General features: G+C 43.9%; 2 protein-coding genes and 1 non-coding gene across 8 annotated transcripts; 1 reads left to right on the forward strand and 2 right to left on the reverse strand.

Annotated features, from left to right (window-relative positions):
• The first annotated feature begins 14,572 nt into the window (after positions 1–14,572).
• POLM (DNA polymerase mu) lies at positions 14,573–23,812 on the forward strand. Of its 6 annotated transcripts, none has more exons than XM_043873171.1 (11): positions 14,573–14,905; positions 16,202–16,385; positions 16,915–17,013; positions 17,138–17,308; positions 18,054–18,125; positions 19,925–20,045; positions 21,334–21,466; positions 21,610–21,712; positions 21,816–22,052; positions 22,131–22,214; positions 22,449–23,812. In XM_043873171.1, the coding sequence occupies exons 1-11, from the start codon at positions 14,730–14,732 to the stop codon at positions 22,530–22,532; spliced, it is 1,464 nt and encodes a 487-aa protein (XP_043729106.1). In that variant the 5' UTR covers positions 14,573–14,729; the 3' UTR covers positions 22,533–23,812. The 6 variants fall into 6 exon arrangements, with proteins under 6 accessions (XP_043729106.1, XP_043729107.1, XP_043729110.1 ...); XM_043873172.1 differs by having other exon boundaries at positions 14,577–14,905; positions 21,837–22,052; positions 22,446–23,812; XM_043873170.1 differs by having other exon boundaries at positions 14,580–14,905; positions 22,446–23,812.
• Positions 23,813–55,014: 31,202 nt separating this feature from the next.
• On the reverse strand, positions 55,015–55,122 carry LOC122674957. The gene has a single exon (XR_006335118.1). It is a non-coding gene; the product is annotated as a U6 spliceosomal RNA (small nuclear RNA).
• Positions 55,123–73,495: 18,373 nt separating this feature from the next.
• Positions 73,496–120,584, reverse strand: BLVRA (biliverdin reductase A). Its single transcript, XM_043872573.1, has 8 exons — positions 120,457–120,584; positions 107,120–107,152; positions 92,938–93,059; positions 89,871–89,990; positions 86,514–86,611; positions 81,165–81,272; positions 78,807–78,978; positions 73,496–73,861 (listed from the first exon to the last, which is right to left on the reverse strand). The coding sequence occupies exons 2-8, from the start codon at positions 107,129–107,131 to the stop codon at positions 73,603–73,605; spliced, it is 891 nt and encodes a 296-aa protein (XP_043728508.1). The 5' UTR covers positions 107,132–107,152; positions 120,457–120,584; the 3' UTR covers positions 73,496–73,602.
• Positions 120,585–142,428: the final 21,844 nt, after the last annotated feature.

Genomic DNA, 142,428 nt, shown 5'->3' on the forward strand with positions numbered 1-142,428 from the left:
CCCAGGAGAGACTGGGATAGGGGTGCGGGGTGCTCCCACCTCGGGTCCGGAGCAGGGACACTGCAGAGGTGTGTAACAAGGTCCATCTGGGAGGAACGGTGCAATGTAGAGGCCCTGTGGGCTGCAGTGAAGGGCAGGAGGGGGGTGGACATGTAGGCAAAGCTGTCACGTTGGGGCACCAAGGCCATTTTGCCCCTTTCAGTAATGCCCCCAGCAGGGTGGGGAGCCAGAAGCTCCCACATTGGGAGAGGGTGAGGAAGTGGAGCAGAGATGGGAAGGAATGAAACCCACCCTCTTCCCACTATGGTAGGGTCACTCATACAGGGATAAGAAATCAGTGCAGAATGGGCTTGCCTTGTTAATCTTTCAGCTGTGACAGCTTCCCCAGTGAGAAGAGGGACCCAGGATGGACCCGGGGCATGGGGGAGAGGGCTTTCCTGCTTCCTCCAGCTCATCTCAGAAGCCACTATTAAAACTATGACCTTAAATAACTTGATTTTCTCAGGCTGTAAGTTGAGGGGGTGACTCCGTGACCACTAGCAGCTCCCCACCCCTGAGTGGAAGGGTCTCCCATTCAGACAGTCCGTGTCTAGCAAGATTAGCATCTGTCTTTGCACATCAGACAATTTGGAACTCGAGGCAACTCTGGCCTGAGCCTCAGGAGGTGTGAGGGTCAGTTCCTTCCTGGAGTGGATCCCAGGTGGCCTTGACCCCATTCCCCCCACCACAAGACCTCAGAGTTCCTGTCCTACAAACGTGGTGACCACACCCTCCCCACGAGATGGGGAGATGATGCAGTGGCTCAATCCAAGCACTCACTCTCCACATCCAGGGAAGTTAGGAGTCCCTAGAGGATGATGCCCCAAGCCATGGGTGCCTTTCCCTAAATAGAGCCTCTAATGGGCCTCTCGGGGAACTCGTCCATTCTAACGGTCTCAGCAGAGTCTCTGCACCAAGGGGCACCAAGTCTCAGCTTCCTGAGTGCCTGAGAAGATGTCCCCAGGCCGTCCTGCCAGGACTGCTAGCCACGTCAGCAGGAGAACTGCCTCATCCCAAGTCACTGTGGCCAGAAGGTGGGTGATCTCATCATCCTCCATCTCCCAGTCCCCACCCCACCACAGCACCAGCCCCTCCACTCTGGGTCCCCAGCAGTCTGAGCACGTAACTGTGGATGTGTGACTCTGACTGCAGCTCATGTGTTCACTAGGCAGGTCTCCACAAAGTTTTCAACAAGGTCCAGGTCTGAGTGTGGCCCAGAGACCCAACAATTGTGGAGGTAGCCTTCTTCTGAAGACGTTCAAGTCAGAGGGAACAGGATATAAGTGACTAGACTCCCCAGAACAGAGGGCACAGGGGCGGACATTGACCCCCAGGGATGTGGAGCTCTGCCCGTGAGTAAAAGGGAAGGGAGTTACTCGTGGGAGAGGTTCTGCCTCTCCAAGCTCAGACTCATCACATCGGTCACCCACGTCTTGGGCCCCAGCACGTGGGCAGTGGACTGGACAGTAATGATGATTTCAGTTCTTGTGGCGCACATGCAGCAGCTTCCCCCATATTCATGTGAGGAAACTTGGGTTCAGGGAGAAGAGACGTGTCCTCATCAGTGATGGTATGTCTGTGAGGCCAGACCAAAAGCTCTTTCCCTTCAGTTTACATAGTCTCTGGCACCAGGCCACAGGGCCACGGGGCCACCAGCCCATCCTGCTGAGACCCAAGCATCACCAGGAACCACCCTAGTGCCTCAGCCTGGGCAGAGTTGGGAAACTCACCTGCCAAAAGGACCAGTGTGTCCCAGTTCTAACTGGGGCAGCCGCAGAGCACCGGGAGGTTTGGGTCCCCAAGGCAGCAGCTCAGACACGGCCCAGCTGGCCAGAATGATAGGGGCCAGGGAGGGGTGTAACTGGAGGGGTGTAACTGGAAGCCAGGTCTCTGGACCTTAGGCACTGGGATCAGGCACCAGGCTCTCCCAGCCTCCTGGAGTCCTGAGTCTGCCTCCAGGGACCAAGGAAGAAGGACCCAGGCCCACCAGGTCTCTCTGCTCCTTCTCAGGGGGGGCCCTGGAAACGCCCTCTGTCTGCAGTCTGGATGTTACCAGGGGATAAATCTGCTCAGGCTCACCAGGAGGGTGGTTCCCAGAGCCAGGGGACCCGGGGTCTCCCAGACAGTGTCTAGTCATCCGCACAACTGGCCGAATGATTTTCTTGGTTTCCGACAACTTGAAAACCACATGTGATTTTCCACAGTCCTGTGCCCCCGCCCAGCTCCCTAGGCCCGGACTGCTGAGTGAGCAGAGTTCACCAGAATTCCTTCCACTCACCACAGGACCCAGCCCCCAGGAGACTGGGGGGTCACCACAGCCGCAGGGGGGCTGAGGAGCCGAGGGGGCGGGAGGCGGGGGCCTCCAGTGCCTGAGTAATTCTGCAGCCCGCAGACTGGGATGAGGGCGATGGTGTCATGTGACCATCAGCCGGGCCTGTTCGGTTCCAGACGGGCTGTAGTGGAAAAAAGTATGTGAATCGTTCCTCCCACCTTCATCTAAATTGAGTCCCAATGGATTAAAGATGTAGCTGTTGACAGAGACACCATCACAGTAGCAAAAGAAAACATAGGAATCTGTGCTTATACTTTTGTGGGGGAAGTCTTTCCAAGTAGAAACTGTAGGAGGATGCGGAATTTTGGTTGCATAAAAGCTCTAGATTTCTGTTCAAAATATCCTGAAAGTGAAGTTTAAAGGCAAACAAAACACTGGAAATATACCTGCAACCCCGAGATCAGAAAGAAAAACATTTTAGGAGCTGTCCCTAGCCTCAGAATTTCTCTCGAAGCCTCAGTTTCTCTCTTCTGTACGATGGGATAATATTAACTCTGTCACTCCCTTGTGAAAAGGGCACAAGGACTCATTGAAATAAATCTAGAAAGCTGTGACTGAAAAGTACTAATTCTTCAATAAAGGGAAGCCATTCTTATTTTATTTTATTTTATTTTGGCTGTGCTGGGTCTTCGTTGCTGCATGGGCTTTTTTCTAGTTGCGGAGAGTGGGGGCTACTCCCCACTTGTGACGCTCGGGCTTCTCATTGTTGTGGTTTCTCCTGTCGTGGAGCACAGGCTCTAGGGTGCTTGGGCTTCAGTAATTGCAGCACAAGGGCTCAGTAGTTACAGCTTTCAGGCTCTGGAGCACAGGCTCAATAGTTGTGGTGCATGGGCTTAGTTGTTGTGAGGCATGTGGGATCTTCCTGGATCAGGGATCTAATTCATGTCTCCTGCTCTGGTAGGTGGATTCTTTACCACTGAGCCACTAGGGAAGACTCCCCCCTCCCCCCGCCCCCGCTGGTTTTTTTTTTTTTTACATTTTTAAAGCTAATTTGACCTTGTTTCCTTTATTATTATTATTTTGGCTGAGCTGCATGTGGGATCTTAGTTCCTCAACAAGGGATCAAACTTGCACCCTCTGGAGTGGAAGTGTAGAGTCTTAACCACTGGACCACAAGGGAAGTCCAACCTTGCTACCATTTTCACAAGTGAGCCCCGAGACATAAGCAGTTCACAAAAGAAGAAACGTAAGTGGCCAGTAAACATATGCAAACATGTTGACCTCACACAAAAAAATATGCAAATGCAAATTAAAATACACTGAGGACTCCTTTTCCAATATCAAATTCCCAAAGATTAAAACCCTCCTGGTGGAGGCAGTACCGGGAAATCAAACACTGTCATTCAGGATCATTTGTTACAAAGAACAGAAATTCACTATGATGGCTAACTTTGTGTGTTCCCTGATTGGGCTAATGAAAGAAAGTCGCTTAGTTGTGTCTGATTCTTTGCGAGTCCCTGGACTATATAGTCCATGGAATTCTCTAAGCCAGAATACTGGAGTGGGTAGCCTTTCCCTTCTCCAGGGGATCTTCCCAACCCAGGAATTGAACCAGGGTCTCCTGCACTGCAGGTGGATTCTTTACCAACTGAGCTATCAGGGAAGGGATGTCCAGATCACTGGTGAATCTTTATTTCTGGATGTGTCTGTGACACTACTTCCGAAAGAGAGTTGTCGAACTAAATCAGTGGACTGAGAAAGCAGATGGCCCTCCCCAGGGTGGGTGGCCCCAGTCTCTGCTTGAACTGGGACATCCATCTCCTGCCCTTGGACATCGGCTCTCCTGGTTCTTGGGCCTTTGGGTTTGCGCTGAACTGCACCACCGGCTCTCCTGGGCTTCCAGATCACAGATGGCAGATTAAAGCCTCCCTAATCATGTGACCCAATCTTTCATTGTAAGTCTCTCTCTGTATATGTCCTTGGAGGAGGGCACGGCAACCCACTCCAGTATTCTTATCTGGAGACTCCGTGTGGCTGGTGGAGCCTGGTGTGCTACTGTCCATATTGTTGCAGAATCGGTCACGACTGAAGCAACTTAGCACACACGCTCTGTGTATGTATCCTGTGGGTTCTGTTTCTAGGGAGAACCCTGACCAATACACCTGCTAAAGCAGCTGAGCCCCAACAGACCATCATCCCACAGGTGCCTGGTAGGACAGAGGGCCTCTGAATCCCTCTGCAGCCCAGCGCCCCTCCACACCCCAGGACTTCAGTCTGGACTTCAGCTCGATGTATTTGCCAGTGGGGTCTCGGACCAGGCAATGGGACTCTACCCTGTGCCTTATTCCAATCAGCTGCTGGAGGGATTGGCCGTGTGCCAGCCACCTCCCAAGGAGCCATGAGAGGATTCCAGGGTTAGGTAGGCCCTGGGCTCATCTTCTTGGGAAGCTGGATGCCAGCCTTATAAACAAGCATGTGACCCAACATCTACAACCCTCCCCCACATCGAGGACAGACTCTCCTGCCCTGCGGTGCACTGTGACCTCAAGGCGCAAGGAGCCTGTGGCTCTGGAGGTGAGGAGCCTGTGATGGCCAACCTGTCCACAGGGACTCCTGGGAATGACGTGCTGATTTAGCCCCTGAGAAAGCCTCCCTGGCCCTCCTCCCCAGACCAATACAACACATTCCTGATTTAGTGGGAGGAAATCCCACCAACACCATGAGCGCATCCTGCCATGGGGGATGTATTGCTGTTCTTTCTGCATGCAGTGCCCTTTCCTCAGACATCATACCTTTGGGCCTTTATCCAGCTTCCCACACGGCTACTTTATTTCGGACACATTGACCCATTAGGCTATACTGATGATGCTGGTGGCTCTAGCTAAGCCGCCTTCCTTTGCCCTGTGCCCTGTAACTTTGTAGGAGCCTCCCACTCTGACTACAGGCATGGCCCTCTGATGACTTAGGCCAGTCAGGCAGGAACAAACTCAGTCCAAGGAGAGGCTTGAAAAAAATGCTTGTGGCATCCCCTCTCCTCTCCTCCAAACTTCCAGAACTGTGTGAGCACACCTGGGCTGTCCTGCTGAAGGACAAGACCACAGGGGGCCAAGCTGGGACCATGCAAGACAGGCTGCCACAGGCTGGACATAAGAGGGAGATCAGCAAGAGCAGCCAAGCTGGGCTCAGATGGGAAGAGTTGCCCAGGCAGCTGGCAGGCGGGTGAGCTAATAAATGTGATTGTTCTAATCTGCTGAGTTGGGTGGTTGGTTACTCAGCAATAGCTAACACTTATCTCAGATGTTTATTATCGTTCTCCCTACCAGCACTGCCAGTGTCACAAGACCAGGGGATCGGGGGCTGTGACATTTACTGCGACAGCTCTCTGGCATGCAGAGGTCCTGAGTAAATATCTGTTAAATGGCTAAATATAGGGTAAATACCTTAACAGGATCTTGTGAGACAGACAACAGTCCTGGAACTAGTCAGAACTGAGTAGGAAAAGAGGGTAGTACTAGCACTAGTGAGGAGCATGGCAGTGGGTAAGCACCAAATAGGCCTCAATAATTGATGTAGTCCTGTCTTCAAGATGAAGACCAGTCCAGTGTCCCTTTCTTTTCATTTTATTGCGCCTTCATTTTCTGCATCTGGCTTCCATGTCATGGTACAAAGCAGCTGCTTGAGGTCCAGCCATCATTGCATCATCCCAGCCAGCAGAAAGGAATAGTAGAGCACAATTTCTTCCTTTAAGAACTTTTTCTAGAAGCTCACACAAAGCTCCAAGTTCGTTCCATTGGCCTTGGCCAGATCTCAGTCATGGGCCACACCCAGCTGCAAGGGAAGCCAAGAAGTGTAGTCTTTTTCTGATGACCATGTGCCAGCTAAATGTCAGGAGTTCTGTTACTAAACAAGAATGAGACAATAGACACTGAGGAATAATGAACAGTCTTTGCTACAGATGATATTATTTTCACTTTTGTATCTGATAAGATTACCAAGATCTTAGAAAAGTGTTTAAAAAAAAAAGTAGTATCTGGTAGAAGAAGGTGTAAAAGCTGAAATCCCAAGAAAGTATAAGAAACATGTCATAGTATTAGCCATTTTATAATCTTTTTGTGTGTAAGGTAGTCACATTCTTGCATGTTTGTCTGCAGACCTGAGCCAGAAGCCCAGCCAACAAAAACAAGAAGTAGTGACAAACCCTTTTGGAGGAAGAGGACCGTCAGCAGCTGTAACCCCAGCTCCATGGCTCCTGCCATTAGCATGAAGAGCCAGAATGTCCCCAAAGCCCCTATCGTGCCCAGAGTTCTTAGTGCTGGAACTCATAGCTGCCCTCTCTACCCTGACCTTCCTCTTAAGAACCAAGCTTCTTGAAGGAGTTGTTCACACTCCTTGTTCCACTTCCTCAGTTCCATGCAGCTGTTCTTGCACCTGGCACTCTCACCAAGCCTCAGGGATCGCCCTACCCCTGCCCTTCGAGATGCCACACCCCGAAATTAGTCTGTGCCCCTCACAGGGCAGGGCTGTAATGGGCCCCAAGTGCGTGTGCTGGGCTGGGCACCCAGCGCATGTGCTGGGCTGGGCACCCAGCAGTCCTGCTGACCTTGTGGCCAGGTCTGAAATCCTGCCAGCTGTGGGCCATCAGAAACAGGGGTGAGGCCTGGGAAGTCTCAGGTAACTCCCCTGCAACCCTTGCACTCTAGTGGGTGCCACCCAGGGCTCCCACCCAGAGCACCTGGCCTCACTGCTGCTGGCTTTGTGTCTATCAAAAACTCTTCTTATTACAAATCTCTTTATCATGCAAGTGGTGTGTACTCATTATAGAAAATCTAGAAAGCACAAGTAGGCAAAATAACAAACTGACTATGATATGTTTTATTGAATTTCGAACCATCTGATCCTCCAGAGGGAACAAGTAAGTTTGTGACAGAGATTCATGTGGGAATTTTTGAAGCACAAAGACCAGGAGTTCTGGGATGGAGCTAAGGCTCCCTGGGTCACATCTGTGAAATGATAGAAAAAAATATGTATTGGTCTCTGCCCTGGGTTCCTGGTGCAGAGTTCCTAAATCCCTTGGAATTTCCTGAGTGATAAGAACACTAGGAGCATTTCTTGTTCTAATATTTCATCTTTGAACCCAGTTCGTGACACAGAGCTCATAATCCCTTGGAATTTACTGGCAGAAAGAAGGATCTTTTTGTTCTAATTCAGTGACTCTGAGTGGCTTACTGGATGGCTTCAGGATCAGGGCTGGTCACCAGAGAGACCAAGCCATGATTAGGAGCTTGGCACTTTTGGCCCTGCTCCCTATCATCTGGGTAGAGGAGTGGGCTGGAGATTTGAGTTATTGATTGATCATGCCCATGTGATGAAGGCCCCTATATAAAAATCCCTAGATGGGGTTCAGAGAGCTTCTGGTTGGTGAACACATATGTATGAGGGGCTCACCCCAGCTACATGGAGACAGAATCTCCTGTGCTCAGGACACTTCTGGACCCCAACCTATCTATTTCTTCATCTGGCTATTCATTCATATCCTTCAATATCCTTTGCAATAAGCTGGTAATTTAGTAGTCTTGAGTCATGTGAGCTGTTGTAACAAATTACCAAACTGGAGGAGGGGATGGTGGGAACTCCAGCTAATAGCCTACAGGCTGGACAGCTTCCCCCGTGGACAGACGCTCCATAATAGCAGAAACTGCATAAAAGCAAGAGGATGGAGAAGGCTGGGCCCTGCCCAGATAAGAGATAGAAGACCACATATTCCTCCTCCTCAAAGTTAAGGAGACCTCCCTGAATACACATGTGCAGAAAGACTCCTTGGAGGTCAAAAAGGGAGGGCATGACACCTCATAGTAAGTGATGTCAACCACCCACGAGCCTCTTCACTAGACTCCATCTTGGCTGCGGGATGAGCACGCACACATGAGCGGACCCTGAGATATACCAAATACGGCCACAGAACCAGGCAAATCAAAACCAGGCAAAAGAAATCTGGAAGAAATGCCCCCAAAAGTGATTCAAACCACCATGAGGATGTGATTGTCTCAGCGCTCACGTGTGTCTATCCACATGGACTGTACTCTTTTTCCTCCTAATAAACACTTTACTTGTTTCACTACTTTCTGTCTTTGTGGCAGTTCTTTTCTGCAAAGCTGAAGAGCCAGAGCCTTGTCACTAGGTCTAGTGGCTAGGATTCGGTGCTCTTACTGCCATGACTTGACCTCAATCTCTGGCTGGGAACCAAAACCCCCATTTCAAGTCACTGCAGGCCAGGCCACTCAAGATCAAAATGACAACCTGGATGTGAGATTGGCATCTGAATTGTGTGTGTGTGTGTTGGGGGGGGGGGTTCTGCACTAACCCTGGTCAGTGTCAGAACTGAGTTAAACTTAGGACACCCAACTGGTGCTGGAGAATTGCCGGGTGTGGAAAATCCATGGCAAGTGTCAGAAGTATCATGTGAGAGTAAAGGAGAACACAGGAGTGTTTTTCCAAGACAGCATCCCAAAGCTATTGTTCACCAGCTGTGCAAACTCTGGCAAGTCACTTGACCTCTCTGTGTCTCTCTCTTCTCCCCAGCAAGATGGGGACATGGATGTCGTCTGCGGACAAGAATGTCCTGGGCCTGAATGAGCTGACACGTGTAAAGGGCTTAGAACTGCTCCTGGCAGAGCACTGATCTCATCCTGTGTAAGCGCATGTGCTTAAAAAACATTTCATTATTGAAATTTCAAACATATGCAGAAGTGGAGAGATGATGTGCCGAACTTCCCGCCTACCTCCGGCATCAAAATTCTCAACTCCAGGCCCATCTTGTTTCATCTAAGTCCTCCCCTTTCCCCCATCTTAATTTTGAAGCATATCCCAGACATCATGTGATTTCACCAGGAAATATTTTACTGTGTACTTACGAAAGAAAGAACTCCTCTTGTTCTTTCTCGCCTGCCTCTTGTTCTCTCTCTCCTGCTCTAACATAACCAGTGCTACATGTGACAACTCTCAACCACATTTCTTTTAATATATGATGTTAATATCAAGCAGGGTACATATTTTCTGATTGCAGCATACATTTTTTTAAGTTTTTTTTTTTTTTCCTGTGGATCATTTATGAATTTGTTACAATATTGCTTCTATTTTATGTTTTGGTTTGTTGTTGTTTTTTTTTTTTTTTTTGGCTGCGAGGCATGTGAAATCTTAACTACCCAATGAGGGATCGAACCTGCGCCCCCTGCACTTAAAGGGGAAGTCTTAACAAAACTAGACCTCCAGGGAAGTCCCCTATGTTTTAGTTTTTACACTTTACTTAGAATTGGGATCCAAATGAGGCCCATGTGCTGTGACTGACCGATGTTTCTTAAATCTGTCAGTTTGCGTTTGGTCTGAACATCAGCCCTGGGAAGAAGGGTACCTTATTACTCCTGCTTACAGATGAGCAGACTAGGGCTTATGTTGATTAAGTGACTTAAATAACTGGTGACAGAAGCCACGCACCACCCTGAAGAGGATGGATGACAAAGGGCATCTGGAGGAGACGAGGGCAGGACCAACCTGGCATCACCACCAGAAACTGGGTCAATCCCAGGCACCCAGTCACTCCTCGGTCCTCATCTCAGGTGACCCTCCAGGCATCTGATAGAATCGCTCATACCTTCTGCTGCGAAAGCCTTTCCATTTGGACACCACCTTACCCAGTTCCCCCTGCCCCACCCCCTGCCCTGGGGGACAGTCTCTAACCTCTAATGTGGGGGAATCTGGGGTTCAGTGCTTGCACATCTTCTATATCTGGTGACTTCCTGGCCCCCAGCAATCCCTAATGTGTAGCTATAGACCTCGCCCCTCCCGGAGTGCTGGCTGCAGCTGTCAGACTGGAACCCTTGCCTCTGTTTCTACTGAATTTCAGGGACCTGGTCTGCAGCCCCACTCCTGAGCTCCCCACAGGCTGTCCCATCTCAGGACACGGAGCAAGTCTCTTCTCTTTGTCTCTGACCGTCAGATCTGACCCGCTTACCAGGTTGGTCTGTTCTACTCACATGCTTCAGCCTGGTCCAGTCACCCCACCTCCACCTCACCTGGATCAGAGGGGTCTCCTGGCTTCCTCTCTTGTCACTCAGTCTGCTCTCCAGACAGCAACAGGGGCAGGGTGGTCTTGTGAATGGGATCACATTCCCGTATCCTCCAAGTTCTAGGTAGACGTCAGTCCTGCCTGTTGCTGATGGGCCTCCCTTCCTGTCCCGGCCCTGCTCACTCTGCCTGGCCACTCAGCTCTTTGCTCTTATTCCTAAGTGCCCAGCAAACATCCCTCTTCTTGTAATTCTTCCAGACCCCTTAGCCTTTCCCCTCCCAAGGCTAATCATGTTGAGTTAGGGTTGGTTGGATCAATGAACTCTAAGTGCATGTGTGCTAGGTTTCTTCAGTTGTGTCCGACTCTGTGACCCTATGGACCATAGCCCGCCAGGCTCCTCAGTCCATGGGATTCTCCTGGAAATAATACTGCAGTGGGTTGCCATGCCCTCCTCCAGTAGATCTTCCCGATCCAGGGATCGAACCTGTATCTCTTATTTCTCCCTCATTGGCAGGTGGGTTCTTTACCACTAGCACCATCTGGAAAGCCCCTAATGAACTCAAAGGGCCTTCATTTTAAGGACATCTCTTCTCCATCATTTTCAGGCTAATTTCCCATGGTGGGAGGGAGTCAGGGATTCTTCTCCACCCCTTGGTCTGGTCTTCCAACTCCAGATCCTGCCCACAGCCAAAAATGTTTTAAATATAAAAAATTCAAAAACCTTAAAAAATGTAAGCAAAGTGGAAGGGACAGAGGGAAGACAGCCACTGGAGATGGGCCAGAGGTTGGAGGGATGCAGCCTCAAGCCGAGGAATGCTGGGAGCCACAAGAAGATACAAGAGGTGGGAAGGATAGTCATCTAGAGCAGGGGTCCCCAATTTCCGGAACCTAATGCCTGATGATGTAATAATAATAATAATAGAAACAAAGTGCACAATAAATGTAATATGCTTGAATCATCCAGAAACCATTCTCCCGCCCCCGCCACCGTGGACCAGTCTGTGGAAACACTGTCTTCCACGAAACTGGTCCCTGGTGCCAAAAGGTTGGGGACCGCTGCCCTAGAGCTTTCAGAGGGAACATGGCTTAGAATTCTGGTCTCCAGAACTGCTAGAGAATGCATTTCTGTTGTCTTAAGCTACCCAGTTTGTGCTTATTTGTTATAGCAGCCACAGGACCAAATACACCAGGAGCTGTGGGCTGAACTGTGTTCCCTCCAATTTGTCTGTTGAAGCCCTAACCCTCAAAATGACTGTATTTGGAGAAAGGGCTTTTAAGAGTAATAAAGTTAAATGAGGTCATGGGGTGTGGTCCTAATTTGATATGACTGGTGACCTTAAGGGAGAGGAAGAGATCTTTCTCTCTCTCCACGAGCACCCGGAGAGATTGCGTGGGCACACAGGGAGATGGTGGCCGCCTGCAAACCAAGAGGGAAGGCCTCAGAATGAAACCTGCCTTGCCACACCTTGATCCTAGATCGTGGCCTCTAGAACAGTGAGAAATGTTTCTTTTGTTTAAGCTGCCCTGTCAGTGGTATTTTGTTCTGTCAGCCTGAGTGGACCAGGTAGGCCAAACCCACAGAGATGCGGTGAGTAGCTCAGGAAAGTACAGGGCCAGCACTTGAGGCCAGAGCTTTGGGCCAGTGGCCCGCAGGCGCTCCGGTCCAGCAGCAGCATCAGCAGTCTGACCGCACGCCCTCCGGAATGCTGCTGGCAAGTCGCCGGCAGGGGACGGGAACCGGCAGGGGGCGGGTTGGGCCTCAGAGCCAGGGCAGAGTCCTGGCCCCAACAGGCCAAGGATAGGCGCCAACAGCACTGAAGTGAACTTCAAAGAAGGTGCTCCGTGGGGAAGTTTTGCGAAGGTCACAAGGCCTGAAAAATCACCCCCAGGGGCCTTTTCTGAACTGGAAGTGGGAACAGGAAATAGCTAAATGAGATTCATCTTGGAAAAATGCAAGCTCATACATCTGGGTAAAACTAATCCAAAACACAGCATGAGATACCACAGTGCAGAGCAGGGGGCGGACTGCAACCCTCAGGGCCGCTGAGTGGGCTTTTGCAGCCTCTGATTTTTCCTGGGGCTGGTCTCAGTGTGGGCAGCAGGAGGCCGGGGACTTAGACATCTGGGAACTCCAAGCCAGGTTTATTGGAAAGAGAGGGCTGAGGTCTCCACTTCTCAGCTGGCTGGACAGTGACCTAGTGGTCCAGGAAGGGGTGAAGAGGAAAAGGGCAACCATCAAGGCCATGGCCTTGTGCGTTGGTGCCCAGGCCTCCACTGGGTGGCTACCAAGGATCACCCTTCATAAAGCCTCCCTGGGCCAACGGAAAGCCCTGTGTTCCTCATTTTTGCAAGCTGTCCAGTGTTTTAAGTATGATGGGTCATTAAAAGTTGCCTCTGCCTCCCCAGGAGAGAACTCAGGTAACCCAAAATGGAGCCAGAGGCCATTAAAAGGAACAGGACTGGTTTCAGGGGGTAGGCTACTGCTCCCTGAGGAAAGGCAGCACCCGCAGATGGGGAAGTAACCCCTTACAAAGAACCTGTGAGCTCCCCCTTCCCACATGGCAGGAGGAGAAATGAGCATGGGAAATGAGAGAGGGGCTGCATCCCAGGCCTCCCAGCTTCACAGTGTGTGTGCTGGGCCCAGGAGGGCAGACTGGGAGCTGGTGGGGAGGCCCAGAGGGGACCTGGGCTCAGGCACCTGCCTCCCTCAGCCCTGTGCCCACTGACTAGTGAAGGGCTGTGGGGTATGGGGAGTGGGGGAGGGAGATGAAGGATATAAGATGATATAACAAAGAGATTCCAAAATGTAATGCCTGAAAATAGGAGAGACACACAGAACATTCAATGTTGTCAAGATGTCTGCTTTCCCAACCTGATCTAGAGATTCAATGCAATACCAGTCTTGGAAAAGGAATTGTGGGGTGAGATTTCTGTTTTCATTTTGTTGGGTATGGTTGCTAAATTGGCTTCCAAAAAGTCCCTCCTACAAATTGCCAATTCCCTCATGTGTGATCAATTTGTAAACATTGGTTAATGTGACAGGTAAAAATATTCATTTAAATTTGCCCTTGTGTGGTGATTGGACCCATCAGGCAATCTGGTATGTGCTTTTCTGTTTTTAAAAGGAAAAAAAAACATAATTGTTTGGCTGTGGGACACAGGGGAATCTTAGTTCTCCCACCAAGGATGAAACCTGCACCCCCTCCAGTGGAAGGGTGGAATCTTAACCACTGGACCACCAGGGAAGTCCCTAGTACGTTTTTGAGAAGCCTTTCTTCTGTAAATTGCCTACTGGTGTTCTTGCTCATTGTATTTTCCTTATTTATCTGTGAACAATTTCTTAATTACAGGAATTAAATTCAAGATGTGTCATAGTATCCCCCCGTTTGCCTTTAAATTTTTAAATAATTTAAAATATGTATGTCAAACATCATTTTTTTCCTTTAGTGTCTCCAGGTTTATTGTGATACTTAGGGCTTAAAAAACATTCATCGGCTCCCCAGCACAATTTTTGTGTTGTTTCTTTCTTAGATTTGAATGTGTGATCCATCTGGATTTTATTTTGGTGTTAAGCGCGAGGGAGGGAGCCAACTTCTATTTTTCCAAATGGCTGGCCAGCCGTCCTAACGCCGTTCGATTGAAAAAGACTGAAAAATCTTTCCCGGGGTTTGAAGCGACCACTCCACCAGCATGCTTCAAGCTAGCGCGTTTGCCCGGGCCCGCGGTCCAAAGACCCCTCGCCGCCAGGTTTCCGCGGCCCATCTGTCCCGCCAGGTCTAGTCGGAGGAGGCGAAAAGAAGCGTGTGGAGTGGATATTCCGCTCCTGAGAACTATTCCACTCGTACCAGCCACCGACCGACCACTAACCCCCTTTCCTCACCCTTGCGCCCAGGACAACCCACAGACACCACTACCGCGACTTCACCTCCACCCTCCAAGGACAAAGCCCCCTGACCCACGTCGAGGAAGTCTCCCTTACCTCCCACCTCCTCGCTCTCAGCTCCCACCCCCAACCCTAGTCTCTCCTCCTGGGTGGTCCCAGGAATGGGAGGGGACTTTCTACGAGGGTAATTTAAATAAAAGGTGTGTGCTCTGGTTCTATTTGCATAGAGGCGGGGCCTCTAAAGCCTGCCTCCACCTCGCTCCGAACGACCCAGGGGGAGAGAACCACCCGGAGACTTAATTTGCAGGGGGCGGGGCCTGCCTCTTTAAGTGGAGCCCGGAGCCACTTCCCCTTCCAGTCGGCTTCCGCTCGCTATCGCTTCCGGCTTCTGTCTGCCTTCCCCAAGATTTCTTTCTGGCTTCTGTCCAGGCTTCCGCTGCTTTCGCTGGGCGCTGCGGGTGGCCGGGGCCCTAATGCTACCGAAACGACGGCGAGCGCGGGTCGCGTCCCCCAGCGCCGCCCCCTCCTCCGCGGCGCGCTTCCCGGGGGTCACTATCTACCTGGCCGAACCACACATGGGCCGCAGTCGCCAGGCTTTTCTCACACGCCTGGCTGTCTCCAAGGGTTTCCACGTCCTTAATGCCTACAGGTGCGCGGTCGTGGCGAAGCTCACTGCTAGGCGGGGGCACCTGCCTGGGGCCGCCTTTCCAGGGCTTGCTTTCCGAGGGGCGCGGGGCGGGTGCCGGCCAAAGGCCTCGCCTCACCGAGGAATGTGGCACGCCCATATCTATCACCGCGCCGCCGCGCCAGGCCGGCCGAGGGGCGCTGCTGTGTGGCGTGATGGCCTGAGCACAAAATGCCCGTCCTAGGAATTTTGCAGCTGACCAGCCACTTGTATACACGGTGTTACCTTAGAGCTGAGGATACGGAAAAGACTCCCATGCAGCTGACCCCGGGGCGGAGGGGCACCTGAGGTTTTTGGATTCCAAGTTAACCCTGGCACTTCATGGTCATACGGCTTTTGTTAATTTCCTTTTTTGTAAAAGGGTGTTAGCTGTTATGTCCAGGAGTGGTTCTGTAGGACAAGGAGAGAACATGCCGGAGGCTTTGTAAAAGTCGTGCGGGTGTGTGTTGGGTTAGTAATGCTTCATTAGGTGAATTCATCTTGCCCTGTTAGCTAAACAGATCTCTCTCCTCAGAGCTGAGAAAGTGACTTAAGTGAGACTTCCAAGAGTAGAATTAAACCAAACAAAACAGTCACAGAAGCAATGCTAAAAGTAAGGGAGGAGGGTTCCAATCGTTTTGAAGTTGAAAGAGCAAAGTGAACCAGGGGCCAGTCCCCCTGAAGCTTAGTTAACCATACCCAGGGTTGTGGCAGACCCACTCAGGATGATGACAGCAGCCTAGAGTGTACTGGGCACTATCTAAGCCCCTTTGCTTATTATTAGCTCGTTTAATCTTTACAGCAAGCCTACAAAGTAGATATATTAATATCTCTGCTTTGCAGAGTTGGAAGTCAAAAGTACAGAGATAAATGATGTGCGCAAGGGCACAGAGCAAGTGTGGGGCAGAGCTGAAGTTCAAAGCCAAGTAGTCTGTCTCCAGCACTTGGAAGTATGACCCACCACCCCCACCCACCTTGCTTCCTGGACCCCAGGCCCCTGGCCTCTCCTTTCTCTGGGTTTGAGGGAGAAGAAGACAGACAAATTAACAAAAAAGGGTTGGGTTTGTGATCCTAGCTATAGCAGAGAACCACAGCTCAGCAGATGCTGGAGTGATGGAGATGTTTGGCTGCCAGGAGGAGGGGCTGAAAATCTGGAGTGAACAGATGCTCACCAGGCAGAGGGGATAGTATTGGCGAAGGCTTGGAGATGTAGAATGGAGCAGGAAGAATGGCAGGCCTGGGAAAGGGCTTCAGGCCTCACATTCTCTTCCCTCCCCCCAGCCCGGAGGTGACACATGTGGTGATGGAGGGGACCTCAGCGGAGGAGGCTGTCTGCTGGCAGGAGCGCAAGACGTCGGCTCTTCCCCCAGGTTGTACCCGCCCAGCGCTTTTAGACATAAGTTGGTTCACAGAGAGCATGGAAGCTGGGCAGCCTGTCCCTGTGCAATGCCGGCACCGCCTGGAGGTGAGCTGGGTGGAGGCTTAGGGTAGAGCCACTGAGGAAGCCCCAGTGCTGGCCAGACCTCAGCTGGGACAGGTGACATGGCAGCAGTGCCTCAGTGTCCTTCCCGTGAGTTGGGCAGTGAGGGCCCCATCCAGACCACCACAGGGAAGGTCCTGGTGCTTCCTGGGGGAGCACAGTGGAGGGGTTCAGGTGTGGGCTCGGAACAGGGCTGCCTGCATCAAATCCTGGCTCTGCCCATGAGCCACAAGGTCTCAGAGTCCCCAGCTGTGACGTGAGGGTGATGGGCACGCCAGGCCCACTTGATTGAGAGGAAGTGACAGGACACATGCCCTGTGAGAGGTAGCATTGTACCGCTACTGCTGTTCTGGCCTCTGCCCTGTGCCTCTAGCAGTTCTGCCCTCTCAGAGTTGGCTTCTGTCCTGAGAGCCCGAGGTGACCCCCCTGCCAGGAGAAGTAGGGCCCTGGGGGGCTGCCTGGTCCTCTGCCAACCCTGCAGCCTCAAAGCAGCCTGCGCGTTGCCCATCCCTAGGTGGCTGTGCCCAAAAAGGAGATGCCAAGCCCAGCATGGATGCTGCCCTATGCCTGCCAGCGTCCCACACCCCTCGTGCACCACAATGCCAGCCTCTCGGTGAGCTGTGGCTCCCCCACCTCCCTGGGATGGAGCCAGGCGCTCCCGTGTCCCAGCCTTGGAGGGAGGGTTAGGGTAAAGCACCCCGCCATCCCTGCCTCTTACCAAGGACCCTTCCCTGCAGGAGGCTCTGGAGACGCTGGCAGAGGCCGCTGGCTTTGATGGCTGTGAAGGCCGCCAGATCGCCTTCTACAGAGCGGCCTCGGTGCTCAAGGCCCTCCCCAGCCAGGTCACAGCCCTGAGCCAGCTGCAGGGCCTGCCCCACTTCGGAGAACACTCCTGCAGGGTTGTCCAGGTTTGTGCTCACTGCATGTAGACAGGCAGAGCTGTGAGTGTGAATGGGGGGTGGCGAGGAGGCCTGGGAGCCTGGTGAGGGCAGGTGACTGGGTGGCTCAGAGCCCAGCTGTGGCCACTGATGGTGCCCAGGCAGCAGCAAACCACCCTGCTCACCCACATTCCTCATGTGTAAATTGGGTCGGCACCACCTGCCTGAGGCTTACTGAGAGGTCTCAGCCAAGGGAGCTGCCAGGAGTCTGGCAGGCTGGTAGCTGACATCGTGGGCATTGGCCCAGACTGTCAGGGATGGTGGGAGAGGACCCCTGAGCATGAGCCCTTCTTTTTAAAATGTGAAGTTGTCCTTTTGTATGTTACCACTGAGCAAATTTATCATGACAGAAAAAATACTTTTGAATTCACCTCTGTGTGTTTTTTTAAAATTTATTGTATTTTTTGGCTGCATGGCATGTGAGATCTTAGTTCCCTGACTGAACCTGCACCCCTTGCCTTTAAAAGAAGTCTTATTGAATTCACCTATGTTTTAAAAAAGCAGTTGTTGACATACCCCAGGGTTTGTTGTTTATCTGAGAGGGGGCCCTTGTTCCTCGCCCAAGGGGTTTGGAGGATCCCTGGTATATTCTTCATTACAAGTTCCCTGGGATCCTGGCCCCACAAAGACGCCGCTTCCGGGTGTTAGGGGTTCTGCTGAGGCCTTGGGCCCCCCAGCCCTCTTCTTTCCAGTGAGGCTATGTCTCCTCCCACAGGAGCTGCTGGAACACGGAGTGTGTGAGGAGGTGGAGAGAGTCCAGCTCTCAGAGAGATACCAGACCATGAAGGTATGCAGGGCAGCCCCCAGCAGGGGCCCGCAGCTCCACTGTGTTCCCCCAGAGCCACAGCAAGGTTACCACCATGTCAGACAGCAAGGAGGGTGGCAGGTCCCACCCTGGGGTCAGAGAGGGTCTTACTGAGGACACCTGATGAGCATGAGGCAGCCAAACAGATGGGCAGTGAGAAGGTTGTTTTGAGCACAGGGAATTTTCTAGATCACTCAGCAGCATCTGTTCTTATTTGACTATTGATGGCATATTGTCCAGGATATTACACGCCCTGGCATCTTAAACAGAGCACCCTGAACAGAACAGAACCTTTCTCTGGGTGCCACAGGGATGATTCAGTCTGAGGGGCTGCTCGTCCTTGCACTGTCTCTGCCTTTTGTAATCTCACATGCTCATTTGTTGGTGTCGTCTTGCCTGTGTCCACGGCACACCTTCTCGTTATTCCCACCCACTTCTGGTCTTGTGGATGCTCAGTCATGCTTCTCAGACACTCCAGTTTTGTGACTGGAGGTCGTCAGACCAGCGACTGGTCATGTAATTGGGGCTTCCCTAGCAGGATGTGTCAGGTGCCATGGAAGGTCACCCAGAATGTGAGGATCAATGAGGTGGGGAGCTTCAGAGAGGTAGAGGAGCCATGGATGAAGCAGGGGCTCAGGGGTGGGGCAACACAGGAGTTGATGAGTGGAGAGGCGCTGAGAGGGTGCAGAGCCATCTGTCTCTTCCTGGGTACCCCTGAGTCCCAGAAGGCATCCAGGCCAGGAGAGAAGGATGAACAATGAGAGGTTTATTGTTACAAACGTGATTAGGTTATTTTCAGCATCTTTCCTCTCAGGAGTCTGTTGGTGAAAGTGATCCTGTTCATGCTGTTGGTTCAGGGGATAACACAGCCCAGTCTGCAGGAAGTAGGACTCAGGGACATGAGTGCCACCCGGCTGTTCTTCTCTGTGCATGCCAGCAGCCTCCCCATGAAGGTGCCCCTGGCATGTACTGCAGTCTATACCACTGCAAGGTTGCCTTTTTGTTTCAGCCCCAAAAGTTCCTGAGGAGGGACTCTTAAGTGGCTGACCTAGGGCAGGTGCCCACCCCTGACGAATGAGCTATAGTCAGTGAAGAAACAGTGAGTTTCTAGGGCCCACCCTGTGTGTGGAAGACCCATGCAAGGGCAGGCGGCCACCCTATGAGAGGTCGGCTCCAGCAACATAGTTTCCACTGGCCTGGACACCTCTGCTGACCCATGGCCAGGCAGTGGCACTTGCTGTGTTTGTTCCTGGAACAGAGCCATAGCCAGCCCCCAGCTATTCCTTCCAGATCCTGGTAAAACAACCCCTTAGCTGTTAACTGCCTGTTTTTGCTGTTTTAAGAGGCATAGCCACAGTAACAAGTCCCAGCTACTCTTGGGTGGGAGCAGTATGGTTTTCCCAGTGAGTGGACAGACTGTTAGGATGACTCCTTTGGTGATGTTGGAATCATGGGCTAGAACTGTACAAGTTGTGAGGAGAGATCATTTTCAAGGAGGGGCCTGATCCTTCCCTGCCGTCCCCCGATATGTTTGCGTCAGGGCCAGGCTCGGGGTTTGAGTCCTGTCTGTGCACCCACTGTGTGGCCTGAGCAGATTATTTAAACATGAGAAATGTGAGTAGGGTGCCACCTGCCAGACCACATGATGACTTAATGAGGTCATTTGTGCAGTGCCACAGGGGTGCTGTCCTAGGACATGCCTTGCATACATCAGTGGCGCCCATCCTCATCTTGCACTAAGAGCTTTGCTCCTGACCACACTGTACTCATCCTCTAAACAGCTCTTCACTCAGATCTTTGGGGTCGGGGTAAGGACTGCTGACCAGTGGTACCGAAAAGGGCTCCGGACGCTGGACGACCTCCGAGAGGAGTCCCAGAGACTGACCCAGCAGCAGAAAGCAGGTGAGCTTTCTGAGAGAGGGCGGAGCCCTGGGCTCCCCCAAAGTACCAGGGCCTGAAAGCCTCCCACACCACAGAACCCTTAGCTCTGATGCATGGCATGTGCTCATGGCTGCCTGTGTGGCAGGGAGCAGGGTGAGTGTGAAAACAGGCACCTCTATTTGGTGGCTTCCTGAACCGGTGGAGTCAGGACCCATTGCAAGCCCTTCTCAGTGAATGATAATGGTCACAGTAGCTGCCTTCTGGTTAGACTTGGACCTGAACCAGGCATGGACCCTGTACTCCTGATTTCATGGGAGGGAGAGCAGGTCAGAGGAGCCCAGGCCCTGGACACACTTACCAGTGTGGTGCCTGGTGGCCTGGCCTGCTGGCTGTTGCTCAGTGGGGAGAGGTTCGGTGAGGACCCTGCTAGTGGGAGGTAGCGCTATGCAATGGAAAGAACGTGAACTTGAGAGTTGACTAGGCCTGGATTTGAGTTCCATCTCTGCTGCTTACTAGGTAGGAGACCGTGGCCCTGAGATTTGACTTCTCTGAGCCTCAGTTATGTTCTCTCTAAAGCATGGGATTCTGTGAGCTCTTTGGCGTGGAAGCAGCATGTAGCAGGTGTTGAGCGGATTCTCCGTCTCCATGTGGCCTGGGTTGGGGGCCCTTCTGAAGGAGCCCCACAGCCCAGCACTCCTTGCCTCTTTGAACATCCTCCCAGGGGCTGGGGGAGGGGAGGCCACCTTGGGGTCCTGGGAGAGCTGTCTGGTTGGTCAGCAGGAAGTGAGACCAGAGAGCCGTGTGTCCAGTGGAGCGTTATGCAGTGACATCTGTTGGTTCCACTTATTCACCTCTCCCCAAGGAATGGCCAGCAGTGCTTACTGAGCTCGCCCTGTGCCAAGAGCCCTAACTCCCACCCTTAGTCCCCTCCTAACACTGTGTGGAAGGTGCAGTGATTTCTCTGACAGGTGAGGAGATGGATTTGGGTTCAAGTGAGGTGTTCTTAAGTGGCAGGGTCATCCTCTTCACATCTAATACCTCCTAGTCCCATTTTATGGATAGGAAAACAGAGAAGTTGAAAAGGATAGTCTGTATCTTGATTGTGTCAATGTCAGAATTCTGGTGTGATGTACAATAGTCCTGCAAGATGTTACTGAGAGCACAGAGGACCTCTATTATTTCCTTCAACTATATGTGGATCTACAATTATTTCAAAATAAAAGTTTAATATTTAAGAGAGAGGAGGGGTGGTGGTAGATAGCTGGAGAGGGCTGGGTTGGGCCAGTGAGGAGAGCGGTACTGTCCACAGGACTCCAGCACCACCAGGACCTGAGTGCCCCAATCCTGCGGTCAGATGTTGAGGCCCTGCAGCAAGTGGTGGAGGCAGCCGTGAGGCAGGCCCTTCCTGGGGCCACTGTCACGCTGGCCGGAGGCTTCCGGAGGTAAGGGGACTCGACACGCCCTCCGGCTCAGCTCCAGGTCCTCCTCAGGGAAGGCGTCTGAGGTGGGACCACTGAGGCGGGCCTTCCCTCACTGAGGGGTTTTGGGAGAACATGGAGGCTGTGAGTCAGACTGGCCCCCTCAGGGGGAAGTTGCAGGGCCACGACGTGGACTTCCTCATCACCCACCCCCAGGAGGGCCAGGAGGCAGGGCTGCTGCCCAGAGTGATGTGCTACCTGAAGAAGCAGGTGAGGGGCTTCCCGCTTCCCCTGCTGAGAGTCCTGCTGGGATTCCAGCCCCTGGTTTCTCAGTCCCACATGGCAGTGCCCGGCCATGTCTGCTCTCCTCCAGGGCCTTGTCCTGTACCACCAGCACCAGCACAGCCACCAGGGAGACCTGACCCAGCAGAGCCACACCATGGATGCCTTTGAGAGGAGTTTCTGCATTTTCCGCCTGCCACAACCCCCAGGGGCTGCTGTGGGTGGTGCCCAGAAGCCCTGCTTCGCCTGGAAGGCAGTGCGGGTGGACCTGGTGGTTGCCCCTGTCAGCCAGTTCCCCTTTGCCCTGCTTGGCTGGACTGGCTCCAAGGTAGGGAGTGTGCTGCTGGGGCTGGCCGTGGGATCTGGGGTTGGTGGTCCTGCTGAGACGTGGTCACTTTTTCCCCAGCATTTTGAGCGGGAGCTACGCCGCTTCAGCAGGAAGGAGAGGGGCCTCTGCCTGAACAGCCATGGTCTGTTTGATCCAGAGCAGGTGTGTTGCTGTGATGAGAGGTCTGGGGGCTAGAAAACAGCTTTCTCTTTGGCCCACAGTATGAATCAGCCCCAGGTCCCTCAAGCCTGGAACCCACAGGGCCCTCAAGAGGCATCTACCATAGGGCTGGGCTCTGCCAGCATTTCTAGCCTCCTCCCCATACCTTTCTCGGGGAATCTGCTTCAGTGGAGGGAACGGCCCCCAGGCCCTAATGCCTGCATTCTGTTGCAGAAGACGGTTTTCCACGTGGCCTCAGAGGAAGACATCTTCAGACTCCTCGACCTTGAGTACCTTCCCCCAGAGCAGAGAAATGCCTGATCCTATCAACCCGACCTCTACTCTGGAAATGGAGGGGGTCATTTGAGCCAGACTCTATGGGTGTTTTTGGCCCCTAACTATTTCCAGTCAGAAGATGTGCTGCTGCCCCAAGTCCTTACCCCTTCCATGTGGGAGCCCTGTCTGTGAACCACCACTCCCCCACCTATACCCAGTTCAAGATGTGATGAAATTAGCATGTGGAACAAACAAAGCTGTATTTTCTGAATGTGCTGCTGGTGTGGGTGACTGAGGAGCACGGTGCCTGCTTCTGCCCAGAGGTCAGCTTTGGGGTGTCAGTGAGGGTGGAGGATGTTGACCCAGCAAATAGACTTCCAGTTATTTCTCCAACAAAAATGGGCTTATTCAGGATCAGCGGAGAATCAGTCTGTAACCATGGCAAGCCATGTGCAAGTCCCCAGCAAAAATGGAGAGGAAAACTTTTATAGAGGGGAAAAAGGAATTTGGGAGGCCTATAGGTAAACGTGAGTCCATGGCTTTTTGTTGGCTGAGTCCTTGTCAGGAAAGAAGTGGAAGTCTTTCTTTCTGTTGGGCTCTTGCTATCATTATAGGGCATGAGTGCTCACCCTTCTGGTCTCCCAACTCTTGAGGTTTCTGTTAATTTTTTTTTAACATTTTCCCCTTTCGATCAAGATCTTTTTCTGAAAGCATCACTAATCTGAGTCAGGTTTTCTAGTTTCAGGGTCTTATTGACCTTCTGTGCAAGGAAAGGCTTTTCCTCGGTGTAGTGTCCCACATCAGGGAGAAAATGCACAGATTGGAGATCTGTTGAGGTCATATTTAAGAATCGAGGGGTAGGAGGGAGAACTCTTAGGCACTTTTTATCGGAAGTCCATATGTTACCAAGTTCCTCGATGTTAAAGAGCCTGTGTAGCATTATGTCATCAAAGGTTTGGTGACAAATTTCCAACAGGCCTGGTCTAAGTATCTTTGGAAAGCTGTCTCAGCAGATGTCATCTGCTTCAATTCAGGGAAATCTACTTTCAGGTCACCAGATGATTTGAAGGTCCAGACAGGGTTTGGTGCTTTCCTTAGGTGTATCATATGAAAATAGGAGTTGTATTCCTTGGAGCTTTGCAGCACAGGGGGGTTAGCAATACTGATAGCAGCCTCCTTCTCTTGGTGTCTTTTCCAACAGATGAAATTTCCAGGTTGCAAGATACGATGATCAAGGTCTTTCTCTCCCAAGCGTGCACTGTGAAAAAGATTGTTTTCCCAAAACGTGACTTTGTTCTGTTTTTTCATTAAAATATTTATTCATTTGGCTGCTTCAGGTCTTGCTGTGGCATGCAGGACCTTTTGCTGGGGCGTGTGGGTTCCTCTCCAGTTGTGGCACTCGGGCAATAGAATGCACGGGCTCAGGAGTTGCAGTGCGTGGGCTTAGTTGACTTGTGATATGTGGGATCTTAGTTCCCCAACTAGGGGACCATGTCCCCTGCATTGGAAAGTGGATTCTTAACTATTGGACTCCCAGGGAAGTCCTAAAACATGGTTATTTTAAAAAAAACAATTAGGCCTTTGTAGTATTGGTGTACCCCTCCTTTTTTTAGTCGGGGTCAAAAGAGGCAAGAGTCCAGTGCACTGCACATCCTGTGATTATCTCAAAGGGTGTGAGAGCGCGACAGGAGGTGGCTCTTTGATTCAGAGAGACCAACAGCAATGCTTTTGTAAGAGGGATTTGGAGGGTCTCTACAAGTGTTGCCAATTGAATCTTAATAAAGCTCTTAGGTCATACCTGAATGGTCTAGTGGTTTTCCCTACTTTCTTCAATTTAAGTCTGAATTTGGCAATAAGGAGTTCATGATCTGAGCCACAGTCAGCTCCCAGTCTTGTTTTTGCTGACTGTATAGAGCTTCTCCATCTTTGGCTGCAAAGAATATAATCAGTCTGATTTTGGTATTGACCATCTGGTGATGTCCATGTGTAGAGGGTCTTGTCTTCTCTTGTGTTGTCAGAAGTGTTTGCTGTGACCAATGCATTCTCTCTATTAGCCTTTCCCCTGCTTCATTCTGTACTCCAAGACAAATTTGCCTGTTACTCCAGGTATCTCTTGACTTCCTGCTTTTGCATTCCAGTCCCCTATAATGGAAAGGACATCTTTTTGGGGGTGTTCTAAAAGTTCTTGTAGGTCTTCATAGAACTGTTCAGCTTCAGCTTTTTCAGCATTTTTGGTTGGGGCATAGACCTGGATTACTGTGATATTGAATGGTTTGCCTTGGAAATGAACAGAAATCATTTTGTTCCTTTTGAGATTGCATCTAAGTACTGCATATTGGACTCTTTTGTTGACTATGATGGCTACTCCATTTCTTCTAAGGAATTCTTGCCCACAGTAGTAGATATAATGGTCACCTGAGTTAAATTCACCCATTCCAGTCCATTTTAGTTTGCTGATTCCTAAAATGTCAATGTTCACTCTTGCCATCTTCTGTTTGACCACTTTGCCTTGATTCATGGACCTAACATTCCAGGTTCCTATGCAATGTTGCTCTTTACAGCATCAGACTTTACTTCCATCACTAGTCACATCCACTACTGGGTGTTGTTTTTTCTTTGGCTCCATCTCTTCATTCTTTCTGGAGTTATTTCTCCACTGATCTCCAGTAGCATATTGGTCACCTACCAACCTGGGGAGTTCATCTTTCAGTGTCCTATCTTTTTGCCTTTTCATACTGTTCATGGGGTTCTCAAGGCAAGAGTACTGAAGTGGTTTGCCATTCCCTTCTCCAGTGGACCACATTTTGTCAGAACTCTCCACCATGACCTGTCCATCTTGGGTGGCCCTACAGGGCATGGCTCATAGTTTCATTGAGTTAGACAAGGCTGTGATCCATGTGATTTAGATTGGTTAGTTTTCTGTGATTGTAGTTTTCAGTCTGTCTGCCCTCTGATGGAGAAGGATAAGAGGCTTATGGAAGCTTCCTGATGGGAGAGACTGACTGAGGGGGAAATTGGGTCTTGTTGTGATATGCGGGGCCATGCTTGGTAAATCTTTTATCCAATTTTCTGTTGATGGTCAGGGCTATGTTCCTTCCCTGTTATTTGACCTGAGGCCAAAATATGGTAATAAAGATAATGGCAACCTCCTTCAAAAGGTCCCACCACACACTGCTACACTCAGTGCTCCCAACCCTGCAGCAGGCCACCACCAACCCACACCTCTGCCGGAGACTCCTGGACACTCATGGGCAAGTCTGGGTCAGTCTTTTGTGGAATCACTGCTCTTTTCTCCTGAGTCCTGATGCACACAAGGTTCTGTTTGTGCCCTCCAAGAGTCTGTCTCCCCAGTTCTGTGTAAGTTCTGGCAGCTCTGTGGTGGGGTTAATGGTGACCTCCTCCAAGTGGGCTTATGCCATAACCATGTCTACTGCACCCAGAGCCCCTGCCCCTGCGGCAGGCCACTGCTGACCGGCACCTCCTCAGGAGACACTCAAACACAGTTCTGTCTTAGTCTGTGTGGGGTCTCTGTGTCCTGGTGTGCACGAGGTATGTTTGAGCCCTCTGAGCGTCTCTGGAGGGTGTGAGCTTTGATTCTATACATGATTTTGCCCCTGCTGCCATCTTGTTGGGGCTTCTCCTTTGCTCCAGCGCCACGCAGCCGCTGCTCTAGCACCTACCGTCTTGCTGGGGCTTCTCTGCTCTTGGATGTGGGGTATCTCTTCACAGTCACTCCAGCTCCATCCCCAAGAAAAAGAAATGCAAAAAGGCTAAATGGTTGTCTGAGGAGGCCTTAGAATAGCTGTGAAGAGAAGAGAAGAGAACAGCAAGGGACAAAAGGAAGGAAATACCCATTTGAATGCAGAGTTCTAAAGACTAACAGAGAGAAGAAAGCCTTCCTCTGTGATCAATGCAAAGAAATGGAGGAAAACAATAGAGTGGGAAAGACTAGATATCTCTTCAAGGAAATTAGAGATACCAAAGGAACATTTCATACAAAGATGGGGCACAATAAAGGACAGAAATGGTAGGGACCTAACAGAAGCAGATTTTGAGATGAGGTGGCAAGAATACACAGAAGAACTATACAAAAAAGATCTTCACGACCCAGATAATCATGATGGTGTGATCATTTACCTAGAGCCAGACATCCTGGAATGTGAGGTCAAGTGGGCCTTAGGAAGAATCACTACGAACAAAGCTAGTAGAGGTGAGGGAATTTCAGTTGAGCTATTTCAAATCCTGAAAGATGATGCTGTGAAAGTGCTACACTCAATATGCCAGCAAATTTGGAACATGCAGCAGCGGCCACAGGACTGAAAAAGGTCAGTTTTCATTCCAATCCCAAGGACAGGCAATGCCAAAGAATGCTCAAACTATCACACAATTGTACTCATCTCACACGCTAGTAAAGTAATGCTCAAAATTCTCCAAGCCAGGCTTCAACAATACATGAACCATGAAATTCCAGATGTTCAAGGTGGATTTAGAAAAGGCAGAGGGACCAGAGATCAAATTGCCAACATCCGTTGGATCATTGAAAAAGTGAGAAAGTTCCAGAAAAACATCTACTTCTGCTTTTATTGACTATGCCAAAGTCTTTGACTGTGTGGAACACCACAAACTGTGGAAAATTCTTAACGAGATGGGAATACCAGACCACCTGACCTGCCTCTTGAGAAACGTATATGCAGGTCAGGAAGCAACAGTTAGAACTAGACATGGAACAACACACTGGTTCCAAATAGGAAAAGGAGTACGTCAAGGCTGTATATTGTCACCATGCTTATTTAACTTATATGCAGAGTACATCATGAGAAATGCTGGGCTGGATGAAGCACAAATTAGAATCAAGATTGCCGGGAGAAATGTCAATAACCTCAGATATGCAGATGACACCACCCTTATGACAGAAAGTGAAGAAGAACTAAAGAGCCTCTTGATGGAAGTGAAAGATGAGAATGAAAAAGTTGGCTTAAACTCAACATTCAGAAAACTAAGATCATGGCATCTGGTCCTATCACTTCATGGCAAATAGATGGGGAAACAGTGGCTGACTTTATTTTTGGGGACTCCAAAATCACCACAGATGGTGACTACAGCCATGAAATTAAAATACACTTACTCCTTGGAAGGAAAGTTATGGCCAACCTAGACAGCATATTAAAAAGCAGAGACATTACTTTGTCAACAAAGGTCCGTCTAGTCAAGGCTATGGTTTTTCCAGTAGTCATGTATGCATGTGAGAGTTGGACTATAAAGAAAGCTGAGTGCCAAAGAATTGATGGTTTTGAATTGTGGTGTTGGAGAAGACTCTTGAGAGTCCCTTGGACTGCAAGGAGATCCAACCAGTCCATCCTAAAGATCAGTCCTGGGTGTTCATTGGAAGGACTGATGTTGAAGCTGAAACTCCAATACTTTGGCCACCTGATGCGAAGAACTGACGCACTGGAAAAGACCCTGATGCTGGGAAAGATTGAGGGCAGGAGGAGACGGCGAAGACAGAGGATGAGATAGTTGGATGGCATCACTGGCTCAATGGACATGTGTTTGGGTAAACTCCAGGAGTTGGTGATGGACAGGGAGGCCTGGCGTGCTGCAGTCCATGGGGTCACAAAGAGTCGGACACGACTGAGTGACTGAACTGAACTGAATGCTGTTAGTGTGTTTGATCAAACCAGAGAATTGAGGGTGGTAAGTACAGTATAAGTGTTGTAAAACTGGCCAAACTGCGCAGACTTGTTGAAGCACCTGGACAGTGAAATGAGTTCCTCGATCATTATGAAATTTACAAGAAGTTTCCCAGGTAGGCATAAATCTATTCCAAAAGTACTTTAGTCATAGAAGAGGGTAGTAACCTATCTATAATGGAAGCTTTAGCCCAGTGTGCCAACATAACAGACCATGACTAACAGATACCTATATCCATGATCTGAAGGAAGTTGCATGAAATCCATCTGCCAGAACTCAGATGACCCATCAGCAATCTAAAATTTCCAGGAGCAGTACAAACAGGCTTCCCTGGGTGTATTTTAGACAAAGGGGACTGTGAGATAGGTACTTTCTGGGGCTTTGTTAATGTTTCCCCAAGAATATTGACTCATGAAGCCTATCATTTTGTCAGTGTGAAAGAAAGTGAAAGTCACTCAGTTGTGTCTGATTCTTTGTGACCCCATGGACTATACAGTCCATGGAATTCTCCAGGCCAGAATACTGGAGTGGGGAGCCTTTCCTTTCTCCAGGGAATCTTTCCAACCCAGGGATTGAACCTAGGTCTCCTGCATTGCAGGAGGATTCTTTACCAGTGGTTTAATGCATGTACAGTGGTGAAGAGTGGGAATTTCAGTCTCTGGTAGGACTGGGTAATTGTTTGGTCTGAACCAGAATTTTCTCTTTTTATCAAACCAACTGTCATTGAATTTCCAATCTTGTTTCTCTTTTCCTGGGGCCAGTTTTTGGGCTTCTTGGGCTTAGAGTTCTCATTCAGGGGAATAACCCTTTGGACCAAGACAGAAGTTTAGCTGCTGTTCCTTTAAAGACAGAAATCCTTGCAGAAATTTTAGCAAGGTGATTTACCTTAGTTTCCAGAGAGTCAAGTTTAGAATAGCCTGGATCTTACTAATCAAGGATGAATAAAAGTGTTGCATCCATCAATTCCTGAACATTGGGGCCATTTTAAATTTTATTTCTGCAGGAATTTGGGAAACCACATTGCTTCCACAATATTCCAAAATCATAAGCTACTCCAAAAATGTATCTATTATCAATATAAATATTGGCGGTTTTGCTCTTGGCTGAAGTACGAGCCTGTGTAAGAGCACATCATTCAGCCTGTTGGGCCAAACTGGAAGTGCAAGTGAAGTCGCTCAGTCGTGTCTGGCTCTTTGCGACCCCATGGACCGTAGCCTACCACTCTCCTCTGTCTGTAGCCACAGGTAAAGATGCTGCCTCAACAACATCAAAAGAAGTTGAGATAACATGCCCAGCACAGTATCTGCCATTGTCTCCTTTTAAATAAGAACCATCAGTAAACATGAAAAGTCAGTGTTTCCCAATGAAATTTCCTACAGATCATTATGAGTCAGGAGGTGGTCTGTCAAGGTTAAGCCGTTGTGGGGTACTTCATTGGTGACAGAAGAGTAGCAGGGTTCTGATTATCACAGTGTAGAAGAGTTATGTGAAGAGCAGCTAACGAAAGGACTCCATTGGAGGTGAGATGACTGGCTGAGAAATGAGTGTGATGAGAATTCGTGAGGACTATTGCATGAGGTTTGGAAAGGAGGTCCCACAATGATTTTCTCAGCAGCCTTAACAGTAATGACAGTGGCCATGATGGCTTTAGGGAAGAAGGGTATTTCTGTGTGACAGGGTCCAGTTGCTGGCCATAGTGGCCTATGGGTTGATGGTGGTCCCCATGTTTTGGGGAGAGTATCCCAAGGGCAGTCCCTTCCTTTTCATATACAAAAAGGGAATCTGATCATTGGGATGCCCACAGGCAGGTGGGTTCATCAAACTTTCCTTTAAGTCCTTAAAAGCTATGTCATTTGGTTCTTACCTTAAAATTGGGTTGTGGTTTTGCTTTGGTAAAACATACAGAGGTTTGGCCATAAGAGAAATTTGGAACTCAATTTTGTCTGTATTCAACTAACCTAAGAACACCTCACGGTTGGTGCTTCCTTTTGGGTTTAGAGAAACTTAGGATACCAGGAAGTCTAACTGGATCTAAATGTTGTCCTTGTTCTGATATCAGATGCCCTAAATAATGAACCTAGGTTTGGGGCAGATTGCTGTTTATCTTTACCACCTTACGTCCCTTTAAGGCTAAACACTTCAGGAGGTGGATGATGACTTCTGCAAGAAGGTTTGAGAAAGAGAGTAGAGAAGCAAATCATCTACATATTGTATCAAAGTTTAACCTCTCGGAAACTTTGTATCATCAGATCAGCCTTCAGGGTTTTTGAGAAATAAGGAGACTCAGTAAGCCAGCAGGTATTACTGTTCAAGTGGATAGTTTTTCTTCTTCAGTGAAGGTAGAAAGGTATTTAGTTGTTTCAATTGGAATGTTACAGAAATGTACTGTATAAATCAATTACAGTAAAGAATTTATCTTCTGTAGGAATGGCTGTTACTAACACATGAGAAAAGCAACAAGGTGTCAAGGGTTAACAGTGTTGTTTAATACTTCCATGTCTGGACAAACCTATACCCTTGGCTTTTAGGTTTCCTCACCTGTAAAATGGGAGTGTTATAGGAGCTAATACAAGGGATAATGAGGCCTTAAACTTTGTATCTTCTGTTATGGCCTTTATGCCTGGAATGGCTTCTTTATGTATATGGTGGTGATTCTGGGAAGAGGTTTTGAGAGATTTGTTTGAATCTTGATGGGGGACATCTGTGAATTTTGCCAATATCAGCTGGAGATTTTGCCTATAAGGAGGATGGTAGCTGATTCAATAGGGGAAGATAATCTGTGCTTATAGAATCAGCTCTAGTATCATCAGAGATGGAGCAGAGATATTGAAGAGTCATTTAATTCACCTTGTTGATTACTTTGATGAGTACTGCCAAATTCTGAAATCATTTCCCCTTTTAGGGAGAAAGAAATTCTGGCATGATACTTCTCTAAAAAGTCTTGCCCTAATAAATGGATAGAGGGGGAAGAACTAAGGAGAAAAGAGTGTATTTCTCAAAGGGCCTAAAACAACATGGAATAGATTCCTTAGAGATCCCTGCTATTTGAATTGTTTACTCGAAGGCAAGGGCTGCTTTTATGGTAGTGGGGCTGATCAGTGAGAGGGTGGCTTCAGTGCCAGAACTGGAAGAGATTGACCCCAATCTGGAGAAATATTTCTCTAAGCCAGTTAAGAGGAAGGATTTGGAAGAGCCTCTAGAGTTCTTTGGAGTCCAATCATTGAGAATTGGGAGGATGTTGAAAAGGCTTTCCTGGTGGCTCGGAGGTTAAAGCGTCTGCCTCCAATGCGGGAGACTGGGATTCGATCCCTGGATCGGGAATATCCCCTGGAGAAGGAAATGGCAACCCACTCCAGTATTCTTGCCTGGAGAATCCCATGGACGGAGGAGCCTGGTAGGCTGCAATCCATGAGGTCGCAAAGAGGTGGTCACGACTGAGCTACTTCACTTCACTTCACTTGAAAAGGCTAATTAAAAGACTGAAGGTGCCTGAAGCACTTAAATTTGTAACAATCTCTTTCCCAAAGTCCTGAATCTTTGCAATAATAGCAGAAACTAGGAGAGTTTTTGTTTCATTTAGGAGGCTTCATTTGCTGGAGTTGAAGATAAAGGATTTTAGCTGTCTCCATTTTAGGTGACTCTTCTACAGTGTGAGAGAGCTGGTTTGCCAGATTAATTAAATCTGGAATGAACATTTCCCCTTCCATCTTGGTCCTTTTTGCTAAAAGGGAATGGTCCTGCTTCAGCCCACTAATAAACATGGAGTTAAAAGCTGCTTGTGTAGGATTAACATCTGAAGGAAGATCAGAATTTTCTTTAAAAACAATCTGAAGTCAATTGGAATAGTCATGAACACATTCATTAGGTTATTGTGTATAAGCCTGCATTTTATTCCAATCAGCAGGCTTTGGAAGAGCTGTAGGCATTGCCCCATGAAACCACTTAGCGATTGCCTGAGCCTGATCATAGAAGTTAGGAGGGTGGGCTCCCAGTTGTAATTCTAAAGGCCTTTGAGGATATTCCCAAGTAGCAGTTTTCATCCAATGCTGGGCCTAGCCTTCATGACAAGTTATGAACTAGCTGATTCAGTTAAAGAAAACAGTTGCTGAGTTTGAAGGACTGTATTAAATTCCTCAGCAAATCTGTGAGGCTCTCCAGTTACTTGAGAAGAAATCTTTGACTATGTCTCAGAGTTCAGCTTTAGTCCAGGCAATATATAAAACAGAGCGTTTATCCTCTGGATCCTCAGGAGGCTTAATTTTAAAGGGACAGGTTCTGAAAAGTTCAGAGGAAAAGGGAATGGGAAGAGTTTTAGAGACAAGGGGAAGTTCAGTGGGAGAATACATGCTGGGGAACTGAGGGGCAGGAGCAGGTGCAGGTGGTCTAGGAGAGAAGCAGGAAGATGGCATTGGAGATGGGACCTGAGCACAAGCAGCTGAGGGAAGGGAGACAGGATGGCCCTGGAGGCATAGCCTGAGGCTTGGGGAGCCATTCTGTCTTTTTGATCATTTGTTTGCCTCAGTCTTATATTAGATCAATTTTAGTCAATTTTAGGCTGCTGATAATGTTTGGAAGCCTCAAAATACCAATCAAAATAGGCATTCCATTCAGTTTTGGAAATTTTAGGGCTCTGATAGTCCCATTCGGTTTTAAGAAAAGTAAATTTGGGGATTTCTAAAGTTCCCCATAATGGCCATATGATGTTCTAGATTGCCTTAGGTTGGTTGGCCTAGCTAGAAATTCTCATGAGGAAGGGTTACAATTTTTAAGCACAAAATCAGCCAGAGTCCTTATAGAAGGGCGCCCTCAAAATATTTAGGTAACTGGAATCCCATTTCTCAGAAGTTTTTTCCTAGAGTAAGAGAAGAATTTTTTAAAAGCCTCAACAGCTCAAGCAGCTTATAGCTTAAACAGTCTGCTTGAACAGTTCAGATGTCTCTAACAGCCTGCAGACCGAATACCCAGCCAGTTCTAAAGGAATAGGTTGGTCCTAGTGGAGCCAGGCCGAAGGCTTCTCAGCAGAGTTCCAATAAAACAACCTCTGTCTATTCCAAAGGAATGGCCTGAAGGCTAAACTGGCACAATCCCAATGAAATAGCCTCTGTGCTCAAAGGAATGGGCTGAAGCCTAGCCAGTTCCAGTTGGAACAGTCTGACTTCAAAATCAGACTGAAGTTCCAAACAAGTACTCGAGTACAGAACAAGGCCTTAACCAGAAAGGATAAAACCTTGAAACAGATCCCAGGTAAAGCTTGGAGAGCTTCAAAATGCAAAGAGGGTGGAGGCTCAGATACAGGAGAAAGAAGACCTTCAAATTCCAAGGTCAATGAGAAAATCATCAGTAATGGGCTCAGGTAGGCACATCACCTGTTTACTTACCAGCCCATCAGATGTCTTTAGATCCCAGTAAAAGCCACCAAAATGTTGACCTAAAACAGACTGTCAGTTACTTCTCCAGCAAAATTGGGTTTATTTGAGATCGGCAGAGAATTGCAACTCAGGGTCTGCAACCACAGTGAGCTGCAGGCAAGTCCCCATGTGGCAAGGGAAGGAGGCAGGAGAAAGGAAGTTGGCAGGGCTTTTAATTGGCTGGGTTGTTGTCAGGATTGAGAAGAATTTTCTTCCCAACAATCTTCAACAGTCTGCTATTGTAGAGGGTGAGAGCTCCCCCTTCTGACCTCCCAGCTCTATTTAACTGAAGTTTCTGTTTATTAATTTTTTTAACAATGGCGTCATAGCTGAGTGACCCTGGGCCAGAGGCCTCAGGCTTTTCCTCTATAGATTTGGGACCTGAATGGGGCTTTGTTTCTGGGGTTCTTATAGAGCCTGGATGGCAAGTGCTTTGCACAATGCATGATTCAGCTTCTACCTTCCAGGTCTGTGACCTGAGGAGTAGAGGCAGTTTTCTTGCCTGTTAGGAGTCTGTGTTTGGTCTGGGGCACTAAAGGGTGTGCTAGGGCATCTGGAGAAAGGGCCCAGGGGTAGCAAAGTGGGAGGAAGAGAACTTTCAATGCAGAGCCATTGCCTTCTCCCTGAGTTAAGCTCACATCTCCCAACCAGGCTCCCAGGCTTCCTGTTTCCACCCTTGTTCCTTTAAGGTCTGTCCTCAGAAGTCTTAAAAACAGGTTACATGGTGTCTTTTACTTCTAGAGCAAAGGCCTCCAGCATTTCCCCACCTCTCAGTAAAGCCAAAGTCCTTACAGTGGCCCCTGGGGCTCTAGTATTTCTGTGTCCATGCACCCCCACTGGCCTTATCTCCTGCACTACCCCTCTCTCAAGTTCCACTGTCCTGTGAGGAGCCAGGTGCATTCCCACACTCATTGCTTTCCCATTTGAACTGTCCCAGACACCCACAAGGCCAGGGGGTATTTCATCCTCTCACTGGGGTGCTGGCCATGTGTTGTCCTCTGTTTCTCAAATCCCCAGGCATGCTGCTTGCCTCAGGGCCTTTTCCCTTGCTGCACTATCCACCTGGAATTAGTCTTGCAATTCAAAACTTTATTGAGCGAGGACTTCCCTGGCCAATCACCCCATAAATTTAATTTTTAAAGTTAACATTCAGGAAAATGGACTCTTTCAGTATAGATTTTAACACATATTTAGACCCCTTCACCTCAACCAAAATCAAGACATCCCCTTATTCTGTCCCATTGTGGTCATGTGTCCCTGCTCACCTGGTTGTTCTGTGTCCCTATAGTTTTGCCTTCTCCAGAAGGTCATATAAATGGATCCTGACTGTATATAACCTTTTGAGGCTAGCCTCTCTCACTCAATATGTCTTTGAGATTCACCTAGGTTGCTGCTATTTCTCTTTCTTGTTGCACAACATTCCATGCCATAGATAGTCCACAGTTTACCCATTTACCTGTTGAACATTTGAGTTGTTTCCAGGTTTAGGTGATTATGAATAGACTTCCTATAGAGGTTTTGTGTGAACAGAGCTTTTCATCTCTCTTGGGTGAGACATAGGATTTACAAGGTTATACAGTTAGTGTATGTTTAACTTTGTAGGAATCTGTAGAACTGTTTTCCATAGTGCTTGTTACCGAGTCCAAGCTCACTCTACTTGCCACACAATAGGCCAGTAAATTCGAGAGAGAAGGTGTTGAGACAAGGAATACTTTATTTGGAGAGCCAGCTGATGGGGAGATGGCAGACTAAAGTCCGGAAATAACCACCTTGTCGGGGCCTGGATGCCAGGTTCTTTTATGAATCAGAGATGGGGGGTGGGGGGGAGGCAAGGAAACAAAGTAAAAAGACCATTTAATTATTGCAAATACCTCCTAAAATGGCAAGCCTCAGGCAGGGGGCTGTGTTAGTTTCACATCCTTACATTAATTTCACGGGTAGGGTGAAATGGAATATTTCCTGTCGTATCAGTAAACAGAGATGCCACAGCTATCTGCAGTTCTGGCCCCCAAAATGTGAATTTCTGAGCCATGCCCGTAAGTAGCAGACGAGGGGCGCCATTTCCCACATGAAGAACTCGAGAGTGTCAGTCCTTCACAGGTGGGCAGAGTCAGGCTATCTCCCTGTGAGCCAAAGGCCCAAGTGTCAGGCTGTGGGGTGGGGGACAGGCAGGGCTCCCAGAGGCAGGCCATTATGTTTGCCTATAGTAACAAAAGCGGCAAAATGATAAAAGTCACAGGAGTAGATCCAGTATGGAGTCAAAATTAACCCTTCCAGGTTACACTTATATCACCAGTGAGGAGAGCCACACATGTAGGTTAAACATGTACCAGATGCCAGATAGTCTGTATCCTTGCCAGCACTTAGTATTTTGAGTCTTTAACCGCCCTAGTAGGTGTATAGCAGGGATGGGTTTCTGGCTGTGTCAGATCTTAGTTATAGCACGCCGGATCCTTTGTTGCGTCATGCAGGATCTTCATTGTGGTGCAGGGGCTCTCAAGTTGTGGTGTAGGGGCTCAGTAGTTGCAATGAACAGGCTTAGTAGCCCCATGGTATATGGGATCTTAGTTCCCTGACCAGGGATCAAATCCATGTTCCTTGCACTGCAAGGCAGAGTGTTAACCACTGGACCACCAGGGAAGTCCCACTCACTGTGGCTTTAATTTACATTCTTCAAATATCTTACGATGTTAACCATCTTTTCACTGGCTTATTTACATCTGTATATTCTCTCTGGTGCAGTATCTATTCAAATTTTTTGCCTATTTAAAAAAAATGAATGGTTAGTTTTCTTATTGTCGAATTTTGAAAATTCTTTATGTATTTTATATAAGTCCTTTGTTAGTTATGTGATTAATAAATATTTTCTCCCAGTGTGTAGGTTATCTTTTTATTCTCTTATCAGTGTTTTTTTTTTCAGTATAATTTTTCAAAGCCAATACATTAATTTTTGATGAAGTCTAGTTTACCAGTTATTTTTTCTCATTTTTTTCCCTTTTGAATCATGCCTATAACCTCAGGTGACTCCAAGTTATAAACATTTTCTCTGTTTTCTTCTATAGTTGTGCAGTTTATATCTAGAATTCATTTTTAGTTAATTTTTGTTTGAAGTGGGAGGTTTAGGTTGAATTCATTTATTTGCTTATGGATGCCCAAATTTTCTGGCACTATTATTTGAAAACATCATCCTTTCTCTACTGAATTGCCTTTGAACCTTTGTAAAAAGTCAGCTAGCTATCTCTGTGGTGCAGTTTCTGGACTCTATTCTGTTCCATTTATCTCTAGTGTCTTTTCCTTTAAAAATACTGTGTAAACTCGATTAACTTGAATTTTACAGTAATGCTTAATATCAGGTAGTGTGAGTCCTCTCATTTTGTTCTTTTAAAAATTGTTTTGGCTATTTTATTGCCTTTGACTTTCCAAAGACATTTTAGAATCAATTTGTCTATAAAATGCTGTTTTGGAATTTCAATTGAAATTGCCTTAAACCTATAGAACAATTTGAGGAAAGTTCTTTGGCCTTCTTTGATTTCTTTCATGAGTGAAATAAATAGATTTTCAGCGTATAAAACCAGTACCTGTTTTGCTGGATTTATACATGTTTCATTATCTTGAAGCTGTTATAGAATTTTGTTTGTTTCAGTTTCCAGTTGTTTATTGCTAACACATAGAAATCAATTGATTTTCATATGTTCATCTTGAAACTTTACAACACTCACTTTAAATTTTAAAAGATTTTTGGTAGATTCCATTCTGTTATCTACATAAATAATCTTGTCATCTGTGAACAGAAACAATTTCATTTCTCCTTTCACAATCTGGTTGCCTTTTTTCTTTTTCTTGCCTTATTGCACTGACTTGAATTTCCAGTTCTATGTTGCTTAGGTATAGCGAGAGTGGGCATCTTTGCTTTGTTCCCAACTTTTGGTTTCAGTATTTCACTATTAAGTAAAATGTTACATGCAGAGCTTTTCTAAGTGCCTTTTATAAAATTAAGGAAACTCACCTTTACCATTAGTTTTCTGACAGTTTTTATAATGAATGGTTGTAAGGTTTTGCCAGATACTTTTTCTGCATCATGCCCTCATAGCTCAGTTGGTAAAGAATCTGTCTGCAATGCAGGAGGCCCTGGTTCAAATCCTGGGTCAGGAAGATCTGCTGGAGAACAGATAGGCTACCCACTCCAGTATTCTTGGGCTTCCCTTGTGGCTCAGCTGCTAAGGAACCCGCCTGCAATGTGGAAGACCTGGGTTTGATCCCTGGGTTGGGAAGATCCCCTGGAGAAGGGAAAGGATACCCACTCGAGTATTCTGGCCTGGAGAATTCCATGAACTAAGCCCATGGGGTCGCAAAGAGTCGGACACAACTGAGTGACTTTCACCTTCACTTTTCTGCATCAAGTTATATGATCATGATTATTTTCGTCTTTAGTGGTTAACATTGGTTGATTTTTGGAATATTGAGCCAGCTTTGCATTCCAGGGGTAAATCCCATTGTGTATCCCACCAATACACAGCCTTGGTGTATTATTCTTTTTTGTATACTCCTGGGTTTAACTTGCTAGTATGTTATTGAGGATTTTTGTGTCTGTGTTAATGAAGGATATTGGTCTCTAGTTTTCTTATACTGCCTTTGTCTGGTTTTGGTATCATTATTGTTGACTTTATAAACTTTTTTGGGAAGCATTCCCTCCTCTTTTATTTTTTGGAAGATATGTAGAATTATTATTTTTTCTTTAAATGTTTAATAGAGTTCACCAGTGGAAACTTCTGGCCTGGAAAGTTCTTTTTTGAAAGGTTTTAACCTATGAATTCAGTTTCTTTAATAGATACAGACTATTCAGGTTTATCTACTTACCTTGGGTGAATTTTGGTAGTTTTTGACTTTAAAGAAATCAGTCCATTTTATCTAACCTATTGAATTTATGTATGTAGGGTTGTCCGTAGTGTTGTATTCTCTTATTGTTCTTTTATTATTGTTGTCTGTAATGATTTGTAGTAAGAGAGTTCTTTTTTTTTGTCTCAATGACTTTTCACATTTATTACACGTTGATATAGTATTTTTGACACGTGACTTGTAGTAAGAGAGTTCTTACAAGCCATTTGCAAGCTGTGGCAGTGTTCTTTCAGTGAATGAATGTACTCATTTTGTAACACATATACTGAAGTGTTTAATAAGACTTGTACACAAATGTAATGCAAGGACTGAAGTGTTTAAAAATATTTGTAATAAATGTGTTTCTTACAGTTGTTGTCCAGTCACTAAGTTGTGTCCAACTCTTGGCAACTCCACGGACTGCAGCATGCCAGGCTTCCCTGGCCTTCCCTGTCTCCCGGAGTTTGCTCAAACTCATGTCCATTGAGTTGATGATGCCATCCAACCATTTTATCCTCTGTTGTTCCCTTTCTCCTCTTGCCCTCAATGTTTCCCAGCATCAGGGTCTTTTCCAATGAGTTGGTGCTTTGCATCAGGTGGCCAAAGTATTGGAACTTCAGCATCAGTCCTTCCAATGAATATTCAGGGTTGATTTGCTTTGGGATTGACCAGTTTGGTCTCCTTGCTATCCAAGGGACTCTCAACAGTCTTCTCCAGCACCGCAGTTGGAAAGCATCAATTCTTTGGTGCTCAGCCTTTCTTATGGTCCAACTCTCACATCTGTACATGACTACTGGAATACTAACCTTTGTCAGCAAAGTGATGTCTCTGCTTTTTAATATGCTGTCTAGGTTTGTCATAGCTTTTCTTCTAAGGAGCAAGTGTGTTTTAATTTTATGGCTGCGGTCACCGTCTGCAGTGATTTTGGAATCCAAGAAAATGAAGCCCTTCGCTGTTTCCCATCTATTTGCCATGAAGTAATGGGACCAGATGCCATGTTTCTTACAGTACTACTTGTAAATTGCATTCAGATGAGTGGTTATACTCCAATTAAAAAATAAAACAAAATAGCCAATGACCAGTGACTTAAACAATCATATCTAGGTAATAAAGCCTCCATAAAAACCTGGAAGGCCAGGGTTCAGAGAGCTTCTGGGTTGAGGAACACATGGAGATTTAGCGAAGCTACTGAATCTTTCCCTGTACCTTTGCCCTGTGTGTCTCTTTCATCTGGCTGTTCCTGAGTTAGATCTTTTTATAATAAACTAATCTAGAAGTAAAAAAAAAAATAATAATTTCTCATCTCTAGTCTTTTTTAAAAAATTATTTTTATTTTGGTTGTGCTGGGTGTTCATTGAAGCATGCTGGTTCTCCCTTGCAGTACATGGGGGCTTCTCTCTAGTTGCAGCATGCTGGCTTCACTGGTTGCAGAGTACACATGGGCTCTAGAGTGAGCGGGCTTCAGCAGTTGTGGTGCACAGGCTCTAGAATGTGTGAGCTCAATAGTTGTAGTGCATGTGGGCTTAGTTGCCCTGCGGCCTATGGGAACTTAGTTCCCCAGCAGGGATGGAACCCATGTCCCTTGCACTAGATGGCAGATTCTTAACCACTGGACCACCAGGGAAATCTCTAGAATAATTAATATTATTAAAATGTCAATACTACTAAAAGCCATTTTTAGATGCAATCTCTATTAAGAGTCCAATGACATTTTTTTTGACAGAAATAGAAAAACTGTCCTAAAATTTATATGAAACCAAAAAGACCCAATTAGCCAAATGAATCCTGAGAAAGAACAAAGCATAAGGCATTACACTTCTTGATTTTAAGCTATACTATGAAGCTTTAGTCATCAAAACAGTATGGTATCAGCATTAAAAAAATAGGCCAATGGAACATAATTGAGAGATCAGAAATAAACCTGAGCATATGTAGTAAACTAATAATTGACAAGGGGATCAAGAATACTCAGTGGAGAAAAGAGAGTCTTGATGTTGGAAATAGTCACATGTTAAAGAGTGAAATGACTTCTAACTTACACCATTCACAAAAAAATTAACTTGAAAGGAGTAAAGACGTAAATGTGAGTCCTAAAGCCCATTAAACTCCTGGAAGAAAACAGAGGGGAAAAAAAACTCCTTACTATGTATGGCTGAGTCCTTTGTTGTCCACCTGAAACTATCACAACATTGTTAACTGGCTATACCAATATAAAATAAAAAGTTTAAAAACAAAGCAAAATTCCAGACATGGGTTTTGGTATTGGTATTTAGGAAATCACATCTAAAGCATATGAAACAAAAAATCAAAAAGTGAGACTACATCAAACAAAAAAGTTGGAGAAGACTCTTTGAGAGTCCCTTGGACTACAAGGAGATCTAATCAGTCCATCCTAAAAGAAACCAGTCCTGAATGTTCATTGAAAGGACTGATGTTGAAGCTGAAACTCCAATACTTTGGCCACCTCATGCGAAGAGCTGACTCATTGGAAAAGACCCTGATGCTGGGAAAGATTGAAGGCGGGAGGAGAAGGGGACGACAGAGGATGAGATGGCTGGATGGCATCACCGACTCGATGGACATGAGTTTGAGTAAACTCCGGGAGTTGGTAATGGTCAGGGAGGCCTGGCATGCTGCAGTCCATGGGGTCACAAAGAGTTGGGACACGACTGAGTGACTGAACTGAACTGAACAGAAAGAGACCATAAACAAAGTGGGGACAATTTATTCAATGGGGAAAAATATTTGCAAAAGATATATCTGATTAGGGATTAATAAACCAAAATATATAAAGAACTTGTGAAAAAGTTGGCTTAAAGCTCAACATTCAGAAAACTAAGATCATGGCATCTGGTCCCATCACTTCATGGGAAATAGATGGGGAAACAGTGGAAACAGTGTCAGACTTTACTTTTTTGGGCTCCAAAATCACTGCAGATGGTGATTGCAGCCGTGAAATTAAAAGACCCTTATTCCTTGGAAGGAAAGTTATGACCAACCTGGATAGCATATTAAAAAGCAGAGACATTACTTTGCCAACAAAGGTCCGTCTAGTCAAGGCTGTGGTTTTGCCATCTCACATCATGTATGGATGTGAGAGTTGGACTGTGAAGAAAGCTGGGTGCCAAAGAATTGATGCTTTTGAACTGTAGTGTTGGCAAAGACTCTTGAGAGTCCCTTGGACTGCAAGGAGATCCAACCAGTCCATCCTAAAGGAGATCAGTCCCGGGTGTTCATTGGAAGGACTGATGTTGAAGCTGAAACTCCAATTCTTCGGCCACCTCATGAGAAGAGTTGACTTGGAAAAGACCCTAATGCTGGGAGGGATTGGGGGCAGGAAGAGAAGGGGACGACAGAGGATGAGATGGTTGGATGGCATCACCAAGTCGATGGACATGGGTTTGGGTAGACTCCGGGAGTTGGTGATGGACAGGGAGGCCTGGCGTTCTGTGTTTCATGGGGTCTCAAAGAGTTGGACATGACTTGGTGACTGAACTGAGCTGAACTGTAGAACTCAATAGCAAAAATAAAAATTAAAGTAATCCAGTTTAAAATTGGGCAAAGGACCAGAATAGACATTTATGATTTGTGTTTATCATTCTCTTCCACAGAACCATAGAGTTTTAGGGTTAGAAGAAGACCTGTTTAGTAGGTAACTTCTACTTAAGCTTCACTTCCCCACTTGAGTCCTCTCTCGTATGAATTCATTGTCTTCTCTTTTCTACTGTATGCACGTAGGTGGTGAGCAATAAATAACAATGGCTGTCATTTTCTTTAATTTGGCTGATATTTCTGTCATCAGTATACATGGAAAAATAAGCTTTTTTGTAGGCCTCAAATCATACTTTTGTTAAATGGTTGCCTGTATTATAAATTAATATAATTATAGTTTTTCTTTAAAAACAGCTTACTCCTAGAGCATAGCTTGTAAACCCAGGCTTGCCTAGAGTGTTGACAGCCTGCCAAAGCGATAATCACAGACAGATGGCAGATGTAGGAAGCCACATTTTCACATTCTTAACCAATGACTCTCCAAAAGCTCAAACATAAGAGACAACTCAAGAGTTGTTCTTTTTTTTTCCAGTTTCCATTTTTTTCCCAGTCCTTTTTCTAAAAAAAAAAAAGAAAACTTTTTTTTAGATTAATGAATTAAAGAAGTAATGTATATTATTCCTCAAATTTATAGTTAGCAAAATTATTTTGTTCAAGTTTTCTTAATACTAACTTTGCTTTTTCTTCAGACACAATTATTCCAAACAGTTGGTTCGGTTCAGTTCAGTCGCTCAGTCGTGTCTGACTCTTCGTGACCCCATGAATTGCAGCACGCCAGGCCTCCCTATCCATCACCAACTCCCGGAGTTTACTCAAACTCATGTCCATCGAGTCGGTGATGCCATCCAGCCATCTCATTCTCTGTCGTCCCCTTCTCCTTCTGCCCCCAATCCCTCCCAGCATCAGGGTCTTTTCCAGTGAGTCAACTCTGCATCTTGTGGCCAAAGTATTGGAGTTTCAGCTTCAACATCAGTCCTTCCAATGAACACCCGGGATTGATCTCCTTTAGGATGGACTGGTTGGATCTTCTTGCAGTCCAAGGGACTCTCAAGAGTCTTCTCTAACAACACAGTTCAAAAGCATCAATTCTTTGGCGCTCAGCTTTCTTCACAGTCCAACTCTCACATCCATACATGACCACTGGCAAAACCACAGCCTTGACTAGATGGACCTTTGTTGGCAAAGTACTGTCTCTGCTTTTTAATATGCTATCTAGGTTGGTCATAACTTTCCTTCCAAGGAGTAAGCGTCTTTTAATTTCATGCCTGCTATCACCATCTGCAGGGATTTTGGAGCCCCCCAAAATAAAGTCTGACACTGTTTCCACTGTTTCCCCATCTATTTCCCATGAAGTGATGGGACCAGATGCCATGATCTTAAGTTTTCTGAATGTTGAGCTTTAAGCCAACTTTTTCCACTCTCCTCTTTCACTTTCATCAAGAGGCTTTTTAGTTCCTCTTCACTTTCTGCCATAAGGGTGGTGTCATCTGCATATCTGAGGTTACTGATGTTTCTCCCAGCAATCTTGTTGGTTAGTTTTAAAAATGATGTAAGATAGGGGCTTCCCTGGTGGGTCAGTGGTATATAATCCACCTGTCAATACAGGAGACATGGGTTCAGTCCCTGATCTGGGAAGATCCCCCATGCCACAGAGCAACTAAGCCCATGCACCACAACTATTGAGCCGGTGCTCTAGAGGCTGGGAGCCACAATTCCTGAGTCCACATGCTGAAGCTACTGAAGCCCAAGTGCCCTAGAGCCTGAGCTCTGCAATAAGAGAAGCCACCGTAAAGAGAAGCCTGTGTGCTGCAACTAGAGAAAAGCCAGTGCAGCAACGAAGACCCAGCACAGCCAAAAATAAGTAAGTTCTTTTAAAACATAAAGATTATGTAAGACTGACTTCCCTCGTGGCCCAGTGGTTAAGATTCCATGCTTCTTCTCCAAGGTGGCAGGGTTCAATCCCTGGTCAGGGAAGTTTCACAAGCAATGTGGCCAAAAAAAGAAAAAGAAAAAGTCATATAAAGGAGATTGGGGGATATAAGTTTTGAATAAATTTCTAAAATGAAAATGGCAATCCTTTGTGAGTATCCTTAAAAACTTCTTTGTGTGCATTGCAGAGTAGATGTAACTTCCATTCGCTAGTATAAGACTTCTTAACACAACAAGCAAGCAATAACACAGCAAGCAGTTCCTTCTTAGGAATATCTTTATTACTAGAGCTTTTAAACACTTCCGTACAGTTACTACAGAATAGCCATCAGGTAAGCCCAAGAATAGTGGAGTGGGTAGCCTATCCCTTCTCCAGCGGATCTTCCCAACCTAGGGATTGAACTGGGGTCTCCTGCATTGCAGGCAGATTCCTTTACCAGCTGAGCTACCAGGGAAGCCTTAGGTATAAGTCTAATCACAGACATGACTGTTCTCAATGCAATAAGTAAGTACTACTCTTGAAAACATCTTTATAGCTATGTTATTACTTCTCTACATACATTACAAAGTGAATTTTAAAAAAGAAGGAAATCTTTGCCATTTGTGTTAACGTGGATGGGCTTTGAGGGCATTACACTAAGGGAAATAAGTCAGACAAAGAGGGACAAATACCTATGATCTTACTTATATGTGGGATCTAAAACAAACAAACAAACAAACAAACAAACAAACCCAAGTTCATAGATATAAGGAACAGATTGGTTGCCAGAGGCAGGGGATGGGAGGAGAAATGGATGACCGGGGTCAGAAGATGCAAACTTCCAGTTGTGAATAACTACTGGAATGTAACGTACAGGACGGTGACTATAGTTAATCCCGTAGTGTGGGTCTGGAAGTTGCTAAGAGTAGATCTTAAAAGTTCTCATCATAAGAATAAATAGAACTATGTGTGGCAATGGATGGTAACTAGAGTTGTGATAATTTCACAGTATATATACAAATATCAAATAATATTGTACAACTGAAACTCATATAATATTATCTGTCAACTAAAAATAATTTAAAACAGGTATAACTTTCATTCACTGATAACAACACTTTGCAGTGTAAGCTACAAGTACTTTTAGGGAAATATCTCTATTATAAGTGTACTTACACACTACCACACATGTACAGAGTGGGTAGGACTTCTCTGGTGGTTCAGTGGTTAAGAATCTGCCTGCCAATGCAGGGGAAATGGGTTTGATGCATGTCCCCTGGTCAAGGAAGATTCCACATGCCTCGGGGCAACTAAACCAGTGCATCACAACTACTGAGGCCGCGTGTCGAAGCTACTGAAGCCTGTGCACCCTAGAGTCTATGCTCCACAAAAAGAGAAGCCAGCATGATGAGAAGCCCATGCACCACAACTAGAGAGCAGACCCCACTCGCTGCCACTGGAGAAAGCCCACTGACAGCAAGGAAGACCTGTGTGTGCATGCTAAGTTGCTTCAGTTGTGTCTGACTCTTTGTGACCCTCTGGACTGTAGCCCACCAGGCTCCTCTGTCCATAGGGATTCTCTAGGCAGGAATACTGGGGTGGGTTACCATTTGCTTCTCCAGGGGATCTTCCCCACCCAGGGATTGAACCCGCATCTCTTAAGTCTCCTGCATGGGCAGGTGAGTTCTTTACCACTAACGCTACCTGGGAAGCCATAACACAGCCAAAAAATAAAAGAAATAAAAGAAAACTCTTAGCATGGGTAAAACTGATATGACACTGTATTCAGCAAGCAAGGTGCATTCTTAGAAAATCTTTATTACAGTTTTTCCTAAACATGTAAGTGCAGGCATTACAAAATAGGTATAACTTCCACTCACTGAATGAAACGGTTCTCAATACAGCAAGCACAAGAAGTTCTAGATAAGTCTTTATAATTAGGATTTTTTAAAGTTTATTTTTTTATTGAACTAAGTTGATTTACAATATTGTGTTAGTTTCAGGTGTACAACAAAGTGATTCAGATATACATATTCTTCTATATACATCCTTTCTTCAGATATTTTCCATTGTAGGTTATTACAAGATATTGAATATAGTTCCCTGTGCTATACAGTAAGTCCTTGTTAGTTATCCATTATATATGTAATAGATATAGTACATAGATATAATAATACCTAATATATAGATAAAATATATATATTATATGTAATTAGGAACATGGAATTAACAGATACACATTATTATGTATGTGTGTACACACACGTGTTCCTAATCCATGTTTCTAATTAATTCCTCCCCCCACCCACTCCTTTCCCTTTTTGGTAATCACACTTTGTTTTCTATGTCTGTGAGTCAGTTTCTGTTTTATAAATAAGTTCATTTGTATTATTTTTCAGATTCCACATATAATTGACATCATATAATATTTGTATTTCTCTCTCTGACTTACTTCACTTAGTATAATAATCTTTAGGTCCATCTTGTTGCTGCAGGTGGCATTATTTGATTTTTTACGGCTAAGTAAACAGTCCATTGTATGTATATCACATTGTCTTTATCCATTCATCTGTTGATGGACATTTAGTTTGCTTCCATGTTTTGGCTATTGTAAACAGTGCTGCAGTGAATATAGGGGTGCATGTATTTTTTTTACTTATAGTTTTCATCTTTTCTAGATATATGCCCAGGTTGCTGGATTGTATGGTAACTCTATTTTTAGTTTTTTAAGGAATCTCCATACTGTTCTCCGTAGTAGCTGCACCAATTTACATTCCCCCAACAGTGGAGGAGGGTTCCCTTTCTCCCCATGCTCTTCAGCATTATACATAGTGATCTTAATAGTTCTCTCCATTCATTGCAGAACAAATACCACTTCCATTCACAGAGATAACTCTGTTCTCAGCACATCAAGCAAGTAAAATTTTTAGAAACATCTTTATTACATGTCCTTAAACACTTCTCTACATGCATGGCACAATAGGGGCCACTTTTATTCACATATAATCCTCTTCTCAATGCAGCAAGCAAATGGTTAGAAACATTTTTATTTTAAATATTCTTAAACACTTCTCAAGTCAAGGAGACCCAACCAGTCCATCCTAAAGGAAATCAGTCCTGAATGTTCATTGGAAGGACTGATGTTGAAGCTGAAACTCCAATACTTTGGCCACCTGATGCGAAGAGCTGACTCATTTGAAAAGACCCTGATGCTGGGAAAGATTGAAGGCAGAAGGAGAAGGGGATTACAGAGGATGAGATGGTTGGATGACATCACTGACTCAATGGACATGAGTATGAGTAAACTCCAGGAGTTGGTGATGGACAGGGAGGCCTGGTGTGCTGTAGTCCATGGGGTCGCAAAGAGTCGGACACGACTGAGTGATTGAACTGACTGAAACATTTCTCTAATGCCGTGCGGAACAGCTTAAAGCAACAGCTCCTAACCTTTTTGTCACCAGGGACCGGTTTCACGGAAGACAATTTTTCCACAGACCGGGTGGCTGGGGGATGGTTTAGGATGATTCAGGCACAGTACATTTACTGTGCACTTCATTTCTATTATTATTGTGTGTGTGTGTGTGTGTGTGAGTCGCTTAGTCATGTCTGATTCTTTGTAAGCACACGGACTGTAGCCTGCCAGGCTCCTCTGTCCATGGAATTCTCCAGACAAGAATACTGGAGTAAGTTGCCTTTCCCTTCTCCAGGGGATCTTTCCAACCCAGGGATCGAACTCAGGTCTCCTGCAATGAAGGCAGATTCTTTCCCATCTGAGTTACAAGGAAAGCCCTGTTATTATTACATTGTGATATATAATGAAACAATTATATAACTCACCATATGAAGAATCAGTGGGAGCCCTGAGCTTGTTTTCCTGAGCTCAGGTGGTAACGTGAGCCATAGGGAGCAGCTGTAAATACAAATGAAGTTTCACTTATTTGCCCACTGCTCACCTCTTGCTGTGTGACCTGGTTCCTAACAGGCCACAGACCAGTAGCAGTCTGTGGCCTGGGGATGGGAGACCCCTGTGTATCACTCTTAGAAAACATTTTTTATTACAAGGATTCTTAAACAACATGTCTAAATGCTTGGCAGAATGCCTACCATTTCCATCAATGATGTAACACTATTCTCAATGTAATAGGCAGGTAGTGTTATTAGAAGTCTCTATTTCAAGTGTTCTTAAAAATTCTGTACATGCAGTTACAGAATAGGTGCTACCCTTTCACTGATAAAACCATGTTCTCAATGATGCATGCAAGTAGTGTTCCTAGAAACACATTTTGGTTTGTTTTTTATTTTTTTTAAATTGTATTGAAGTCTAGTTGATTTATAATGTGTTAATTTCTGCTGAACAGATAAGTGATTCAGTTGTATATATATATTCCTCTTCATATTATTTTCCATTATGGTTTATCACAGGTTATTGAACATATTTCCCTGTGCTATACAGGAGGACCTTGTTTATCCATCCTATATACAATATTTTGTGTCTTCTAATCCCAAGCTTCTAATCCACCTTCTATCCCCCTCCCCACTGGTGAACTACAAATCTGTTTTCTGTCTGTGAGCCTTTTCTTTGAAACGCCTTTATTACAAGTGTTCATAAACACTAATCTATAATGCATTGCTGAATATATGTCTCTCATTCACTGATAAAACTCACTGGTCAATGCGAAGAGCAAGTAGTGTTCTTTGAAACATCTTTTGTACAAGTGTTTTAGAACACTTTAACATGATTTCCAAATGAGCATAATTTCCATTAAATGATATAATACTGTTCTCAGGGCAGCAAGCAAGTAGCATTCTTAGAAACTTTTTTTTTTTTTTTTAAGGATAATTGCTTTACAGAATTTTGTTGTTTTCTGTCAAACCTCAACATGAATCAGCCATAGGTATACATATACCCTCTCCCTTTTGAACCTCCCTCCCATCTCCCTCCCCACCCCACCCCTCTAGGTTGACACAGAGCCCCTGTTTGAGTTTCCTGAGCCAGACAGCAAACTCCCTTGGCCATCTATTTTACATGTGGTAATGTAAGTTTCCATGTTACTCTCTCCATACATCTCACTCTCTCCTCCCCTCTCCCTGTGTCCATAAGTCTATTCTCTATGTCTGTTTCTCCACTGCTGCCCTGTAAATAAATTCTTCAGTACCATTTTTCTAGATTCCATACATATGCATTTGAATATGATATTTATCTTTCTCTTTCTGACTTACTTCACTCTGTATAATAGGTTCTAGGTTCATCCACCTCATCAGAAGTGACTCACATGCATTCCTTTTTATGGCTGAGTAATATTCCATTGTGTATATGTATCACAACTTCTTTATTCATTCATCTGTCGATAGACATCTAGGTTGCTTCCATGTTCTCAGTTTAGTCACTCAGTCATGTCCGACTCTTTGGGACTCCATGGACTGCAGCACGGCAGGCTTCCCTGTCCATCACCAACTTCCAGAGCTTGCTCAAACTCATGTCCATCAAGTTGGTGATGCCATCCAACCACCTCATCCTCTGTTGTCCCCTTCTCCTCCTGCCCTCAATCTTTCCCAGAATAAGGGTCTTTTCCAGTGAGTCAGGTCTTTGCATCAGGTGGCCAAAGTATTGGAGTTTCAGCTTCAGCATCAGTCCTTCCAATGAACACCCAGGACTGATCTCCTTCAGGATGGACTGGTTGGATCTCCTTGCAGTACAAGGGACTCTCAAGAGTCTTCTCTAACAACACAGTTCAAAAGCATCAGTTCTTCGGCACTCAGCTTTCTTTATAGTCCAACTCTCACATCCATACACGACTACTGGAAAAACCACAGCCTTGACCAGACGGACCTTTGTTGGCAAAGTAATGTCTCTGCTTTTTAATATGCTGTCTAGGTTGGTCATAACTTTCCTTCCAAGGAGTAAGTTCCTTTTAATTTCATGGCTGCAATCACCATCTGCAGGGATTTTGGAGTCCCCCAAAATAAAGTCTATCACTGTTTCCACTGTTTCCCCATCTATTTGCCATGAAGTGATGGGACTGGATGCCATGATCTTAGTTTTCTGAATGTTGAGTTTTAAGCCAACTTTTTCACTCTCCTCTTTCACTTTCATCAAGAGGCTCTTTAGTTCTTCTTTGCTTTTTGCCATAAGGGTGGTGTCATCTGCATATCTGAGGTTATTGATATTTCTCCTGGAAATCTTGACTCCAGCTCGTGCTTCATCCAGCCCAGTGTTTCCCATGATGTATGCTGCATATAAGTTAAATAAGCAGGGTGACAATATACAGCCTTGACGTACTCCTTTTCCTATTTGGAACCAGTCTGTTGTTCCATGTCCAATTCTAACTGTTGCTTCCTGACCTGCATACAGATTTCTCAGGAGGCAGGTCAGGTGGTCTGGTATTCCCATCTCGTTAAGAATTTTCCACAGTTTGTGGTGTTCCACATAGTCAAAGGCTTTGGCATAGTCAATAAAAGCAGAAGTAGATGTTTTTCTGGAACTCTCTTGTTTTTTCGATGATCCAACGGATGTTGGCAATTTGATCTCTGGTTCCTCTGCCTTTTCTAAATCCAGCTTGAACATCTGGAATTTCATGGTTCATGGATTGTTGAAGCCTGGCTTGGAGAATTTTGAGCATTACTTTACTAGCGTGTGAGATGAGTACAATTGTGTGATAGTTTGAGCAATCTTTGGCATTGCCTATCCTTGGGATTGGAATGAAAACTGACCTTTTCCAGTCCTGTGGCCACTGCTGCATGTTCCAAATTTGCTGGCATATTGAGTGTAGCACTTTCACGGCATCATCTTTCAGGATTTGAAATAGCTCAACTGAAATTCCATCACCTCCACTAGCTTTGTTTGTAATGACGCTTCCTAAGGCCAACTTGACTTCACATTCCAGGATGTCTTGCTCTAGGTGAGTGATCACACCATCATGATTATCTGGGTTGTGAAGATCTTTTTTGGATAGTTCTGTATATTCTTGCCACCTCTTCTTAAAATCTTCTGCTTCTGTTAGGTTCATACAGTTTCTGTCCTTTATTGAGCCCATCTTTGCATGAAATGTTCCCTTGGTAACTGTAATTTTCTTGAAGAGATATCTAGTCTTTCCCATTCTATTGTTTTCGTCTATTTCTTTGCATTGATCACAGAGGAAGGCTTTCTTCTCTCTCCTTGTTAGTCTTTGGAACTCTGCATTCAAATGGGTATTTCTTTCCTTTTCTCCTTTGCTTTTTGCTTCTCTTCTTTTCTCAGCTATTTGTAAGGCCTCCTCAGACTGCCATTTTGCTTTTTTGCATTTCTTTTCCTTGGGGATGGTCTTGATCCCTGTTTCCTGTATAATGTCAGGAACCTCTGTCCATAGTTCATCAGGCACTGTGTCTATCAGATCTAGTCCCTTAAATCTATTTCTCACTTCCACTGTATAACTGTAAGGGATTTGATTTAGGTCATACCTGTATGGTTTAGTGGTTTTCCCTACTTTCTTCAATTTAAGTCTGAATTTGGCAATAAGGATTTCATGATCTGAGCCACACTCAGCTCCTGGTCTTGTTTTTGCTGACTGTATAGTGCTTCTCCCCCTTTGACTGAGAGAATATAATCAACCTGATTTTGGTATTGACCATCTGGTGATGTCCATGTGTAGAGTCTTCTCTTATGTTGTTCGAAGAGGGTGTTTGCTATGAGCGGTGCGTTCTCTTGGCAAAACCCTATTAGCCTTTGCCCTGCTTCATTCTGTACCCCAAGGACAAATTTGCCTGTTACTCTTGGAGAAGGAAACCGCAACCCACTCCAGTATTCTTGCCTAGAGAATCCTGTGGACAGAGGAGCCTGGTGGGCTGCTGTCTATGGGGTTGCACAGAGTCGGACACGACTGAAGTGACTTAGCAGCAGCAGCCAGGTATCTCTTGACTTCCTACTTTTGCATTCCAGTCCCCTATAATGAAAAGGGCATCTTTTTTGAGTGTTAGTTCTAAAAGGTCTTGTAGGTCTTCATAGAACCATTCAACTTCAGCTTCTTCAGCATTACTGGTCAGGGCATAGACTTGGATTACCATGATATTGAATGGTTTGTCTTGGAAACGAACAGAGATCATTCTCTCACTTTTGAGATTGCATCTAAGTACTGCATTTCAGACTCTTGTTGACTATGATGGCTACTCCATTTCTTCAAAGGAATTCTTGCCCACAGTAGTAGATATAATGATCATCTGAGTTAAATTCACCCATTCCAGTCCATTTTAGTTTTCTGATTCCCATCTGGTCCCATCACCTCATGGGAAATAGATGGGGAGACAGTAGAAACGGTGTCAGACTTTATTTTTTTGGGCTCCAAAATCACTGTGGATGGTGACTGCAGCCATGAAATTAAAAGACGCTTATTCCTTCAAAGGAAAGTTATGACCAACCTAGATAGCATATTAAAAAGCAGAGACATTACTTTGTCAACAAAGCTCCGTCTAGTCAAGGCTATGGTTTTGCCATCTCACATCATGTATGGATGTGAGAGTTGGACTGTGAAGAAAGCTGAGCGCTGAAAAATTGATGCTTTTGAACTGTGGTGTTGGAGAAAACTCTTGAGAGTCCCTTGGACTGCAAGGAGATCCAACCAGTCCATCCTAAAGGAGATCAGTCCTGGGTGTTTATTGGAAGGACTGATGATGAAGCTGAAACTCCAATACTTTGGCCACCTGATGCGAAGAGCTGACTCATTGGAAAAGACCCTGATGCTGGGAGGGATTGAGGGCAGGAGGAGAAGGGGACGACAGAGGATGAGATGGCTGGATGGCATCACCGACTCAATGGGCATGAGTTTGAGTAAACTCCGGGAGTTGGTGATGCACAGGGAGGCCTGGCATGCTGCTATTCATGGGGTCACAAAGAGTCGGACACGACTGAGCAACTGAACTGAACTAAACTGAAAATGTCCATGTTCACTCTTGCCATCTCCTATTTGACCACTTCCAATTTGCCTTGATTCATGGACCTAACATTCCAGGTTCCTATGCAATATGGTTCTTTTACAGCATCAGACCTTGCTTCCATCACCAGTCACATCCACTACTGTGTGTTGTTTTTTCTTTGGCTCCATCTCTTCATTCTTTCTGGAGTTATTTCTCCACTGATCTCCAGTAGCATATTGGTCACCTACCAACCTGGGGAGTTCATCTTTCAGTGTCCTATCTTTTTGCCTTTTCATACTGTTCATGGGGTTCTCAAGGCAAGAGTACTGAAGTGGTTTGCCATTCCCTTCTCCAGTGGACCACATTTTGTCAGAACTCTCCACCATGACCTGTCCATCTTGGGTGGCCCTACAGGGCATGGCTCATAGTTTCATTGAGTTAGACAAGGCTGTGATCCATGTGATTTAGATTGGTTAGTTTTCTGTGATTGTAGTTTTCAGTCTGTCTGCCCTCTGATGGAGAAGGATAAGAGGCTTATGGAAGCTTCCTGATGGGAGAGACTGACTGAGGGGGAAATTGGGTCTTGTTGTGATATGCGGGGCCATGCTTGGTAAATCTTTTATCCAATTTTCTGTCGATGGGTGGAGCTGTGTTCCCTCCCTGCTATTTAGTAGTAGTAGTTAGTTTAGTCAGTAGTAGTTAGTTTAGTCGCTCAGTTGTGTCCTACTCTTTGCGACCCCATAAACCGCAGCACGCCGGGCTTCTGTCAATCACCAACTGCCAGAGTTTACCCAAACCCACATCCATTGAATCAGCGATGCCATCCAACCATCTCATCTTCTGGCATCCCCTTCTCCTCCTGCCCTCAATCTTTCCCAGGATCAGGGTCTTTTCCAATGAGTCAGCTCTTCACATCAGGTGGCCAAAGTATTGGAGTTTCAGCTTCAATGTCAGTCCTACCAATGAACACCCAGAACTGATCTCATTTAGGATGGACTGGTTGGATCTCCTTGCAGTCCAAGGGACTCTCAAGAGTCTTCTCCAACACCACAGTTCAAAAGCATCAATTCTTCAGCATTCAGCTTTCTTTATAGTCCAACTCTCACATCCATACGTGACCACTGGCAAAACCATAGCCTTGACTAGACAGAGCTGTGTTGACAAAGTAATGTCTCTGCTTTTTAATATGCTATCTAGGTTGGTCATAACTTTCCTTCCAAGGAGTAAGTGTCTTTTAATTTCATGGCTGCAGTCACCATCTGCAGTGATTTTGGAGCCCAGAAAAATAAAGTCAGCCACTTTTCCCACTATTTACCTGGGGCCAAACTATGGTGGAGGCAATGAAGATAATGGTGACCTCCTTCAGAAGATCCCATGCATGTGCTGGTACACTCAGGGCCCCCAACCCTGCAGCAGGCCACCACCGACCGACACCTCCACTGGAGACTCCTAGACACTCACGGGCAAGTCTGGGTCAGTGTCTTTTGGGGTCCCTGCTCCTTTCTCCTGGGTCCTGGTGCACAAGGTTCTGTTGTGCCCTCCAAGAGTCTATTTCCCAGTCCTGTGTAAGTTCTGACAGCTCTATGGTGGGGTTAATGGTGACCTCCTCCAAGAGGGCTTATGCCATACCCAGTCCTACTGCACCCAGAGCCCTTGTCCCTGTGGCAGTCCACTGCTGACCCGTACCTCCACAGGAGATGCTCAAACACAGTTCTGTCTCAGTCTCTGTAGGGTCCCTGAGTCCTGGTGCACACAGGTTTGTTTGAGCCCTCTGAGTGTCTCTGGCAGGAATGGGGTTTGATTCTAAACACAAATTTGCCCCTCCTACCGTCTTGCTGGGACTTCTCCTTTGCCCTTGGGTGTGGGGTATCTCCTCACAGCTGCTCCAACAAAGCCCAGCCACCGCTCCTGACTTTGAACGTGGGTTATCTCCTCACAGCTGCTTGCTCCAGCAAAGCGCAGTCACTGCTTCTGACCTTGGACCTAGGGTATCTCCTCATGGCTGCTTGCTCCAGCACCACGCAGCTGCCATGTTCTAGCTATTGTAAATAGTGCTGCAATGAACAATGGAATACATGTGTCTTTTTCAGTTTTGGCTTCCTCAGGGTATATGCCTAGGGGTGGGATTGCTGGGTCATATGGTGGTTTTATTCCTAGTTTTTAAAGGAATCTCCATACCATCTTTCATAGTGGCTCTATCAACTTTAAAAATATGGAATGCTTCACGAATTTGTGTTATCATCCTTGCACAGGGGCCATGCTAATCTTCTGTGTATCATTCCAATTTTAGTATATGTGCTGCTGAAGTGAGCACTAGAAACATGTTTATTATGTGTTCTTAATTGGGAAAGATTAAAGGCAGGAGGAGAAGGGGACGACAGAGGAGGAGATGGTTAGATGGCATCACCGACTCAATGGGCATGAGTTTGGGTAAACTCTGGGAGTTGGTGATGGGCAGGGAGGCCTGGCACGCTGCGGTTCATGCGGTTGCAAAGAGTCGGACACGACTGAGCAACTGAACTGAACTGAAACAGGTCTGTACATTCTTTGCAGAATGAGTATAACTTTCATTAAATGACTATCACTTTTCTCATTGCAGCAGTAAGTAGCATTCTTAGAAACAGCTAGATTACAAGTTTTCTTAAACACTTCTCTACATGAATTACAGATGGTTATAACTTCCAGTCAATGATATAACACTGTTCTTAATGCAGGAAATAAGTAGTTCTCTGAAGCATTTTTATAACAAGTGTCTTTAAACATTTCTCTAAATGCATTGCAGATGGGTGCCACTTCCATTCACTTGGAAAATCAGAGTGTTTTCACTAACCACTAAATTCGATTAGGATTAATTATAACTGGCTGCAGTTGCTGACTGACAGTGCACTCCGAGAGAAAATTAAGACCATCATAAGCTTCTCTGTGCTTTGGGCAAGCAGCTCTCTTAGATAGTTAGATCTCAGGAAGAATTCGAAGGAACCCAGATTTTGCATCTGTCCATACATAGAAAAGCACTAAAATCATTCATTTGAGATGTCTGTTCTTTGTGACTAGCAGTAATCTTTTAGCAAGATGTGTGCTAGACTCTGGGCTTCCCAGGTGGCACTAGTGGTAGAACCCGCCTGCCAATGCAGGAGACGTAAGAGATGGGGGTTCAATCCCTGGGTCAGGAAGATCCCTGGAGGAGGGCATGGGAGCCCACTCCAGTATTCTTCCCTGGAAAATCCCATGGACAGAAGAGCCTGGCGGGCTATAGTCCATAGGGTCACAAAGAGTCAGACACGACTGAAGTGTCTTAACATGCACACACATGCTAGACTCTAAGTGTCCCATAGCCAAAAATCACATATAAGCTAGCTTCCCTCCATAGCTCTTCAGAGCAGTTCCCCCAGAACTACTGGGAGGCTGTCTCCTGGGCTATCATCCCCAGTAAGTTCCCTGAATAAAACTTAAACTCACAACTCTTTTCTTTTTCTTGGCAGCACAGCATGTGGGATCTTACTTCTCTGACCAGGGATCGAACTTGTACCTTTGAATTGGAAGTGCAGAGTTTTAACCACTGGACTGCCAGGGAATTCCCTTAAACTCACAACGCTTATGTTGTGCATTTTTTCTTTAAGTTGATGTGCTGATAAAACAGTGTTGTAAGGCAGCATGCAAGTAGGATTCTTAGAAACATCTTTTTAACTGGTGTTCAGAAAGACTCCTGGACTGCGTTTGAGAATGCGTACAATGTCTTTTCATCGGCAGGGCACTGTTTTCAATACAGCATGCAGTAGTGTTCCTGGAAACATCTTTATGACAAGTGTCCCTAAAAAGTTCTATTCATACAGTGTGGAATGTGTGTAACATTTGTTTTCTTTTTTTCGTTGTAATTAATTATTTTATTTAAAAAAATTGAGGTATAGTTGACTTACAGTGTTGTACTAATTTCTGCTGTATAGAAGTGATTCACTTATATACATATATACATTCTTTTTTATAACATTCACTTCCTGATATGACTTTTGCCAATGCAGAAAGCAAATTGTGTGCTTAGGACAATCTTTCCAAAATTGTTCTTAATTCCATCCATGCCTTAATGAATGGGCATAATGTCAATCACTGATGTAGTATTGCTCTCAAGTCGCCTACCAAGCATTGTTTTTAGACATATCTTTATTTCATGTAGTTTTAAACACTTCTTGACATGCATTGCAGAAATGGTGCCATTTCCATTCACCCAGGAAACACTGTCAACTTGGCAAGCAAGTAGCATCCTTAGAAACACCTTTATTACAAGGGCTCTCAAAACCTCTCCACATGCCTTGCAAAAGGAGTGCCCCTCCTTCCATGGATATATTACTTTTCTCCACACAGAATGTGTTAATAAGTGGTGTTTCAGAAATGATCTTATTACAGTGTTTAAAACACTTTTGTACATGCTTTATAGAACTAGTATAACCTCCTTTGACTGATATAAAACTGTTTTAAACACAGCAAACAAGTGTTTCTAGAAAGCATTTTTATTACAATTGGCCTTAAACACTTCTCTACATGAGTTGCAGAATGGGTGACAGGTCCTTTCTTGCGTATAAACAGTGTTTTCAATACAGCATCAGGTGGCATTTTTAGAAATGTCTTCTCATTCGTGTTCTTTCACTTGTCAACATGCGCTGCAGCGTGGGTGCGTCTTCCATTCACTGATACATAACATAGTTCCCTCTGCAGCCAGCAAACAGCATTCACAGTAACACCTATTTACTTTATTATAGCTATTAAACATGTTTTACATGATTTGCTGAATAGGTATAAATTCCACTAAATGATATAATACTGTTCTCAACACAGCAAATAAGGATTGTTACCAGACACAGCTTTATTACAAATATGCTTGTAAATTTCTCTACATGCATTGCCACATGGGTATCACTACCATTCACTATTTTAACACTGTTCTCAATGTAGCCACAAGTAGCACTCTTAGAAACATCTTTATTACAAGTGTTCCTTTTTTTTTTTGGATAGCTATTATTGCCTTAGATGCTTCTTTAAAAATTGAAGTATAGTTGATTTATAATGTTGTATGTTTCAGGTGTACAACAAAGTGATTCACTCATACATACACATACATCTATTTTTTCCGGCTTGTTTTCCCTTATAGGTTTTATTACAAGATACTGAGTGTAGTTCGCTGTGCTCTACAGTAAGTCCTTGTTGTTTATCCATTAGACGTTAAATGTTTATCCACATTATGCAGTGTGTGTGTGAATGTTAACCCTCAGCTCCTAATTTATCTCTGCCCCTACTTTGGTAATCACAAGTTTGTTTTCTATGACTATGAGTGGATCTATTTCTGTTTTATATGTAAGTTTCATTTGCATAATTTTTTTAGATTCTACATATGTGTTATCATATGATATTTGTTTTTGTCTGGCTTACTTCACTTAGTATGATCATCTCTGGGTCCATCCATGTGGTTGCAAATGGCATTATTTCATTCTTATGGCTGAGTAATGTTCCATTGTATATATGTACCACATGTTTATTCATCTGTTGATGGATACGTAGGTTGCTTCCATGTTTTGGCTATTGTAAATAGTGCTGCTGTGAACAAATAAAGCACATGTATATTTTTGAATTATGGTTTTCTCTGGATATATGCCCAGGAGTGGGATTGCTGGATCATATAATAGTTCTGTTTTTAGTTTTTAAAGGAACCACCATACTGTTCTCCATAGTGGTATCAATGTTCTTAAACACACCTCTTCATGCCTTGTAGATGGTGCCCACTCCCATTCACCAGTGTACACTGTTCTCAATAAAGAAAGCAAGTACCGTTCTTGAGAAACATCTTTTTTTTTTGCAAATGTTCTCAAATACTTCTCTCAATGCATTGAGAAATGTGCACCACTTCCATTTACTGTTACAACTGTGGTCACAGCAGCCAGAAAAAAATGTACTTAGGAACATCTGTATTACAGGTATTCTTAGCACTTCACATGCATCGCAAAACCTGTTTCATTCTCACATATAACTCTGTACTCAATGCAGCAGCAAGTAGTTTCTTAGAAAAATCTTTATTATAAGCATTCCCAAACATTTCTGTACATGCAGTGCAGAATGGGCATGACCTCCATTCACTGATATAATGCTGTTCTCAATGCAGCAAGTGTTAGTGTTTTGAAAAATTGCTTTAAGACAAGTGTATTTAAACACTTCTGTATATGCACTGTTGATGCCTAGAACTGCCACTCACTGATAGAAACTGTTCTCAACTCAGCAAGCAAATTGCAGTTTTAGAAACATCTGTATTATTATAATTGTTCTTAAACTCATCTCTCTATGCATTGGAGAAAGGTTATAAGCTTCATTCACTCATATAACAGTATCCTCAATGCTGCAAGCAAGCAGTTCTCAGAGAGGTTTTTATTACAAGTGTTCTAGGTGGTGTGGAGCATCTCTTTTTTCTCTCCCTTTTAATTAACAACTATTTGGATATCCTTAACCAAACAGAAGTGCCTCTGCACATCACATTGTACCTGGATATCCAGGAAGTTCTTACATATCAGATCTCAGTCATGGAATCCAAGGAGTTGGCAAGCCACCCCTACCCCTATGCCCTGGGATTGGGTAAGAGGGGAGCTGGTTAGTACAGAACTAGGTGGTTACTCATGGGCAATAAAGAATTTGAGGAGGGCCAGGGTGGCTCAGTTGGTAAAGAATCCGCCTGCAAGGCAGGAGACCCAGCTTTGATCCCTGCGTTGGGAAGATCCCTGGAGAAAGGAATGGCAACCCACTCCAGTATTCTTGCCTGGAGAATTCCATGGACAGAGGAGCCTGGTGGGCTTCAGTCCATGGGGTCGCAAAAAGTCAGACATGACTGAGCGACTAAAAAAAGTCTGTGTAAGGGGAGAACTATGTCATGCCATCAGCGTGAGGTAGAGTTTGGAAGCAGAGGAAAGGGTAGCACTTGCCAAGGGAGCCTCCTTCCCTACGGCAAAGATGTAACAGGCTGGGCTTCCCGCAGCAGCAATGTCTCAGGCAGAGTAGTTTGAAAGCAGCCTCTTGATGGAGGACAGGTGAAGTGAAAACAGTGAGTGACTGCCTGGCTCCTCCTGCTGGGCAGGTTATGCTTGGAGGACCTTATTTCTCTCCAGCAGCACTGCATTTTCTGAGGCAGGACCTCCATGATGGGGAAGGGAGAAGAAAGGAAGCACGTGGTAACATCTGTGGGCTTTAAACATGCGCAGGTCCTGCCGGCTGCTTTAGGACTTCAGCAGGACCACCCACAAGCCTCTGGGGAGTATCCACTGGAAGATCTCCCCCTGGCCCCGCTGGCGTCTCAAAGCTCCAAGTGCTAAACCCACACGTCTCTCCCCCTAGCCCCCGCCCTCAACCCTGCAGCCAGCTCCTCCCGTGTGCTCCCAAGTGTGGCAGTGAGAACAGGTTAGGTAATCTGAATACTCAGAAAGATGGACCAGGGTCCACGGACAAGTGAGAATCAACAAACTGAGGCTACAGTGCCACCTTCTGGAAGACAAAAGAGAGGTTTCCTGCAGCCAGCGTGCGGAGTTATGAGAACAAGAGGAAACAGAAGGAAGAATTCTACCCCAGGAGAGGACGAGAGTGGAGCAAGTCTACCCCTTAGAAACCTGGGATCCCTGGAGAAGCAACACCAAAGAACACTACCTCATCAAAGATAACCAGTAAAGAGACTTCAAACGCTAAAGCAGCAATACAGAAACACAAAGAACTTTAAAAGTCGAGGAAATACGCCATCACCAAAAGTTATCAACAGTTCTCCAAGAGCTGAGCCCAAAGTCCCAGCACACTGCAATCTATCTGATACAGAATTCAAAATAGTGGTACTGAAGAAATTCAGTAAGCTACAAAAAGAATTAAAACAGCTCAGTAGGACTTCCCTGGTGGTGTGGTGAATGGGAACCCACCTGCCAATGCAGGGAACATGAGTTTGATCCCTGGTCCAGGAAGATTCTACATGCTGAGGAGCAACTAAGCCTATATGCCACAACTACTGAGCTTGCACTCTAGAGCCCACAAGCCGCAACTACTGAAGCCCATGTGCCTAGAGTCTGTGCTCCACAGGAGAAGCCACCACAATGAGAAGCCCACACACTGCAGTCAAGAGTAGCCCTTGCTCGCTGAAACAGAGGAAGCCTGTGCAAAAGCAACAGATCCAGCACAGCCAAAGAAAAGAAAAAAAAAAGCTCAATTATATTAGGAAAAGATACATGAACAAAATGAGCTACTTATGAAAGACATTGAAAATATAAAAAAGGGCCAGACAAAAATTCTGGAGTTGAAGAATTCAGTGAATGAGTTGAAGAATGAAATAGCATCTGTAATAAAGCAGAGGGAAGATAGAATAAATGACTTAGATGAAAGAAATTTTGAAATAAAGAGTTATACCACAACAAAGATAAAGAATAGAAATGAGGGGAGGGGGCTTCCCTGGTAGATCGGTGGTAAAGAATCCATCTGCCATTGCAGGAGACACAGGTTTGATCCCTGGACCAGGAAGATCCCACATGCCCCGGAACCACTAAGCCCATGCACCACGACTATTGAGACGGTGCCCTAGATCCTAGGATCTGCAACTACTGAGCCCATGTACCGCAACTACTGAAGCCCTCACAGCCCAGAGCTTGTGCTCCACAATTAGAGAAAGCCCATGCAGCAACGAAGACCCAGCACAGCCAAAATTAAATAATTTTTTTATATGAGGGGAGAGAACCTATATGTTCTATGGGATTCAATCAATAGGGAATACATTTGAATAATCATGAATCCAGAAATTTGTAGTTTGTGGGTTCTTTTATTGTTTTAAATAAATATTCACTTACACACCTAATTTCTATATTCCTTTCCTTAAAGGACTGCCTTCCACAAAATGGATAAGTTGGAGGTCCCTGCAAATGCTAGATCCAAATCTTGGGCTTCAAAGTTAACCACCCTTTATAAATACAACCCTTCCTCAGTTTAAATACAACCCTTCCTCTGACACTCCTAAAAAAACATCTTGGCAAAACCAATCAATCATCATTGAGAAAATACAATCTTATATTATTTTTATTTATGCTCTGTGTTTTCCATCTTGCTAGCTAGTCTGCACGCCCCATTATGAACCTGTTCATCCAGTCACTTGTGCACTGAAGAAACAAGTCTTGGATTTGTCACTCCTTCATTGTTCTTCCATGGACCCAGATTTCCTAAGTCCAAGGTTACTAGTTGCCTAGGAGATGCCTGCTATTTGATAATGATTGTGACGATACTCATCCTGGGCTTTAAAAAAGCCCCCCCTCCCAAATTCACTTTTGATGTCTCAAACTCCTCCTCTCTCGGGCCTCTATCCACAACTAGGAGTGACTGTCTCTCCCCACACCTGCTGGGTGTTTTAAAGATCAATGAAATTGGTCTATCAAACATGTTGAAATCCAGAAACTGTAGCCAAGGAAATGTGAGTCAGAGCCCCCCAAACTGTTTCTTCACTTGGAATTTCCTACCACTCTAAAGTAATCATTCTTTCAATGATTACAGAGGAACCAATCCAAGTGTTTTCCCACTGTTGTTTGAGTCTTGGGAGGTCAGGCCAGGTGTGTAGGAGCCTCTATGACACACCTGGAGGTAGGGGGCGGGGTTGGGCTGCAGTTTTGCCGCCTCATTGGGCAGTGGGATAATCAATCCCAGCAGCCTGACCCAATCATAGAGCGGGCAGGGTGCTCCGAGCAAGCAGCCAAGGGCTGATTCAACAAAGATGCTTAGAATCTTTAGATGAGAGTCCTTGCCATTCTGAGAACACAAAGCCACCACAGGATTCTGAAGTAGGAGAACCAGCCACTGTCACAAAGAACCCAACAGTAATTTCCCAGTGTAAATAATATGCTACCATTTCTGTGTATTTTTTTTTAAAGGGACAGAATAACATGTGGCAGAATTCATTTTTGTTTGACTGTGGTTGGACACAGAAGGCACTAATTTAAACATTATGCCAAGTGAAAGAAGCCAGGCACAATTGACCATGCTGTGCTGTACTTAGTCGTTCAGTCGTGTCCGACTCTCTGCGACCCCATGGACTGTAGCCCACCAGGCGGCTCTGTCCATGGGGATTTTCCAGGCAAGAATACAGGAGTGAGTTGCTATGCCCTCCTCCAGGGAATTGTCCCAACCCAGGGATCAAACCCAGGTCTCCTGCATTGCAGGTGGATTCTTTACCAGCTGAGCTACCAGGGAAGCCCCACAATAGGCCATACATTGAATGATTCCATTTATATGCAATGTTAAGAGTAGGCAATGTTAACTTATGCTTACATTGCACGTAAGTTATATGCAATGTTAACTTATATGCTTATACTATGTTAATTTATATGCAATGTTAAGAACCGCGAACTGCCAGATGTTCAAGCTGGATGTGGAAAAGGCAGAGGAACCAGAGGTCAAATTGCCAACATCCATTGGATCATTGAAAAAGCAAGAGAGTTCCAGAAAAACCATCTATTTCTGCTTTATTGATTACACCAAAGCCTTTCACTGTATGGATCACAACAAACTGTGGAAAATCCTGAAAGAGATGGGAATGCCAGACCACCTGACCTGCCTCCTGAGAAATCTGTACGCAGGTCAGGAAGCAACAGTTAGAACTGGACATGGAATTGACTGATTCCAAATTGGGAAAGGAGTGCATCAAGGCTGTATAATGTCACCCTGCTTATTTAACTTATATGCAGAGTACATCATGCGAAATGCTGAGCTGGATGAAGCACAAGCTGGAATCAAGATTACCGGGAGAAATATCAATAACCTCAGATATGCAGATGATACCACCCTTATGGCAGAAAGTGAAGAACTAAAGAGCCTCTTGATGAAGGTGAAAGAGGAGAGTGAAAAAGTTGGCTTAAAGCTCAACATTCAGAAAACTAAGATCATGGCATCCGGTCCCATCACTTCATGGCAAATAGATGGGGAAACAGTGAAAACAGTGGCTGACTATTTTTGGGGGCTCCAAAATCACTTCAGATGGTGACTGCAGCCATGAAATTAAAAGACGCTTACTCCTTGGAAGGAAAGTTATGACCAACCTAGATAGCATATTAAAAAGCAGAGACATTACTTTGCCAACAAAGCTCCATCTAGTAAAGGCTATGGTTTTTCCAGTGGTCATGTATGGATATAAGAGTTGGACTATAAAGAAAGCTGAGTGCCGAGGAATTGATGCTTTTGAACTGTGGTGTTGGAAAAGACTCTTGAGAGTCCCTTGTACTGCAAGGAGATCCAACCAGTCCATCCTAAAGGAAATCAGTCCTGGGTGTTCATTGGAAGGACTGACGTTGAAGCTGAAACTCTAATACTTTGGCCACCTGATGTGAAGATCTGACTCATTTGTAAAGACCCCGATGCTGGGAAAGATTGAGGGCAGGAGGAGAAGGGGATGTCAGAGGATGAGATGGTTGGATGGCATTATCGACTCAATGGACATGGGTTTGGGTGGACTCCGGGAGTTGGTGATGGACAGGGAGGCCTGGGGTGCTGTGGTTCATGGGGTGGCAAAGAGTCAGACACGACTGAGCAACTGAACTGACTGATGTGAAGAAGTGACCTGTCGGAAAAGACCCTGATGCTGGGAAAGATTGAAGGTGGGAGGAAAAGGGGACGACAGAGGATGAGATGGTTGGATAGCATCACTGACTGGATGGATATGAGTTTGAGTAAGCTCCATGAGTCAGTAATGGACAGGGAGGCCTGGCGTGCTGCATTCTTTGGGGTCGAAAAGAGTCAGACATGACTGAGCGACTGAACTGAACTGAACTGAAGAGTATGCAAATCCACAGAGAAATAAAGGAGGTTAGTGGTTGCCAGGTATAACGTTCAGGCCACTGAAAATCGCTATTTTCTTGCTCCCTGTACATCCCCTGCTTGACTGGGCCCTGCTGCACTCATAGGACTATACAATCCTCTTAATTATAGGGCTTAATTAGTAACTGCCTTTGTGCTTGCCCCTTGCCTGGCCCTGGTTTCCCTGGTAACTGATAAGCCAACCTGACGTCAATTCCCCTATAAATGGCAGCCTCTCCTGAGTAGCAAAGGTGGCTGCCGTGTCCTTCCTGTGATCTGCTGCACACGGTGGGATATCGCTCCAGACACTTTGATTTGGTCATGTAAGACCCCCTGTACAGTAAGCTGTTGATGTCTCTGTCACTTGTTCCTGGGCTCTTGCTATGGTCTTGAGGTTAGGCCAATACAAGACTTGCAGGCCTGCAGGGTGCAACCAGCCAGGAAGCTAAGGAAACCCCCGTGAGTGCCAAGATGTCGGTAAATAAGGATGGGAAACAGAGGACTGTGGGGGAAATCCTGAGGTGACCATCCACTAACATGTGAGACCTGTAAGTCTAAGTCTCTTTCCAGCCTAAAAGTAACAGCCCTCAGTTCATGGATCTTCTGACTGCCTGGGATGGCTGGTGGATACAGACAAAACACGAGGACCTGGATTATCTATCAGCTACTTGGGTGTTATCTGTTTGGGTAAGACAAGCCTACCCCCGACCCATCACCCCTAAGCAATTACAGACACATGCTTTAGGGATATTAACTCAGGGACAGGCTTGTGAACTGGACATGGCCAGTCACCCAGAAGGGTTTGGTTGGGGCCTGAGGCAACAGCAAAATAATAAGAGTATTCTTTGACTTCTGGTCCCAGCTATGGAAGGGGGCAGGGCAATGATATGGCAGGATGGGCCAGCTATATGCGTCTACGGTGCCTTACAACAGGTGCAAGACATTACAGAAGGTCTACACAAGACTGCACAATGCAAAAAGCCACTGTTTGGGGTCTAGAACAGCTGTGTGTGATGTACAGGACCCCTGTGGACATCAATAGTGACCAAGGAACCCAGTTTTCTGACCATGAAACTCAGGAATGTGTTGATAAAAATAATATACGCTGGTATTTCTACCTGCCTTATGACCCCACTGCTGCCAGGCTAATGAAAGGATGAATAGACTTTAATAGAGAACAAAGCCCTCTTTCAACGTGTGGCCGAGGAGGCTAACTCAAGGGTGGCTCAGACAGTAAAGACTCTGCCTGTAATGCAGGAGACCCAGGTTTGACCCTGGGTTGGGCATATCCCCTGGAGAGGAGAATGGCTACCTACCTCTCAGTATTCTTGCCTGGAGAATTCCATGGACAGAGGAGCCTGGTGAGCTACAGTCCATGGGGTCACAAAGAGTTGGACATGACTGAGTGGCTAACACTACGATCTCAAACACTCCAGAAACAGTTGTCCCTGTGGCTTGGCCATGTTAACCCAGAGGCAACTAGTGAACACCATCCAAGTTCAGCTGTGCCCACAGAAGGACCATTGCCAATCATGGATCACGAGAGTACCTTGCTTTTGCCTTGGCCACAGGACCTACCCCCAGGGGAGCACCTTGTGAAATGGCCTGGAACTGACAGGTAAGTCCCCCGCAATCTGGGTTTGCTGCCTGGTAGGGAATAGGACTCACAAGGGCTTACAGATCTCACCTGTCTTCTACCCGGCCCTACCTGAACACTCTTACATCACCCTTGTGATCTGTGGTTATACCAGCTGTCCTGCATTCAGCACTAGCTATAGGGACTGGGGGTGGGTGGGCAGTGTGGTATTGCAGGCTGGGACAAAAGCCACAGGCAGGATGGTGTTATCTCAGGATGCTGTCACTGCTTGTATTTTGCTTAATGGTCGTGATCTCCCCTGTACTGTGCCTATTAAATGTCTTACATAGCATCCCTACTCTGATCAGAGGGATCTGTTTGCAGACTGGGTGAGTGGGGTGACCTTGCTGTGAACTGGGTCTCATTGCTGGGTCAATAGTGAGATGCTGTTGTCATCCTCCTCTGGACTTCCGTGCAAAATTGACCCGATAAGCGCCTGCTTCCAAAGTTTGCTCACATCTTCGCGAATCACTATTAATATTTTTAGCATACTAGGTCTCTTTCTCTTGATACTCTCTAGTTGCTGTTGTCTGTATTGCATTTTGGTATTTGGGTGCAGTGACCCTCTGCCTACCTGACCTCAGAGATATTACGGGAGAGGGATGGGCCAAGACTGTAAGGGTCAGGCTAAGGGTATAGTGGTGGAGTGTGTGGTCAAGTCACTCAGGATGGCTGTTCCCTTGCTCCCTGTGCACTCCCTGATTGGCCAGGCCCACCTTCACTCACAGGACTATCCAATCCTCCTAATTATAGGGCGTAATCAGTAACTTTTATGTGCTTGCCCCTTGCCCCAGCCGATGGTTTCCATGGTAACGGATGAGCCAACCTGATGTCCATTCCCCCTATAAACGGCAGTCTCCTCCAAGTAGTGAAAATTATTGCCATGTCTGACCCGCCACTGGCTGTGCATGATGGGGAGTTCCTTTAGGACCCTTTGCTTCAGATGAGTGAGGTCCCCTGTCCCATAAGGCACTGAGGTCTGTTGTTGTCTCTGGGCTTTTTTTTCAGTCTTGTGGTTGGGCAATTATGAGGCTTGCAGGCCTCTGGAGTGCAGCCCAACACCAGGAAACAGGGAAGGGAGAACTGGAGCATGACTCCTTAATGGGTACAGAGTCACTTTTTCAGATGGTTTGGAACTGGATACAGGTGATGGTTGCACAACAATGCAAATGTACGTCATCCCATGGAACCATTCACTTTTAGGTGGTTAAAATGATAGGGGCTAATGTCAACACCTGTCACCTTCATGACAGCAGACGGGAGAAAATGGGTAGGTGCCGACAGGAGTGAAGGGAAGTTTTTCATCAGGTAACTGCTTATACTTCTGATTTCTGGAAGTTAAAAACCAACTCATCCTTCTCAGCCTGCACGGATGTCACATCGATTTCAATATTTTGACAAGCTATTTAAATATGAGCACCACTTCCCACTCCAGTGTTCTTGCCTGGAGAATTCCATGGACAGAGGAGCCTGGCGGGCTACAGTCCATGAGGTTGCAAAGATGTTGGACATGACCGAGCACACGTGCACAAGGCAGAAGGCCTGCCAAGCGGGACTGCCCTGCAGTGTTCCTTCCCCGCCTCTCTCCCTGGGACACAGAAAAGCAGAGAGTGGGCTCAGCACTGTCTTTCTGTAAATGCAGATTTCGCCATTGGAGTCCCATGGCTTTCTCTTTTTTCCCCCCAACTGTCAAGCTGAAGCGAGGCCAGCCTTCCCTGCCTCTCTCTTCCTGGGCATCATTCTCTCACCAGGCCACCTACCCATCCCCCCTCCTTGCCAAGCGTTTTGTTAATTACTTGTGATGGATTCCAGCTTCTCCCACATCCAAAGTAGCTAGCCCAAGAAGTCTGCTCTTGAGTGGCTGACAAACCCGTCCCCTCCCTCCAACCCTGACAGCCTCCTTCTGAAGGCACTTTTATGGTGGGGGCAGCACATGTATACAGCTGTTCCTTTGTCCCCCCTGGGCTTTCAGCTCAGCTCAGCCTGGTCCTTCCTTTGAAACTATAGCTTCTTCATAGAACTGTTTTGTACTCCCTTTTTTCAAGGATGAGGTTACCCACTCTGTAATCCAGGCAAGCATCTCAGTTGTAAGTTTTAGTTTCTCCTGGAAATCTGAGTCGAGTTCCCTGATGTGAACAGGAGTCCAAGGTCCCTGGAGAGCTTCAACACCTGTAACATCCTCCCTTGCTCTGTGAGCTGCTGAAAACATGTCCTCCACCCTAGGGCAGCACAGTAACAAGGCTAGCTAGGCAGGCTGCAGACTAGGGGTGGGTTAGCGTTGGTTGGATGAGTCTCTCACGCCCCCAAGTGGAAAGAATGAGATATGGACTGACCACCTTGCAAAAGAAAGTACCATTAAGAGGGTTCTTGACTGGCTGCAGTTCCCATACAGGGTACAGGTGGCCACTGCCATGGGAGCTTTTTATCCACGTGAAGAAATCTGCCACAGGTTCAGGAAGGAGGTACAAGGATTAGGCAGTGAACACACTTTCTGACATGCTTTTCTGTAGCTGTGCCCTCTTCTCAGCGACTCTGCCTTCTTGCCTGTTTCCCTCCTACCTCATGCTGAGCCTAAACTTTCTAGATCCTAAGATAAAGAAAAAAGGCCTTTAATTCCTGGGCCCAAGTTGCAGCCTCTGACATCTGATCTCCAGTTTCTTGTTCAGTTCAGTCGCTCAGTTGTGTCTGACTCTTTGCGACCCCATGGACTGCAACACACCAGGCTTCCTTATCCATCACCAACTCCTGGAGCTTGCTCAAACTCATGTCCATCGAGTCGGTGATGTTCTCATTCTTTCAGAGGCCCCTCTAATCTCCATAGAAATGTCCCAAATTACCTTTCTGTAAAGGTTAGTTCTGTTGATCAAGAGTCAGCAAAGAGTTCTTGGGGTTTACTTCTTTTTTATGGAAGATACTTCAGTTATGGTTCAGTGTATTGCTTCTGTTTCTTTACTATAACTCAGCTGTCATCATGTAGAAACTTCTTTCTCTCCCAGGTGAGAGACCCTCTTTCAGTCCCCTGCCTGGGGAGAACACATGGGTCCCAACCCCCTTCTCCTCAGGTTTCATCAGCCTGAGATGCAGCTTGACTCATGTTACTTTCTTGCTCATAGTCCTCCTGCAAGGAATGAAGATGATCTGGTTTCCTATCCCTTCTCTTAAGATGTGGAAACAGAACCCCAGAGACATTGACTTTTTTTTAAACCAAGGTTGTAGCTCCCTTTAGTCAAGTACCTGGGGCTGCAGCTAGCCTTCTGCCACTCTCCTGAGCGTCTACCTTCTCTCACCCTGGAGTCTTCCAGGTTCAGCCCCTTCCTGCCTCTTGGCCTGGTCTCCCACCATGCTCTTCTGCGCTATCAAATTGAGTGGCTAACTTTCCCCTAACGTTCCTTGTTCTCCTACTTTGTTATTGGGCTCAGCCCCAATGCTGCTTCCTCCCAGAATTCTCACACACAAATGCTCCCTCTGGGGTCCCTTGGCTTCAGGCTGCCTGTCCTAGGACACTAAACTCTCAAGCTGGCGTGACCCCTTCCCTTGTAAGCTGTCAGCATCCAGAGGCCAAGTCTTCATCACTGCAGTCTTCCTGGAGCCCAGAACCAGCAGTGTTCACACAGTGCAGATCTCTCAAATGTTGTTGTTGTTCAGTCACCAGGTTGTGTCCAACTCTTCATGACCCCATGGAGTTCAGCACAACAGGCTTCCCTGTCTCACCATCCCCCGGAGTCTGCCCAAGTTCATGTCCATTGAGGCAAAAATGCCATCTCAAACGCAGCTAAATACAAATGAATGAATCTTGGATGCATACTGGAACCAGGAATAGTTACAGTGAACTTTGGGAAGTGTATTCTAATTGCCCACTGTGATTTCCAGACTGTAGTTTGGACTTTATGACAGTGGCTTTACCTTCTACCTTGACATGATGGGGTACGTGGGGACTGAACAGAAAAGTGCAGCCAGAGGAACCTAGAGCTCAACACTGGCTCTCTCACCCAGAACAGGGGTCGGCAAACCTTTGCCGTAAGGGGCCAGATGGCAAATCCTTTCAACTTCATGGGCCACACAACTACTGTCACAATGACTCACCAATGTGACTGTATTCCAATCAGTCTTTACACAAACAGTCAGCGAGCCCAGATGTGGCTTGCAGGCTGCACATTGCTGACTTAGATGAGGGAACCTGGCCATGTGGCTTAAATTCTGAGTCTGTTTCATCATTTGTTTAAAAAAAGTTGAATGAAAAGTCCTTGTGTGGAAATGACAAGAGTAAGTGAACTGGGGGAGGTAAAACTCTTAGCACCAGGCCTGCCGCATCTTGCTTGCTTAGTCAATAATAATTCATATTGTTAAATGTCAGTCAAAGAGACTTTCCAATGTTAGTAGATAATTCTCATCCCACAACTTAAAAAAAAATAAAGCTAGGGTTAAAGCCACTTGGAATTCACAAAAAGAACTTCAGATACCTGAACCTATTCCATCCAGGTCAGGGCTGGCCTCAGGCCTGGCTGGACACAGGTTTTGTACATGTTTCTCCTTCTGCCTGGAATGCCCTGTCCTCCCTCGCTTGCATGTGCCTGCGGCGAGTCCTTCTCAGCCTCCATAGGCTTCAGCATATTCTTTTGGGAAGCCTTCTCTGACTTCTCACTTAGAAAATCTTCTCCCTACACAAGCTTTTATTATATATTTTAAAATATTTATTTGGCTGTGCCAGATCTTACTTGTGGCATGCAAGACCTTTTACTTATGGCGTGTGGGATCTAGTTCCCTGATCAGGGATCAAACCCAGGCCCCCTGCCTTGGAAGCATGAGGTCCTAGCCACTGGGCCACCAAGGAAGTCCCTGTCCTATTTTTCAGATTCTACTTGTGGCTTCTTCTGTGAGGAGCTGTGATTGGAGGGTGGAGTGCAGCCTTCGGAGAAAATATTTGGGAAAGGCGTCAGTGGGGAGCAGCCGCGGTGGGGTGGGAAACCAGGATGGTTCCAGATGCCCCAGAAGGCAAGGGCAGCTGTAAACAGAAGAGTGAGACCGCTGCTCTCTCTTCTCTCTTGCCTCTTTTTTTCTCCTCTCTTCTTCCTTCTCCCTTTGCAGTTCCTTCCAGTTAGTACAATTAATGAATATTTTCATTTTGAATCTCTTGACCAAACACAAAACAAGCTGGAGTAGAGTGGCTATCAATATCAATTAATAATCACATAGCCCACAACAAAGACTGTTTCCTGGACCAGGTTTAGTCAGGCTGCTCTGAACCCTCTGCTCAACTAGACCTCAACCTTCTGGCTTCCCCATCTGTCTTTCCATTGCCCGGTTTTAGCAAGAATCCTAATAAATTCCTCAACCCTCATCCCTCAGATCAGATTCCTCATCCCTCACCCTTCATATCTGATCTTGCCAGCCTGCCTTTGGCAAGAATCATCTCAAGTCAGTGTAGTCGAAAACCCCCTCATACCTGATGTTTCCTCTCAGTGATTTTTCATCCACTGACCTGCTCATGGCTATAAATCTCCACTTGCCCATGGTCTGTGCAGAATCGAGTCCTGTTCTGTACTGAGGTCTCTCTTCCCCTTTTGCAACTGTCCTGAATGGTCCAGCTCTGGTTTTCTTTGATACCCACCCTACTTCCAATATCAAACAGGGCCAATATTTTGAAACAGTCGAGTTAAGAAGCCCAAATGGGAGAGACCACAGCACTGTATTTGTCATCGAATCTGTAACACTTACCTCATGCTAGATGCAGCTGAGCATACAAAAACAGATACCATATTTCCTGGCCTTTAGCAACATTTGATGTGGATAATAAAACAAGAGAACCAGTGGGCTAATGTTTATTACAAATTATTTCATGTGGCAAATGAAAGAATAAGGATTTTTTTCCCTCAGATTTAATATATTTGCCTGCTTTACCAACTAAGGAGATGGAGTGATAGAAACAGAGGTAGAAAATGGAGTTTGCCTCCATCTCACAGATTCCAAAATAGTTAAATCTCACAAAGGCAAGTAGGGAGCAGGAACAAACCGAGAGAGACATTGACAGAAGCAAGACGCTAACACCAGCTTAGAAGATGCAACAGGGCCACCAGTGAAACGAAAGAGCAGCTTCCTGGGACTCCACTCTGCCTCAAGGTCAGCAGACAGAACTGGACGTGAGTCCAGAGGAGCCAAGGGCTGCAGCTACAAACACGTGTGGCTCCCCTGGCCACCTCCTCCTGGGTCTCCATTCTCCTCTCCAGGCAGCCTTCCTAGTTCTCTACCTAAACCAGAAACCTAACCATGCACACCCTCGCCCTCCTGCTTTAAGTAACACCTTTTGGTGCCTCTGCACAGCCCAATAACTCCCCAGCCCTTCACCTGGTCTACAGGGCCCTCACCATCAGATCTGCCTCCCTGGGACTCCCACTTTCAGACCCAATGCCCCAGGGCACTGGCCAGGCTGCTCCTCACTCCTTTCTGTTCACCCTGCTCCCAGCCAGCATTGCCCTCCTCTGACCTTCATACGGCTGACCTCTTCATCATCAGGACCTGGTATGGACATCTTCCCCGAACCCTTCTCCAGATGGCCAGGAGCACTCTGGACCACCTGCAATGACCAGTTTATGTGACCTGTTTCCCTCTGGACATTGAGTTTTTGAAGGCAATGGCTACATCTTACTCATTTTTAGGATCCCCAGCACTAGGCATGACCATCCAGTTTGGCAGGGCAGGGGTGGGGGGTATATGGGTGGAAAGAAGGCTTTCCTGGTGGCTCAGATGGTAAAGAATCTGCCTGCAATGAGGGAGACCTGGGTTTGATCCCTGGGTCAGGAAGATCCCCTGGAGGAGAGCATGGCAACCCACTCCAGTTATCTTGCCTGGAAAATTCCATGAATAGAGGAGCCTAATGGGCTACAGTCTATGGGGTCTCAAAGAGTCAGACACAACTGAGTGACTGACTTTTCCAAGGCAGGGAAGAGGGTTCAAGGCACTGTTTCTTGGTGATTTAGGGTGTGAGTGGGGTTTAAAGGCTGGTTCTGCTGTTTACTATCTGGGTGACTTCAAATAAGGTTTTCGAAGATACTGAGGAAAACATATCTGGTCACACTCATCTGGCAGGGCCATTGGGAAGCGTGAGTGAAACCAGGCATCTTAAAGCATTTAGCGCCGCTCAACCAAAGTTAGCTGTTGGTTTCTTTCACTCCCACAGGGGCCCCCACTGGAGGCCCCAACATAGCTGGTGACAATAAGCAAATCCTGTTTACCCAAGACACATTTAATGGTAAGAATAGAGATAAAGGTCAGCTCTCGATAAAGATCAGGCTCCGGCTTTGCTGAGCAGAGCAGCACTGCCCCTTCGCCTCACTGCTTCGAGCAGCAGTGTTTCTGGATCTCTCCTGCAAGCCACAGGCAGTGCAGGATGCGTTTCTTCTCGGCAGCCAGCTCCTCTTCCGAGAACTGGCCCAGGAGTTTCTGGACAAATATATTCTGATCTTTCAGGAAAATATTCTTATTGATGCCTACGTTGGGCATATTCTCCAGGGACCCAGACCTGAAATGGAAGCTTAAACGTCTGTTTCGCTTTAGGCCGGGTGCTTTCTCTTCAATCCAGGTCAGCGGGCTGCGGAGGCAGGAGGCACAGTGTTAATTTCACTGAGGGGACCTGAGCACCCCCTGCTAGATCCTCATCGTGAGCCCATCTCTCCTGCAGCTGCTGCATCCCGACCTCCACCAGCCTCCCACAGGTGACTGTTGGCAACTGACCAATGGTCCTTTTATTCAGTTTTGCCACCAGGCAGGGGAATCTGTGCAATGATTTTGGTGTGAATATCAGTTCATTATTTAGGACTTTCTACCCTGAGCCCTAGAGGGATTGGGGGCAGGAGGAGAAAGGGATGACAGAGGATGAGATGGCTGGATGGCCATCACTGACTCGATGGGCATGAGTTTGAGTAAACTCCGGGAGTTGGTGATGGACAGGGAGGCCTGGTGTGCTGCGATTCATGGGATTGCAAAGAGTCGGACATGACTGAGCGACTGAACTGAACTGAACTGAACCCTGAGCCCTGAGGATGCAGACCTGAGATTCTGGAGCAAACTGTTGTTTCCAAGTATATGTGCATTTTTATGGGAAAGAATTCTTAGAGTGCTCTCATCCCATTTTCAAAGAGATCTGTGATCCCCCGCACATGCCAGAAAAGACTAGACACTCCCTGCCTGCTCTCAAAGTATCTGCTTCCATTTCACATGTGCCCCCCAGGTCAAGGCCAAGGTCAGCACTCACAAAAATCTCCAGTCCTGATGGGACAGGCCCCACTTCCCTAAAGTTTCTCCTTTCTCTGGGTTTATCTTTTCTGTTTTTAAAGTAGATAATAACTGTTTTACCTGCTTAATCAGAAACAGAGAAGCCTAATTAGGCCTTTGATCTAAAGAAGCTTCACTGAATAATATGACAGCAAAAATACAAAATCTGCTTTAAAAAGTATTCTAAAAGCAATACAGCATTGATTTAAAGACTTTTACAATGGAAAAAGAAAAAAATCCATAATTCTTTCACCTAAATAAAAACCTCTTCAGTTTGAGACAGTCCTTTCAAGCATTTGTCTATATGTGTGTGGCATATTAACCCTAAGGTATAACTAATTTTTGACTATGTTTATTTAAAAATATCATCCTACAGATACTGCTTATGATGATTACTTTTGTCTGCACATCATGGACAACTGATTATATAATTCATTTACTATTATTGCCAAATATTCAAGCTCTTTCCAATTTTAATTTAATATGGATAGCCTGCATTCAAACTCTTCACACATACATGCATAATACAGTTTTCCTTCCTTCTTCTGGGAACAAAGTTTCAGGAAGTCTGAAGAGGACTTGCTCTGGCTACTTCTCTTTGCCTTCCCGCCCTTACTTCTCCTACAGGGCTGAGTCAGGGTCAAGGACAAGGCATCTGGTTGGACGGCTGTGATATGAACTGGAAAGGGTTTAATCCCGAGCAGGCACCAGGGTCTTGTCTCCCATTACCATTCCTCGGATTCCTTCCCCCTTCCCCGCAGGCTGTAGTCAGGCAGGCCCAGGATGGGCAGTTTAGACCAGTGTTGCTAATGGACAAAGCAGAACTACCTTTTGTTCTCTGCCTCTAGAGGGATGGCACATAATAAAGCTAAATATATAGGTATGGGGGCACTTCCCTGGTGGCCCAGCTTGGTTAAGACTCTGTACTTCCAATGCAGGGGGCACGGGTTCGACCCCTGGTTGGGAAATTCAGGGAACTAAAATTCTACATGCTGTGTGGCATGGCCAAAAAACAAAAACAAAAACAAAAAAAACATGTAAGGTGTGAGGTTGCAAGAAAGGGGCCCAAACTGATCACTTAAGATTGTTTTGAGGGCTGCAGGAAGCTCAGGGTAAAGGAACCCTCCCTCAGCTTACCGAGACCTACACTAGAGAGTGAGTAAAATATTTAAGAGAAAAAGATGTGAAGTACATAAAGGGGGAAGCATGCCAACACCCACACACGCAGGGAAACATCAAGAGAGATGTGAACAGAGAAACTTCCTCCTTTTGTGGCCCCATCTGCTCAAAACTTGGTATGCTGTTTCCTGTTCATATGTATATATATATATGTTTGGCTGCACCATGCAGCATATGGATCTTAGTTCCCTGACCAGGGCTTGAACCTCCGCCCCCTGCATTGGAAGTGGGGAGTCTTAACCGTGGGGGAGTCTCCCTGTTCACATATTTAACTGAGGACATCAGTTGTTAGGACTTTACTGTCAGAGTGAAGCTAAAGGTGGCCCCGGGTCCACCCATGTTCTGGGCTTGGACAGCTCTTAGCTCCAGGCATCCCAACCCAAACCACAAGCTTGGACTCAGACAGCTCCTCTGGTCCTCTCTGGAAACCTCCACTTACAAATATCTGCATTCACCAGCCTAAGCTCTGACCACCTGCAAAAATGCTTCTTACTTCTCACCTTCCATAGGAAGGTGTACACCCACAGCCATATTCCTCTAGTCAGCATGTGTCTCAAGCACAGCAGAGGTGGCAATTTCTAACACTGTTCTTCTAACTTCTGATAAGACGAGAGGGTGGGGGATGCACCTGGCTCTGGTCCCAGCCCTACCAACCAGCTTCAACAAGAGGACGGAAATGTGCACCTCTTGTATATAGGACTGGGTTGAAAAAGTGTTTGAATGCTTATTTTTACAAAGTTTGAAAACTGCTAGTAAAATGGAAAGAACACAGGCTTGGAAGTGAGTTGCACTGGGTTTTCCTGGATGATCTGGGGCCTGAGGCGAACGATACCTACCTCACTGATAGGTAAGGATGAGGGAAAGACAAGGCCTGATGTGTTCTCAATGGTATTGCTTTCTCGTGCCCTTCCTCTGCATTGTGGAGGAGAAGGCGTGATCACTGGGGGACTGCAGACAGGCTGCTTGAGCATGATTCTCACATAACCATTTATTAGCTGTGTGCCCTTGGTGAGTTTCTTAACCTCTCTGAGCCTCGGGTGATCATAATTACCAGGTGATCATAATAGTGCCCATTCCAACAGTTGGTATAAAGATTATATGAGAAAATTCTTGTAAAAGCGCTAGGCCCTGGCACATTGGCGAGAACTCAGTGAACGTCAGCAAATACTAGCACTTTGTACAACAGGTTCAGGCAACGGTCCCGGTCTCACTGGTCCTCTCACTGTGACCTTTTGAGGCCATGCCTCCCCACCTCCTTATCCCCTGCTGCGGTTCTGCTCTGTTCCACTATGTTGTTGGAAGGCGGCTCTAACTTAAGGAATTGTGTCTGCAAACAACTCACAGAGGCTCCTAATGTTTTAAAAAGACTTGTTATGAAGCTTCTTATCTTGAAGGGCATTTGCTGGCGAAAGAGTTGCATTTCAAACCAGATGGGACCCATCATGATGCTGGTTTCCCAAATGGACCAAGAGGACTTGGTTTCGAAAAACAACACATCAAGGATATTCAAGTAAAATGTGCAAACATTTAGTGATTATTTCTGGCATTGCGTTTTCTGTCATTTATGGACTGACGGCTGTTTATGGAAGATGCTGGGAATCAAAGAGTATCACTACTACCCAACTGGAAGAATTATCAGGGTGTGTAATAAACCAGGATCAAATGGAGGCTTTAGCAATGGAGCAACCAACAGACACCACCTCAGTATGACCTTATATTCAACCTGAACATCTTTGTGCTATTTTAGTCTCTTAAACATTTTTAAATGAAAAAAAAAAAAAAGACGGTATGGAAAATAAAGAATCAGTATTTGGGGAACATTACAACAGTATGATGTGATAAAGCTGATAAAGAGCTGGGCATGATACAGGCAAGCTGAGTACAGTGTTAATGGCAAGATCTAGGTGGTAGCTGTACAGATGCTCACTGCAGAGTTCTTTCAACTTCACCAGTGCTACTCAGCCATTAAAAAGAATTCATTTGAATCAGTTCTAATGAGATGGATGAAACTGGAGCCCATTATACAGAGTGAAGTAAGCCAGAAAGATAAACACCAATATGGTATACTAACGCATATATATGGAATTTAAAAAGATGGTAACGATAACCCTATATGCAAAACAGAAAAAGAGACACAGATGTACAGAACAGACTTTTAGACTCTGTGGGAGAAGGCAAGAGTGGGATGTTCTGAGAGAACAGCATTGAAACAAGTATACTATCAAGGGTGAAACAGATCGCCAGCCCAGGTTGGATGCATGAGACAAGTGCTCAGGGCTGGTGCACTGGGAAGACCCAGAGGGATGGGATGGGGAGGGAGGCGGGAGGGGGGATCGGGATGGGGAACACATGTAAATCCATGGCTGATTCATGTCAATGTAAGGCAAAAACCACTACAATATTGTAAAGTAATTAGCCTCCAACTAATAAAAATAAATGGAAAAAAAAAAAACTTCACCAATGCCTGCAACTTTCACAATAAAATGTTGGAATGAATGCAGGTCACAGATGTAACTGGACTTTTGCTCCTGTATCTGATATTGCTTACTGTGTGGCTTAGATATTGCTATCTGTGTATTGTGTCTGAGTGGCTCAGTCATGTCTGACTCTTTGCAACCCCAGGGACTATAGCCCATCAGGCTCCTCTGTCGCATGAAATTCTCCAGGCGAGAATACTGGAGTGGGTTACCATTTCCTTCTCCAGGGCTCCCATAGGGAAAATTAGAATTAGATGCCGCAATTCCAAGGGAGCTCCCTGGGGCATCTTCATTATTAGAGTGTTCCTCCTTTGTAAAGTGCTTCTGACTGCCAGATTATTTAATTGTGAGCCATTTGGGGGCTCTTCTGATCTAAATATATCTAACATATCACATCTGTATGCTTCTCTTAACCTTATGGGACAACTAGGAGGATGGTGTGAAGAAACATAAGCGAAATTTCAGCACCTGTCCCACTGCAGAAGCAGATGGCTCTTCTGGAGTCGGGGGTGGGGGTCCTGGTCCCTGGGTCTCCCCAAATTCTCCCTCATGAACCCACAAGGATGTCTTTATATTGCCCCCCCCTCACAGCTTTTCCCGACCTACCTTTTGTTCTCTGTCTCCAAGCACACGGTCATCTTCATATATTGGTCTTCCTTTCGCTCTTCCAAAGTGGCAGACACGAGAGAAAGCTCCCCGAAGAGGGAGACCAGCCAGGTCAGGCGAGAGATGCCGCTGAATGCAGGGAAGCCAAACCGCTCTTCTTCCAATGGGGCAGCTGTGGGGAATCACAGACAAGGCGGGGGTTGGAGAGGAAAGGCTGACAACTAGGGGTGACAGGGAGCCAGCAGATGTGGCTGGGGATCAGGACACACAACCTGGCCTCATGGCGGGGGTACCCGAGATGATTCTCATGGAGACTTTCAGAAAAATGTCTCCCTTTGCTCCTGCTTTTGAAATTCAGTTTGTTGGTAAAATAAAATATTTCATTGGAAATTGCAGGTTATCTGGTCCACAGGGAAAGAAAAATGTTTCAGTCTTCTAACGTGTATATATTGTGTGTGTATGTGTGTGTGTGTATATATATATACACAAATATATATATGGTATGCACATATACATATATATTCCCTTAGTAACTTGAAGTAAAAGAAGAATTAACATATTTTAGTCCTGCAAGCCTATATTCCTATAAATATATAACTGTGTAAATTATAAGAGGGCGAAGGAATCATGATAGCTGTGAAGAAAACAGTAATACCTATAGACTACACCAATATCAAGAAAATTGATACAGTGGTGTTTTCTTAGACTTCAGTATCTATCATCTCAGGTACAACAGTACATTCTGAAGAGGATCTGGGTGAGAAACCTGGTCAAGATGCTGCTCCCCTCTGTTCCCAGTCTAAATTTTAAACATAACTTGAATTTATAAGATTTCATATCTGTTTCACTGATCTTTAAACCACAGATTTTTTTGTAACTTGATACTGACTTAAAACAACTCATAATTATGAGTGTGTTCTAAAGAAAATCACAAGCAAATCAAAAAAAAAGGTAAATAATAGCAAACCAAGACTGTAAGTTTCATAGACAACATGCTTTGAAATCACTAGGACCTAAGTGTCACACTTACACAGGAAACGCAGCTCCCTCTGGGCTGGTTCCCGTCTGCTCCTGCTCTTTGCAGAGGACTGAGCAGCCGTCACAAATCTGAGCCCCAGAGGCATAAATGTTGGGTCAACTTTGTGAAGCTACCCACCTCTGAGCTTCCTTAAAAAAAAATCTGTATGACAGGGGTAATGAATACCCACTTTATGGGATTATCCTATGACTTAACATGAAATAATGCGTGTCACATACTTAGCACAATTCCTTGTGCAGATTAATATTATTATTTGTTGCCACAATGCTCATTAGGTGGTCATTTTAAAGGATGAAGATGGATCACAGCCTTAGAGAATGAACTGGGGAAGAGAGCAGGGATGAGACAGGGAGTTTGGGATCGATATGTACACTCTGCTATATTTGAAATGAATAACCAACAAAGTCCTACTATAAGCGCAGGGAACTCTGCTCAATGTTATGGCAGCCTGGATGGGAAGGGAGTTTGGGCGAGAATGGAAACATGTATCTGTATGACTAAGTCCCTCTGCTGTCCACCTGGAACTATCACACATTGTTTAATGGCTATACTCTGATATAAAATAAAGAGTTTAAAACATACAAAAAGGAATACAATAAAGGATGAAGATGGATTCTGAAATGAGATTCCACTGTATTTTCTGGAAATTCGTGAAGAGATGAATGATCTTCCCACTTGACAATGTCAGACTTTCCTTCCTATAATGCAAGTCCTTGGGAAAGGTAGCCCAGATGCTTTAGGGTGCAGAGCTGGAGGCTCCAGCTTGTTCATTTCCTACTGCTAATGGAGGTGCTCCCAGAAAGACCAACATAAATGGCTGAATATATAGTAGATTGGATATTTTGGCTGCAGCTAATGCTCTGATAACTTGTTGGTGGAAGGAAGGGGTTATGCATATTCTATTTGCTGCATAGAGAAGTATAAAAATATTCTCTTCTCCAAGGAACCTTTTTCTCAGTCCTTTTTCAAAGAGAGCTTTCACTTTTAACCTGTGGAATATAATCTCCAATTTGTCAGGATTTCATGAGAGAAGCTTCTGCTTAATTGACTGGGCCAAAAGTATAAATGCACTTCAGACTTCTAACACATATTTTACCCAAGGCCTACCAAGCAATCAAATCTCATTTGAGGAAAGAAGCAAAATAGATACTTTTATTGTCTGTGGCTATTTGGGAAAATTAAATCGGCCCGCAGAGACTCTTTGGTAGAAATGAATCCAAGTTCACATCCCAGAGAGCTAGGAAAGAACTCAGCCTCCCCACCTCACCCCACCCCGCCTTACCAGTTACACATGACCTGTGATCCCACCAAGGACTGACCTGTGAAGAGGAGAGACCCTTTCAGCAGGTCCTTCCCCACCACTTCTTTCTTCAAGAATGCAAACTCCTCCATCAAGAGTTCAACATGCTCCTCATGCAAGACTTTCCCTGTCATGACAAGGATGGAGTGAAAAAGGCAGTTATCATCAACTGTGTTATTTGTAAGATACACACATGAAATTATTACGGAATCAGTTGGGCAATTTACTCTTATATGATTCAAGAAAAAATAGTTCTCTGTACTGTATTATATTTACTACTCTTCTGTAAGTCTGTTATTATTTCAAATTAATAATCTTCAACAAAACAAATAGTTATAGCAACAGAAATATGAGAGCAAGCCAGAAACAATCATGGATTATGAAATAAGAACTTCTTAGGAGAAAATGAAAGGGCAGCTTGCAATTAATGGACCTGAAGTCTCAACTCATTCATTTTCTCACACATATTTCAGCAGCTTTCTAAAATAACTAGTAATTTATGAAATTCTCAAGAACCATTTTGGCCTCATCTTTCAAAATAGGGTGTTTTGTCTATCTTAGAAATAATAAGTGTTTTGAAATTCGGGAGGAAAGTGAGAAGTAAAAATACCATGATCCTATTTACCAGAAAGAACCACTACTAAGATATTGGTTTATTTCCCTTTTGTCATTCTGCTGTGAATTATTTTTCATATTGTGATCATACGGTAGAAACAAAATTATTTTTAGTTTTAAAGTATAAATGTAAATTCACGTCATTGTAGAAAATTGAGAAAATGTGAAAGAGCATAAAGAAAAAAATGAAACCACTCAGAATGCTACCAGTTCATCACTGTTGCCATTTTGTTTCCTTTGCTTTTTTTTCCCTCCCGTATATGTGACATGATGTTGACACTGATATTTAAGCAATACAGGAAAGGTCTCAGATCCCAGCTGAGGGATAATCGGAAAGGAAGTTTGGTAGTAGACAATCAATGTCACCATGGGTATAAATGACTGACAGGACATGGGCACTGGGGATCTTTCTGGAATAATAAAAATGTTATGTATCTTGACTGGAGTAATCATTACATGGGTATATACTCTGTCCAAACTCATTTAACTCTGCACCTAAAATCTCTGAATTTATCACAAGGAAATTCTATCTCAAATTACAAAAACTCAGATAATCAGATGAACACCAGAATTATTATTCAATTTCTTCAGTGGCTTTGGTGTTAGCCTGTTCAGAGCTATTTTTGTAGAAGAAATAAAACGTACTTCTCAGAAATTCTTGTGTCATAGGGTTCGTGATTTGTAACTAGTTTAACCACGGACACAAGTGCTAGAAAAGCTTACCTCACTTGTTACTTAAATAAGTCAGACTTGGCAAGCTATCCCATCTGATTGGTGGGGTAACAGATGGGGCTAGAGATTCATTTTATGTGTGCCCATGAAAACAAAAATATGATTTTCCATTCTATTTGTGATATTTAAAATGCAAAGAGTACCCTTAACCAAGTAGTAGTCAACTATATGACACCCAATGCTGAAACTATTTTCTATGGCGTCCTGGGTAAATATGTTGGAACAGTTACGATTCTTAGAAAACTCTTTCTTGTATGAAGGCGAGCTCTCCATCTCTATAATTCTACCCCCTACCAGCAGAAGCAATATAACATAAATTTATTTTCTTTTTCTATGGAGAGCTTTTAATATATCTTAATTTTTCTCTCCTTTACATTAAATATTTAAATTTCTCTAGTGATTTGTCCAAATTAAGTGTAACTTTTTAAAATTTGTTTTTGTTTTGGGGGGCTACACTGTATATACAATTTAGTACCTTCTTAACAATTTTTAAAAAATGTGTTATTTCATATTATTAAAACAAATTATGCTCATTATAGGAAACATGAAAAATAAAGAAAAATAGAAAGTAAATAAAATAATCCAAAATACCACTACCAAGAAATAACCACTATTAAAACAAATTGTCCACACATCTATATTTGTTTTAAAGTGAAACTACATGTAGTTCTATAACCTGTTTTGTATTTAGTCATGTATCATGTACCTTTTTTATGACAGTTAAGAATCTATGACTTTTAGAGCCTGAATAGTATTCATCAGATGAAAATATCATAATTAACCATTAACTATTCTCTTTTGAATACTGAATTTGTGTGCCAATTTTTGCTCTTAAAATGTTGGCATGAACACTTCTGTACAAAATAATTTTTTAATGTATTTCTGTAAAATTAGGTTTACAAAAGATCTGAGCTTTTTAGTATTCTTTGATACGTATTTTGACTTGCCCAAATTGTTAAATTAATGATGTTGCATTTGGGGCTTTCAATTATTGTGCATCAACATTTCACTTGAGGTTAAATCCTCTCTTCAATTTTGATTGCTCTGATTCTTCTAAATTTATTTAGCTTTTTAAAAAATTGTAGTAAAACACATAATATAAAATTTACCATATTAACCATTTTTCAGTATACAGTCCAGTAGTATTAACTATAAGGACACTGTTGTACAAAAGATCTTTAGAACTTTTTCACTTTGCGAAACTGAAATTTTGTACCTAACTAAAATAACTCCCTCTATTCCTCCACACCAAGCAGCCATCCTTCTATTTTCTGATTCTACGAATTTCACTATTCTAGATACTTCATATAATCTCTTTGTGACTAGCTTATGTTACTTACCATAATATTCTTAAGATTCTTCCATGTCGTAGCTTGTGACAAGATTCACTTCTTTCTTTTTTTTTTTCCACTTTTTTTTTCTTATTTTTCACTTCTTTCTTAAGGCTGACTAATATTCCACTGTATATATTCACCACATTTTCTTTATTCATTCATTCATCAATGGACATCTGAGTTGTTTCCACTTCTTGGTTATTGTGAATAATGTGCTATGAACCAGAGTGTGCAAATATCTCTTCCAAATCCTTTAAAGTCTTTTCAGTATATACCCAGAACTGGGATTGCTGGATCATATGGTAATTCTATTTATAAATTTTTCAGAAACCTCCATACAGTTTTCCAGAGTGGTTGAACCATATTATATTCCTACCAATAGGGCACAAGGGCTCTAATTAATTTCTCCACACTCTAACCAGCATTTGTTGTTTTGTTTTGTTTTTTGGTTTTGTTTTGGCCATACTGTATGGCATATGGGATCTTAGTTCCCTTGCCAGGGACCAAACCTGTGCCCCTTGCATAGAAGCTTGGAATCTTAACTACTGGACCAAAAGGGAAGTCCCAGTTTCGTTTTGTGTTTTTTTTAATAGTGGCTAATTTCATGGGTTTGAGGAGATATTTCAATGCGGTTTTGATTTGCATTCCTTTAATCATTAGTGATGTGTGCTCAGTTGCTCAGTCGTGTCTGACTCTCTGTGGCCCCATGGACTGTAGCCCACCAGGCTCCCCTGTCCATGGAATTTTCCAGGCAAGAATACTGGAGCGAGTTGCCATTTCCTTCTCCAGGAGATCTTCCCGACCCAGGGATCAAACTCGCATCTTGTGTCTCCTGCACTAGCAGGTGGATTCTTTACCAGCTGCCACGTAAGTTTCTGTACCAATTACAGTTTCCCTGGACCCAACGGTCTTACAAACAGCAACATTAGCTTAAAGAACTGTGGACATCACGAAATATGGTTCTTTTAGACTTGAGAAAAATACACCCTTCAATAGTGCCTCAATACCCTATAATCTCTAATTTGAGTAAGGGAAAAATTCAGGCTGCTCTCAGAAGCACTTGGAAATGAGATCCAATTCAGACTGATGGCCCCTCAGATTCCTCCAGTGACCCTATACTGAACAAGAAAATTGAAAATTCCCTGTACATCTATGCCTTTCTCTAGTGTGATTTCTCCAGTGTTCAAACAGATTTGCTCGTAAAATATTTCCCACATTTAGTGTACTCTTGAGGCCTTTCTCCAGTGTGATAATCATTAGTGACAATGAGCATCTTTTTGTATGCTTGTTTTGACCATTTGTAAATCTTCTTTGGAGAAGTACCTATTCAGGTTCTTTGTGCATTTTAAAATCAGGTTTTTTATTGTTGTTGTTGAGTGTTAAGAGCTTTTTATATAATCTGGATATTAACCCTTATCAGCTACCTGATTTGCAAATACATTCTCCCATTCTGTAGGTTGCCTTGCCACTCTGTTGATTGTCTCCTTTGTTGTGTAGAAGCTTTTTTTAGTTTAGTGCAAAATCCCATGTCTACTTTTGCTTTTGTACTTTGGGTGTCACATCCAGAAAAAAATCACTGCCATGGCCAATGTCCAGAAGCTTTTCCCTACATTTTCTTCCAGGAGTTTTATAGTTTTACATCTTAAATTTAGGGCTGTATGAGTTAAAAAGGTATAAGGTAAAGGTACAACTCATTCTTTTGCATGTGGCTATCCATCTCTCCCAATACTTTCTGTTAAAGAGACTGTCCATTCCCCCATTGTGTGATCTCAAAGACCCTTGTCAAAGATCACTTGACCATCTATATACACAACGGTTTGTTTCTGGACTCTCTATTCTATTCCATTGGACTATATGTCTTTTAAAAAATATTTCTTTATATTTGACTGCATCAGGTCTTAGTGGTGGCATGTAGGCTTCTCTCTAGTTGTGGTGTTCAGCAAGGCTCAGAGGGAAAAATGGGGACTTCAGAGCCCAAAAGGATTGAAATAAAATCTCCACCTCTCATTTAGTGGTCATATTACTAGCTTTGTGACCTGGTACAAAACTTTTTTTAGAAGTATAGTAGGTGTACAATATTTTATAAGTTACAGGCATACAATTTTTGAAGGTTATGCTCCATTTCTGGTAGAAAAACTTTTGACTTCTCTGAGCCATGGATTCCTATACATAAGCTAGAGAAAATACCTACCTCCAAGGATTTCTGAGAGAACTAAGCAAAATAACATATGCTTAGAAGAGTTTCCAAGTTCCCAGTATTAATAAATGGTGCTCCTCTTGAGAAACAACAAAAACTATAAACTGTGCACATCAGACAATCAATTACCCTACTAGGCATTTTTCCATTAGCAATACAAGTATCACATGAATAAAAGCAAGATAATATAATATTAGCATAAGTGGAAGCTAATTAATATTTTTCATTAGAGTAAAAGAAGCTGGTAAGTCTTGAACAAAAGCCTGCAAATTCCCACCCATCCCTCTGTCCTGTTGTTCCTCCACAAACACACCCCCACCCCGGCTCTTTATGTGCCTACAGTACGGGGGCTGGGCTGGGGACCCATAGGACCAGTAACATATCTGACACAGGGTTGTTTATAAGGCATAAAGATGGTACCACAGAAGTCTTAGAGGCAGGAATTCTTAGTAAGAGGGTGTGTGCTCCAGATGCACAGAGCATACATCACCTTTCTGCTCGGCCAACTCCCACAGGTCCTTAGCTGCCACCCAAGACAGTGTCATGGGGTATTCCACAAGGACATGCTTTCCAGCATTCAGGAATTGCCTTTGGGAAAAAGGGATACATACAGATAAAATGCACTTCAATTAAGTTTTGCTTAAGTACCCTGCATGACAGACTGTGAAAAATGCACACAAGTCTTCGTGCAAATGTCATGACAGAATGCAGATGAGAGTCAGGGCCAGGGGATGGGGAGGACGAACTGCATCTCATGCTATTTTCTACTAAGCAGTAAGAGAAAGGTTTTCTAGTTATGTGCTCACTTGAACATTCACCCATTCATCCAATGACATATCCAACCAGGTACTATTTACCAGTTATTCTGGAGGAGAAATACAGCCATGTCAACAGGTAAATTGTCTATTACCACAGTCAGTTCCCAATTCTGGGAGTTGGTGATGGCCAGGGAGGCCTGGTGTGCTGCAGTCCTTGGGCAGTGACTGAAAGTCACTCAGTCATGTCTGACTCTTTGCGACCCCATGGACTGTAGCACGCCAGGCCTCCCTGTCCATCACCAATTCCTGGAGCTTACTCAAACTCAAGTTCATCAAGTCGGTGATGACATCCAACCATCTCATCTTCTGTCTTTGCCGTCTCCTCCTGCCTTCAATCTTTCCCAGCATCAGGGTTTTTTCCAATAAGTCAGTTCTTTGCATCAGGTGGCCAAAGTATTGGAGTTTCAGTTTCAGCATCAGTCCTTTCAATGAATATTCAGGACTGACTTCCTTTAGGATGAACTGATTGGGTCTCCTTGCAGTCCAAGGGACTCTCAAGAGTCTTCTCCAACAACACAGTTCAAAAGCATCAATTCTTCGGCATTCAGCTTTCTTTATCGTCCAACTCTCACATCCATACACGACTACTGGAAAAACCATAGCTTTGACTAGATGGACCTTTGTTGGCACAGTAATGTCTCTGCTTTTTAATATGCTGTCTAGGTTAGTTATAACTTTTCTTCCAAGGAGCATGCGTCTTTTAATTTCATGGCTGCAGTCACTGTCTGCAGTGATTTTGGAGCCCCCCAAAAATAAAGTCTGTTACTGTTTCCACTGTTTCCCCATCTATTTGCCATGAAGTAATGGGACCAGATGCCATGATCTTAGTTTTCTGAATGTTGAGCTTTAAGCCAACTTTTTCACCCTCCTCTTATATTTTCATCAAGAGGCTCTTTAGTTCTTCTTCGCTTTCTGCCACAACGGTGATGTCATCTGCACGAGGTTATTGATATTTCTTCTAGCAATCTTGATTCCAGCTTGTGCTTCATCCAGTCCAGCATTTCTCATGATGAACTCTGCATTAAAGTTAAATAAGCAGGGTGACATTATACAGCCTTGATGTACTCCTTCCCCGATTTGGAACCAGTCTGTTGTTCCATGTCCAGTTCTAACTGTTGCTTCTTGACCGGCATACAGATTTCTCAGGAGGTAGGTCAGGTGGTCTGGTATTCCCATCTCATTAAGAATTTCCCACAGTTTGCTGTGATCCACACAGTCAAAGGCTTTGGCGTAGTCAATAAAGCAGAAGTAGATGTTTTTCTGGAACTTTCTTGCTTTTTTGATGATCCAACGGATATTGGCAATTTGATCTTTGGTTCCTCTGCCTTTTCTACATCCAGCTTGAACGTCTGGAAATTCACAGTTCACATACTGTTGAAGCCTGGCTTGGAGAATTTTGAGCATTACTTTACTAGCTTGTGAGATGAGCGCAATTGTGTGGTAGTCTGAACATTCTTTGGCACTGCCTTTCTTTGGGGTTGGAATGAAAACTCACCTTTTCTAGTCCTGTGGCTACTGCTGAGTTTTCCAAATTTGCTGGCATATTGAGTGCAGCACTTTCACGGCATCATGTTTTAGGATTTAAAATAGCTCAACTGGAATTCTGTCACCTCTACTAGCTCCATTACCACTTGAGAGCTATAAATAAAGACTACAAAACTATGGCAGCCAGCTCTGTCTGAGGCAATTGGAAAACGTTTCACTAAGGCTCTGAACTGCGTCTTGAAGTGTAAACAGGCATTTTCCAGGTGCCAGGGGATGAGGGTGTTTCACGATGAGCAGCATAGGCAGGGGCTTGGGCATTTATGGGGCTTTGTCCATTGAGACATGGTGTGAATTTCAGCATTTCTGTGTGGCAGGAGAGGGGAGGGAGAGAGAAACGAGGTCCTAAGAGGAGCTGGGAGTCAGATGTAAAGGAAGGACCCAGAGTGCTATGCTCAGAAGTCTGGCTTTTATGCTTCAGATATTCTAGGAGACAAACATCGATAAGTATGGGAATTATATGATAACTTCATTCAGGTCTTCTCTGGTGCCAAAAAGGGGATCCACGATCCACATAAAGGTGCTTCTGTCCACATTTAGAGTGAGTGTGATAAAGAGAGAGCAGCTGACTTCTGGGCAACCACACTGTGGAAGTAGCTGTAGTTTAATGTCAGGACCTAAACAGAAAGCTGAGCTCCAGGGGCAGGTGGCACCCCTTGTCAGCTGCCAGGTCTTCCATGGGGCTCTTCCTTCCACGCTCCATTCCACCAAATGCCTGGAGAGCTCTAGGTTTTGCATTCAAAGGTGGAGCAGGGGGTAGGGTATGTGTGGGGGAAACATTTCATTTCTCTCTATGAATATAATGCGACCTCCCCAATCTTAGGCCACCACTATTTCCTTAATCATCTCATGGCAAAAAACACTTCCTATTAAAGAAGTCCTAGAGGTATTCTCAGAGAGATTTCACGTTGTTTAAAGTGCAAAGGATAAAATGTTGGAAGCTGAAAGAATATGGCATTTCTCCAAGACACAAAAAAGACACTGGCTCCATATCCTAAGTTATACGCTGAGAAGAAGGCAAATGTTGGTCGCTCAGTCGTGTCTGACTCTGTGGCCGGTGGACTATAGCCTGCCAGGCTCCTCTGTCCATGGAATTCTCCAGGCCAGAATACTGGAGCCGGTACCCTTTCCCTTCTCCAGGAGATCTTCCCAACCCAGGGATCGAACCCAGGTCTCCCACATTGTAGGCAGGTTCTAAGAAGGCAGGCACTAGTCAAACTACTCTCAATAAATTTTTTACAATGAAATAAAGCACTTTAATTCTTAATGTGTCTAATGTTTTAAATTATGGTGAACTAAATATTAGTTCTACTATATTTTTCATGTCCTTATACCTTTATAACCCATAGTGAGAGTTAACATTTTGATGACCATTTTTTAAAGTCCTGGATCCATCCCACTGATTATTAAGATCCCTGTGTAAGATGTCAGCCCAGGTATTTTCACTGTCCTGTACTACTGTGCAAGGTGAGGACTTGAACACCCACCTGATGTAGTCCTCGTGGCTGGAGCTCTCACTGCAGATAAAAGCAACCTCGACCTCTTGACTGGAAAGAGCATCTTCCAGAGAAATTTGTGGCACCTCATCAATGCTCCCCAGCTCTCGTCTGTTTGAGAAGGACAGACAAGTGGAACTCAAAGCAGGCAGAACATCGGCTGACAATAAATGAGCGCCATCCTGCTCCCCAGCTCCCAACAGTGTCCTGGTGATCAGTTTTTGGAAATGAAGAAAGCAGTTTCTCCCATCTCATTTCCAGGGCACTTCCAGCACAGAGTAACAGACAGAACCTCCAGCACAGAGTAAGGAATCGGGGAACTGGCATTGAGTCCTGCTACCCCTGTTAACAGCCTGTACGACGTGGGAGCCTCTGAATTTATGTCATCTCTAAAATAAAAAGAACAGATCTCCTGTTATCTCATAAGAAGTAATCTCTATGGTCACTGCCAGCTCCAAGCACTTGGCCAGACACTAGGACTACCAAACCTAATCCAGATCCAAGACTCTAACACCTCTGAGGGGCACAGTGCTATGGGGCTTTGAGCTCCTCCACGGACATCACGGCCTTGTGTCCGTCAAGCAGAAGGCGGGCGTTACTGCCTCCTTTATAGCCGAGCTGACAAAGCCCAGAGAGGCAGGGCCTCCACAGCTCACTGGTAGTAGGGGAAGGACAGGAGCCTGAGCCTTCTGACTCCCACACAGTGAGAAGGACCCCTGCTTTAGAACAGCTGAGAGTCCTGGCTGCCCTGGGGCTGAGGCTGGAGCAGAGCAGCAATCCTCCAACAAAGGTTGTCACAGAGGAAACGGGGCAGCTGGCAGGAGGCTTGGGGCAGCGCAGAGCCCCTTTGAGTGGCAGCAGCCAGAGGGCAGCTGGGGGAGTTTGGCTGCTGAAGAACATCCTGGTAGGTTCTTTCCTGTGGGGGCCACCCATCTGCACTGCTTGGTCTGACCAATGCCTCCCGCTTGCCTCCCTGTGCCTTCCCAGTAGGGAAGATGTGGTGAAGAGGAAAAGTTAAAATTTTACACAACCTCCTGCTCGTTCTGCCCCTGTAACTCAGCTTGCTCCTTGCAAAGTCTGGATCACATAGGTCATGTAGTCTCAGAAAGACAACACCAGGAACTGGAGCTTATCTCACTCACCCTTGTCCTGCTCTTTGCAATTGCCCAACCCTGCCAACCTGCTTAATCATGCCTGTCCATGTAAAGGTCTGGCATCCCCCTCCCCATCTTGACTGCTGTTCCCGTGCTAATGAAACCCCTTAAACCAGCCTAGTAGCAGCTAGAGTTGCCCACTATAGTCTGTCTATAAAAACTCTGTAACCCCTTTGCTCGGGGCTCAGAGCGTTAACTCCTCTGGGCCCACCGGCATAATAAACTTGAGTTCTCCAATTCTCCAAGTGTGGTGCTGGGTTTCTCGATTACTGGATTCTGCAACAGTGGGGCATGAACTAAAGTCTTCAGCTTCTAGCAAGCTCAGTCTGATAGAGGGAGGAAGAGACTACATAACCACAACACAAGACCAACAGGAGGTGGGGTCTTCCCTGGTGGTTCAGTGGTTAAAACTCTGTGCTTCCAAGGCAGGGGGCACGGGTTTGATGCCTGGTTGGGGAACTAAGATCCCACACGCCATGCAGCATGGCCAAATAAAAATAACCGGAGGGATGCTGTGCTGGGGTACAAGTGGGAGATTCCAGGAAGGCAAGGAACACCTAGTTCAGGGTTTCAGAAGAGGGTTCCTGGGGAGGTGACAGGTCTCATCAGGTAGGTTGTGAGGAACAGAGCATGTGGCAAGGGAACAGTGTGGTAACAGCAGGGGGCTGGTAAAGCGAGAGGAAGGGAGGGTGAACTGGCCATCCTATGGGACCTGGGTAGGTTAGGCATAGCACCAGCTGGCAGAGGAAGGTTGATGGGGAAGCAGAAGCCCCCCTTCATCCCGGAGCCCTTGTACATGAGGCCCCAGAGGCAGGCAGGGAGCAGGGGGAGGAACAGTACTGCTAATCGTGATATCAAGTCTCCCATCTGTGCTGCTCCCTCAGAATCCTCCTGGGATGGGAAGACTGACCAAGGGCAGGTTGCCAGCACTTCTGGGTTGCCTCTGTGCCCCCAAATTCACTTTAAGTCCTTAAGGAAGGGCTAGGTTCTAAGACAGACAAACGGGAAGAAAGCAGGTCCCATAAATTAAAATATGAAAGAACCTCTACATGGACCATCATGATGGTTACTTACGCTTGTCTAAGTACTGACATTTAGGTGATTTCTCTAAAGCACTAAGAAGCAGAGACCTGCCTGACTTGCTCTCTGCCCCAATGCCTGGGCTGATACAGGGCCCACCTCCGGTTCTCAATGACTGCTGATAACTGACGTTACACAGTGTGAGTTTTGTAAGTAGTGTGTGTGGAAGTGGTGGGGGTCAAGGAGGAGCTAAGGGTGAGTAAGGGGAGAAGAAAAGCAGTGAAAGTTAGGTTTTGGCTGAGTTACAGGAGATAAATGATAATCTTTAAAAGCGGGGTTCAGAATTATAGGGGAAATGAATACATGGTGCTTAAAAGCCGGGCTTTGGAATCAGATAGATGTGCGCTATTGTTCAGTTCTTCGATTTTTCCAGCTGTGTGACATCAGGCAAATTACTTAACCTCTCTGTGGTTCAGCTTCTGTATCTGTCAAGTAGGTTGATATTGGCATTGAGGTCAAATAACTGGTCAGGCTTACAAAGCCCAGGGCCCTGGGAAGGCTGGCATGGTTAACTGATGGAACACACCTCAAGCCTTCTTTCAGGCCAACCCACGTGTGTTCACTGTGCCCCTCCTGTCTCCGTCAGGCCCGGTGCTCACCTCCCCCACCTCGGCCTTTGCAGTCCCCTATAGGATGACTCACTGCACATCCCGGTTGCAGGGCCAGCACTCTATAGCTCCCAGACCTGTCTGAGATCTTGTGGGGCTGACCCTGCACAGTTCCCTGGAATGACCCCTGAGCTGGCTTGCTCTCTCTGGGGTCTGGAGAACCCTAATCCATTGCACCCAGCTCCCGGGGAATTACAGGGCATAAAGCAAAGCCACCTGGACACGAAGCCAATCAGGTTCAGGAACGCCGAGGAAGCATGTGGATTCCGAAGGTCCCGGATCCGAACGGAGCCGGCTCTGCCGACGCCGACCACCACCACCCCAAACTTCCTCTCGGGCTGAAACACACAGGATCAAGGTGGGGTTTAAAAATGGTCCAGGCTCATACTTACAACGTTTAACGAGTATTTGTGTGCCCCCCACCCCTGCCGTGTATAGATACTGAGCTTGTTTGGCTTGAGTACAATATCAACTGAAAAGACCAAATATTTTTCATTCTGACAAAATTTAAAATCCAACAAACATTTATCAAAATCTAAAAGAACACCCCCCAAACAAAACAGTCTGGGCAGATAACATAGAACAGCAAAACAGACACGTGGGCAAGACCAGTGAGGGTCCAGACAAGCAAGCCAGGAGCCAACACAGATCACGGAAGCCACAGCAGGGGAAGGGGAGTGAGACTCCCTGAAATGCAGGGTTGGAGGGAAGTCAGCTCCCCCCAGATATTTCTATGGCTGCTCTGACCTGTGTTATCCATAAAAGGCTCTTTGCACACTTGGCTCTCCACCCACTTCTACTGCCACCTCCCCGATAATGAGAGATCTTCATCTTGAAGCTGTACCCAGCCCTAGTCTGGTACCTCTGTCCTCCCTATCTCTCTCCTCCAGTGGACGTGCAAATCTGAGGCAGCGGAGAGTCATACAGAAGTGACAGTGCTCAGTGAGATTCGGGGGGACAGGGCACATGGGCACATGGTGACCTTATTCAGACCCCTCACCACCCTGGCTTTCTGGGTTCCAACTAATGTCACTCTCACTCTACTGTGAGAGCTTACTCATTATTTGGGTACAATGCATATAGTATTAGAATGAAAAATCAACTCAAGTTTTTCAAGTTATATAGCAACTTACTATAATCTAAACTGATAAAAATTCTCTCTATATATAAACCTCAAACCCAGTTCTTCTTGGATGCCTCCATGGACAGAAACTTGAATATCCCCCTTAGATTCCGCTTTCCTTCACCTTTGTCATCTGGTGTCACCATTTCCTACAGTTTGCCCCCCTTCCTGCATCCACTGCTCTAGTCTTAGCCCAGGACTTCTTTGCCTCCTGCCTAATGATCTGATAAATTCCCCCCTGGTCTCACCCTTCCCATGGGTGGTACCCCGGACTGCCAGAGCAGATGCTTCAGATGAAAACTAGGTCCTTCCCCTGATGAAAGCTCTTCATTTTCCCAACTGTTACAGACTGAATGACTGCTTCCCTCAAAAGGCATATTGGGATCCCTGTCCCCCAATATGATGGCAGTAGGAGGTGGAGCCTCTGGGTAATCAGGGTGAGATGAAGTCATGAGGGAGGAGCCCCCATGAATGGGGTTGGTACTTTTCTAAGAGTCACAAGACAGCTTGACTCCTCTCCCTGCTCTCTGCCCACATGAGGACACGATGAGGAGTCAGCAGTCTGCAGCCCATAAAGGGGGCCCCCCATATCTCAGCAGATCTCAGATTTTTAGACTCCGAACTTCATGAGAATTTCTGTGGCACTGTTCAGCAGCCCAAACCGTGAGACAGTTTGTAAGAAAACAATTGAAGGGGAAAAAAAAATCCAAGTCCATGTTTTCTACCAAACACGAGTCCTTCCACAACCCAGCACCGGCCTGCTTCTCCAGCACCACCTTTCAATCACCTCCTCCACGTGTAACTTTAGGCCTCTGACCTTCCAACACAGGACTGTTTCCTCCCTCTGAGTCTTTGCAAATCCTGTTCTCTTTGCCTGGAAGGAGCTTCTCCCTACCGTCCACAGGGGGATGCCTTCAAAGCTTTCAAGACTTGGGCATCTTAAACCTTATGAAGCCTTTCCTGATGCTATCAGTTAGATTTTTTTGTTGTTGTTGCATATAATAAAGATCACCCATTTTGTGTACAGTTCTATGGGTTCTGACCAACATACATACCTACCACAATCAAGATACAGAATAGTTCTATCATCTCCTCCAAAATTACCTGTACCCCTTTGCAGTCAACTGTTTCCCCTGCCAGGCAATCATCAACTTGTCTACCATCCCAGAATATCATAAAAATGAAATCACAATATGCAGTCTTTTGGGTCTGGCTTCCACTTAAAACAATGTGTTTTTTATCTATTTTGTTACATGTATCAATCATTTCTTTTTATGAGTACTAGTCATAATAGCTTGTTTGTCCATTTGGCACCTGAAGAATATGCTGCTGCTGGTTCAGATGAATTCATAATTTATTCAATTATGAATAAAGCTGCTGTAGACAGTCATGTCCTACTTTGAGTTCTCATTTAACTTGGGTAAATACCTGGGTATGAGTTTGCTGTGTCACTGGGCAAGTGTAGGCTTAACTTTATGAGAAACTGCCAAACTGTTTTTTTCCAAAGTGTACCTTTATACCTATACTGTTTTGCATTCTTGTCACTGTTGTCTGAAAGGTCCAGTGGTTCTGCATTCTCGCCAGCACGTGGTATCATCAGGTCTTCTCCTCTTTTTATTTTAGCCATTATAATAGGTGTGTTGTGGTCTCTCACTGAGGTTTCTATCTGCAGTTCCATAATGACTAATGATGTTGAGCAATGTTTCACGTGTTTATTTGCCATCTATAAATCTTCACTAGTAAGGCGTCTGATCATTTCACAGGCTGTATCAACTATGTACAACTAGGCAGGGGTATGCCAGGCCTGTCTTTAAATATACTGGGTCCTTAAACCCAGCTCACGGGTCATCTTCTCTGGAAGCCATCAAGCTTTTTTGTTTTGTTTTATTTGCATACAATATCCAATTGTCCTAATATAATTTACTGAGAAAGGCCAACCTTTTTCTATTGAAATGCCTTTGTACCTTGGTGGAAGCCATCTTGATTACTATAGTTTTATGGTAAGTATGGAAGTCCATTACTGTGAATTCATTTTCTTTTTCAAAATTCTAGTTCTCCTGCCTTTACATATAAATTTTAGAATCAATTACTAAATAAATAAAATGAAATAAAATAAAAATTCCTGCCAGAATTTTGAGTGGGATTATATTGAATTTATGGATAAGTTTGAGGAAAAAACCCAACATCTTCAGTAAAATGAATCTTCTAATCCATGAATATGGTATATATATACATTTATTTAGGTCCTTGATTTCTTTCATTCTGTCATTTTCAGTGGATAGATTCTGCACCCATTTTGTTAATTTTATACTTAAATTTTTATGATTTTTAGTGCTGTTATAAATTTTATTTATAAATGAAATTACGCTTTACCTTCAATTTCCAATTGTTCATTGTGAGTATATAGACATACAACTGATTTCTGTATACTGACTTGGCATCTTGCAATCTTGTTGAACTCATTTATTACTTCTAGCAGCTTTTTTTGTAATTCTATTAGATTTTCCACATAGACCATAGAGTCAGATGTAACTAGAGATGATTTTACTTCCAATCTGTATGTGCTTTGCTCATTTTTCTTGCCTGACTGCACTGGGTGAGTGTGATTTTGAACAGGAGCAGTAAGAGAGGACAATCTTGCTTACCTTTTAATCTTCAGGGATATAATTTGTTCTTTCACCATGGAGAATGATCTTGGCTATAGATTTTTAGGTAGCTATCCTTTTTCAGGATGTGGATATTTCCATTTATTCATATTTTGCTTACATTTTAAAACCATAAATGGTCTAACTTTGTCAAGTGTCTTTTCTGTGTCTGTTGAGATGATCATGTGATATTTTTCTTCTTAAGGTCTGTTGATACAATGACACCTTTCATTCCTAGGATAAACCTCACTTGGTCATAATGTATTATCCTTTACATATACTGTTGATTCTATTTGCTAAAATCTTACTTTAAATGTTTGCATCTGTGTTCATGAGAGTTGTTGTTCAGTCGCTAAGTCATGACTGAGATAACATTACGCCATTTCAAACCTAAGAACCTTACAACAGCATACTTTCACTTCCTCTCCCCCTGACTTTGTACTCCTGTTGTTACATAACTTATAAACTGCTCAAGGTACCAGTCAGGATTCAGTAATGTGTTCTAAGCACAGCGTTTTAACATGGGGAATTTCAACCATTCAACCATTTCATCACCATTTCAACATCACCATTTCAACCACTGGGGAGCTAAATCCAGAGAAGCCATCACTGACCATCTCCTACTGCAATCAAGCAAGTGATTCTCAAGAGTTTGCCTGGAAGCCAAGACCTCAGGAGAGCATCTGCAGCCTAAAGCTTGAAAAAGCAACTGTGCCCTCTGAATAAATTTCTTTCTTCAGCCTCCAAACCTCCCGGGAGTGCCTCTTACTGGCCAAATTCACACATGAAATGGAACTTTGGGAAATGCAGTTCTAAGCTTGTGGCCACAATGCCCAACTGACAACAGGCCGTTTAGACCAGATAGTGCCTTCTGGCTTACAAGTCTAGCTTTTAATTTTTATTTTTGATAGTCTCATACACAAAAAGCAGAAGGACAGTCTTTAGAGAAATCTGTACTGAATAGCCAAAATACACATCTGATCAAATATTTGCTTTTTCTTTCACTCAGAAAAGGAAACAAGCAATTTCCTTATGAGGCTGATCAAATATTTGTTTCTTCTTTCACTCAGAAAAGGAAACAAGCAATCTCCTTATGAGGCTGAATATTTATGGCATTCCTAAAATTAACTACTAAATTACTACATTACAGAAAATAACGAGGATCATAGGTTTCTATTAGCTTTAAAAGAGGCATGAGGTTAAGAAACAGCTTCCTTATTGTAAGAAAACAAGTCACTTTTTCCATTTTAATAATTAATGATACGCACACACTTGTAAACCTGGCTTGCATAGTGTCTGGCTGAAAGTGCTTTCAAATTTGGTTTAGACAAATTCCCTTGCAAAACTGATAACAAGGGACAAGATATGGGTGAAAATGCTGACATATTAACAACTGAGTTCCTCGTTGGGAAAGAACTTCATTTTTGAGAAAAATGACTTTGCTAGACCATTTCACCTATGTCTGTTCATTTTACATGAGGCATCAAGGCACATTCTGAAAGGAAACTGCAAATTAAACAGATGAAGGCTTCTGGTTTCCCACTTCACATGTAAGGAGCTTGAAAGTTGCCGCTCTACCCTGACAAATAAACAGCTAAACAGCCTGAAAAACTAACTCACTCCTCTAGAATCCTTAAGAGAGGTGAGAACATGAGGCAAACTGCTGCCCCCACGACTGGAGAAAACAGAGGGACTAATGCAGAGAATAACTTGGCGGAGAAGAGACTCAAGAGTGGAAACCACAGCAGGAACCAGTAGGAAAGCCTGAACTGTGACAGATGAGTGACCGGGGGCTCAGTGTGGGCAACTCTGAGACCTAAAAATTCCAGAGGGACCCAGTCACAGGAAGACCCTCTCAATTTCGTGACATTTACCTCCAGGAGCTTGACCAGCTTCTCACAGTAAATACTGGAGACATTTCCTCTCAGGTTTCCAACAAGACTGGGTAAAAGCATCACTCTTGAAATATACCAGGGCTTATTAGTACTTCCTAAGGAGACTGCCCTCACAGGAAACTAGTTAACCAGACCCTAACCTGCTGGGGTATTATTAGACCCTAACTGATTGCAGGGTAGGGAAAAACAGTTGACCCTTGAACAACACGGGTTTGAACAGTGCTTGTATGTAGACTTTTTTCAATACTAAATTATCACTGTACTAGATAATCTGGTTGAATCTGTGGATGCAGAATTCTGGATATGGAGGAATTATGTGTATGGAGGGTGGACTATGAGCTATAGGCAGATTTTCAACTATACAGACAGTCAGCATCTCTAACCCTGGTACTGTTCAAGGGTCAACTGTACAAAACTCCAGGCTACTCTAGAATTCCATTTGGGAGAAGGGGAACACCCAACTCTAGCCCACTCTAGCCATATTCCCCTACCTAAGAGGGGAAGAAAAATAAACTGAAAAATACTTCTATGGTTCACAGTGCAGAGCCACAGGCTTACCAGAAGACTGAGACTTGATCATGGGGCTGTAGAATGTGTCCCCTCCCCTACACCTCCCCACCATGCGAGGCCCACTTAAAGCAGTTCCTTTCATATGATACATCATGTCTGGAGACCAAGAAAAAATGACAAGCCATAACAAGACAAAAAACACAACCTGAAGAAAGACAGAAGCATCAAAACCAGACATAACAGGAGTGTTGAAATTACTGAGACTGGGAATTTAAAACAACTGTGATTACTATGATAAGGATCTAATGGATAAAATAGAAAACATCTAAGAACAGATGGGCAATGTAAGAAATTGAGAGAAATCCTGCCAAAGAATAAAAAAGAAATGCTAGAGATCAAACACAATGTAACAAAAATGAAGAATGCCTTTTATGGGCTTATTAGTAGACTAGACACGGCACCAGAAAGAATCCCTAAAACTGATGATATCTCAATAGTAACCCCCCAAAACTTGAAAAGCAAAGAGAACAGAGACTTAAAAAAGAAGAGAATGTCCAAGGACTGTGGGTCAACTACAAGTGGTGTTAACACACATGCCATGAAAACGCCAGAAAGAGAAGGAAGAGAGAAAAGAACTCAGGATATATCTGAAATAATAATGACTAAGAATTTCCTTAAACTAATGTCAGACACCAAACCACAGATCTAGGAAGTTCAGAGAACACCAAACAGGATAAATGCCCTGCCCCAAAAAATGAGGTTTAGGCATATCATTTTAAAATTACAGAAAAGCAAAGATAAAGGAAAAAAGTCCTGAAAGAAGCCAGAGGGAAAAAAAAAACCTTGCCTACAGAACAAAGATAAAAATTATATCCAACTTCTCCTCAACAACCACACAAGCAAGGAGAGTGGAGTGAAAGATTTCATGCATCAAGAAGAAAAAACTTACCAACCTAGAAATCTGTACCCTGTGAAGTTACCCTTCCAAAGTGAAGAAGAAATAAAGACTTTCTCAGACAAATGAAAATTTGAGGGAATTTGTTGTAGTAGACCTACCTTGCAAGAAATATTAAAAGAATTTCTTTAGAGAGAAGAAAAATATTACAGGTGAGAAACTCAGATCTACCTAAAGAAAGGAAGATGGATTAAATGAAGGTAAAATACAAACCTTACTTTTCTTATTGTTAATTGATCTAGATAAAATAATAACAGCAACAAAGTACTGAATTATTTATGCTTATGTATATATTTATGTAAATGCGTATACATAAGTGAAATGAAAGACAGCACTGATCCACAGGACAAGAAGAAGGGACAGGATTATTGTTATTTTACAGTACTCACACTACCTGTGAAGTGGTACAGTTATTATTTGAAAGTGGATTTGAATTAGTTGTAAATGTATATCGCACGCTCTGGCACAACCAACAAAAAAGTTTAAAAAATGAAGTATAACCAATATGCTAAGAAAAAAGAGAATATGGAGCCATATAAAATACTCAGTTTAAATCACAAAAGGCAGAAGAAGAGTGGAAGACAAAAATAGGACCAAAGAACAAAGTCAATGAATAGAAAACAATAACAAATATTAATCCACCTATATCAGTAATCACTTTGAATGTTAAAGGTCTAAATGCATCAATTAAAAGATAAAGACTGTTGGAGGGGACCAAAAATCAAGACTCAACTCTATGTTGCCTATAAGAATCCACTTTAAATATAAAGACACATATGGATTAAAAGTAAATGGATGGAGACAAATATACCATGCTAACATTATAAACAAAAGAAAGCAGGAGTATCTATGTTAATTGCAAGAAGGGCATTCCATAACAAGGTCCAACATGTGTGCACCTAACAACAGGGTACCAAACTACATTAGATAAAATCTGAAAGAACTGTGGAGAGAAACAGATGAATCCAAAGTCACAGCTGCATCACACTCCCACACCCCTCTAACAGAAATGGACAGATTGAACGGGCAGAAAAATCAGGAAGGACACATTCGCACTCAACACTACCCATCAACTGGACAAAACTGACATCGGGAGTCTGCTTTGCCCACCAGCAGTAGGATGCATTCTCCTCGAGCATACACGAAACATTCACCAAGACAGACCACATTCTGGGTTATAAAATACACTCCGCAAGTTTAAAAAAACATAGATCATACAGTGTCTGATCTGAGACCACAATGGAATTAAACTAGAAATCAGTAACAGAACAATAACTGGAAAATCTCCAAATATAAGGAGACTAAACCTTGTGGCTCAGTTGTTAAAGAATCTGCCTGCAATGCGGGAGACCTGGGTTCGATCCCTGGGTTGGGAAGATCCCCTGGAGAAGGGAAAGGCTGCCCACTCCAGTATTCTGGTGTGGAGAATCCCATGGACTGTATAGTCCATGCGGTCACAAAGAGTGGGACAATGCTAAAAAAAAAAACAAGTCAAAGAGATGGCTAAACTCTTCTGCAATTTAGTAGCTAAAACTTTCAGGGTGAGAACCTGCAGAAAGCAGAGAAAATGGGAGGAAAGAGTAGAAAGGGGAATGTGTATGTAGATTATGAGGAGGCTGAAGTATGGAGAGAAAGGAGATGGTGAGATATGCCCAGCGGAGGGGTGGGCAACAGGTTTCTAGAATGTCTAAAATTCCATTTCAGTTGTCTCACTATGCCCTGCTGTCCTGAACTTCTGATAAAATGCACTATATATCCAGCCCTGTAGAGGTGCCATTTTAACGAACAAAGGAACAGGAATAGCTTCAAGACAGCAGAACAGGGACAGACAGAACAGCAAAGTGACTCAAAAACTTAATTGGGGACCAACTTATCGTCACAAAGTGAGCCTGCTCTCCCTGTCTTGGATGCAGAGAAGCTAAGTGTTTGGAGCTAGAGATTAGATGATGGGATTCTGAGATTAAGAACACATGCTCTGCCAACTCAGAAAGAAAAATTTTGTTTTGAGATAAGGAGGGTAGAAGAAAGTGTAAAATCACCATGGAACTTCAAGGTGGGAGGTATGAGGGCAAGTGCTGGGTTCCCACTCGAGGAACGGGCATGATGATTGCAAACAATCAGGAAGGACAATCTAATGTTTTTCACTCATTTACAAGAATCAGTAAGTTTGACCTCACATTGGCTGGCATGGGAAAACAGCCATGTTCATATGTTGCGGGAGGATGAGGAGAACAGGCAACTTTTACGGAGAGCAGCTTGGAAATATTTAACATGCAAATATTCTTTGTTGGGGATGGGGGGGAATTCATTTTCAAAGCACATACACAAATGAAATGACTCAGGTTTACTGCAGCCTTGCTCGTAACCGCAAAAGACTGAATATAAAGTACATGTTGTTAATAGCAGGCTGGATAGATAATTATGGAATACTTTGCAAATGGAATGCTACATAACTGTAAAAAAAGAACAAGGAAGTTTTTTATGTATTGGAATGGACTGATCTCCAAGATACAGTGTTGGGTGAGAAAAGAAAAATACAGACCAGTGTAAGATGTGTGCTCTAGTTTATGTTAAAAAACAAAAAAAAAGGAGGGCGGGGCAATGGCTGAAGGAAAAAAAATAGTTGTATATGTTTTGACTCTCTCTGGAAGGACAGACAAGAAACCAGCAAGGGTGGCTGCCTTGGAGCATGAGAACAGAGTATCTGGGAGAGAAGAGGACTTCTCAGGATAAAGTTTTTGTGTGTGTTTGTATGAAATTCTTTAAAATTTTGAATCATGTGAATGTATGTTATCCAAAATACAAACACTTAAGATAGATATAAAAATCTGAGGAATGCTCTGAGTAGACGAGAACGCTACAGTTTGTACAGAGTTGGGCTTACACCCTGCTCCCTTCCTGGGCCCCACTACAGAGCTGGGTGTCCTCTGCTGTCTGCCCTCCAGGACACTTTGCTCCTGATGGTGCCCACTGCCCCCAAATCAGCCGACACTCCACAACTCCAAGCTGCGTCTGCTCTCCCCACTCACCCTTCCAGCTCAGCTGTAATCTGGGTTTCTCTACCAAACCTCTCTGCCTCATTACAGGTCATCTCAGATCTTCGCCAAATTCAAGGGCTTTCCCTAGGCTGCATTCTCGTGAGCCTCACTCCTGTTTGATACTTGAGGGGGCCTTCTTAAAATTCACTCCTTCCCTGTCTTCCCTCACCTCCCAGCAAGATTTCCTTTTCACCCTTCACCGCTTTCCCTCTTCATCCTGCACCCTGGTGGTGCACATTCCCCCATGCTCAATCCTGTCCCCCTGGTCTTCTCTCCTCCCTGTATTCCCTGAGTAGGGGAGGGGTGCCTCTCATTCTTAAGGTTTCCAAGATCACCGTTGTGCTGAAGGCTCCAACATCGTGCACGGTGACCTGTCCTCTCCTCCAAGCTCCAGACCCAGGAAGGAATGCCAATTGGGCACTTCCACCTGGCCATCCCACCCTGACCTGGATCCTCATGTTCTGTGCTAGACTCCAACCACCAGCCTCACTTGACAGACTGTGCTCTGAACTTCCGGGCAAAGGCCAGGGGCTCCGCAAATTCTATCAGGCACCCAGCATGACGTGCTGGAAATCCTGGGAGTCTTTGCTGCCTTGGACAAATCCTCTGAGACCAAAGGGCTGACTGCAGCTGAGAACCTGCTCCTCCCTCCCCGCTCCAGCCAGCCTCAAGTCACTGCAGGTTTCTCTTCCTCTGCATTTTCACTGATCCACCCAAGCTCTGGATTGCTGTACATGATGACTAGACCGTCTCTGAATCATCCCATCATTGAGTCAACTGCCACTCAGCAAGAACACATGGTGTATGGTGTTTAAGGCACCAGGTCAGATGCTGTGGGGATGCTAAGATGAAGGAGGCACGCGGACAGCTCTACCCAAGTCAGAGAATGGAAGGTCACAAAAAAAATGATCATTAAAGGGCTATGGAAATCCACACAAGGGAGGTATCACTTCCAGAGAGAGAGCGAGCTCTGAGACGTTTTACCGGAGCAGTGAGGACCATGTCAGGCTGCCCAGGAATTAGACAGGAAATGGAAGTGAGAAGGGGGTCACAGGGTCATAGTAAAGGCAGAAGAGAAGGCAGGCTAGTTAAAGGGGGTCCCATGGTCTGGGAATATTTTTAAAAGGTTGAGAGAGAAAAGCCACCAAAGAAGGAAAGTCAAAATTATAGAACAGAAGGGGTGGTTGATGATTGACAGAACTATTACTGAGCCAGGCTCTATGAGCTTAATATGAGTGCAAAGTTCCTACTCTTTCTGCACAATTTCCAAGACCATGAGCATTAGAGCAAGTCATGGGGCCTTCGGATAAGAGGGCAGAGGCACCAGAAAATGGTTAACAGAGGTCAACCCTGGGGTAGGGGAGGCTGGGGTTATGAGGTAGTGAGGAGACTCACTTTTTGACTATTTAACATTTTGTAGCTTTTGAGTTTTGTTCTAGGTCTGTGTGTTGACACTACTACAAAAATAAATTTTTTTAAAAAAACTTGTTTTTTGTTTTACATGTATATACATTCTTTTTTTATATTCTTTTCTATTATGGTTTATCACAGGAGATTGGATATAGTTCCCTGTGCTATACATTAGGACCTTGTTGTTTATCCATTCTAAATGTAATAGTTTGCATCTACCAACCCCAAACTCCCAGTCCATCTCTCCCTCCCCACTTCCCCCTTGGCAACCAGAAGTATGTTCTCTGTGTCAATGAGTCTCTTTCTGTTTTGTAGATAGGCTCATTTCTGCCATATTTTAGATTCCACATACAAGTGATATCATACAATATGTGTCTTTCTCTTTCTGATTTACTTCACTTTAGTATGACAATCTCTAGTTGTGTCTATGTTGTGGCAATGGCGTTATTTCCTTCTTCTTCTGGCTGAGTAGTATTCCACTGTATGCATGTACCACGTCTTCTTTATCCATTCATCTGTCAATGGACATTTAGGCTGCTTCCATGTTGTGCCTATTGTGAACAGTGCTGCTATGATCATAGAGGTACCTGTTTCTTTTAGAATTATATTTAAAAACTACTTTTTAAAGATGAATTTCAGTATAATGCTAGGAAGACTACAGCAGTTTGAGCATGTCAACAACCCCCCCTCTGAAGGGGATGAGAAAATAGGATTACAGTAGCTTGAGAAGACCTCAGGCGTTGTTTCGTTCTGAAAAAGTAAAAACTAAAGCAGCTGGAAATGCTGATGGGAAAGAACTAGCAGAAACAAGCTGAACAATGCAGCTGGTCAAAGAGGAATTCAGACAGGTGGTACAGAACCTGAACAGGTAGCAGAGTCTTCAGTTCTGAGTGTGGACAGTGTTCCTTGTCATGCCAGTAAACAAAGGATGTTGAGGCCACCAAGCCAGAAGCCTCTGAAGATGCCCACAATGGTGCCCCCTCAGGATGGGAAGGAGTAGGATACTGGTCTGGGATAGCTAAGGTGCATATCAAAAGAATGATTTCAATAATTCTAGACTCTTGCATCTTCTCATACACACAAAAGTGATAAATTCATTAATTTGAGATAACTGTTTTCCTTTAATTAATAGTAATCTTTTGATTACCTTCCAACTACCTGTTTTTTTGTTTTTTGTGTTTGTTTGCAAAAACTTCTATATATCCTTGGCGCGTCCCTTACCTCTTTAGAGCAGTCCCTCAGAGCTATAACAGAAGCTGCAGCCCAGGCTTAAGTTCTCAGTAAGTTTTCCCATAAAACATAATTCTCGACTTTGCATTTTTTTCAATTGACCCACATTCACAAGAAATATCTGGGATGCGATGCAGTAGGTCCTTTCCTGAAGTTTCATTCCCCTTTCTTCTTCCCAGATCCAGCTCTGGGGTAGAGGAGAAGATGCTCTAGCTGAGCCTGATTAGTCTAAGCTAGTTGGCAAAATCCTGGCTCCTCTGACACAGTAACTGGTCCAGGAACGGGCGTATGACCCAGATCTGGCCAATGAGGCCTAAAAAGGCACTTGGAACTTCAAGAAAGGAGGCTCCCACTCTTCTGGGAGAGCTGCAGGAATCCATCTCTTTCTCCCACTCAGAGTGGATGAGGATGCATGTAGCCCCAACCGCTGCTGGCAGCCATCCTATAGCCATGAGGGCCACTATCTCCCAGATGAAGCCAACATCTGGATGAGAGCAAAGAGATGAAAAGATCCTGGATCTTTGTTGAGATGGCTGAGCCACTGGATCAACCTGCTCTGGATCCTGCCCTCTATCTGGACTTCCAGCACAAAAACCACATTGAATTGGGATTTTCTTTACTCGCAGTCTGGAACTCTCTCACTGATAAACAAACCTTCCTCTAGGAAGAAAAACAAGACAGATGGGGAGGCAGAAATTGACAGAGATGATGTCTGATGGTTCCAATTTTTCTCCACAAAGTAAAAGGTGATCAGAAGCTAAGAGTAGAGTAAAAGGTGATCAGAAGCTAAGAGTAAAGTAAAAGGTGATCAGAAGCTAAGAGTGAGGAAGGAGCTGGGAGGAGTGAGGAAGACCAGACCTGGCTATTCAGGGCAGAGAGAAAGAGAGCTGTCTGGGGGCCAAGGAGGGGGCCTGGTGGGCATGCTGAGTACCCAGATGAGGGTTTTGAGAAGTTTGTCAGCTTCAAACTGTGCATGAAACTGTGCCACTCACCCAAGACCACCATCCTCTGGGCATGGTCTCTAGGCTGGCCATGCAGGATCAAGAGGACAAGGGGAAAGGAGCTGGGAGCATGAGCACAGTCATAGTGGAAGAGAGGACTCCAGGGTCTAGGCTGGACCTGAAGGGAGTGAAAGCAGAAAGGGCTGATTGGTCAGGAAAAAACAAAGGTACAAAGAAATGAGGCAGCTCGCTGGATTGCAGAACAGGTTCAGTGGAAGTGAGAATACAAGGAGCTGATGCAGAGGAAGAGCCTCATAAGCAGAGTTAATTGTCCCCAGAATGACATTAGGGCCCAGCAGCTGCCATGCTCCATTGTAGCCCGCTCCACCCCAGCCCACGAGTGTTGTTTCAGGATTAACTGAGGTAGATAAATTCTAATCTAACTGAAGCTGGACAGGCACAGATAAGAGCTCAGAGGGGCTGAATTCTTCCCCTATCACCAGAGCCGTGTGCGTGGCAGGATGCAGGGGACACGTTTTCAAGTTTGTGCTGGTGTTTCCGAAAGCTCTGGAGGGGAAGACGCTCTGTGAAGGAGAAATGAAGCATGCTGCAAGAAAAGCATCCTTAAATTGGTCCTCTTAGAGAGCTCACCTCTGTGTTCATCTTGGTCTCTTTCTGTAGAAGCTGTGAAAACAAAAGCAGAGTTTCAGGACCTTGGTGGCACTCGCCCCCAGCTCTGTGCAGACACCCTCCTTGATCACCTCCCTTCTCCCCCACTTCCTGTCCAATTGGCTCCATCTCCCTCAATGCCTTCATCACCTGTGCCATCCAGGGAGGGGACCCAGGTGTCTGATCTGAGGCAGGTACTCACTGGCCCACCCTGGGACATCACACCAGTACTGTTTCTCTAAAGGATACTGCCAACCTCTAAGGTTTTCTTCTATACTGCAAGGGATGCCTCTGTGTACTTTAAAGAATGATGCATTTCCCAAAGGTGGGGCTTGGAGAAGGTAGCTTCATGTCTACCCTTCTTTTATGGGGGCAAACAAGGCAGTAAGAAATATATACCTTCTGTTTTCCCTCCTCGCTGAGTTTCTCAGGGACTTGAATATGTTAAAAAATCAGGACTGATGCATACACACTACTATGTATAGGACAGATAACTACTAAGGACCTACTGTATAGCACAGGAAACTCTACTCAACATTCTGTAGTGACTTATATGAGAAAAGAATCTAAAAAAGAGTGGATATATGTGTATATATATTAATTGATTCACTTTGCTGTACACTTGAAACTAATACAATATTGTAAATGAACTATACTATAGTTATTTTTTTTAACTATAAAAGTTAAAAAAAAATAGCTCACTGGGCTACTCTGAAGCCTTGACATTAAGGAGGAGGAAGAAGGGAGGAGACAGGTGAGCAAGAGTCACAGGGAATAAGGAAAGAAAAAGAGAAGATGAGGGGAAACAAGAGAAGGGAAAGAAATAAGGAACTTGTGCAGAATAATGGGGTTCCAAAGTTTGGGGGTTCCAAACTTTAATGGACTCCTGGAGCTGCCTGTTGGAAATGTGCTTTTCTGGGTTGCACCCCCAGAGTTTCTACAGGGGAGGGAGGCTAAGAGTGTGCATTTTCGATAGGCATCTAGGAGACTATGCTCAGATGGTCAGAGAACCACTCTTGGAGAATCACTAGAATTGAGAGTAGAACTGATGGGTCCCAAAGAGTGAACATTCTCATTCATTTTCAGAGCAGTTAGAATTTTCACTTGATTTTAACTAAGATGGTGAGTGAGTGTGGGGGGACAGAAGTGATGGAGAAGGGACTTAGGAAGCCTCTCTAGCCCTTCCACCTGGGGTGAGGGGTTGTCCGGGATGCCAACAAAAAGGATGCTCCTGAGGAGCTGAGAAGGGGAAGGAGAGCCCTCCAGGGCCTCCAGAAAGGAAAGCTGAGGTAGCCCCTGTCCTTGGACCAGTCCTGCATTTGATTTTATTCTCTTTCAGAATATAAGAAGGGTTATGCATAGTGAAATGAACTGACTAGCAACAGCAAAAATAATACCCGTCTTTAAAGCCTTGACTCCTGGCAATCCTCAGATCACCTAGGCTGTGTGCTGAAAATAACTGGTTTTCTGTAATTCCCTTCCCTCCTCCCTTCCTGTTCCTCCTTCCTGCTTTGACAGTGGGTCTCATGACCCAAGCTAGTCAGCACACATGTTGTCTCTCCTTTGGCCATAACGGAAGCTTTTCAAGTTTCCTGGAAAATTTGAACAGAGGAACTTCTTAGAAATCAGACCCTAAAAAGCAGAGAGTGAATGATAAAGAGGGTGAGCTTTCTTCTCAGGTCCTCAGGAGTCAGTATGGGTGTGATGTCTTCTTGTTCATAAAATACCTCCAAAGAATGACCAAGACACTGATGGCAAAGCCAGAAAAAGCCATAACTAAGTCAAGGATGTGTGCAGGGCAATGGTCTGGACTACAGGGGCTCCCAGAGGAGCCGGCCCCACACAGAATCCTCTCCATCACTCTATGGCAAGTTACTTATACTGTTGAGAATGTTAGTGTGAGTGTCCCTTGGGGCTTACATGTGGGTGGGGAAGTCAGATAACAAAACACGAGGAGGTGGATAACAGTTGTGAGACGACTGGGTCAGCTACTTTATCTACATGAACCTAATCTTTAAAAACTGACAAAAAGGTCAATAATACTAACTCCACTTTATATATGAGGGACCTGAAGTTCAGGGTAGGTTAAAGCACTTGGCCTCACAGTCATTATGTTGTGATTCTGAGCTGTAACTTTCAGCTTCCTGGCTCTGGAGCCAAACCCAGAATGCTCCAGAGACCTTTCCAGGGCTGTCTGACACTCAGCCAGAGAGCTGTTATGATAAACAAGAGATATAGGGTTTGATCTGGCTTCAGTCATGGACTACTCAAGTGACCGGGGTCAAACAGGTTCCCCATATGTAGGCTGAATGGCTGGACTTCATCTCTAAGGTCTCTTCTAGCTCTGTAATGCTCTGATTCCCAAAAAAGGAAAATCTGGTGACTCCTGAAACAGTGCTCAACCTCAGTTGTGAAATGACTTTACCCAGATGTTTTATCAGACTGACAAAGATCAGAATGTTTGCCACAGAGGGTTAGTCAAATATCTTTGATTTTTTTTTTTTTTTTTGCCATGCCTTGCAGTTTGTAGGATCTTAGTTCCCCAACCAGAGATTGAACCCAAGGCCCCAGCAGTGAAAGTGCGGAGTCCTAACCACTAGACCACCAGCGAATTCCTTAACATCACTGGGGAACTATAGATAGGTATCTCCACAGACAGCAGTTTAGCAACATCTATTAAAATTCCACATGTGAGCAAATGCACTCTGACCTAGCAATTCTACTGCTCCCTCCTTTTTTTAATTATGAATTTTTTTTCAAGATTTAACAGTTAACTTACAGTGTTGTGTTAGTTTAAGGTGCACAGCAAAGTGATTCCATTATATATATCACACATACACATACATAATTTATATGTAATAGCCAAAACATGGAAGGAACCTAAATGTTCATCAACAGAGGAATGGATAAAGAAGATGTGGACATATACAATGGAATAATACTCAGCCATAAAAAGAATTGAAATAATGCCATTTGCAGCAACATGAATGGACCCAGAGATTATCATATTAAGTGAAGTAAGTCAAACAGAGAAAAATAAATACCATATAATATCATTTATATGTGGAATCTAAAAAATGATATGTGAACTTATTTACAAAACAGAAAAAAAACCCTTCAGAAATAGACTCACAGACACAGAAAACAAGCTTACAGTTACCAAAGGGGAAAGAGGGTGAGGGATAAATCAGCAGTTTGGGATTAACATATACACATGCCTATATATGAAACATAAATAAAGACCTACTGTATAGCATAGAGAACTATATTCAATATTTTGTAATAACCATTGCTTTCTATTTCTGTCTCTTGACCCCAAACCACATTCAGGAGAAATCATTAAATTGCCCCGAGTCCTTTGTCCTTTTTTTTCTTGAACTCTTTATTTTATATTGAAATATAGCTGATTAACAATGTTGTGATGGTTTCAGGTGGACACCAAAGGGTGAATCCTTTGTTCTTGTAGAAATACTACTATTGCTTGCCTTCCCTTTCTAGTAAGAACTTCCAGAAAAGCTTTCCTATAAAAAGTCTATTTTCCTATAAAAAGTCTGACTGTGCTTGTGATTGAATCAAATTGATAAATTAAATTAGGATTAATCATTCAGCCTTCCCACCCAGAAATATATGGTATGCCTCTGTAGGAGAAGCCACTTAAAGAAAACAAGAAAAGAATCTCAAGTTAGTTTTGAATTACTGCATAATTACAAATGAGTTTAGGCTGCAGTCGCTCACTAGAAAGTTAATGGAAAAAAGTCAACACTTCGGCATAAATAACCTGCTTAAAGCATTTTCAGGTAGGTAAGCCTCTCCTCAGATGTCCTGCAGCAGACAAGCTATCCTCAGGGAAATGGGGTTACAGATCTTCATACTAAGTGAAGTAAGTCAGAAAGAGAAAGACAAATACCACACGACATCACTTATATGTGGAGCCTAAAATATGACACAACATATGAACTTATCAGTTAAACAGAAACATACTCACAGACACAGAGAACAGATTTATGGTTGCCATGAGGGAGAGGGGGCAGGGAGAGATGGATTCGGAGTTTGGAATGAGCAGATGCAAGGTATTATATATAATGGATAAACAACAAGGTCCTACTGTATAGCACAGGGAACTATATTCAACATCCTGTGATAAACCATAAAGGAAAAGAATATGAAATAGAATGTATATGTATGTATAACTAAATTACTTTGCCATTGAGTAGAAATTAGCAAAATATTGTAAATCAACTATATTTCAAAAGAAATACATTTTTTAAATCAAAGGCCAGTTCTAGACCTGGCTTGGGTATCCACTAGTTGTGTGACTAAGGCCAGGGCACATGGTCTCTGAGCACCTTGAAAAAGGGGGGCAGATGAGTGTAAATGAACTTAGATGACCCCTAACACACTCTTTCAGTGCCGACATGCCATAAATTCTAACTCACTTCTATTTTTTGTTTCTTCTTTGGTTTAGCTTTCTTCATGTTTGGCTTGGTTACCTGGAGGTTATTAGCTTCTCTTGGGTTCACTTAGGGCTTCCCTTGTGGCTCAGCTGGTAAAGAATCTGCCTGCAACGCAGGAGACCTGGGTTTGATCCCTGAGTTGGGAAGATCCCCTGGAGAAGGGGAAGGCTACTCCAGTATTCTGGCCTGGAGAATTCCATGGACTGTATAGTCCATGGGGTCGCAAAGAGTCAGACACGACTCAGTGGGTTCACTTAGGGGCAGACAGACACAAGTAATTGAGGACAAGGCTCAGGTTATCAGATCTAGGGAAGCTGCTGCCCAGCTGTCCCGAGTCCCCGTCCCTCAGCAGGTAAAGCATTCCTCAGCACTCTGTCTGAACTTGTCACTGTCCTTCCCCTTTCAAAGTCCCTCCTACTTGCTCCATGACCCTCCTATTACTCCTAGTGGCCATTTCAAAACCTTCTCCCTTTTCACCGAGAGTGATCTTGATATTCAGTTCAGTTCAGTTCAGTCACTCAGTCAAGTCTGACTCTTTGCGACCCCATGGACTGCAGCACGCCAGGCCTCCTTGTCTATCGCCAACTCCCGGCGTTTACTCAAACTCATGTCCATTGAGTTGGTGATGCCATCCAGCCATCCCATCCTCTGTTGTCCCCTTCTCTTCCTGCCTTCAATCTTTCCCAGCATCAGGGTCTTTTCAAATGAGTCAGCTCTTCGCATCAGGTGGCCAAAGTATTGGAGCTTCAGCTTCAGCATCAATCCTTCCAATAAATACTCAGGACTGATTTCCTTTAGGGTGGACTGGTTGGATCTCCTTGCAGTCCAAGGGACTCTCAGGAGTCTTCTCCAACACCACAGTTCAAAAGCATCGATTCTTCGGCGTTCAGCTTTCTTTATAGTCCAACTTTCACATCCATACATGACTACTGGAAAAATCATAGCTTTGGCTAGACGGACCTTGATATAACAGGAAAGAAATGTTGTATCAGGAGTCAAAGCACTCTTACTAAGAATGAACAGCTGGTATCCTGTATTTAAACTTACAAGGGTGTGTCCATCCTTTTTAAAAGAGCAGCTTATTCACTCAAATAATTGCAACAATCTGAGTGTAATTCAATTTTAAAGGTGGGTTGAGAGCAGGGTATTCCGGGGCCCATACATGCTGTTAGGCACTGATACCCAAGAAAGTCCAGGTCAAAACCTTGGTCCCCTATTGCTGAGATTCTCAGATTTCAGATGAGAGAATTTAAAGCCCCCTTTCAAACTCTGAAGTATTATGATGTGGTTTCTATGATGATAAAAAAGTAAACAGTTAAGCTATAAGAACAATCATTCTGTACAAGACATATAGAAAATATCAAACTATTCAGGCACAAGCAAAGATATGTTTTAGTACACCAAACAACACAACTGAGTTGGAATATGGAGGATTAAAAAGCTTAAAGAAATCCTGCAATAAAGTTGACCAAGATGACGACATAGAAGGCTCCTGGCTCCCCTCCTGCTATGGATAACAGTTACAGTGGGAGCAGTCCCCTCTCAAAGAGATCCAGAAACTAGCTCAGGGACTCCTACACATCTGGTGAATAAGCAAATATTTCACATCAAAACAGGTAAGAAAGGTGGAGTCAAATGACAAGGTCCTACTGTATAGCACAGGGAATTATATTCAATATCCTGTGATAAACCATAATGGAAAAGAACGTATAAAAAAGGAATGTATATGTATGCATGATTGAGTCACTTTGCTGTATAGCAGAAATGAACACAATTAACACAATATTGTAAACCAACTAAATTTCAATTTAAGAAAAGATCTTTACAATGAACACTACAAGGGAATCCCCTGGCGATCCAATGGTTAGGACTCTGTGCTTTCACTGCCAACGGCCTGGATTTAATTCCTAGTCAGGGAACTAAGATCCCACAAGTCACATGGCATGGCCAGAAAAAAAAAGAAAAAAAACGATAAGACATTAATGAAAAGAATGGAAAAAGACACCAAAAAATGAAAAAAGATATTCTGTGCTCATGGATTGAAAGAATTAAAATTATTTATGTCCATATTACCCAAAGTGATCTACAGATTCAATGCAATCCTTATTAAAACTCCAATGGTATACTTCACAGAAATAGAAAAGCAACCCTAAATATTGTTTGGAACCACCTAAGATCAGAAACTGTAAATCTCCTGGAAGAATACATAAGGGGTAAGTAAACTCCTTAACTTTGGTCTTGGCAATGATTTTTTGGATTTGACACTAAAAACAAAGACGACAAAAGCAAAAATAAACAAGTCAGACTACAGGAAACTAAACAGCTTCTGCAAGGCAAAGGAGGCCATGGAATGGGAGAATATCTGCAAATCACATTATCTAATAAGGGGTCAATAACCAAAATATATGAGGAACTCCTACAACTCAATGGCAAAAAACCCCAAATGGGCCAATTTAAAATTGGGCAGAGAAACTTAATGAGCATCCTTCAAAAGACATACAAATGGTCAACAGGTACACAAAAGGCTTTCAGCATTCAACATCATTGATCATCAGGGAAATCAAAAAGAGAAATTATCTCACTAGTTAGTTTGGCCATCATCAGAAAAGAGAGAATGAATACTGGTTAGGATGTATAAAAAAGTGAAAGTTTGTGTACTGTTAATGGGAATGTAAACTGGTACAGCCACTATGGAAAACAATATGGAGATTCCTCAAGAAATTAAGAATAGAACCACTGTATGATCCAGCAATCCCACGTCTGGGTATACATCCAAAGGAAACAAAATAACCAAATAATTATCTCAAAGAGATATATATGTACTCCCATGTTCACTGCAGCATTATTTACAATAGCCAAGACCCAGAAACAACCTAAGTGTAGACAGATGAAAGAATAAAAATGTGATTCACATAGTCAGCCCTGCATACCTAAGGATGTGTAATGCACAGATAAGGAAACTATCTTCATTGTATTGCACCATTTTATACAAGGGACTTGAGGACCCAAAGATTTTGGTATCCATAGGTGCTCCTGGAGCCAGTGCCCTACAGATAGTGAGGGACAACTCTACATGGAATATTATTCAGCCTTAAAAAGGAAAGAAAATATTGTCATTTGTGACAACATAGGTGACTTCAGACAGCATTATGTTAAGTGAAATAAGCCAGGCAGAGAAAGACAACTAATGCATGGTATCACTTATATGTGGAATCTAAAAGAAATAACTCACAGAAAAATAGATTAGAAAACTGGTACCCAGTGTAGGGGAAATAGGGAGAGATAGGTAAAAAGGTACAAATTTTTAGGTACAACATGAATAAAGTCTGAGGATCTAATGTAAAACATAGTAACTACAGTTGATAGCAGTCATGTATGATTGAAATTTGCCAAGAGCAGAACCTAAATGTTCTCATCAAAACCAGTAAACGTGTACTAGTTTACTCCATGGAAAGAATACTTTCATAATGTTATCTGTATATCAAATCATCATACTATACACACTTTAAGTATCTTAGAATGTTTTTGTCAATTATACCTCAATAAAGCTGGAAAAAAAAATCCTGCCTTAGCTAAAACAACATGACTTGACATTACCACTTAAAACAGCCAGAGGTCAAAAGCAGCAGTGGCTACATGTGTATGTGTTTTCTTTTTCAAAAACATTTTTGCCTATCGCCATTTACTCCCACTGCAATCCTTAAGAAGTTAGAGCCCTCAAACTTTCATTCTGCAGAGACAGGAAAACTTTAAATCACTTGCTGCTGGTGATTCTCCATCTGCCCTCCTCCTCCCCACTCAAGAACTGGCTGACCTCCCTACGTTGCGTCTCTTGGCCTGCTTCACCCTCCAGCTTCCACTTGACACTGGCCAGAGAAGGAGATCAGAGGAGCAGAAAGGTGTAACACAGAACAAACCTGACTCCCAACTGGGTCACTCTGGATCTTACCTCTTTGCAAAACAATGTTGCCTCTAGCCTGAAATATGCAAGGCAGCACATTCTCAAGGCTCTGCCTCCCAGGCTTGTTCTTTCAAGGCCTAACAGTTTTCATTTCCATAAAGATAAAAAGTTGCACAACAGAGGACCACACTGGTCCTGTTGGAGGTTGACAGCAGACCTACAAGGACAGCTGCAAGAGCAAACGATTATCACATTCCCCTCCCTGGTCCAGACCGCACCAAGACTCCTGCAACAACTAGTTACACCCCTGCCTCCTTTGAAGCCTGAATTCTAACTCAGGGGTAAGATGGTTCCTTGGGACACTAGATTACCATCTTTTCTGTCTGCTGGGTTTCCAAAAAAAGTCACTGTATTTTGCCCCAACACCTCCTCTCTCGATTGAGTAGCCAGTCATGCAGCTGAGCAGTACAGGGTTTGGACAAAAGGAGAGGCTGGTGAACTTATCCCCAACATGTCCTGTCCCATCAGGCTGCTAATCCGGCAGTGGCTGACTTCTGCCAAGGCCCGCTGCAGCCCTGGAGGGCGAGCCCTCCTTGGGAGCTCCATCCCCACTCTCACCTCCAAGCTCTGGAACCACAGTCCATTCCCTGCCCCTTCAGACCAGGGAGGGGATGGCACGCCACCAACCCTCTTACCTGGGTGCCTTACTGTCATTTGTTGGTTCTGCGAAACCTTACCCCCTCTTCTGTAGAGGCCCTTCAAAAATGTCTTGCGTTTTTGTGGTTTTTTCCTTTTTCCATTCTAACCAATATACTTGCCCACCAAAATCTCACCGTAAATGAATGGTACAGCCAGGACTAAACAGCTTCCTTGGCTTAAACTATGCCTCTCTTTCCATCTTAGTCTTCTAAGCGCAAACTGGAATATGAACCTCTCTAGAGCATACCACGGAGAAGGCAATGGCAACCCACTCCAGTACTCTTGCCTGGAAAATCCTATGGACGGAGGAGCCTGGTAGGCTGCAGTCCATGGGGTCGCGAAGAGTCAGACACGACTGAGCGACTTCCCTTTCACTTTTCACTTTCATGCATTGGAGAAGGAAATGGCAACCCACCCCGGTGTTCTTGCCTGGAGAATCCCAGGGAAGGGGGAGCCTGGTGGGCTTCTGTCTATGGGGTCGCACAGAGTCGGACAGGACTGAAGCGACTTAGCAGCAGCAGCAGCAGCAGAGCATACCATGAATAATATGGCAATTTCTGTTAACCCAATGGTCTCAATCAACATTTCTGATTGTTAGAATTAGAAGGAAGGAGTGAGCCAGTATGCTGTTAACCATACTCTAATGCACGGGACAGCCTCACACAACAAAGAGTTCAGTTCAGTCGCTCAGTCGTGTCTGACTCTTTGCGACCCCATGAATCGCAGCATGCCAGGCCTCCCTATCCATCACCAACTCCCGGAGTTTACTCAAACTCATGCCCATCGAGTCGGTGATGCCATCCAGCCATCTCATCCTCTGTCGTCCCCTTCTCCTCCTGCCCCCAATCCCTCCCAGCATCAGGGTCTTTTCCAATGAGTCAACTCTTCTCATGAGGTGGCCAAAGTATTGGAGTTTCAGCTTCAGCATCAGTCCTTCCAATGAACACCCAGGACTTATCTCCTTTAGGATGGTTATCCAGCCCCAAATATCAACAGTTCCGAGGTTGATTACTCCTCCTGCAGAATGACCCACAGCTGTGACTTTCCTCCTCTCTGAAATGCTCTCTGATGCCTATACCCACTGCTCTCAAGCCAGGCCACTGGCAGAATTATGTTGCGTCCTGCCCCAGGCCACAGGTGTCTTGCACCAAGGCCTCAGAAGTGGAGCCCAGAACCCAGGTCACCTGCAAAGCTGATTGAGCCCCTTTGTAACTGATGCCCAAAGCCCCTGATATCACTGACAAGCTTCCTGACTCCCAATTAGGCAAAGATGCCCACTCCTGTAAACACACTATAGTGCCCCAACCAATCACCTACTGCCAACCTTTCAGCAGGAATTTTCTTTTGCCTTGAGGTTATAAAAATTGGCTATTAACTCATGAAAACTGTTGGCTTTCCATGGTCTGTCAGGAGGTTGGCCCACTGTGCTCACATTATCTCTGCCCACATTATCTCTGCTCTTTGTTCTTAATAAACTCATTCCCTTCTGAAATGCTCTATGTATCGAAATTCTTTTCCAACCTGTGTTCAGACTGACTCAACAAAGAATGGGGGAAGGATTAGTGAGATGGTGACCTTCTCAGACAGGGCCAGGTGCTGGCCTGAGAGGTCCAAGAGTTAAGGTAAAAGTGACCTTTCCCCTTAGGCTGAATTTTCCTTTCTTGAAGGGAGCTGATACTTTGGGGCCTACCAAGGAAAATAAAATGACTACATGGGGCAAAAGTCTGGAAAAATACACATCAAAATATTAATTGTTAATATGTCTCTGAGTGGTAGAATTTTTAGTGATTTCTTTGTGGTTATGTATATATTTTAAATTTTGTGGGACTTCCCTGATGGTCCAGTGGTTAAGAATCCACCTTTCAATGCATGGGATATAGGTTCGATCCCTGGTCAGGGAACCAAGATTTCACATGCCACGTGGCAACTAAGCAACGAAGACCCAGCGCAGCCCAAAAAAGTTAATAAAATAAATTTTGTTAAAAAGGTTAACATTTATATAATTATTTAAAACTCTAAAAAGAAGCTATTATGCCATATTCACTGACTCCATCCCTCCCAGTCCCAGTTCCTCAAGTGCACAGACTTTCACATGGCAATATATCAGGGTGCTTTAATAATGAAAACCAGAAAATTGTCTTTACAGCCAGTTATAAGGAATGACTCTACTTCCTTCAAGGTCATTCATATTTGAGGAATGATTGAAGTATTCTTTACTTTCAAATGACATGTACTTATGCAACTGACCAAGGTTACTTCCCTAGAGGCAAATTTGAGACTCAGCACAAAAGCAAAATAGACGTGCACTGTCCTATATGGTAGCCACTGTAGGCTGGCTAATTTGTTTCCGACGTGTCTCTCTGCAACCCTATGGACTATAGCCCACCAAGCTCCTCTGTCCACAAGATTCCCCAGGCAAGAATACTGGAGTGGGTTGCCATTTCCTTCTCCAGGGGATCTTCCTGACTCAGGAATCAAACATGCGTCTCCTGAGGCTCCTGCATTGCAGGCAGATTCTTTACTGCTTGAGCCATCAAGGAAGCCCCAAGGTAGCCATTCAGTTCAGTTCAGTTCAGTTCAGTCGCTCAGTCATGTCCGACTCTTTGTGACCCCATGAATTGCACGCCAGGCCTCCCTGTCCATCACCAACTCCCAGAGTTTACTCAAACTCATGTCCATCAAGTCGGTGACGCCATCCAGCCATCTCATCCTCTGCCGTCCCCTTCTCTTCCTGCCCCCAATCCCTCCCAGCATCAGAATCTTTTCCAATGAGTCAGCTCTTCGCTAGACACACACTATTTTTTTTAATTGAAGTATAGTAGATTTACAGTGTGCCAATCTCTGCTATATAGCAAAGTGACTCAGTTACACACATATTAAATATTCTTTTTAAAACATTCTTTTCCGTTACAGCTTATCCAGGAGATTGGCTATAGTTCCCTGTGCTATACATTAGGACCTTGCTGTTTATCCATTCTAAATGTACTATTTTGCATCTACCAACCCCAAACTCCCAGTCCATCCCTATCCCTTCCCCCTCTCCCCCTTGGCCACCACAAGTCTGTCCTCTATGTCTGTGAGTCTATTTCTGTTTTGTAGATAGGTTCATTTGTGCTATATTTTAGATTCCACATATTAGTCATATCATATGGTATTTCTCATTCTTACTTAGTATGATAATCTCTAGCTGCATCTGTGTTTCCTTTTTTGTGGCTGAGTTAATACTCCACTGTTTATATGTATCTCATCTTATTTATCCATCTGTCACTGGACATTTATGTTGTTTCCATGTTTGGCTGTTGTGAATAGTGCTGCTATGAACATCGGGGTGCATGTTTCTTTTAGAATTATAGTTTTCTCGGGGTATAGGTCCAGGAGTGGGATGGCTGGATCCTTTGGTAATTTTTAGTTTTCTGAGGAACCTCCATACTGTTTAACAAACAGATATACACTATTTAAATGTAAATTAATTAAATATAGAACATTTCCATTTTCACAGCAAGTTCACACTTTATTTTTTCCCCCTGGACTTAACTTTCTCTCTTACATTATCTTTGCTCCCGTATCTGGGTTACATTTATTTTCTGCTGACTTGCTTCGCCTGTACGTGATTTTGTTGCAAACCACCCTAGTTCCTTTGTGGGACGATTCAGGATATCAGTACTTTTAAATATTTGTGTCGAGAGAACCTTATTGTTGCTGGGAGCTCCGCCTTAGTTTTTCTAGCGTGCACTTAAATCACGTAACCCTCAGAACGACGTCTGAAGTGCTAAGAGTTTCCAAAGAGGAAAGCGCAGTCAGGAGAGGCTAAGTGACCTGCGGAGGATACATACCAAGGAGCAGAACCCCAGGCCGGCGGGTCCCTGTAGTCCCAGCCGGCCGAGTTCTCACCCCCGCTGGAGATGCCGAGCAGAGCCGCTCGCTCACCCTGCCGCCCCACTACGCCGCATAGCCTGAAACACTGGCTGAATACCTCTACATAAAAACCGAAACCATCACCATTTTACAAATGAAATAGGGATGAAATGTTCTTAATACTCGGCCTTTGTTTATTTGACTCGGGCCCTCCCCAAGGAGCCCGTAGCGATCGCCCGCCAGCCGAGTCTCGCTTGCACCGGTTCCCCGCCGGTCGGGGCGAGGTGGGCGGCGCCGAGAGCTGTGGGCCGGTGGCCGGTCAGGCGCTGGGTCTCCCGCGCGCCTCGGTTTTCAAGCTCCTTCTGGAGGGTTTCAGAAAAGCTTGATCCCGATCCCCCCGCGCGCCTTACCTGCCGCTGGGCACAAAGCTGAAGCTCTCCGAGCCACCTCCCAGCTCCGTGCCACCACCCGCCCTACGAACCCCAGGAGCGCGGCTGGGATTGGCTGCCGAGTCGGAGGGACGGGAGAGGCCCGCGGAGGAAGGAGGAGGAGAGACCGGGCGGGGTGGGGAGTGTGTGGGGAAGGGGTCCCGCCTACGCCTCCTCCCCCGAGGGCGCAGCCCCAGCACTCTGCTAGATTACCCGAGCTGCGGGACTGGCTGTGAACTTGTCCAGGCGGCAGTCTTCAGCCCAGCTCCTGCCCTGTCCCTTGCGCCTTGCTTGGCGGCGCCAGTGGGCCGAGGGCGCGCATCCGCAGGGGAGCGGGGAGCCCTAGGCTCATGCCCCGGGCCCGCAGAGTGTCTGGGGCTGTGCACCGTGTGCCCCATCTCTAGTGGGGGGCATCGGAGCCCCCTCCTCTGCCCCACTCCCGCCACGGGAACCCTCTGGATCCTTTTTGGGTTAGTAGCTCCGACCCTGGTGGAACAACCAGGGGAGGCCTTTTTTTTTTTTTCTCCTCTGCGTGTATGTTGAAATACCTGTAACATAAAATTTCCATCTTAACCATTTTTAAGTGTATACAGTTCAGTGGTATCAAATACATTTACTTAGTTGTGCAAAAACACCACTATCCATATCTGTAACTGTTTTCATCTTGTGAAACTGAAGCTCTAGACCCATAAAACAATGACTCCTTGGTTATTTCTTGCCCCCGAGCCCTGGTAAGCACCATTCTACTTTCTTGTGTTTATGATTTTGACTGCTGTATCTCGTATAAAGAAAGCTGAGCGCTGAAGAATTGATGCTTTTGAACTGTGGTGTTGGAGAAGACTCTTGACAGTTCCTTAGACTGCAAGGAGATCCAACCAGTCCATCCTAGAGGAGATCAGTCCTGGGTATTTATTGGTAGGACTGATTTTGAAGTTGAATACTTCAAATATTCTTTTGAATATTTTGGCCACAGGTGCCAATACTGTGGCCACCTGATGAGAAGAGCTGACTCGTTTGAAAAGACCCTGATGCTGGGAAAGACCGAGGGCAAGAGGAGAAGGGGACGACAGAGGATGAGATGGTTGGATGGCATCACCGACTCAATGGACATGGGTTTGGGTGGACTCCGGGAGTTGGTGATGGACAGGGAGGCCTGGTGTGCTGCAATTCATGGGGTCGCAAAGAGTCGGACACGACTGAGCAACTGAATTGAACTGAACTGATCTCGAATATGTGGAATCATACATTATCTTTTTCTGACTGGCTTATCTCATTTAGCATAATGACCCAAGAGTCATCCATGTTGTAACATATTGCACAATGTGCTTCCTTTTTAAGACTGAACAATATTCCATTGAATGTATAATATATTCACATTTTGCTTATCTGTTCATCCACTGATGCACACGACTTGCTTTGTTGGGTTAGTTATTACAAATAATGCTGCTATGAACATGGATGTACAAATATCTTTTGAGACCTTGCTTTCAATTCTTTGGGGTATAGGCCCAGAAATGGAATTGCTGAATCATATAGTAATTCTATCTTTAATTACTTGAGGAAACACCAGTTTTCCATAGTGACTATACCATTTTACATTTTCACCAATTTTCACCAATTTCACCAATAGTGCACAAAATCCTAATTTCTCCATGTCGTTGCAAACACTCATATTCTGTTTGTTTGTTTCAGTAGTAGCTAGCCTAATGGATGTGAGATGGTATCTCAATTTAGTTTTGATTTGCGTTTCCCTAATGATTGGTGATGTTTGACATCTTTTCATGTGCTTTTTGGCCATTTGGATCTCTTCTTTGGAGAAAAATCTATTTTGTTCATTTTGAATCAGGTTCTTTGGTTTTTGTTGTTGAGTTTTAGGAGTTCTCCATATATTCTGGGTATTAATGTTTTATCAGATATATGATTTGCAAATATTTTCTCCCATTCTGTGGTTGCCTTTTTACTCTTTTTACTTTTGATGCGCAATTTTTCTTAATTTAATGAAGTCCAATTTGTCTATTTTTCCTTTTGTTACCTGTGCCTTTGGTGTCATATCCAAGAAATCACTGCTAAATCCAATGTCATGAAATGTTTTCTCCTAGATTTAGGTCCTTCATCCATTTTTGAGTTAATTTTGTATATGGTCAGATAGGGGTTCAACTTTATTCTTTTTCATTGTGGATATCCAGTTTTCCAGCAACATTTACTGAACAGATTGTACTTTCCCCCATGAATGGTGTTGGCTCCCTTGTCAGAAATAATTTGACCACATTTGGGGTTTATTTTTGGATACCGTATTCTATTCCATTGGTCAATGTCTCTGTGTTTATGCTAACACCACACTTTTTTGATTAGTGTAGCTTTATGATAAGTTTTAAAATCAGGAAATCAGGGGTGAAGTCCTCCACTTTAGCTCTTTTTCAGGACTGTTTTGGCAATTTGGGGTCCTTTGAAATTCCACATGAATTTCAGGGTGGTTTTTTCTATTTCTGCAAAAAAAAAAATTGTTGAAATGTTCATACAGATTGCTTTGAATCTACAGATTAGTTGAATTTTATTGACATTTTGACAATGTTGTCTTTTACTTCATGAACATGGAATGTTAATCGATTTATTTATGTCTTCTTTAATTTCTTTCAGCATTGTTTTGTAATTTTCGTTGTACCAGTCTTTCACCTCCTTAGTTAATTCCTAAGTATTTTATTCTCTTTGATGTTGTTATATATAGAATTGTTTTTGTAATTTCTTTTCAGATAGTTCATTGTCAGTGTACAAAAATGCAACTAATTTTTGTGTGTTGGCTTTATAACTTGCTACCTTGATGAAAATTTATTAGTTCCAGTGGTTTTTTTCCCTTGATGAATTGGGGTTTTCTATATATTAGATCATATCATCCATGAACAGATGCACTTTTACTTCTTTTTTTCCAATTTGGATGACTTTTTTTTTTCTTACTTAATTACACTGGCTAGAATTTCAGTATTGTATCGAATAAAAGTGGCAAAAGTGGGTATTCTTGCCTTGTTCCTTGTCTTATGGGAAAAGCTTTTAGTCTTTCACCATTGACTATGATGTTCACTGAATTTTTCATAAATGGCTTTTACTATGGTGAGGTAGTTTCATTTTACTCTAGTGTATTGAGTGTTTTTTATCATGAAAAGGTGTTGAATTTTGTCAAATGCTTTTTCTGCATCAACTGGAGCGATCATGTGTTTTTTCCACTTCATTCTATTGGTATGACTCATTATATTGATTGATTTTCATATGTTGAACCATCCTTAGTTATGGTGAATAATCCTTCTAATATGCTGCTGAATTATATTTCCTAGTATTTTGGTGAGACTTTCTCATCAATGTTTATAAGGGATATTGATCTGTAGTTTTCCTTTTTTAGGATGTCTTTGTCTGTCTTTGGTGTCAGGGTAATGTTGGCCTCATAGAATGAGTTAGGGAGTATTTCCTCCTCTTCATTTCTTTTTTTTTTTTTTTCCTGGAAAATTTGAGAAGGATTAGTAGTATTCTTTAAATGATAGCTTCACTGTGAAGCCATGAGGTCCAGGACTTTTATTTGTGGAAAGTTTTTATTACTGATTCAATCTCCTTACCTGTTGTAGCTATATTTCAAAATTTCCATTTCTTCATGAGTTAGTCGTGGTAGATTCTGTGTGTCTAGAATTGGTCATTTCATGTAGGTTCTCCAGTTTGCTGTTGTGCAGTTGTTTCTGCTATTCTCTTACAATCCTTTTTGTTTCTGTAGCGTCAGTAGTGTTGTCTCTACTTTCTTTTCTGATTTTAGTCATTTTAGTCTTCTTTGAGTCTTCTTAGTCCGTGTAGCTAAAGGTTTGCCAATTTTGCTCATCTCAAAGAACCAACTTTTGGTGTTATTGATTTTCTCTATTGTTTTTATATTCTCATTTTCATTTATCTGTGTTCTAATCTTTATTGTCTCCTCTCTTCCAGCTTTGAGTTTGTTCCGCTTTTTCAAGTCCCTTAGGTTGTTGATTTGAAATCTTTCTTATTTTTTAATGTAAGCATTTATAGCTATAAATTTTTCCCTTAGCACTGCTTTTGATAAGTCCCATAAATTACAGTATGCCATGTTTTCATTTTTATTTATCTCTGAGTATTTGCTAATTTCTCTTATATTTTCTTCTTTGATCCATTGGGTGTTTGTATGTATATTGTTTCATTTCTACAACTTTGTGAATTTTCCAGTTTTCTTTTTGTTACTGATTTCTAATTAGATCAGTTGTGGTCAGAGAAGATACTTTGTATGATACTATGTTTTCAAACCTATTGAGACTTAATTTGCAGCCTAACATGTGATCTATCCTGAAAAATGTCCAATATGCACTTGAGAAGAAGGTGTAGTCTGTTGTAGAGTGCTCTGTGTATGTCTGTTAGATCAGTTGGTTTACTCTATTAAGTCCTCTATTTCCTTTCTTATGTTCTTTTTTTTTTTTTTTTTTTTTAGCCATTATTATGAGTGGGGCATTGAAGTCTTCAACTATTATTGTAGAACTGTCTGTTCCTCCTTTCAATTTTGTCAGTTTTTGCTTCATATATTTTGATGTTCTATATTAAAGTGTGTATATGTCTATAATTGTTAAATCTTCTTTCTTGATTAAATCTTTTATGAATATAGAATGTGCTTGTCACATAAACTTTTTGGATTTAAAGTCGATTTTGTCTGGTATTATTATAGCCATATCTGTCTCTTTTGGTTACTGTTTTCATGGATTATCTTTTCCCATCCTTTCTCTTTCAACATGTTTGTGTCTTTGGATCTCAAGTGCATCTCTTATAGACAGCATAGAGTTGCATCATGTTTTTTATTTATTCTGCCAATATGAGTCTTGATTGGAGAGTTTAACCTATTTACATTTAAAGTAATTACTGATAACAAAGCTCCTCTGTCACATGCTAATTGTTTTCTATATACCTTTTTTGTCTCTCATTTCCTGCATTACTATCTTCTTATGTGTTTAGATGATAGTAAAATGTTTAAATTTCTATCTCATTTCCTTTTGTGCATATTCTACAGCTATTTTCTTTGTGGCCACCAAAGAAGATTATATTTAACATCCTAAAGTTATAACATAATAATTTTAATTTACTCTAGCTTCACTTCAATAACCTGCAAAAACTCTGTTCCTTTATGGCTCTTTCCCCACCTCCTTCAGCTGTTTATGTTGCACATTTACATCTTACACATTGTGTGCCTCAAAACAGAGACGAATAATTATTCTAAATCATGTAGAAAACAAAAAGTGCAGTTACAAACCATTGTTGCAATAATATAGCTTTTATAATTGCCCATGCACCTTTACTGAAACCATTATTTCTCCATACAGTTTTGAGTTACTATTGAGGGTCCTCATTTCACCTTGCAGCATTTCTTGCAGGGCAGATCTAATGGTTACAAACTGCCTCAATTTTTGTTTATCTGGGATTATCTTAATTTTCCCCTCAACTTTGAAGGACAGTTTTGCCACATTTAGGATTCATATTGATATGCTTTCCTTTTAGCACTTTGGATATATCAGCCCACTTCTGGCCTCCAGGTTTTCTGAAGAGAAATTTGCTAATAATCTTTTTGAGTATACTTTTTTTTTTTCCATTTATTTTTATTAGTTGAAGGCTAATTACTTTACAATATTGTAGTGGTTTTGCCATACATTGACATGAATCAGCCATGGATTTACATGTGTTCCCCATCCCGATCCCCCCTCCCACCTCTCTCCCCATCCCATCCCTCTGGGTCTTCCCAGTGCACCAGCCCTGAGCACTTGTCTCATGCATCCAACCTGGGCTGGTGATCTGTTTCACCCTTGATAGTATACTTGTTTCAATGCTGTTCTCTCAGAACATCCCACCCTTGCCTTCTCCCACAGAGTCCAAAAGTCTGTTCTGTGTATCTGTGTCTCTTTTTCTGTTTTGCATATAGGGTTATTGTTACCATTTTTAAAAATTCCATATATATGCATTATTGAGTATATTTGTATTTGATGATTTTCTCCTCTCTTTGCTTCTTTTAAGATCATTTCTTTGGCTTTTTAAAGTTTGATTATATGTATCTTGGTATGGATATCTGAGTTCATCTTATTTGGAGTTGGTCAAATTTATTGGATGTTTATGTTCACGTGTTTGACCACGTTTGAGCATTTTTCAGTCACTGTTGCTGCAAATATTCTCTTTGCCCCCTTCTGTTCTTCTTGGTCTCTCATATGCGCATGTTGTTCTGCTTGATTGTCCTGTAGACCCCTTAGGCTGTGTTCATTTTTCATTTATTTTCTTTCTGTTCCTCATAGTTGATAACTTTAATTGTCCTATTAAGTTACTGATTGTTTCTTCAGTCTGCTCAAATCTGCCTTTGAATCCCTCTTGTTAACTTTTCATTTCAGTTACTGTACTTTTCAATTCCAAAATTTCTTTTTTATTTCATCTTAGGCTTTCCATGTATTGGTGTTTCCATTTTGCTCGCACATTGTTTTCTTAACATTTCCCACATGTCTCTCTAGTTCTTTGAGCATCTGTCAGACAGTTGTTTTAAAGATTTGTCTAGTATATCTGCCATTAGATCTTTCTCAGGGACAATTTCTGTTAATTTTTTTTCTTTGAATGGGCTATACTTTCTCTGTAGGCCTTGTGATTTTGTGTGTGTGCGCGTCTGTAAAACACTGATCATTTGAATCTAATACTGCGGTAATGCTGGAAATCAGATCTTTCCCTTTCCCCAGGGTTTACTGATTTCTGTTGTTTTTGTTTTTATTGATTGTTGTAGGTTACTTGTGTGATGAGGATCAGCCTGATGTGTAAGTTTAAGGTTTTCTCTGGTCTTTTGTGAAACTTTTCCTGGGTATGTGTGGTCACTTTCCAATTCCCCCTTTACATACAGTTGTTTTTTATGTCCTAGTCTTTAATGTCTGGCCCCCAAAGGGGGAAAAAGCAAAAGAGGAAGGGGAGGTGGGGAAGGAAGAGCCCTTTTAATCCTCTGTAGTTCATTTCAGTTGGGGAGGAAGGACTTGCACCAATGAAGGGAGGTGCAACTGTGGCTGCCCCCCTCTTTGATTGCACCTCTGTGATCATCAGTAGTAATCTGTGCTCGGAGACAGATATTCAGAGGACAGGCTCCTGCCTCCTGCAAGCTCTATATAAGCCGTTCCAGGAACATGTACACAGCTGTCTGCCATGCATCTGGGGATGGAGGATGTGTAGTTGCTACTGTGCTAACGGTTGAAATTGACTGAAATTAACCATGATTTGCTGTCCAAATCTTCCCCTGGAAGTTGAAAGCCTTCAACAGACTCCAGAGTTCCAAAATAATTACCTCAGACAGATTCTGACAGTGTAGTTGTTGTCTAGATAGGGAGACAGATTCTTGATGTGTCTTGTTCTTTCCATAATCAGGACTGTGACCTGTTAGGTTGACTGGCATTTCCCTCAACAAAGAGTTTTCACACTTTATCCTGTGTTGTGTCCGACTCTTTGCAACCCTATGGCCTGTAGCCCACCAGGCTTCTCTGTCCATGGGATTATCCAGGCAAGAATACTGGAGTGGGTTGTCATGCCCTCCTCCAGGGCATCTTCCAGACCCAGAGATCAAACCCGCCCACACTTTATCCTTTGACCTGACAAACCTGCTTAACCAAGTGAGAAGAGAGAAAACAAGTCTTTGTCTTGCCTTTAAATTCCCCTGTCTCCTAAGCACCATACTCCTCTCTTTCACGGTCCACTTAATATTTCTCCTTGGATGTCTGAAATACATTTCCATCTTAACATGCACAGATCTGTGCCCCTGATTTTTCCTCACAAATTTCCTCTTCCCATACTTTACCAACTCCATCCTTCCAGCTGTTCGGGCCAAAAACTTAATGTTACCTTTGATTTATCTTTCCCTCACATCCCACATCTGTGGGCCAGGAAATTCTGTTGGGTGGACCCTCCTAGCATATACAGTCTGACTACTTCTTACCATACCTCCTTCAGCTCCCACCTGAATCATTGAAGTCTTCTTCCTGGCCTTCCTGCAGTTTATCCTCACACAGTAGCCAGAGTGACCTTGAAAAAAATCAAAGATTATTTACCTCCTCTTCCCAAACCTTCCAGTAGTTTCCCACTTTATTTCAGAGTAAAAGCCAAACCCCTCAAGGCCCTAGATGATCTTTTCCTGGTACTTCAGTGACCTCAAACACTACAACCCTCTTTGGCTAATTCAGTTACTCTGGCCTTCTTGCCAGTTTTTGAAAAGGCAGGCAGGCTTCTGCCATAGGGCCTTTACATTGGGTTGTCCCTCTCTGGAATGCACGACTAATTTCCATTTCCTGATCTTTGCTTAAATTCTATCTCAGTGAGAACTATCCCTACCACCTTACTCTAAATTATCATCTCCCTGCTCCTAATTCCTTCAATTTGCTTATTTCTTCTCATAGCATTTATCACCTTCTAATATACTCTATTATTTATTTATTTACTCTGCTTATTGTTTATTATCTGTCTCTTCCATTCACCTACTCCTACTCTTGCTTCTTGGACCATGATATGCCCTTTCTTGAAAAAAAAAAAAAAAAAAATTAACTGCCATGAGAAGGATGCTGTAGTTTCACAGGCAAGGCCTAGATCATAAGCCAAAACTCTGGGGTCTGAATGTGAGATAATTTTAAATAAACTGCATGGAGAAGAGGTAGTTCCCCATAAGGAAATGCTGTGTTCTGCTATCAGGAGAAGAGATGCTGGCTAGGCAAAAGCCACAAGATGTTCACTTGCTGAGTCAGACTAGCTCACCCAGAGAAACTTTGGGAAAGTCTATGAAAGGGGCCACACATGTCCTCAAGTGTAGGGTGTAAGGATGAGGCTGCTACCGACTAAAAAAATGCAAAATGTGCGAGTTGCAAGTCAAATTTTATTTGAGGCAATATGAGGACTGCCGCCTGGGAGACAGTACCTCAGATAGCTCTGAGAAACTGCTCCAAAGAGGTAGAGGGCAGGGAGGACAATGTATATGTGATTTTGGTAAAGGGGGAGTACATTTTCAATCAAGCACATATTTTTTTGTAGAAAATTTCTGCTGATCTTGTGAAACTTCTTCTAGTCACAAGAAACAATTGTTACACATGAAGGATTTTAGTGCTTTTCTAGATATGAGGAGATATAAGAATTGGGCTCATAAAATCAGCTCCCACGAATATCTAACTATATTAGGACCTGCCCTGCCAGTTTTCCCAGAACACAGAGGCCTCATTTCTGCTCTCCATTCTGGACTCCTTCAGGGGGTGTTGGAGGTTAGCAGCTGCAACAGCACATGATTTAATCCTTGTAGAGGTAGATGGCAAGTGCCAATTTGTAGTTGACACTGCCAAAGCCCTTTCTTGCAGTAATGTGTCATGAATGTGTTGTTTGTCTTAATCCTTGTGTAGTTTGATTTTATGTCCATTTTCTACTCCTTTTATGAGTAAGAACTTCCTTATTATGAAAAGTAACCTTCTCCAACCTGAAGGAGTTTGTGGAGGTTGGGGGTGGGGAACAGTAACAGGCTGCCTTGGGCCACAAGTGGCAGGAAGCCCCCATTCAGCCAGCATTAAACAAGGGTCTGTGTTAGGGCCCCAACTCCATTTCCCTGTCCTTCTGTTTGCTCTTCCCCCCTCCCTCCATGAGTGACAGATTTTGTATAGATTTTGATTAAGAAATCAAGATACACTAGATGTGAAATTCTAGGACCAGATCTCCAAGGATATAAGAAGGAATCAAAGGGGAGGGATGGTTTGGTAATGAAATTTCTGATGGGTTCTTGCTGTGCTGTGAATTCCCCTTCTCCCCATTTGAGGGAACCTGCAGCCAGCATCATTCCTCCAGGCTTCCAGAAGACCACTTGGAGAACTTGATAAGTGTGTAAGTATACTTAAAGAACCCTCTGGACTGTCATCTACTCTCAGCTGGGAAAGACAGGCTGCAGCCAGCTGGGGAAGCAGAGCCAGCAGCATGCTCTTGGCTGGCACTGGTCAGCATGCACAGAGGGTCCATTTATAGGATGCATTCATGTTTCCCATGGTCAGGTGTAAGCCATGCAGAAGAGACAGTCCTTTTGGGTCCAGTCCAATAAAGCCACCTAGAGGGACAGAGGGATCCTCTGAAGAAGGATCCTATCCCACTAGGGAAAGACAGAGACTTCAGGAGAATACCATCAGCTAGACACCAACCAGAAAATGTCCAGAATATCTGGCAGCTAAGCAACAAACAGAACATTTTGAAACTAAACAGACTTACTTAGGTCACTGCCACAGAAAAATGGATACAAGACCTGCATTTGACCTTGTGAGGTCTATAAGATAATGGGCCCTGAGAAAAACTGCATTCCTATATGTGGCCAAGCCAAGAATGTAGGTGAAAGGGGAAAGAAACTAAGCAAAAGGGGCATTACACCAAAACCTGAGATGAATTACCATATTTTAATATATGTTACCACTCTTTTGCTAATAAATACATGATTTAAATAGCACCATGACAGTTCTGTTTAGACCATGTAGGGTTAAAAGAGGAACTAATGATGTAAGCCTTGACATCTACCCAGGAATGAAAAAGAAGGTGGTTTTCTTCCCTCCCCACTTTTTCCTTGATTATAAAAATGTAGCCCTAGTTGTTCTCAGGGCTGTTGGTCCTTTAATGGACCGGAACCTGGTGGTCTGGAGTCGACGAAGAGAGAGTGAAAGAAGGAAAGAGGCTAACATTCCCTGGGTTACACAGCCGGCTTCCGCGCTCCAGGGAATCAGCCAGAAATAGAGAGATAGAGAGAGAAAAAAAGAAAGAAAGACACGGGGACCAAAGCTCTGATGGAGCAAAGGTGTTTTAATCAACAGGGCGTGGGCATATATACTGTCCTACAAGGTAGTTGTTCTCAGCAAAGATAAAGATTAAAATTCCAAATTTACAAAACACAAGGCAATCCCTATTAAAGAGAGAAGAGGGTACTTATCACCATAATGAGAAACTAACAAAGGAAATGCCTGGATTCCTCAGCCCCGGGAAAGCCATGCCTCTCCTCTTAATTCCTGAATATTCAGGAATTAATAAGGGCCGGAGGATTCCTGACACAGGGCTGCGCTCCCTTGCCTGCTTATTGTATCTCTCACTCCTATGCTAATGAACTCACTCTTTCCTGTCACTTAGCCCCTCATTGATTCTTTTTGGTCTCAGGTTCGAGACCAAAGGACCTGACTATCAGTAAGTCCTGACACTAGGTGAGCAGTTTTAATTAAAAGACAGTGCGTTCAAGTCCCCTTCTAAGTCAGGGATTATGGATTCAAGTCCCAATCTGCAGTGCAGCTGTGTCTGAGTCCCATCCTGTGGGTTCAAATCCCAGCCTGAGGTTTGGCTGTGTTCAAGTACCATCTGAGGAGGAGTATGGTTTCAACAGTACATCTGTTTAGGGCAGGAGAATTGCTGGAGAGAAGTCCTTGGTGACAGTCACCTCCAAAGAGTTTGTAAAAATCCCAGTCCAAAATTAAGATCATATATGTATTTCTCAGGGCTTCCCAGGTGGCACTAGTGGTAAAGAACCCATCTGCAATGCAGGAGACATATAAGAGATGCAGGTTTGATCCTCGGTTCAGGAAGATCCCCTGGAGGAGGGCATGGCAACCCACTCTAGTATTCTTGCCTGGAGAATTCCATGGATGGAGGAGCCTGGTGGGCTACAGTCCATAGGGTCGCATAGAGTCGACTGAAGCAACTTAGCATGCACACGTGCATGTTTATCTCAAATTCTTATAATAGGAACTGTTCCACCTGGGTTCCACTAGTGATTCCTTGCTAGTCAGAACCATTTCAGGATCTCCCGCACAGAATCAGCAAGTTGCTTATAAATTCATTTGGCTTTTATTGCAGAAAGTCTGCAAGTGAGAGGTATTTTTCTCACTGTGTTTTGTTCCATCCAAATCTCAAGCCCTATTTGATCTTAAGACCCATGAGGTTCTGATTTCTACTTATGGTCTCTTAACAGAAATGCAGAATCAAGTTCCAGTTCCCTTGCCCCAAGCCATCTGAGTGCAATTTTAAGGCTTTATATCGCTCCTTGGTTAGAATTAGTCTCATGGCTCCATCTAACTCCATAACTGGCCTGAATCTATGGCACTAAATGGAATGTCTGGAGGGTCTCACTGTCTCTGCCCCTTAAGGGCTTAGAGGGGTTCATCATTCTGTAATTATTTATTGAGCACATGCTATATGAGCACTGGTATAAGATACTGGGGAAACACGTTAAAGAAACAGTCCTAGATGGCATTACTTGGAGGACATTGTAGTTTTAGAAGAATCTCAGGCAGAAACAGGAGAGTGCAGTATCCCGCATGCCTTGGCTCTTTATGAAATCCTCAGAGATACCACCTGAAGACGGGGGCACTGCACAGGGTCTTGCGTGTGTAGATAAGAATGGTCAACTAGAAAAAAATGGAGAGTAAATGCAAATGTGGCCTTATTTATACACAGGCAGGGGAAGTTTCAGAACACCAGAAATATATCTACATATTCTAAAATTTTGAATGTAAAATTTGAATATGTAGAAATATATCTATATATTCTAAATTTTTGAAGGGATTACTATATTTTCTATTGTATCAGAAAAAAATCTTCATGTCCATCTGGATTGCCTTTAAGATCTAGAGGGACTCCTCCCTTCCCAGGAGATACTGCTTAGGAAAACCTACCCCAATTTGTAAAAGGAAGCAGTGGCTAAAGTGGCCTGCCCAGAAAAATGGTTCAACTTCTGCCCTGTCAATTTACCTCTCCATCTCCCGCATCTTCCTCCATAACCTATACTGGGATTTCTTTATTGACTCCTTTTACCGACCCACATTTTCTTTTCTCCCTGCAAAATGTACTCACCAATGCTAAATACTCACAGCTGTGGTATGGCACACCCACTTTTGTTCCCACCAGTGGAACAGTAAATTTACCAAGCATCAGTGTAGTGGGTGGACTTTTAAGGGTTGAATTGTGTCCCCCTAAAAATGATCTGCTGATGTCCTAACTCCTAGTACCTCAGGATGTGACCTTATTTGGAGATAGAGTCTCGACCACAGAGTCCTCAGAGTAGACTCTAAGTCAATATCATTGATGTTCTTATGAAAGGGGGAAATTTGGACAGACATACACAGAAAGAAGATGGCCATGTAAAGACAGAGAACTGGAGTATTATGTCTACAAGTCGGGAACACCAAAGATTTCCAGCAAATTATTTGAAAGTAGAGACAGGCAAGGAACGATATTTCCTCTTTAAGTTTCATAGGAAATGTGGGCCTGCTGATACCTTGATTTCAGACTCTAGCTTCCATATCTGTGAGACAACAAATCTGTGTGGTTCTCAATCACTCAGTTTGTGATACTTAGTTTGGCAGCCACACAAAGCTACCACAGTGTGTATACACCAATGCCAGTTATATTAGTCATTGTAATTTAAGTGAATATGTCAACCAAAGAATTAATGCAAAAAGGAGCTGTTAAGAGAGACTGAAGACTTAGAGAATGAACTTATGGTTGCCAGGGTGAAGGATAGGGGAAGGGAGAGTAAGGGAGTTTGGGATGGACACATACACACTGCTATACTTAAAATGGATAACCAATGAGGACATAGTGTATAGCATATGGGGCTCTGCTCACTGTTCCACGGCAGCCTGGATGGGAGGGGAGTTGGGGAGAGAATGGATACATGTATATATGTGTGGCTGAATCTCTTCACTGTTCACCTGAAGTTATCACACTATTGTTATATTGGCTATACTCCAATAGAAAATTGGAGAAGGAAATGGCAACCCACTCCAGTATTCTTGCTTGGGAAATCACATGGAAAGGGGAGCCTGGCAGGCTACAGTCCATGGAGTCACGAAGAGTTGGACATGACTGAGCATGCATGCATACACACACAAGAGAAAATAAAAAGTTTAAAAAATTTTTTAAAAGGGAGCTGTTATTTCTAAGATTTAAGTTGAATGCTTTGAAAGACATGATAGAAGTGAGTCTTTGAAATACCTGCTGTTGAATTACACGTAGGCAAGCAATTGTAGTCTATTGGAAGGGAAAAAGGTAGGGTTCTGCACTCAAATTGCTAAAAGCAAATTTTTCACAATGCCTGGTGTGGTTCATGTAAGAAAGATGTTATAAAACTCTAGTCATCAGCCATACACTCAAACAAATGTCTTGAACCTATAGAAAAAATTGGCAAACAAATATACACTTATGTGTCTTAAAATATATGAGATATGTGCATGCTATCCATGCTAAATCACTTCAGTCGTGTCTGACTCTGTGAGACCCCATAGACAGCAGCCCATCAGGCTCCTCTGTCCACAGGATTCTCCAGGCAAGAATACTGGAGTGGGTTGCCATTTCCTTTTCCAAATCTTGATATGAAAACCATACAAATATGAGAAAGAAAAATTGTAAGCCCATTTCTTAAATATAGATGCAGAAATCCAACTAAAATACCAGCAAACTGAATTATGCAGTGAATAAAGATAGTGAAATAAGATCAAGAACGTAAAGGTGATTTAACACTAGAAAGTCATAACTAAACTAAAGCAAGATCTCTGAAATCTTCCAGAAATCGGTCACCGAGTATGTGCATGTTACTTAAAGCTAGTTCTCTGCCTTTACTCTTTTGGTTAATTCATCATTTATGTGCTGATCACATGAGTAAGAGGGACTCTACTGTATTGTTATGGAAAGTTTAGAACTAGATATGAGTTTGAAACTTGGTTCAATGAACTATGCATCTTGTGCAAGTTTCCAAATTTTTCTAAGCTTTAGTTACCTCATTTTTATAGAATGGGAATAATAACACCTGCAAACCACATTGTGAAATTAAATGAAACAATGTATTTAAATTGTCTAGCAGTATTAGATGTGCTTCTGTTGAAAGTGGGAGAAAACTGAATCTACTGTGACTTAAACAAAAAGAGCATGTACTGGCTCCTGACAGTAACAAATTCTGAGGGTAGCATTGGCTCCAGGCACAGATGGACTCAATGCTATAAGTAACATTCCAGAACCTGGTTTCTCTGTCTACATCAGTCAACTACTCCTTGTTGGCTCAGTTGTTAGACAGAATCTCCCTGAGGGCCACAGAAGGCATTTTTTCCATATCCTCCCAAGTTCAAGATTGGGGCAAAGAGTCCCTGCTTTACTTTCAGAGCCCCATCAAGTCCTTGGCTGGGAGACGACTCCATGCCTATCTCTGTATCAGTCACTATCCCAGAGGAAAGCAGTGATTTGATTTGGGAGGATGAGGTCCTATGTTCTACACAAAGAATGTGGTTTGAGTAAGGGCAGGGGGCTCTATCAAAAAACAGTAACAGTATCAAAAGCACGGGGGATGAGTTTGGGGCAGGTAGAAACACTAAATGTACATACACTAGCTTTGAGATGATGCCTCTTAGACAAATCAGCATTAGCTATCTCTGTTGTGTCTCACACCTCCAGCCCCTAACTCTGACTCCCACTTTGGGTCTAGCGAGGGTGCTGACTTCATTAGAGGAGATGCCCTGATCTTCCCTCTGCTTTCAAGTCCTTGACTGTGTACCCCAAATCTGCCAGACCAGATTTGGCAAATCTGGCAAATTTGACCAGATATGGCAAATCTCCTCTGGTCCTGTTCTTCCAGCTGCCTTACCCTTCACCCTCACCCACTACTCTTAATTCCAACCTCCTTTAAGTTTCAAGGTTGCTCTTCAATTCTAGGCTATCAGGATGCAGTAAAGTATTAAATTCTTCACAGGTTTCATGACTTTGTTTACTTCTTATCTTTACTCTTTAGTCTTTCCAAACTCAGATTTTTATTTAAGCCACACATAGAAATGCATCTATCTCCTATCACTTGCATTGGGAAACTGGACTTCTCTACCACTTTTTCTTTAATTGTTTGGAGTAGATGTCCACCCAGTAATCATAATTGGCTGTAAATTGAATACTGTGGTACAAACTACTCATCAACCTCAATATCCATTCTCCCGCTTTTGGTGCCCCAGATTTTAGCTGGGCACACTCTGCTCAGAACAGACCATGTTACCTAGTCTTGGCAGCCAGATGTAGTCATGAGATTAAGTTTTAGTTTGGTATAGGTGACTTATACAATTTCTTTTTTTTTTAGTTCTACCACTTTATTGCTACCAACCCATCTCCCTCCACCCTTGTGCACACATGCTCAGTCATGTAATCCCATGGACTTCAGCCCGCCAGACTCCTCTGTCCATGGACTTTTCCAGGCAAGAATACTGGCGTGGGTTGCCATTTCCTTCTCCAGACTTATACAATTTCCAAATCATTTTCTTAAAAGGAAAGGGTTTTTCCTTCCCACTTGACTTTCGTATCACTAGTTTGTTCTTGCGTGTTTCTCTTCATACATCCCTGACTAATTCAACTCGGTTATTCTCACTAGTTATCCTTCCTCCAGAGGATTCTTCCACGCATTCCTTCATACAGGTAATTACACTCTTGGTTCTCTTTCAGTCTATCCTGGAGTCCCATAGATTCCCAAGGGTTTTGTCGTACATCATATCCTAATGACTTCCAAGGGTGTACCTCCAGGGATCATTGCTCTCTTGAGCTCTGACCCTGTATGCCCAACTGCTTATCTTGTTCCAGGTGATTTTATAAACCTATCATTCTCCTTGTGTTCATTAGTTGGAATTCTTCTATTCAGAAGAAGTTCCTTTCTTCAACTGAAATATATGTCGAGAAAATGCAGGTGAATGCTTATTTGTTACTCATCTATTTTCTGAATACTATATTGGTGCCCTAACAGCCACCAAAGGGATCAGTGAATTTGTTTTCTTAAGTACCACTTGCACAGCAAAAGAAACAATTGACCAATGAAAAGGCAACTTCAGAATGGGAGAAAAGAAAAAAGAAAAAAAGAATTGGAGAAAATATTTAAAAACAGTATATATGATAAGAAGTTAATATCCAAAATATATAAGAAACTATACAATGCAATAGCAAAATAATAATAATAATAATCCAATCCAAAAACAGGCAAAGGACTTGAATAGACATGTTTCTGGAGAAGACACAGAAATGGCCAGAAAGTACACAAAAAGCTACTCAGGGTCACTAATCATCAGGAAATGGAAATTGAAACCACAGTGAGAAATCAGTCACTCCTGCTAAACAGCTGTTATCAAAAAGAGATAACAAGTGGACTTCCCCGGTGGTACAGTGGATAAGAATCCGCCTGTTAATGCAGGGGACGCGGGTTCACGGGTCTGAGAAGATTCCACATGCCTCAGAGAAAGTAGGCCCATGTGCCACAACTACTGAATCCACACTCTAGAGCCCGCAAACCACAGCTACTGAAGCCTGTGTGCCTTCGATCTGTTCTCCGCAACAAGAGAGGCCGCCGCAATGAGAAGCCGATGCTACAGCGAAGTAGCCCCTGCTCGCCGCAACTAGGGAAAGACCGTGCACAACAAGGAAGACCCAGTGCAGTCAAAACAAAAGTAAGATTAAAAAAAGAGAGAGGTAACAAGGGTTGGTGAACACGTGGAGAAAAGAGAACCCTTGTGAATTGTTGATAGAAATGTAAATTGGTGAGGTATTAAGGAAAATAGTATGGAAGTTCCTCAAAAAATTAAACACAGGCCTATCATATAATTCACTGTAGCCAAGACATGGAAACAGTCCAAGTGTCCATAGATGGATAAAAGAATAAAGAAAAAACACGTACATAGTTATTATATATACAAAATTTGTTCAGTCATAAAAAATAATTGTATCTTGCCATTTGGAACTAAATAGGTAGATCTTAGAGGCATCATGATAAGTGAAACAAGTCAGTCACAGAAAGACAAATAATGCATAGTATCACTTTATGGAATCTAAAAAAAGCTGAACTCATAGAAACAGAGTGGAATGGTGGTCGCCAGGGCCTGGAGTTGAGGAAATGAGGTGATGCTGGTCAAAGGGAACAAATTTCTAGTTGTGAGTTCAAGTTCTAACACGACTCCAGTAGTTTCTGACAGCTCCCCTGCTTTCATACATCGTGAAGCAGCCTAAGGACAGTTTTCATATTTTCTGTCCCATATCTGGTGTCAGGTGTTTCTTCAAAATGTCTGGTTTCTTTCAAGAAGGAATAATATTATAGAACCACAGTGCAAGCACTGGAGGGGTCATTGCTAGTGGACCGTCGTCATTTCTAGGCCTTTTTAGCGGTCAGGGTTAGGAAATACGCATTTACTTAGGAAAAGGAAAATGAATAAATCCTGCACTTATAGCAGTGTTTTTAATTCAAATAAAGGGTATCAAATTTTTCATTCTTTGATTTTGTTTTTGCATCTCATTTTCTTATTGTGAAAAAATTGGTTTCCAACAACACTAATGTCATTACATACTTGCTTTTTACCCAACAAACACAGACATTAAATATTATATATAAACCATTGTAATAGCTTCAAAGTAACCATATTAGTACAAAAACAAACCAATTGAATTCAATTTAAGATATCTTTGCAGGTTTTTTTTTTTTTCTTTAGGTGTACAGTCAAAACTGTTATTGTTGTTTAGTCACTAAGTCACGTCTGACTCTTTTAGGATCTCATGGTCTATATCCCATGAGGCTCCTCTGTCCATAGGATTTCCCAGCAAGAATACTAGAATGGGTTGCTATTTCCTTCTCCAGGGGATCTTCCTGATCCAGGGATTGAGCCCAAGTCTCCTGCACCGGCAGGCCGATTCTTTACTACTGAGTCCATACAGGGCTTTAAAGTCATAATAATTTTTCTAAAAGTGGTTATACCAATAACTTTATCCACAGTTAAGTTCATTTGTTTAATTTCTGCTTTGAACAGGTTTTATAAATATAAATTAAAAACCAAAATTAAATTTTAAAATATTTATAAAACCTGTTCAAAGCAAAAATAAAAATTATAAAATCTAAAGTGGTCTAGCTCCCATGCCTGTTTCCTTTCCTCCGTTCCTCACTCACTTCCTATAAAATGATTAGATTTTATTTATCTACTTTTTCTGAAACATTACCAAAAGCATATTAATCTTTCTCCCCTCCCCTATTTTCCATACAATATACAGCATATTATCCATATCCTTCTAACTCATAGAAGGTTTTTTTTTTCTGACACTATATCCTCGAAATCACTCCATGGCCCTGTGAAAAGATATTTGCTATTTCTTTTTAGAGATTCACTGAACTCCATTGACTATCATAATTTGTCTGACTATTCTCCAATTAATAGGATATTCAGTAAAACCCAGTCTTCACTAATACACATAGTGCCAAAATAAGTGGCTTTGTGCATTTTTCATTTCATATTTATAACATTTTTAAATGGCAGTGTAAATATTCTGTCTTAAGGGTATGCTAGGTCAACTTAATTATTTTCTTACCATTAGACATTTTGGCAATTTTCTAATTTTTATTATAAAGAAGGCAACTAATGCAGTTAACATCCATATGCATAATTTTATTTCTGCCTCTGAGTATTTCTCTTTTAATCTATAGAGCACATAAACCATTTTATTTTAACAATGAACGCTGAAAATATTCTACTAAGTGAAAAAAGCCAGTCCCCAAGGCAGCATTTTGTATGATTCTATTATGACATGGCACAAATAGGCATATCTACAGACACTCCTGCTAAAGCTTCAGCTCCAATACTTTGGCTACCTGATGTGAAGAGCTGACTCATTGGAAAAAATCCTAATGCTGTGAAAGACTGAAGGCAAAAGAAGAAGGGGGTGGCAGAGGATGAGATGGTTATGTAGCATCACCAACTCAACGGACATGAATTGGAGCAAACCTCAGGAGATAGTGAAGGACAGGGAAGCGTGGCATGCTGCAGTCCGGGGGATCACAGAGTTGGATAGGACTCAGCGACTGAACAGAAACAGCAGTAGAGACAGAAGTTGATTGCTGGTTGCCTGGGGCTGTGAGGGGACATTGGGGAAATGACAGTTAAGGGATGTGAGGATTCTTTTTGAGGTGATGAAATGTTCTAAAATTGATTGTGGTCATGGTTGCACAACTTTGTGAATATACAAAAGCCTTTGAATAGTACACTTTAAATGAGTGAATTATAGTTAATTATATTTCAATAAAGCTATTAAAAATAGGATTTAGATTTACGCCTGCTGCTTTACTATTATCTTCTCACTCATTTCTGCTTTTATCTTCATTATTCCTCCTGTTGCTTTTTTTTGTTTGTTTGTTTATTATATTTTCCTTGTTTTTGACCTGGAAGTTTAACTTATTTTAATTAAAATTTTTGATTAACAGTGTTTAGTACAATGAATTTTTCTCTGATCACTGCTTTACATGCATCTCCTAGATTTCAATATGTAGTGATTTCATTGTCATTCTTTTTAATTTTATAAATTCAGTTTGTATTTCCTTTCACCAAGAGTGTAGGAAGTTTTAAAATACAAATCGAGAATTCTAGGTTGACAATTTCTTCCCTTTCACCACGCCAGGACTATTTCATTTCCTTCTTGCCTCCATTGTTTCTGAAGAGAAAGCAGCCATATTTCTTATGCATGTGTCCTTTTTCTGCTCTCCGTGTTTTTAAGATTTTCTCTTCTCTTCTGGTTTTTAGTAATTTAGTAATATGGCATGTCTAGGTGTGGTTTCCTGAAAGTCTTGGGAGACTGCTTGAGGTTCCTGAATCTCAGATTATTGCTGTTGCCACTGTTTTAAATCAGATTCAGAAAACTTTGGTGAATATTTCATTTTTTGGCTTACTTTGGAATATAAGATTAGTTTTCATCTGTTTGTGGGCATGTTTTTTTAGTGTGCCTTATTGTCTGTAGGGATGTTATTCTGCTTATTCCTTTTTTTTCTCAAAGTAACTTTTATGAGTTTCAGTTACCTGATCTGTTTGCTTGCTCCTGTTTAAGTGAAATGAGCACTTGGCTTCCCTAGTGGCTCAGACGGTAAAGAATCTGCCTGCATTGTGGGAGATCTCAGTTCGATGGCTGGGTTGGGAAGATCCTCGGGAGAAGGAACCAGCTACCCACTCCAGAATTCTGGCCTGGAGAATTCCATGGACTGTATAGCCCATCGGGTTGCAAAGAGTAGGACACGGTGAAGGTTAAAAACTTTTTTAAAACCTCTCAGTTCTAGAGCGCCCTCTTCTGTTGTTGTTGTAAAGTACTCCTCCTTCTGCTTCCTTTCCTCTTTCTGTTTCTGACCTGATCAATTTGCGTGCCAAGTCGCTTCAGTGGCGTTTGACTCTTTGTGACCCCATGGAATGTAGCCTGCCAGCCTCCTCTGTCCATGGGACTTTCCACGCAAGAATACTGGAGTGGGTTGCCGTGACCTCCGCCCGGGGATCTTCCCCACGCAGGGATCGAACCTTCATCTCTTAGGTCTCATGCATTGTGGCAGGCGGGTTCTTTATCACTAGCGCCATCTGGGAAGCCAACCTGATGGGTTTGCTCTGCTCAATTCCACTTCCGCAGTCTCTCCTTAAGGTGGGCTTTGCCCTGGAAGAAAGCTTTGGTCACTTAGAGTTGAGGGTTCATGGGGCTCACACCACTCCAGCCCTCCTGCTCTGACTTGGGACTTGGAGTCTGCAAAGCTCCGCCGAGTTTTGGCAGTTCTCGGATTAGCCCTGTGAGCATTTCCACGAGTATCTGTGGTCACCTGGGGGCGCTGCAGCTCTCAGAAGCCCTCGCTGCGTTGCTGCTGACGCCACGTGAGCTTCGCCACTGTTGGAGTTCGAGTCCTACCTACCCAAATTTGAGAGTTTGTGAGAATACCCAGCCACCTGGTTCGTTGTTGAGTTTTGGCTTTCCTACCCTATTTTTTCTGTTTTTATGGGAAGCTTTAGGGAGATTAAAAACATATAGCATCACTGTCATTTCCCCAGAAAACACAAAGAAAGGAAACATATTATTGGGCTGGGCCAAAAGTTCTTTCAAGTTTTATTGTACCCATAGGGAAAACCTGAACGAACTTTTGGA

This window comes from Cervus elaphus, chromosome 18, assembly GCF_910594005.1.
Source record: "Cervus elaphus chromosome 18, mCerEla1.1, whole genome shotgun sequence".
In the NCBI taxonomy this organism is placed as follows: domain Eukaryota; kingdom Metazoa; phylum Chordata; class Mammalia; order Artiodactyla; family Cervidae; genus Cervus; species Cervus elaphus.

Coding starts and splice junctions, on each gene's coding strand:
- BLVRA (XM_043872573.1), bottom strand. Junction 89,991..92,937: donor CTGATTGGCTTCGTGTCCAG/GTGGCTTTGCTT, acceptor CTTCTCAAACAG/ACGAGAGCTGGGGAGCATTG. Junction 81,273..86,513: donor GGAGTTGGCCGAGCAGAAAG/GTGATGTATGCT, acceptor TTGTCATGACAG/GGAAAGTCTTGCATGAGGAG.
- POLM (XM_043873170.1), top strand. CDS start 14,730: ATGCTACCGAAACGACGGCGAGCGCGGGTCGCGTCCCCCAGCGCCGCC. Junction 21,467..21,609: donor CTGGCCGGAGGCTTCCGGAG/GTAAGGGGACTC, acceptor TGGCCCCCTCAG/GGGGAAGTTGCAGGGCCACG. Junction 22,053..22,130: donor TTGGCTGGACTGGCTCCAAG/GTAGGGAGTGTG, acceptor CTTTTTCCCCAG/CATTTTGAGCGGGAGCTACG.